The following is a 144,179-nucleotide window of genomic DNA, read 5'->3' as shown; positions in this document are numbered from 1 at the left end:
TGAAAGAATTACCTTTTAACCCTTTGACTTCGTAATTCTTTAAAATTACTATTTAGATGCGATGTCTGTAAATAAGTTCAAATATTTTTTCAAACAAAGTGAACTGATACTATACGTTATACGATAATGATATGATATAATAAAAATATGTAATCGTGAAATAAACATTCTAAACTGCGAAAAACGGGATGCAATTGAAAATGGACTGATTGCGAGCTCGCGGAAATCGCGGAATACGAAGCGTGAGAATTAATACTCAAAATATTCCCCATAACAATTATACATCAGTTTGCTCAGCAGCAGATAAAAAATTGAAATAACTTAATATCTTATTCTTAATATTTGCATTAAATTAATTTTTTATCTTTTTCAAAAAATATTATTTATGTAATTACTTTTAAATATTTTTTTACTGTAGTATTGGTGAGCGCATACTTTAAAAAGTAAGTGCGGAATACATGGTATGAATTCAATTTTTAGACATGATTACAAAATTCTACGAACACGACTAGTTTATTTTGTGAACAGTCTTGGATATAAATAGAGAAAAATGTCAAAAATGAAGTTGATAAAACTTAATTTTCTTAATGTAAAATATTATATTTTTAAGAATTTAATTTTATATAATCTATCTCAGTTAAGAATTCTCAGATATAATTATTCCGTTGTTGCATTACTTATTTCTTCGAGGAAAACATCAGACGTTAACTTTTTACTACAATATTTGGACATTTACCATTCGATTATTGATTGGAATGAACAATTTTTAAAGGCAAGTTCCTTTGTTTTTATAATTTCAGTTCATTCATTTTACATTTACGCTCTGTTTGTATTGAAGTCTAAAATGTGACTAACGATTGACACTCGCAACGCAATTAATTTGTCTAAATCACCTAATCATTAGCACTAACAACAAGTATTCAGTATTTAACAGTAATAAACTCCACTTGTAATAAAAGAAATAATTCCCGTATTTCGGTGACACAGTCTTCGATAAAGTCATAAGTAAGGCAAATATTTTATCTTGATTTGTTATTTAACTATTATGTTAGCTTATCAAAAATAGTGTTTTAAATGGTATTTGTGAAATAAATAGGATCGTGAAATTATTATCATGTGAGAAATGATGTTGTCTTGGTTAGGGGGATTTTGAAGCTCAAAATTGCGTAGGCAATGAATATTAAAGCTCGAAATCGAAAGTATAAATGGCAATTTTCATCATCGTCTTTCAATCGCATATATTTTTTTACCTGCTTTTACCAGTATTGCGTTATCATTATATATGCTTCTTTGACAGAAGATGCGTTTCTAATAGGTTGACGTATAACTATGATTTCATCCCAACATCGATCGAGCTCCAAAACTTTTTTTGCCAACTAGTAAAATTGAAAATAAAAGTTTAAAAAAATTATCATTATATATCTATACTTATAATAAAGCTCAATGTGTGTGTGTGTGTGTGTGTGTGTGTGTGTGTGTGTGTGTGTGTGTGTGTGTGTGTGTGTGTGTGTGTGTGTGTGTGTGTGTGTGTGTGTGTGTGTGTGTGTGTGTGTGTGTGTTGGCGCTCTACAGGCCAGACCGTTTGACCTGCATTACCAAATTTGGTACATGTATACCTTGGAGGTTGGGAAAGTGCACCTGGGGTTTCTTTTTTCGAATTTTTAATTAGAATTTTAATTATTAATTAAAAACTAACTTTCCCGCCAAAAAAATCTTCCATTATCCCCAGCGCCAAACGAGAAAGGCTTCAGTTTTTTTTTCTCCCAACAGTAATGAGGCTAGGGTTAAAATTTTTCGGCGGATTATTTCAATCGGTTCTGTTTATTTTCTTAATGTTTGATGCATTTAAAATTAAACATTGTTACTGAATCAATCTTTCAGATTCATTCTGAAGTACTTTTGAATTAAAATAAAACAGAATAAAGGAAATTAAAAATTTCTAATCCGCATAGCGTTACCCCAACTGGCGTAGAAAAAATCACGTATTTGCGTTACGTAACTTCGAAGAAAATTCACGCATGCGCATTCTGTTCTGATTGTTGCCATGACAACGTTATCAATGGATGATTTAAATTATTTTTGGGTTAGTTGCATGCTTTTGTAAGTAAATTGTATTTATGTTAGTTATATATTTTTTGTATATGCTTATAGTTTTAAGTACATCGTTTTTTTAAGTAGTTTTTTTAAAACCTGTTTTCAACCGTTTATTTTAAACGATTCGTTTTATTTTCTTAGTGTTTTTTGCATTTAAATTTAAACATTGTTAATGAATCGATCTGCTCATAATGAATCTAAGAAAATTTTGTTGACCAACTCTTGAGGTATTACATAAATTAAAAAAGATATTCTTTAGTGCCCATAAAGTTTAAACGCTGAGTGACTCTATTTTCAGTAATCAGATTATAAAAAAATGCTTTGTTTCAGTAAAAAATATTATTATATTAATTGAAGATAAATTCTTTCCACTTTAATTTAAAGCATAAATTCTACGGGAGCTAACAGAAAATGAGAGAGATACATATTACGTTATGACTGAAGGCCTTTATAATATTATGAATGAATTATATGATAATCAAAATTTGAAGTTTTAAAATATTTTGATGAAGAAGCTATTAAAGTAGAAATAAAATATTTAATTATTAAAATTTTAACGAACATTAAGATTGGCGAATCGGCTGGTCGCCAAAGGCGGCTAGTATATATATAAGAGAGAGGGGGTGGGAAGGATAGAGAAGTCTTTCAACCGGCTTAAACTGGTTAATGACTTAAATTAAGTTTGACAAATAATGACTTAAAAATTATAATGTTCACATATGATAACTTGAAATTTGCTATCGTAGATTTCATTTTAATTTTTATCCAGTTTTTATTTTTAAGTTCATTGTATTTCGAAATCAGAATGTATCTCGAAATTTTTCGACACCATCGAGCCACAGCCACCTATTTATACCTAAACAGAAAAATATCTAAATGCATGAAATAAATTTTTGTTGTTCAGCGTTTCTTCCCCTTTATAACATACATTTTGCATTCTAAAGTCAATTATGCATTCGAATTAGATATTGCGGATATATAACGGTTCCGTTGCCCGCTAAACATTGGATATTTCTTGTTGAGTGCATTCGTCAATTGTATCTTGAAAATATTGTACAAAGATTTATAGTATTTGTATTAAACACATAATTCAGTAAAAAAATATTATATAGCAGTGCAAAATCAACCAGCACTCTGTATTTACTTGAATTGAATTGAATCGTAATTGAATTTATACTAATGACTTTTTGCCTTTTAAATCAATTGCTACTCTAATTTAAACGCAAATTTGAATATTAAAAATTCAGTCATTCGATGCGTTCGTCATTTCAGGAACTGGGGTTAATGTATGAATCTAGAATTTAATTCTTTACTACTTCTCACTGAAATGTATCGAGGGGGTGGTGCCCTGGTGGCATGGCCTAGGCTTCAGAACTGGAGAGTTTCCGGTTCGAGACCCGATTTCACCGAAGAACCAGCCTGTGAGCGAGTTTAGTGCACGCTAAATCCGTCGGGGCCAATCGTCCTCCCACTGGTGGTGTGTGAAAGTTTGGAGAAGGAGTTCCACCTCCGGCATCATCCTCGTCATCTGACAAAGATTCAAAATTATAAAGTCCGTCCCAAAATAGGTCTAGAGTTGCTTTAAAACGGGACGTTAATATAACTACACTTGAAATTTATTGGTAAATCGATTATAAATTCAAATGAATTTAATAACAGTATATAAGAAATCGCTTCAAATTTTTGACTGTCCTAATTTTTTTGTGAACAAGCAATCTTCTTTTTTTTTATTTCCGTAGCTGAAAGCTTTCATTTTTTTTATTATTATTTTATTTATTTTTTCTTCCAATAAAAATAAAAAAGAACAGAATTAAAAAAATATTTTTTCTGTTATAAAAAGAAGGAAGCATTTTACCTCAAAATACCACATTATTCATTAATATCAACACCTTTTACCTGATGAAGTAATTCCATTTATTTAAATGCGTTGAAATTTAGTGATAATTTGCCATTACTATGATGTTCAATTACAGAAGTGCTACATAGTACAGAAACCTTATAGAATTCCTATTTACATAATGTTACCGGATCGTTGAGTTTAAAGGCTACATCGGCAATTATTCTATAGGTGTTTCCTGCCATTGCAATCTTCTGCTATAAATTGTCCTCGTGTTTTCAAACTACTCTTGCATTTCATTTCATGCGTTTTCAAAAGCGATTTTACCTTCAATAATAAGCGAAATTTCTCTTAAAATCTCTATGGTTTTCTTTCCTTATTTGAAATAAGGGAGAACAGTTACGCAATTGCATTGTTTACTAGATTAGCCTAGAATAATATGAAAGAATCTTGTAATTTCTTCCTTAAGGAATCTCAAAAAGATATTTAAAAAAGATGATACGTTCTAAAAAGTTGGCTTCGATGTGTTCTAGTACTCACTCTTTAGAAGAAAAACCAGATCATATAACTTCTTCATTATATCCGAAGGAATATATTTCACAACGATAGTTTTAACTTGCATCCATTCCAAATTGTATGGAAATAATGAAAAGATAAGTTAATTCTATTTAAATTTCAGTTATTTAATTGAAAGTTTAATATTATTAGTAATTATATTTAATAAATTATTATTAAATACTAGCTGGTGCCCGGCGAGTTGCTGCTGCCATAGAAATAATTTTGGAAATATCGTTTAAATTTGAAACTGGCTTTCTTTTTTAATTAGGAATGATAGAAAGAATACTTATTTTCTTATCGACAATGAATACATACATTGAAATTTAATCTATACTTATAATAAAGCTCAATGTGTGTGTGTGTGTGTTTGTGTGTTGTCGCTCTTCAGGCCAGACCATTCAACCTACAGCTACCAAATTTGGCACGTGTATACCTTGGACGCCGGGAATGTGCACCTGAGGGTTATTTTTTCGAATTTTTAATTAGAATTTTATTTATTTAAAAATTAAGCGAAATTTTGGCGTGTTTCTACTATAACTTCCGAAAATATTACCGCACAAAAAAGATTTTTACATGAAGTTAAAGATCAAAAATTTATCTTTTAAATGATACCAATGTTTTAATCTTAAAATTAAATTTCTATTTTTAATGAATTTTTAAATAAATATTTTAACTATATTTTTCAACAATTTTTTTCGTACAAAATAAAAATAAATTGAAGCTGCACGAGCACATTTCGCATTCATGGGAAAAAATTAGCTTTTTTCAAAGTGTTGCCATCACATTGATTAAAGCTCCAACTAAAAATAAATTATATCTTTTTGGAAATGAAATCTGCAAAAATATAATTTTCGGCACGTGTCTGTAGGAAATGAAACAAATATGAAATATTATTTTAAAAAAAAATTCAAGAAAAATTATTTTATGATCTTTTACACTCTCTATATTATTAATCCAATAAATCAGTTTTATTTTAAGGTAAGCTTTGTTTAATATGAACAGGATATCCATTCACATCAGGGCCACACAGCTAATTTGTAAACATTTATTAAGACACAGGTCTGCTAAAATGGTCTAAATGGAAAATGATTATATTTTATGTAACTTCATTCAATAAATGCTCTAACAAATAACGAATTTTTGATTTTACATAAAGCTTCTGCTGTGGAAATCACGAATAACAAAATGTTCTTGAAACACTAATATTTTAAATAAAAAGAGTTAATTTCTAATCAACTAAATAAATCACTTAAACTGACTGATTTATGAAAATTTATATATCACTATTCAATAAAAAAAGGATAATTTTAGATTTTTCATCGATCGTTTCAAAGAAAATACGCCAATCAGCGCGCAGGTTTCTCAAGATTAATTGGCCTAAGATTATGAAAATGTTGAGTTTTTCTAAATTTTTAACATTCAAAACTTCATAAATAAGTCTTAGTTGATCGTGGAAAATAGAAACATTCATTCATTTATTTAAAATTTGGTGTGTCCAGAATATTTCTCAGAATATGATACCTTACTGCATTAAATTTAGACTTCATAATTTTTGAAATATATTTATAGGCCGGAACAAAATATTATTATTGATTTCATTTCAATCCTTTTGAAAGCAAAACTAAAAAATGAATTTTATGCTGAATATGAGAAATTTTTGTTGAATTATTGTTTGAGATATTACATAAATTATGAAAAATATTTTGTAGTTCACATAAGACTTAAATACCGAGCGATTCTGTTTGCAATACTCATATTCGATAATAATAATAATAAATAAATAAGCAATAAAGACGATAAATAAAATAAAACGCTTGATTTTATTAAAAAATATCTTTATAGTAATTGCAATTTCATCATTTCCACTTTAAATTAAAGTTGAAGTTTTAGCGGAAATGACAATAAATTAGGTAAATATATATAGTAAATTGGACGAAACGATCTAAACAACAGTATAAGTTTGGTATGACTATCAAAATTTGAAGATTAAAAAGGTTTTGTTTGAGAATCTATTAAGAGACCAGTTACTTAAAATGTTTAATTGAAAATTGTAGCGAGCGGTAATACTGGCGAACCGGCTGGTCGCCAAAGGCGGCCAGTGTTATATAAAGTAGAAATATAAATAATATTTATTCTATCTTTTCAAATGCTTTAGGGTAGACAATATTTTTTTTCCCGTTTTCAGTAAAAACAAATAAATTTCTTGGCTGTCCAACTCGTGAGCATCCAACATGCAACTAGTCATGTGAAAAAAACAAAAACAAAAAAAAACATGGATTTTCTAGATTTAATATTAGATATAATAATTGTACAATACCTATAATCTTTGCGCAAGTGCGAGCAATAAGTTGGCAAGGTTTTATCGCAATCCGATGAAAGATATTGCAGTGAATAAAATACAAACAAACAAATATTTCTATATATTAGATTTGAGATATTTATTAGATATAATAATTTTACTATGCATATAAGGTAATACTTTTAGTAATAAGGCCTATAAAAATAATACTTTTAAAAGACATATTAAAGAAAAGCAATAATGACAATTTGATTTCTTTTTTAAATATTTATTTTTACAAAAATGAATAATTAAAAAAAAGACATTTATTTCACTCTATATGCTTTTAAGAATTAAATTAATCCTAGAATCGGAATTCTATTCTCATATAGTTAATTCAATCAGAAAAAAAAATGTCAAATATTTTGGTAAAAAATTTTAACAAATAACTTTTTTTACTAAATTTTCTTTTAGCAAATAATGAATACTGCAGTTTTAAAAATCTTATTTAGAACTCAAGAATTGTTTGAAATACTTTTATTTAAAACAAAAACATTGAAAATTTAAATAAAATATTATTTTTGAAAAATAAATTCTTTAAATTAACTGAAAAAATTCGCCTTACTCACGGATAGAATATTCTGCTTCAATTAGTAACCTGTCGATAACTTTGCAACTTGATGTAATTCGATATAAAAAAAACATGCATTGTTGCTTCAAATAAGCTTTTCACTGACACAAACACAAGCGAAACTAATTGATTGTTCGAAGCACTGGAATTAGAAAGGTTTTAAGAAAGAAACTAATTTAATTGTGTTAATGAATTGTCAGGCGCTGTATAAGACCTGAAGAAGATTGACAAGGAATTTTAGAATCGAAAATACAAAATTTATTTATTTCTACTCTCATCTACTCATAGTTTTATTTATTTTTTTTGTGATGAAATTCAGCATTCTTTGGGTATTGAAAGAATGAAATAAATAATTTACGTAAATTTTAAAACGGGGACAATTTTTTTTTCGGAATTTTAGATTCTTGTGCTTTGAAGAATTCATTATTATTTTCATTTTACCCTTAGACCATATATTTGAAATAATAAATCTTAGATCTAAATTTTGCATACCATATGAGTTCTTAAAGCATTAATATGCATATTATGTTTTAAAAAAAGCATATTATGTTAAAATATTTTTAGGCTTGAAATTAGAATAAAAAAAGGGATTCATTTATCTTATTAGATATATTTAATTCGATTAATTAATTAGTTTGGTTAATTAATAAATAAGTAACAAATCAAGACACATCATTTTGTCTGAAATGAAAAACTGAAGCACCTAAGTTTTCGACTTACAAAAAAAAATGTGTCAGAACTTATGCCAACCTACATAATTTCATACAAAAATTGATAAATTTGGTGGGAAGCATACTTCCCAAGGCCCTAGAAAGGGTTAAATACGAAAACAGCGTCTCGTATGGCAAGAGAAGTAACATGTTTTTTTTTTTTTTTTTTTTTTTGTTGTTACTTATGAACTTATCATAGACAAGCCCGCTAACTAAGTCAGCGATTTAAGCCGAGTTTGTATATTAGCTTTTGAGGGTCAAGGCCCCTGAGCACCCGAGAGCAGAAGTCTGTATGGCTAGGGAAGTAATATGTTTTTGTTGTTACTTATGACACTTATAATAGACAACCCCTCTGACGAAGTCAGCGATTTAAGCCGAGTTTTGTGCTGTAGCTTCTGAAGGTAAAGCCCCTGAAAGCAGAAGTCTGCCTTCTAGCTCATATAAGGATGACACTCACACACTTGCTTGCACAACCCCTTTTTGCAGGGGAGGGAGGGGACTCTTCCACACACCTCACAGATAGAACACAGGGTAAAGAACAACCATGCTCGGACCAGGACTCGAACCCGGGACCCCAAGATTGCGGAGAAAATGCGCTACCCCTAGGGCAGGACGTCAGCAGACAAGTTATAGCCCTTCCTATGGGTTTAAATAAGGAAGTTATAGCAAATAATTCTAAACATAAGGGGGACGTCTAGTTAGAAAAATGTACGCTATACCATAATAAAAATATAGGAAAAAAGTTTCACGGAGTTATCTGTAAAATTAGAGGAAATATTTGCGATTAAAATTATAAATTTTCCATGTTTTGAAAAAGGGTTCGTCCTAAAGTGAAAAATGCATTTCCTCTCCCTCCAAGTGCGTTTTTCAGATTTTTTAATTATTTTTTTTTGTTTGCTTACTTTCTTCGCTGCTTAAATTTCACTTCGCCGTTGCTTTACTTGTTAAAACTGTATGATAATACAGGAGAATATATTTTTCACTTTAGAAGAATATTTTTTTCATATTTTTAAATATCGCATATTTTTTATGAACAGATAACTAAAGAAATAGTTTCCTATAACATAAATAACTTAATATTTTGATTTGTTAATGTCTTTTTAAAAATTTTGGTTAAAAAAAAGGAAATCGCAGAAATTGAATGAATATAAAGTGAATGCACTTGTTCAACAAGTCAAAGACTTCTTATTAGTATAAAAATCTAATGAGATAGGAACAGTATTTTTAACTTTATATATATGCTTTTCAACTTTAAAGATATAATCAACAGTTGCTATTCAAAGAGTTTACAACTTACACATTTATTGCTAATGGGAAGACTAGGTGCCATATTTTATTTATCTAACTCACATAAGCACATTATTTCACCATTATCCAATGATATATACTCATATACATAAATTCACAGACAAGAACTTAATTACACAGGTATATTTCACTGAGCCGGCGTCCTGGCATAGGGGTAGCGCATTTTCCCTGTTATCTGGGCGTCCCGGGTTCGAGTCCCGGTTTGGGCATGGTTGTTCTTCCGTGTTCTATCTGTGAGATGTGTGAATGTGTCCTCCTGTAAAAAGGGGTTGTGCAAGCGAATGAGTGATGCGTAATAGTCAAGTCGTAAGTTGGCTCTACGATAAAAATAAGAGGCGCTCCCCCTTAGGCTTAAATCGGCTGTCTTTGAACAGCGGGCTTGTCCGTGGCAAGTGCCATAAGAAGCAACAACGACATATTTTACTGAATCAGGGAAGTTCAAAACTTAAAAAGGCTTCAACATAACAAACGCCCTTTTTTTGCGATTTTTAGGAGAAATGTTCCTGAAATCTGGCTACTTTTGGTTAAGATTCAGATCCCCATCATATCTGGTCTGTCTAAAATTTGACCAAAATTTTAAACAGACAAGATACCAAACTTATCTAGAATAAATAATTATTGAAAATAACCAAGTATTAATTTTTTTTTTTTGTTTTAAGTTATCATATTTATGCTCCGGCAAAGACATACAAACATAAAATTAGACAGACAGGCAAAAACATGAGTAGACAAATTAGACAGACAGACAAACACATGAGTAGACAAAAATTCAGAAATGGTCTTCTCGAATTCTGGAAATTATAAAATATGATTTTCATCGGCTTCTCAAGATAACTTTCTTCAATGATTACGATACTCTCTTTGATTCTCCATGTACCAAAAAGTATTTTTTTTTAAAGTTGATCATGTTTTCGGTAATTTTTTATTTTATGTACAACACATATTTAATGTCTTGTCTCTTAGAAAAGCTTTTATTCTTAAACGAGCAAAAAAATACTATCACATCATTTTTTTAAACTATTGCCTTTGATTACAGTTTTTTACCAGAGATCTAATCTAAATGAAGAGAAATTATTTAACATATTCCTAAAATCTAATGAATGCTGGATTATTACGAAAAAGAAAGCGTATTAAAAGAATGACCTGACTGATAATGGGAAATACAATTCGGTTCGTTGTAATGAAAACGATATTTTTTTAGGGTAAAACATTAATTATTCATGTAATAATCAATGCTAACATTCATTATGTAAAATTCTGCCCTTTGACATTTTAAATTTAAAAATATATATATCTTCTTCTCTCTTCCAACGCTGAGCGTTATTTAAAGATGTTTGAAATGCTGCATTTCATTTAAGGTTCAGAATTTAAACCTTAGCTAATTAACGAACTAAGGTTTAAATTCCGAATTCGTTTGCAACAATAACAAAAATTAAAAGCGTTTAAATAATTGCATATATACTTTCCATTTTTTTTTTTTAATTTCATAGAGACGCTTAACGATTTCACATTTATTGAATCAGAAAACGTTTTGAATATAAACAGTTATCAAAAATTCTCTTTTATCAGTATACTTATAAAAAAGAGATTTGTTTTTATTTTATTTCACTTTATTGTCTTTTTTTGATAATTTATAGTTATAAATATTTTACTCTCTTGAAATAAGTGTTTCCTCAAATCGCTATATCCTTAAAATGACGCACGTAATTCCACAATCTGTATGTAGTAATTTTCCTAAACTGATAGTTTTATCGAAATTTTTAAGTTATCATCTTTTTGCAATTACACGTCTTTCTTTTTATGCGTTTTATATTCAAATTGTTGAATCATGTTTTCAAGCAAATGCATATTGATAATACTACAAATGTTATAATATTGTTGATCATTTTCAAAATTCATCATAAAATAAGCTAAAATTTATCAAAAATTATTAAATGTTATAGCTAGTAACAACTCACCTTTTTAGAAATTAGCAATGCTTCAAAAAATATTTATCAACAGATTGCAATGTCTTGTTTTTAAAACCTACTTTACCTATAAATAGTATAAATATTTAATTTCAAATAGCATATGATAAGAATTGCATAGCATACGTACTGACCTAAATTTATAATTTTGTCAATAGAAAATTATATGAACGTTGTAATGCTAATTCAGCAAATAAAATGATCTGAGTCACACACACACACATACACATCTATCTTCAGCCAGTCAGCTCGATAATTCTGATTCAGAGATAAATATCAAATAAAATGGAATAATTGTTCTGAAAAGTTCATCATTTAAGCATGTAATAATTAATACCTCATAAAAATTACTATCTGAATAACGTTTTAGAAAATTGTCCATGTACTTTTTTTCAATTATTTTTTTTTACTAAGTTAATGAAGAAATTAAATCTTCAGCCAACTTGTGTGTTCATTACGTCTGAGCTTAGACATTGCTCCCAATCGTTCTCTGTCAGCTGTTTCTTACCTATTGATCAAATTCAAACACATGTCGGAACAGTAACAAGTTGTTGCTGCTATTAGCTGTTGTACTTTCAGCTTAAAAGCGATCTGCTCATTTGCCACCTCAAGCCCAATTGCACAGGTTATTCGAACCATTCTACTCCGGCAACCTTCTGTTCAGTTAGGATGGGTTAAAGCACACTGGGCCACAAAGGAAACGAGGCTGCAGATTCCTTAGCCAAACAGGCCATTTCTGCAGGTACGCCCGTTCAATATGCAGCTCCTAGAATCCATCTTAAAAGTGTACTAAATAAATTGAACCTATAGCGATGGCAAGAAGAATGGGACAATGGCTCAACTGGCAGAAACATCTATCAAATTATCTCCAAAGTATCCTTTAACTCATTATCTTGTAACATGCTAGATTTTAGATTCATACTTCAAGCAATTTAATATTAAAGGATAGGATCACTTTGGCTACGGTGAAGTAGGCGATCCCCTTCATTATGCCACTAGCTGTCCTCTCTCCACATCTTTCCATCTTAACAAATTCACCCACGAGCTAGAACAAATCTGGTAGATCAACGTTATGGGAAACAAGGTATCCAAAATCAAAATTAGAAATTTTGTGAGGTGCCTGCAAGACAACTTGGAATTGATCTCCCCAGACCCAAGCCCTGAATAAATTTTTGTTTCGTTCTTCAATCAAGCCCTTCTCCAAGAAATATTAACTTCAACAAAATTCCTCATCTCATACTCCCCTTTTTCATTAATGCATTGTATATAGATGTTATTTTGTGTACTGTATGTTAACTTTTAAATTTTTCTTCTCAATAAATCTTACCACGTACATCCATTCATTCCTTGTTCCTAGATTATATGGCGAAAGAAAGTCATTGTCCTTTGTTTCCTTTTGTCTCCGGATATAGATGTTTTTATTTTTAGAATTTGACGCATTCCCAGGAAATCACATTTTTGGACATAAAAATCTACAAATTATGTTCTATGGACTTTCTTCCTTCTAAGTATTCTAAAAATATTTTATACCAATTTCTTCTTAATCGAATTCAAGTATATTCTAATGTTTCTTATTATTGTTTATAGAAGAATATTTTAAAGAAACTAAAAATATCATTATATCTAGAACCAGTTTTTATCAGATTGAACTAACTGCTTCATAAAAGAGTCCACTGTAGAATATTACAAAAAAATACAATTAAAATTGTTTAAATTAAAATGCAACTTTGTTCCAATTTCAGAAAATGTTATCTTTTGTTTTTAAAGGTTTTTTTCCTTCATTCTTTTGAAGCACGTTGTAGCCAAAGCTTATTATTTTTTCCAAAGAACCAACTCTCTAAAAGGGAACAGCCCTGATAAACTTTCCCCGCTGCAATTAAATAAAACCAGCAGAGATGGTCTCCTCGAAACATTCTCGCATACTCTGCAATAAATTCATTATTCCTTTTCCTCCTCATAAAATGGTGGTACTTGAGTAAGATAGCCAATGCCTTTCATGGCATTGGTGAATGATAGGCACAAAATATAAATCTTTGGCTTAATTCTAGCCTTTTTACTGAATTTATCTTGAGAATATACATTTTGGACATATTTTTGCCAGCCAATTGATACCAAATTTCGACATAAAACTACAGTTGTTGTCTCAAAATAACATATCGAATTTCATTGATTTAACCCTCTCTAGGGCCGTGGGAAGTATGCTTCCCACCAAGTTTATCAATCTTTGCGTGAAATTATGCAGGTTGGCATAAGTTCTGACACATTTTTTTTAGTAAGTCAAAAACGTAGATGCTTCAGTTCTTTATCTCGGACAAAATGATGTGTCTTGATTAGTTACTTAATTATTAATTAACCAAATTAATCAATTAATCAAATTAAATTTATGAATGAATCTCTTTTCTTATTCTAATTTCAAGCCTAAAAATATTTTAACATAATATGACTAGAAAAAAATTGCCCTTTAAAGGGTTAAGTCATTGCGTTTGTGAGTTATTGTATTTACATGCACAAGAAAGTACAGACCGACAGATGGTTAACCGTTTGATGGTTTGATTCAAAATTTGACAATCTATATTTCTGATTACTAACCAAATTTTATTTACCAAGAGCTCTATGTGTTTTGTGGTTATAGAACTCACTTGTACTCTAACAGCCAGACAGAGTTCCTGTAATGGATTTCGTACAAAATTTGACAGATATCTTTTTTTCTTTATTTCATGCTTCCAGCTCTGAGTGTTTTGAGTTATCTATTTCACATATAGACAAATAGAGATAGATATAATGCCAAAAACGTGTTTTTCAGACGCAGGGATGTTTTAAAAGTAGAGATTCGTCAAAATCTCGAGTTCGAATTTTTTGACGATTACAATATTTCTTCTATACTTTGTATACGAGAAAGTAAAAAACAGAAAAATTGAAGCAGTAGAGTTGAGTTATTGAGGATTGCCGCTTTTCCGTAAGAGGGGGGGAAAACCTGTATTTACACAACCAGCCCTATATCAAAGGGAGGACATTATTATAGAGTGCTCAAAGTAATTTCGTTTTTCGTCTGCAAGCATCGGCGCTTTTGACTCCCAACATATTGCAATTTTTTGACAAAGACAAACAGCTTCTGAGACTTGCAAGATGTGTACAATCTTGCAAATGTTTTGGTTTTTAATTAAGAAAACAGACTTTCGAAACTATGATAAGTGTACTATTTTTTTCTTTCAGTTAATTGAAAGAGAAATCTTAAACATAACAGTAATATTAAACAAATACTATTATAATACATAATTCATATTACAAAAAGATGCAATAATGAAACAAAAGAATTAAGGAGTCATAAAAATAAAATACAATGTCGCTTTAAATGTCAACGTCTAACTCCAGGCTATTTTGCCTTATGGTTTTTATGTCATATATGGTTTAAACAAATACCATTATATTACATCATGTTAAAAAGATGCAATAATGAAACAAAAGAATTAAGGAGTCATAAAAATAAAATACAATGTCGCTTTAAATGTCAACGTCTAACTCCAGGCTATTTTGCCTTATGGTTTTTATGTCATATATGGTTTAAACAAATACCATTATATTACATCATGTTAAAAAGATGCAATAATGAAACAAAAGAATTAAGGAGTCATAAAAATAAAATACAATGTCGCTTTAAATGTCAACGTCTAACTCCAGGCTATTTTGCCTTATGGTTTTTATGTCATATATGGTTTAAACAAATACCATTATATTACATCATGTTAAAAAGATGCAATAATGAAACAAAAGAATTAAGGAGTCATAAAAATAAAATACAATGTCGCTTTAAATGTCAACGTCTAACTCCAGGCTATTTTGCCTTATGGTTTTTATGTCATATATGGTTTAAACAAATACCATTATATTACATAATTTATATTACATTATGTTAAAAAGATGCAATAATTAAGCAAAAGAATTAAGGAGTAATAAAAGCAAAATTCAATGTATCTTTAAATGCCAGTGTCTACCATCGGGTTATTTTGCTTTATGTTTTTTAGACAACATTTTTAAATAATTAAAAAAATTATTCTTTTTAGATAAAATAAATATATGTAACAAATTCGAATCCTGTCGGCTTTTTAATATGTAATATTATTTGTTGTGAAGCATGATGTAGTTTGAAGACATAGATGAAGCATTTTACATTTTTTAATTCTTTTTAATATCCATCGGGTAAGCATAATTATTTACAAGCAGAGACGCGGACAAGACGTCCGCCACAGAGCAGTACAGGGGAAAAAAAGGGCCGAAATAAATTATCCCTCGCCTTATATAACCTTAGATTTTGATAGGGAAAATATCTGTCCACAGTGCTAATATATTATTAAGATTCTGATAGGGATTTCTGATGCATGTCAATCACATGTAAGGGAAACACAGGGATCTTTTAAGAAAGAATGTGCTTACTGGACATTTTTACCCCTTCATGCCGAGCGTGTGAAAGTATCGGCATTTAGCTGACTAAGTAATTTTATAAAGCTTCTCTTGAATTAATTAAGTAGAGAAAGTGGAATTGGATCATGAAATAAGAGAATATTCTAGAATGAAGTTACTATGGGCTAAATTAAGATAAAATCTTGGAAATTAATTCAATTGAAATTAAAAGTTTAAAATATCATTACATATATATTTATTTAAATTGTCTCCTTGGATGAAATTCATCAATATAATCAAATATGAAATATCGAAAGATTATGAATATATTTTCATTAATATAATTTTGTATATTAACTTTCATTATTATATATATTTACTAAAGAAATTTGTAAAAATTTTATTATTTTGATATTAACAAAAACTGTAAAGATACTATTCATTATCAACTCATGAACATATATTTACTTAATGTAAAAGATTTGCTTTAAAGGTGCGAGAAGCGACCTTCTATTTTCATTCTACTGTGGTTATTATAGCATCTATGAAAGTCAAATGAATAACACTTAAAAGCTTGACATTTTTATTTTATCGTTTGTTTCCTAAATATTGCTATAAAAAATTTCTGTAGATAATTTTTGATTCAGAAAAAAACATAAGAAGCCTTAATAGTCTGTGAATTACATTTGACCCTTTGCACACGAAGAAGTAATTCGATGCATAATTATTCATTTAATACATTGACTTGTTTATTACACCAAAAAATAAATGCATACAATTGTTTTAAGTTGAATTTCCCTGAAAAAATGAATCTACATCTTTTCACCACTCTTTTGGTATTTTAAACAATTAAAATTAAAGAATAAATAAATAAAACGTCAAAATGATGCACCGTCTTAAATGGTGAGTGAGACGCGCCATCCCAGTGCTAAGGGTTAAGTATTGAAACAGCATTCGTATTAATATTGGAAATATTAGACTCTTAAAATACTTAAAATTACTGAATATTAATCATTAGATTATTCAAATAATGAACTGTTTTCGACGTTTCGAAAACTGATACAATTTTATGCCACGGACACGAGCAACAATCTATTCTTTTAAAAAAATTGGAAGCCTTTTGTTCTTAGAACGCATTATCCGATCATCATAAGCATAAGATATCCAGAAAAAACCGTTAGATCTCATAATAAAAACATCAAACCAGGAAGGTTAACAATTTTTTTTTAAATTATATATATTATTAAATCTTTCTGTGGCATCTTTTTATTTTCTATCCTTTTTTTTTATGTACTTAATAATAGAAAAAGGAATCTGTCTCTGATTTTTGGAGTAACTCAAAGTAAAGTTTAAATTTTTAAATAAAGTTAAAAAATTTTATGAATGAGAATTCTTGTTTGTAAATCCAAATATGCAGATAAGGAAAACCTAACAGAAAGTTGTCTATCTAGATTTAAAAATAGAAATTTCTAATGAAAAAACTTTTCTAAGAATTTACGATAAAAAAAGATGAATTAGACTTTAAAATAAGTAAACAAAATCATTTTCATTCTAATATAAACTCAAAAACTTGATTTTTCCACAATTTAACTAGATTAAAAAATTTGTAATAACAATTTTTTTTTTATTGAGGCAACAAACAATCTTATCAAAATTATTTTAAAGATTTTCCTAAAAACTATAGTAATATAGAAGTTTTAATAAGGGGGAGGAGGGTATTTAGATTCTAATATGAATCTAACTAAATATATACTTCTTGTAATTTTTTTTTCTTTGGATTTTATTTCAAAATTACAGATGGCGCTGCGATCGCTCAATTTAAATCTTTTGTTGACAATACTCTAGACCAAGCTTTGTAAGCGTTTTGCAGCCTTAAACGCGGGAAAATTCAAATTCCATAGTTACACTTGTAATTAGGGGTAAGTTTAGTTTTTTCCTTTTGATTTTACGAATATTTAAATTAAATTCAACTTTATTTTTGCAATTATATTTAAATTTCAAACTTAATGATGTTTATTAGTTTTAATGTTTGGTGCTTATGTTTTGTCTTATTTTCTTTTAGATTGGTATTTTGCTGTGAGTTGTATTTAACTTTAATTAATTATATTTGGATGTAAATTTTGAGTAATAGTTTATTTACTAAATAAGTCATTTGTTTTTTTATGAATGAATTTACTATCATTGTATTGTTTATAGTAATTTTTATGTTCTAAAACACAATTGCTTGGGATTATCGGGTCATGAGGAGGTCAATATTTGAAGACGAAAGTCATATCCCGTACAGAAAATAATCTATCGATTGAATCCCTGCTTGAAGATGACCCTTGCTGAAATCTTCAGGAGTGATTCATCATTTCTTCCATTTCTTCCTTCAATTTTATTCTATTTTAATGAAATTTGAACTTAAAATTATTTAATTTGGATAAATTCATTAAAATTAAGGCTTCAAATTATTAACAATAAATATTTGTTTATTAAAATTTATATTTTATTTATTGTGCATTATTTATTAAAACTGCTAATATAAAAAATTAATTTTAGTTTGCAATTTTTATTTTAAAATTTGTGCTTTTTTCTTGGTGCTTTCGATTTTTGGATAGTTTTTCTTTATTCAAATCTTGGATAATTCAAAGCTTTATTGTGACCTCAGTTTTTAACCACTTAAATGTTTTATTTTCTTTACTATCTAATAAGATGACACCTTCTATTTTGGGAATATTTTCTTATTTTGATTCAAATGGAAATCCATTGAATACTTGACTTATCTATGTAATCGAAGCAATTTTAATATTGAATTATAATCGTTATGAGTGGGTTTTTTTTTTTTTTTTTTTTTTTTTTTTGCTTACAACTATCAAAATTCGATAAATCGATGTACGTATGGTATACGGGCGAAACAGTTAAGCGGTTAATAAACGAAATTCTACTATTTTCAAATATTTTACATTGCCAATGTTGTTGTAATTGTTTGCTTATAAAAACAAGATTTGTTTTAATAGATCAAGGATTTCTACAAATGTAGGCAGATATAAATTATTCCATTGAATGTCCACGATGAAATAATATTAGTTTTCCAACTGTTCTAAATAAAATAGTTTTTTTGTACATTGTTATTATAATAATGAAAAGATTTTGCATCTAAATTTAATCCAAACTTAAATATGCATCGAAATAAAAATTCTTTGCTACTTTTATCTTACTTGACCTTTAGCAATTTTGATTCTTGGATAATGATTTACTGGTTTCTATAAAATCATTAAAACGATGGAAAAATAATTAAAATAGTCTACTTTTTATAAATATTTTTTAAAACCTGTTTTTATTAAATTTATTTTCTATTCTTCTTGTTTCCTATATTCTTATGTACAAAAATTCTTCCAGAGATTTGTTTGCAATTTACCTGGGAACCTATTTATCTATTCGGGGCATTTGGTTTTTGTTTTTATTTAGGGAACGAAAGCCGATTTTAAGGCCGATTCTGCTTCAATATTTACTAAGCATTCACTTTGATGTATCAATCTTAAGCAGCGTTCACAAGAGGGCAACTACTGCGCGCAATAGAAGACCACGCCTACTTCAGGAAAATCACGTGCCCGTAATGGAACAATAACAAATAGTTATCTTGATGAGACAGCCACTTACCATTGTCCCATTGGGGTCACATGATGTTCCTGAGGTAAGCATGGCCTTCTATTGCGTACAGTAGCTGACTCTCCTGTGAACGCTGCTTTATGCAGATCATTGTAAACTTAACATCTTAATTGATTTTGCAATTGAGTCAGAAAGAAAAGTAGTATAATGTATAGATCACTAAAGTAATACCTATCTAATGAAATGTTAATTTCACTTTCATTAAAGTAGTGTAATTTGAATCGCTTCTTCGAAACTAACCAAACATGGAATGATGTCTTACTTAAGGAAGATTGTTGGGGAAATGGTAATGATTTCAACTTTTCCTTGAAGATACATCGATATGTGGTCAACAATGTCGATGACTTAAAAAATCCCAAACCAAGACTATGCTGGGTTTGCTTTCATAATGAAAACTAATAGGGGAAAAAGGAAATGAATGTTAAATATTCAGAGCGACCGAAACTGACGAATTGTGTGAGGACGAAGGAAATTATAGCTCCATTTGAAAATCAAAATATCTGTTCTGGTAACGATGTTAAGCATGAATTGCAAAGTTAAAGGCATAAAATTAGAAACAACTCGTTATTGCTTTATAGGTTTACTTTAACATTACGTTTACCATGAGTTAGTATATACCAATTTCTACCAATGGGGTCAAAATGGTCCCTTTCCGTATTTAAATAGAAAAAATATAAATCGGCCTATCTATTATGAAATTAAAGTTGCAAAAACTTTTATATTTTCAATATATTTGTTGGTGTGGTGTGATGAAAAGGCAGTTCCTCTGTGTTTAATTACTGAAAAAAAGTTTATTTCCTAATCTAGGTCTTCAAGACCATCTATTCTTCTATCATCTTCTACCAAAACATTGACTCACACGTCTTCTTACTTACAACCTATAATAGCCTCTATTTATTTGACTGATTTTCGGCTTCGTCTTCTTATATACACACATTTTACTAACACGTGCTTATTATTTTGTACCTATCTCTATGTGCGTCCCTATCAAACCATTACATGTTTAAATATAAATGTAGTATGTATTCTCAACAATATTTATATTCTCAACAATAAGTTTTCTCAGAGGGGTCAAAATGACCCCTTGGTATACCTAGTGTTAAAGCAGCGATCCATAGAAATATTATTTTCTAAAGTCTTCCACTTATGAAAGAGCATTTTTGGGGGAAATTAGGGCAAATGGATCGATAAGAAGTAACATAATTCATGGATAAATTAGAGAAGTAATAAAAGTTTTTAAAGAAATTGAGTTACATTATGTAAACATTTTCTAAAATCTTGCTTTACCCTAAAACTTAAGCAGCTGAATCTTACTTGCAACTTATTCCCTCAAAAATGATATCTGCGTGTTTTGGTAAGTTCTGGATTCGAATCCATTCTTTTATTTCTTCCTTAAAGTTAATATTTTTATCTCTAATAGAAAACCATTTGGACAGATTGACATTTTAATTCCGTCTTGCTTTATATAATGCATATTTTAGAGCCTAAAACACAGTAAAGTGATTTGACCTTCAATAGTTTCTTGAAATAACCTCCGGCGTTAACGGAGAATTTCCAATCTTTCGGTAAATAAATATGCTTAAGGCATTTAAATTTGCAATCTGACACCATTTTCAAGGGCACAAATAAAAGTATTTTAGACAAATACTTATGAGATCGGACTCTCTTAAAGTTCTTTCATGATGTCTTCTATGAGGTCATTATTGTTAATAAGTTTTTTAATGATTCCATTTAACGTTTTTTTAGCTTGGATTTTTATAACTATTATTTATATAGCTACAAAAGTTCAAATAAATTATTGTAGTCTGATTCCAGATAAATTCATTAAATTGGTTAATTTTATATAAAGAATTTATTGAAATCTTACTGTATAAAATAACTACCATAAAAAAATTAATTTCGCATCGAAATCTTACAGAAAATATTTCGAAATAAATATATATAACATTTAGTGCCAAATGATTTTAACTATTTTAATAACTTTATTTAATTATTTTACTATTTTAATTGCAGAATCACAAAACATCAACAATTATTGAAAATATAATTACAAAAATATATATCAATTATTAATGCAGCTCCAATGTGCTCTACTGAAGGTTATGGAGTTAAAATTCCTTTTAATACAAGTCATAATACATCCTTAAATTTTGGATCATTTGTTCCATTTGGCATTATTTTTTATATACTTCGTGCCAAAATTCTGAAGTATTTAGATCATTGAAGTATCTTGGTTCAAAATTCTGAATGAAATTGTCAGTTTAGAAGAGCAAATTAATCATGTATCATTCTCTGGTAATCCTAGATATATATATGATTATATTTCTTAATCTAATTTCAGTCTTAACTAATTTACTAATTGTAATTTTAAATTAGTACACGTTACTTTATTCTAAAATCTTCCCTCAGTCCCTGATGAAAGGCTTTAAATTCAAGACCCAATTCCACCAAAAAAAATGTCGTGTAAGCGTGTCTGGTGCACGTCAAATTCGTCGGGACCAAATGTCTTATGGTTAATGTAGTGTGGAAGTTTGGAGAGGGGGTTCCAGCGCAGGTGTAATCCCCGTCATCTGACCATGGTTCAAAATGACGAGGTCCGTCCCAAAATAGCCCTAGTGTTGCATTAAAATGGTGCATTAACATAATTAAACTAAACTGGTTTCTGATCCAAATACCAATTTATTAATTTAATTTTCGTTAACAAGCGCTCTGAAAAATGACTGAGTTTGGAACTTCTTACATGCCGAGCGAAGAGATAATAATCTGTTACACCTACGCATTCCTTTCAAAGTTATCCAAGATTACTTTTCCAAAATCGACAAGTGTCAAAAAAAATCTCTAAAAGAATCTTTTATTAAAATTACAAAGGGAAAAAATTATCTCGCTTTGTCTCTTGTATCGTGATGCAAGCAAACACGTATCATTGCTTTTCCCCAGGTACAAATTATGATCTCCCGTGTAAAAATAAATTGAAGTTTATTCCAAAAGTAGTTTCTTTTCGACCATGCTTTTATAAAATTGAGTGTGTGTGTTTAAAATTAAATCAAAACATTTTCTTGTTGTCTTTATATTCATTTCTATGGAGTTATACAATGTTGCATATGTGAATTACACTTGGTAATCCACATCTAGTTTCATTTTGTAATTTGGATGCAAGTCAGTCGGATTATGGGATTTAACTTTAAAATGCACGCACTTGCTATAATAAATTTTACTGATACTTTTACAATTATATAGAATATTTTTGTGTATGTTTTCTTAACATTATTTATATTTTGCTGTACATACTGTTCTACGAATTTCCTGCTATGATTTGTTTTTAATATAGGCGACTACGTTAAAAAGCAGATTTTTTATAAAATTGAAAAATATTTTTTTATTAAATATTTTTATTTTTTGGACAATCTTCTTTAAATGTATTTGAAATTTGTTTCTAACCTTATTCTTTCAAAAGTTATATTGATTTTTATATTTGCATACTACATGTTCTAGTGCTATTTTACATCTTTTAATAAGATTTTCTCAAATTCTAAATTTTGGCAGAATTTTCTCATGAGTAATATTGCAAATTAAAATCTGATGCATATTTTTTGTTCAAATTTGGTATCATAATTTCTCAAGATGTTAAATTCATGAGAAATCTGTTCAGAATAGAAAACAAGCAATTCTGTTCATTAAAAAAATATTAGATAATTGTCTTAATTCACAATGCGAAAAAAAGTGAAAATTTTGTTATTTATTAATAACAAATTGAATGATTTTATAGAAGTAGAAGGGTTGTTTTAGTTTATGAACTAGGAAATATATTTATTAAGCTATCGGCAAGATTTTAAGGAAATCATTTAAAAGGAAAGGAAATTAAGGATCATCATTTAAATCATCATAAACTTTTAAACCAGAAGGATTTTGTTCTATACTTCTCATTAACCGTAAAAGAACATATTTTCTCCAAATTTTTGACCAACTTTTAACATTTAATATATTTTGATTTCATTGATATTATTTTCAATTCAAGTAATCAATTTGTTTTTCCATCTATCTTATAAAAAAATTCAAAAATATTACAATTTTACAGCTTTTTTCAAAAGATTCGCGTAATTGCATATCTTAAATATTATTTGTTTTAATTTGTTACTGAAAATTTTCCTCTTTAGCTTTACTTTGCTTCTCATTTAGTTGGAATTGGCGAAAATTAATAAAATAATGTGATAAAGGGATGTTGCGTTTGATTAATAGTGTGACATTTTGAAAAAAATATATTCACTTTTCCGCTAGTAATATTATCACCCAAATTCTGTGTGGTCTTGAAAGATTTATACGACACTTAAACTGTCTTTAAGAAGAAAAAAATTCACAAGTTCATGACCTTCAGATAAAACCCTTTACAGAATAAACACCAAAAAAACATAAAAACATTACAGAATAGCTACACTTTTAACTCGAGTCGTTGATTCGTGCAGTGATCGTAAAAAGAATTTTAGAGTCCTCTTTCAAGTACTTCTTATTAGAGGACTCTTCTGAAGAAACTTAGTTCGAATCGCAAACATTCCAGCCGAAGAAATGGCACTCTAAAAAAACCCTCCATTCACGGCAACTATCTATTCAAGACTCACAAGATGGCGCTGCTGACAGTTGTCGAATAGATGCAAATTTGACCATTCGCGCTTTAGAGTCAGAAAGGCGCGAGGTAGGTGACACGGAAAACAAAATACAATGAAAAGTAAATAAATTTCCTTGCTGTGTAAATGGAAACGGAAATTGTGGAAGATGGTGTAAGAAGCTCTACAATCGAGTTTCTGTCTGGATGTTAAAAAATGGCTTCTTGTAAAACAGACGACTTTTTTTTTTTTCGTTTCGTTTTTTTAAGGATGGGGGCACAACAAATACAGAGGATCTCGTTTAATTGAGGCGACATGTCGTCTGCCTATTCCACAAAGCTCATGATGCAACTAGTAGAATATTTTCAGTAGATTTATTTTATTGGTAACGAAATTTGCAAGAAAAAGGAAGGATAATTCTTCATTTTGAATTAAATTTTGTGATTATGCGCGTTAATACAAAGTGCCCTGATTTTAAAGCTAACAACAAATATAAGAGTATCTATTTTCTCACTTATATGCATTTTAAAGTTATTTCAATTTCGTTTTAGAAAATTTTTTAATTTTACTTGAAAATCGTTTGCACTTCGAGGTTTAAAAATTTAATTTAGGTTTAAAAATTGTTTAGAACGTTCAAATTCTGCAAAAGAATGTTAGCTGTAAGAATATTGTAAATTCTACAAAACTATTTAGTTTTAGAATTTCTTTAATTAAGTATTTGAGGTTTTTACATAATAGTTTTTAAGTAATAAATAACTTTTAAAATTAATATATATAATAAATTATTTTGAATTAACCCTTTCTAGGGCCGTGGGAAGTATGCTTTCCACCAAATTTATCAATCTTTGTATGAATTTATGTAGGTTGGCATCAATTCTGACAAATTTTTTTAGTAAGTCAGAATATTAAATGATTCAGTTCGTTATCTCAGACAAAATGATGTCTTGATTTGTTACTTAATTATTAATGAACCAAATTAATTAATCAAATTAAATTTATCTAATAAGCTAAATGAATCCCTTTTCTTATTCTAATTCCAAGCCTAAAAATATTTAAACATTATATGACTAGAAAAAAATGGCTCTTTGAAGGGTTAAATAATTGAGCCGGTAGTACCGATTCATACATGTTTGTTATTTCTAATCCCTTTTCTTGAAGCTATATTCCCTGGAAGAGGTTAAAATTTGAATTGCAAATCAAAAAGATCATCTTGAAAAATTCACGAGTTTGAATTCAAAAGAGGTAGAAAGAATATTGAGTTTAAGTTTCTTTTCTTTCATTTTTCTATGATTGAGAACAAAAAGGTAATTCAAATGAAACGAATTGTTGCCTCAACATAAAGAATAACTTTAATACTGACATTTTCAATAAATACAATTGTTTAGAAACCACTATCCTAATAAATGGATTTTGAGCTCTTATATTCGACTTCTCCTTTAATATAAGCTCATGAAATTTTGCTGAAAATTTATCTTCTCTCTTCCATTTTATCCCCAAAGCTCTAAACTTTATGAAATTAGAGCAGGAAATGAGTGTTGGTGGTGAAATTTTCATTTCTTTATATCATCAAACAGAGAAAAAAAAGGAACGAATCTAAATTTTTAAGGTATAGTTATGCAACGCTAAAGTGCAGAAATCAGTTTATATGCACATTTTAACTAAGGTGATACGTTAAAGTGTGGAAAATTGTTTCATTTCTCAAATTACCTATTAGTCCTTCGTTAAAGTGAAAGCAAGATCTTTCCTGAAACGACAGAAATGTTTCTGTACGCTTAAAAATAAATGTTTACTTATTTTTTGATATATAAAGATTCAAATTAATACAATCGAACAATCATTCACCAATCAATTGAAAAACTAAAATACAAAGAATCAAAAGGTTTAACATATTATTACAACAAAGCAAATGAATTTGCGAAACCTTTAATAAAATTGTGCTTGCTTATAATACCATCTAAAGATTGGTGACACTTTGAATTGCATAGCAATTAATTTTTGCGAAAATCATACCTATTTGTGGTACATTAACATTTGCACAGATTTTTTTAAACAAAGGGCTGCTGTTTTATTGCCGTCTGAAGTAAAAATATTTCTACAGCAGGGACATCTTTCGTTAAAAATCTTTTCTTTGCAAAGACTGAATTCAGATCTCGCATACAATTGTTTTAAAACACTCATTTTAGTACCAAGTGTATAAAACCCATCCTCTGTGTTACTAAGAACCACAGTGAGCTGGCATCAGTTTTTACTCTGTGTACAGAAAGAAACGTTTGAGCTTTAGCTATATGGATACATTACTCAGTTAAAATGCGGAAAACTCATGATTCCGCACTTAATGAAACAAGTCAGTTGATCTGCAGATTAGCTAGGTAATCTGTACATTAACGGCTTCCAAGTTTTAACGGTAACAGTTACACAAAATTTCTCTTATTTTATGCATTCTTTTAATTATAAGCAAAGCAGTTTGGAATGTCCTGATTTGATAAGTACTGGATTCATTGCAATTTCTAACTCTGAGATCTGCTAAATGGCTCGTGCGGGGTAAGCCATTTATCAGTGAATGAAAATGGCTACATTTTGCATAGCTTGGCTTCATAAAGTATTGAGACTTCCATTTCTGCTGAGCATTCAGGTTGTGAGGGGTATTTATTTTCTCTGGGGTATTAAATCTTTTCTATTTCTTATGTCCATGAGCTCACCTAATTCCTTAACTGTTGTTTTGCATCCATTTTTCTTATCATTTTTCTATTAATGCTTTTTTTTTTAGTTTTCTGTTTTTTGAAGTTCCATAAACTATTATATAAGCTGTTGATATTTGGTATAGTTTTTAAGAATCAACGATTCAGGTTGTGAGAGGCATTTATTATCTCTGGGACCTTAAATCTTTTCTATTTCTTATCCATGAGCTTACCTATTTTCTGACTGGATGACTACTATTGTGCATCCCTTTTTCTGATCGTTTTTCTATAAATTTAATTTTTAGATTGTTGATATTTTTTTAAAGTTTCATAGATTATCATTCAAGATATTGGTATTTGGGTACAGTTTTTAAGAGTCAAATTTATAATCAGTTCTATTTCCAACATATGTCACAAAGTAAAAATTTGTGCACTTGAACGATCCACAAAAACAATTTTATGTCAAAAGTTATAAATTTTAAAAAACAACTTATTTTTATTCAAAAATTGATTCAAATTTTAATTTTCTTTGATATTTATGAAAGGTTTTTCAGGATTTTCTACCATTGTAGTATAATTTATAACACTAAAAAAATTCAATATTTAACTCTTAAAGATACAAAAAATAGTCAGAATATTTCATAATTAAGATTCATTAAAAAGAATATTTCATAATTCATTTATTATTTATTTAAAATAATCTAGCTTTAGTTATTTTAAACCAATATTTCTAAGAATGAGTTTCAAATGCTGCATTCAAATTTATAAATAATTTTCACTATAAACAACCTTAGTAAGCAATTTAAAATTTGAATTTGCATTTTATCAAAACGAGTCGGCATATACTACATAAAAACGTAGTTGCATTTCATCGCTGTATTAAAGAAAAATACAGCTTCCAGAAAATTGATTCTTCACAATGCTGATCCGAGAATTTCTCGTAAATAACTGCATTGCAGTTTCCTGTTTATTTTCGAAGCTGATGGATGTTGTGTTGTAAACGGATATCGAAAACACGAAAGCGTGTCTTAAATCTGAAACACATGCCGAAATTTCTTGTTCTTCTATTTCCGAGGTTTGCTCAAGATTCTCGGCTATCATTTCCCAATATTTTTATCTTAAAGAGAGAAGAAAAAGTTCAGATTTTAATGAGTATGATTAGCTGTGTATACAAGTATTTTTCTAGAAAACGTTATTCGAAGCATAAAATAAAAAAGGGTTCGTTAGGCATCTATGTCCAAATATGGACTGAGATGCCTAATGAACTATTCATTTTGAAGTCTCATGTTTGCTGTTGTTAACGTTCAGATCATTTTAGAATGTAGTTTAAGCAACGTTTTAAAAAAATAGCATCTGCTTTTTCTGTTGCCAACACGATTTTTAAAAAATTAGAACAAGACTGAATGATGAAACATTGCTAAAGAGTTATTGTGCATGTTTGTCCTAAAGAATAAAGAATATTGGCAGTTATCATCCATTCAGGTGTTGCATATCAACTTTTTTTTCTTAATTTATACTTTTTTAAACAAAATTTAAAATTCTCCAAATCCTAAGACTGTTTTCGAATAAAAATTTTATAGCGATAAAAAATGTAACGAATAAACTATGCTGATTAATAAAAAAAATGAATTCAATTTAAAATGGCTTTCCAATAAATTTTAATGAATAATCGATAATTAATTTTAATACGATCAAATCTTGCTTACCGAACATCTCTCTTAACAAATGATCTTCGTAACGAAAAAACAATGTAGAAAAAAGAAAGAAAAAAAAACCTTTTTTAATGAAGCGATATTTCACAAAATGGGAGACGAGGCAATGTGATGTCACATTCAGAATCTTGTCTATCAGTCTAAGTTTATTGCTTGTTTGTAGATGTTTTTTTTTTTACTTAAAAGAGGAACTGTTATATTAATTGAGTCCTAAAAAAAGGCGAAACACTTTAATAAATGTTAATGTTTCATATTGCAATATTAGGAGAATTATTTCAATAACTACAAACCCAAATACATCAGAACCAGCGCTGAATTCAATACTAGAATTGACATTTATTTTATGTTTAATAGTATGGTTTACAATCCTATCCAAATAATTACAGAGGATTTGTCAGTCACTGTATTCTCAGTTCAGAGTTGAGTTAATAAATTGGTTTAGCTCTACCTCTTGTGTGTGTCATTGAGTTCTATGCTATAGTATCTACGTGACAACATTATCCAAAATTAGAATTAACAATAAACTATTTCAAGTAAAAAAGCTGTTCTCGACTGGGCTTTTAATTTAGTCAATAAAATTGAAATTGAAACCCAAAATGAAAGAATAAAATTTAACTCATTTTAACAAAAAGCAAAAGCGATTTGAATCTCAGAATATTTTCCTGAAAAGCAAATTCGAAAAAAAGAAAAAAAAAATTATATTTCGAAACAGCAGAAGATGAATATATAGAAAACCCGTTTGAAAAATGTAGGTGTTATTTTTTAACTCTGTAATTGATACTGTTATTGTACAGATAGAAGATATATTTAAAAGTATTTTAAATTAATCATGATATAAAAACTTTAAAAAAATAGGAATCAGAAAAATGTTTAAAAAAATTGTAACGTTTTATAATAACGATGTAGATGAAAATCTAATCCAAATAATTGTTTTACTACGGGACTTCATTTTGAATGAAAGGAATGTAAAAAACACTTATCACATATGGCAATATATACTAATTAATAATTATAATGATTTATTTCTAAAGTAATTAACCGTGTTAAAATTTTTCTTTATGTTGCTAGTTCTATAATGAATGCTGAACACTCCTTCAGCAAATTAAAATTAATAAAGTATTGTCTTCGGTCAAGAATGTGTGCATAACGCTTAAATGCGCTTCTATACTAAGCATCGAAAAAGAAATTGCAAAAAATTGTAATTTTCGTGAAGTAATTAATAGCAAAAACAAAATCACGCATTAAGTAGGTATGCAGTAGTAGTATGTGTTTGTATTTTTTTTTTCTTACTTTACAAAAATGGTAGGGCCCCAAGTAGTTTTTTTGCACCCAAGCCCCTTTATAGAGAAGGCCGGCTCTGATTGCAGTAGGTAATCTTACTATAGGAATCTACATGTTACAACTTACCCCTATTGAAACTAACCCTTGGCTCTTCTGCATAGATGAATTTTAAACTGTATATTATTCATAGGATACAATCAGTTCAAATAAAGTTATACAAGAAATGGTAGTAAATTTATTTTACAATGTCTGTTTTCTTTAGATCACAAATTGCATTTATATATCAAACTTGTTTTATTACTTAAAACTCATTTAAAAACTATTAGGATGTCTGTCTTCCAGCTTTCACCACGCAAAATTCGGAACTACATCTCGAACTGAATGCTATTTGCTTTTTTTTAAAAAAGCTACTTTATTGGAACATACATAAAAAGTAGTTTCACAATATCATATTCGATAGGAATTCCATCTTGCTACAACAAGAATTCAGTTCAAGGTTTATCATAAGTCATGACTGGGAAAGAATTCCCATGGGATATTCCATCGGAGGAATAGGCCCGTGAATTGTTCCTCTGGTATGCATTATCTGCATCGATGCCTTTTGGTATAAGAGCGACGGATCGATTTAATCAGAGATGATGTCGTCGTGTCGATGGATGGATTTGTTTCTCGTATTAACGTAGGACGACGATGTAGGTGCATGATCGGCTGCCTGTGTCGTTTCATCAGTGTCCACTGAGAAGGTGGTGTCCATTTCGGGCGATAAACGCTCTTCCAGATTTTGTGGCTGAATTAGAAAATAATCGATATTAGAAAAAAATGAAAATTCAGGAAATAATCATTTAACTATATGTAAAATGTGCTAAGATTGGAGAATTAATGTTAAAATAATGTTTAACCCCTTATAGAGCATAATTCCGGAATATTGACAAATAAAAAAACATTTTGAGTTATATCATGATAAACTGATGATATAAATACTAAAACATCAAAGGTCCGTTGATTTTTCATTTAATTTGTGAAACAATGGATGGTAAATATACTTAAGAGATCGTCCAATGGGAACTGAAAGTAGTAAAGGAGAAAATATCGTCGAATATTCGCCGATAAATATACTTACTACTTAATTTTAGGTAATTTAAAACAATATTATGCATTTTTTTAGTTAGAAGTCATGGAATTGCCTGGAATTCAAATTCTGTAATGTCTTACATTAAAGTTTGAAACTCATTTTCAATTTGTTTGTCTGGCTGGGCGGATTGCCACCTTGCATAAAAATAAAACTGTTCCAATCTGATACAATTTTATCAATAACATCTTAGCCACGTTTTGAGTTAGGAAATAAACTAAAATGTCTTAAACTACAGCATTCAAATTGTCAATACCTCAAAAATGTACAATGCCAAACGTCAAATGATGCATAAAATCATTAGCAGGAAGATTCCGAATTTTAAGAAATTCCAACTGCTTTTGTTCATTTTTAAAAATGATGAATCTAAATTAAATAAATTCAATAACAAATAATAATAATTAAACATTAGAATATCTTAGATATAAGGAATACAAAACAGTGGTTTTGCATTTCTGAATACTTTTACGGGAGTTAAAATTTAATGACAAACGCTGGAATTTAATGTCTCTACGAAAACCCTTACATTGTGAACGGGCAATGGTAAGCATATTTACCACTCTTGAATATAAATGATATTTAACTATAGATTTAATGTATTTCTGAGCTATTAAGGTAGCTCAATCGAATTTTAAACATCTGATTACCCTATTTATTTTACAATATTTTCTTCAGCCCTCTTAAAGAATCTTTCACAGGTGATAAGAATATATACCAGAGAACTATAAAAGGTTAACATTAGATATTGTAATATAATTATGCATTGTTCTAGAACTTTAAGACGCTTTTAATGAAATATAAGAACAATGACATATTCTAATTCAATTTCCACTCAGCAGATTTAACTCCTATAATCAGAAGACCATCATTTTGACGGTTTTCAGATTTCATGTTTAAAAATTTTGATATAATTTATGTATTGTTCTAGAACTTTATGATCACTTTTAATGAAATATAAGAACATTTATATATTCCTATTGAATTTCCATTAAGCCATTTTAACTTCCATAATCATATGACATATTTATATCAAGACTCGTTAAAATGACGGCTTTAGCAATTTCAAAGTTTATAATATTTTATGTATGATCTATGCAGTGATGGATACATATTTATATTCATTTGTAATTTGCATTCAGAAATTTCTTGGAAAAATTTAAATTACATTTTTCATATGAAATTATGTTGATTGATCCGTAGTGTTCGGAAGCCGTTATAATGAGATCTATTTTATTTCGATTGCGATTCAGTTTAGAACCAAAAATTCTAACTGGATATCCTGTAAATACAGACACAAACTGTTTTTCTTGGGGTTTTTTTATTAATAATAAATGAATTCCTATATTAAATGTTGTTTTTGTTCAATTATATTCTTTTATTTACATAAACTAAGCCAAAAGTTACAATCAAAACAATGATGATGAAAAACCGTCAATTTGGCGGTTATGGTAAAACTAGATATATATTTACATCGGTAATTCTAGTGTTAAAAACATCATATTAGTTTCCAAAAATGGCTAGATTTAGGATTTAAAAATTTCTGCTTGGACATTATTAGTTTTTTTAAAATTGGGGCTGTGTAAAAAAAAATTAACACTCGCAAATGCTACTTTTCAGGAAATAATGGCGTTAAAGGTATGTTATATAAGATTTTAGAATGTAAAATATATTGAAAAAGCTTATTAACTTCTCCCAAAATTTTAAATTTTTCTCCCTTCTTAACTTTTTCCCCAAAATTATGATTATATTCGAAGAAAATCGATATTTGAAATTGCTAATTTTCGGAAAATAATATATTTTATCTGCATAATAGATAAACGTAAGATTTTAAAATATTTAGAAGTATTGTATCAAAATTCGATAATCATACTAATATATTAAACTATTTTGATCTCGGACTAATAAAACATTTCTCATCATAATTTATTAAAACATTTTTTCATAGAAAATTTCTTTTTTTTATTTCATGCTCATTTTATTATTAAAAATAAAAATAAAAAGTTTTAAAAAAATTTATATGAAATAAAATTAACCGTAATCCATAAATTACAAATTAAAATTTTTTAGCTATTTCATATTTATTTTCAATTGTTTTAGGAAAACAATAGAATTTTATAAGGAATTTTTCTTGTTTTTTTAGAACGCTGAATTTTTGTACAATTTTGCATAGTTCATGATAGTACTATAGGCCACATTTTTCAGAAAATTGTCAAATAGCCTATGCATTTTAATCAAATGTATTGGTTTTTATTTCTTTTGAGTGATAATGAATTCAGTATGATTGACGTTTGTGGTGAATTAAAATTTTTAAATTATTGCTTATTTTTAAAAATACTTCCATACACTTACATTTGGAAGAAATATGTTGTTGTGAATGTATGTATTTCCTGCGAACGCTTCATCCAAATATTCCGGAGCGTAAACGGTTGCCCTTTTCTTGTGCCTGTCCGTTTTCTTTGAACTGCGGCTGCGGAACTTGAGTTGATGAAAAACAAACACCATGGTTCCTAGAAAAATGAAAGATAGCCATAAGAAAACAAAACATGGTCTTGACATTAATCTGAGTGCTCGTCAAAGTAAAGAATAGAAACTGGAGATTAAAAAAGAGAGATAAATGCCAGTGTATTATCAATTCTGATTCTCTATTTTTTTCCTTTTTTAAATTTCTTACTGTTAAAAAAATCCTATGCAGATTGTATGCTGGTATTTTTGCCTAAAAAAATTACTTTCCAATGAAAAAAAAACCTAAATTGTAAAAATATCTTACTTTAATAAAGAGAGACTAATCAGTGTTCTTAGTAGAAAATATTGGAAATAGAGATTTTATTTCCCAAGCTTTGATAGACAAAACGGGGCATAGAGTAGGGTTGGGCGATGACGGAACTTCATCACGATCGTCCAACACATATCAATATTTTTCTGTATATCGAAATATCATTATTTATTTATAGCTATTAAAAGTTATAAATAGCATATTTTAATATGTTAACTGATCAGAACGACTCCAAATAAAAGGAAGTTTCAATTTATGTAATAAAAATAGTTGTCTTCTTTTCGTAATATCCTGAATTATACAATTTTCTTACTACGTCCCTTACTTTATAAATTAATTTGTATTACTTTATCCTACTAATTGCGCATTCCATGTTTTTTGTTCGTTAGAAATGAGTCGAATTTCGCTGGTTAATTTATTTACCTCAGTACTTTTACTTTGAATCGCATTATAATTTCAGTTAAAAACATTTTGATTTTTTTAAGTCTGTGGACCTATTTAGAAACGATATATCTAAATAGACTGTAGATATATCTTGGACTGAAACGATATATCTAAAATAATGTAAAAAAAGTCACGATTAAAACATCTCAATTTTTCGCCTACCTTTTGATATAGTTTATATGGTGATTGGATAACATTAAAAATTAACTTTGGAATTTGTAATTATTTACTGGTGTATGTAGAAATCCTTTTATGTTATCAAATTAACACAATTATTTTTCAATAGGCTTTGTGCCAACATTTGGCAGAATTTCTTTTGTGTGTATACATGAGTGTGTACGATAAAATTTATAATTCATAGATTTAAAATAATGCTGTAATTTGTACATTTATGCAGTGATAGTGCACTCGAATAATGGAAAAAAATATAAATTAGTATATGTTGTCTGGATTATTTCTCCTTCCAAAACCCAGATGGCAGCGCATTTCCCGTTGTCTTGAAAGTTATGTAGAAAGGATTTGTTTGCTTGCAGTCAAGAAAATTAGACGTTCACGTGGAGTGTGAGCGATCAGTAGCTCGTGAGGAAAACCAGAGCAAATTTATTTTAACGATCACGCGGAAATCCAGGAAGTTTCTTGTGAAATTAGTAGTTTAAGAAGAAAATAATTTTTATTGTCTTGAAGAAATATTCATAACCGTGATATGGAATTGCTTCTCGAAAATTGTATAAAAATAAGGAGTGGGTCGATGTCAATAAATGGATGACTAGTCAAGAAAACTGTCTTCTGATTTTTCTTGCGTAGAATCTTCGATTTTTTTGCAGGGTATGTGCTCACTAACAGTGCAGAAATACTTCTTAGGGGGGAAAAAATGTCCCTTATACACGACATATGTAAAAAAAAATTGTTTGGGACGTTGTCATTCATTATGATTTGAAATAGATTACAATTTTATCGTCTTATTAACGATTTACATATACTATTTTATATTGTTTACATTATTCGAATGCATTTTCACTACACAAATTTACAACTTGTAAAAGAACTTTTTAATCAGTTATGAAAATTTTCTGTTTGAAAAAAATGCATCATTTGTTTTAAATTCTCATTTCCTTGAAAAAAATTATGAACAAGAAAACAACATTTTTAAAAATGGAAGCAATTCATAGATTTTGAAATATATTCGAAATGCTGTTTAGCCAGAAGTAAATATTTAAAATGCATGTTTGATATTGCTATATTGATAAATATACTCCTTTTATATAAAGTCGGAAACATCTTACTTCATGTTTCTTGCCAAGAGCTCCTTTCTGCATTTCATTTGAAAGCAAGTAAACAGTTGTTTTTAGAATTTTAAAAGTACAAGGAATTTTACATTGTAGGTGTAGATATAAAAATGTACATTGTACTTTTTTTTATAAAACTTTGAGCTTTTCTGCCAGTTAAACAAATTTTACGAAGAAAAATTAAACAAGTATAAATTACAAATCAAGCAAACATTTATATCAATGTTTAAAAAATATTTAAACTTTAATATAACTTTTATGTTTGTCTATGTAAAAAAATCCGATTTTTCAAGAAGCAGATATGACAAAGTATATATTTTTATTATATTTTTGTGAAAAAAGTCTCAAACGATCAGATCACAAACGAAACTGCTTTTAGTGAACTCGTCTCTCATTTACCCTATTACACGTCCTATTTATACCCTACCTTGATGAGATATGACGTAAGCATTATTCCACTGATTAACAGAAAAATGTCTTATCTCCCGAAATATTAGTGCTAGAGCTAGAATTCTCGAACTTTCGAAATCTTATGAAATATCGTCTAGATCGCCAAAAATCTCGTCAATTCGGCGATAACGTCGCCAAGTGGCAACCCTGCAAACGGAAAAACTGATCCTTCGCTAGCGGGCACTAACGCATAAAATCTGATTGCAACAATATAAAATAACTATGTTTATCGTTTTTTCCCCTTCATTCTTAAATTATCAATATAGATTAGTCATATTTTGTAAAAAATATTTCTCAAGGATGTAATCTTCGAATAAAAAACCCAATTGAAAATTCTCCTAAGTAACAATACGATTCTTGTCCACGACTAGAACATTTTTAACTAAAATCTCCTGTTTTTTTTTTTTTTTTTTCCCCAACATGTAGCTCAAGATTGTTTTTTTTCTTCCTGTTATGTAATTAAATGATACTTTCCAATGGAATGAGAATATTTTGTATCGATTCAACTATTCATTCCATGAAAAGCATGAAATTTGTTTGATTCTGGACAAAAAAGCTAGATGAGCCGGCGTTCTATGAACTCATTTCTTTGCCCGCCAATACCAGAAGACAAAATTTTTTATACCAGAACTCACTGTTATAATATGTATTTTCTCACTTTTTATTGAGTATTAAGTACCCCCCCCCCCCCATTTATCTCAAACCACGTAGAATGTGAATCATAGAAGCCGTTGCCGGTAACGTGTCGAGCTAAAATACAAGCTCTGTACTGGTAGTTTATATATGTTTGTATTGTGTACTGCACGTTTGAAGAATTTATAAGATAAAAAGTAAGTTAAAGGATATAAATTGCACATTTTAACATAAATTCTGTAATGCCTAACTTAAATGCAGCAAAGCAAAGCAAAACATTAATGTAAATCGTAGGTCTAATTCTTAAGAAAATTGACTGAAACTGATTTTATTTTTCACTGATAAATTATTACACAGATATATATGAAAAGGTAAGATAAGAATCAAAACTTATAGTTTTTAAGTTTTTGATAAACTAGGCTGGATAATAAGGAAAGCGGATAATCATGAACCGGATACTCGGGAGTGTACTGTGTTAAAAAAAAAATTAAAGTAGTAAAATTTTCAACGAGATAAATGTGTAACGTTGAAGTTTTCAGATCAAACACCAAACTAGAGCAGAACTGAGACAAATTTCAGAAGACAAATGGCATTTTAAATACTGTTAATGAAAGCATACACAAATAATTCAAAATCAAAATATGTGAAAATTCTTCTTTATATTATTAGAGACAGGCAACGTAATGAAGAAACTTTTGTAAGTATGTGGACATCTCATCTAAATGCTTCAACAGGCACCCTTTAAGGGCAATGATGGGATGTAGACTATTTAATCTTGAATTATTTTGGTTATGACTAATCACACTTTTTCTAAAGTATTTATCAAACCATTGAGTCGAGGATCCATGATAATGGCGAAGGTAACATTTTACATTGGTCATAGCGATCTTGAAAGAGGTTTGTTACACTTAAGAGATAAAAGTCTGACTTTAAACCCAGTAAATACGATAATTTGCTTTTCAGGGGGAATTGGTCTATATTTATGTTTCAAATGGAATAAATCCAAAAATATCCAACTGATCATTTTTGTTTGGTTGAGGGGGTGCCTAGCCCCACAGGTGATGATATTGCTGGATGAGAACTTTGCCTTCCTTGCATTGATTTAATCGTCATCGCCGGAGTGTTGCGTGAAAATGAGGTTTGTTAGAGCTATCTTCCCAGGAAAGAAAGAAGTTTCACTTCAGGTTTTAGTTAACTACCGCAGCGCCATCTCAGTCCCGTAAGTTTTATGAAAGGAAAACACAGTGACATATTGGATTTTGTCGTGTTGGTTTTTCTCAGTGGTTGTCTTCTTGTCATCTTGATCATGGAGCTAGTGCGGAGTTAGTGAGAAGAGGCTGGCAATTCGATTGGCTGGTCAGAGTGTGTGGAGTGCATGGTTATGCTATTATGGGAGGAGTTTAGTTTAGACTTAGAAAAAAATGTAATTATGGAGAGAGGAGATTTTTATATAATAATTTAATGTAGTTAATGGTGAATATTGGAACGAATAAAAATTAAAGAGAATAAGTTATAAATGAAAGAGGGAGGTGGAATTAGATTTAAAATAGAATATTACGCTGTCTTTTTATATGATTTGGAGTATATTAAGTAATATTATCTATTGTTTCATTATCGTCATTATCAAAGATTTTAAAAAAGTTTAATACCAACAGATCATTTTCATGGAACAATATATTAATAACACATCCGTCATTTAAATCTGCACTCGTAGAATAAAGCAAACAACTTTCTGATTGAAAACGGTCGTAATTATCCAACATTAGGCATCTATGCGATCCCCTAAGGTTGGACATTCGTGACCGTTAAGTACGCTATGTTAAGAATTCAATTAACCACGTGATCTTCCTGGGCGGAGGTAGCTGCCAGTCATGTATCACGTGGTCTCCCTGTTGTTGTTTAGTATATTTTTTTTTCTAGCAAAAGCGAACTGGGCTCCTGTACTAGGGGGAGTGTTATCTCGGCTCTCTCTCTCTCTCTCCCTCCCGAGACGTTTTATGAGTAGTTTCTCTAGGCCTAATACACTATGGCGCATTCATGTGCCTTTTGTTATTGATGTTACCAATAAACCACATAAAAGACAACATGCGTCTTCAAGTCATTTCACCCAGGACACAATCTTCATTTTCAATTAAATTACTGTGTAATCAAGAAAAGCAACAGTAATTTATTTACATGGTGCCGAAACCCGGGATCATGTCAAGAAATTACTGTTGCTTTTCTTGATTACACAGTAATTTATTTACACGCTACGTAAATGGCTTATGTGTTTCCAAGCTTCTTTATTTTTTAATCCGCCCATTTTTTTTAATCCAGTTTTTCAGAGTTACTCTCTGCCTTTCTAATTTATCTACTTCAAATCATTCCTATTCTTTCAGTGAACGTCTAGCTTGTGCGCAAGACCCATCCTTAATTTCCACAAGCACATAACTATTCTCGGCTAGAATTTCGCATTCGTCATTAGGAAACATACATTCCAAATAGAATGAAGTGGTGATAATCAGGAATGATTGAATATTCGAGTCCCATTGAGTTGTTTTTGTACACATATTCCCAGATACATGCTCCCTGTTGGCACAAAACGTCGAGAATGATCAGTTTAACTCATTAGGTCGCTGGTAAAAGTAATATTAGATCTTTGTTAGTGAAACAGGTAAGAGACTGCAAAAGAGCCTTATTTGGAAGTCAGGCCACGCATATCTGCCAATGAACCAGCTTCAACGCCTCCACCGCAATAAAACGCATTTTGCATGCTGCATGCGCCACACAGATTTGCTGTTCCTTGAAGAATTAAAATATTCTGGACTAAATTATGATTAATTTTTATAGAATATAAATCTGTTGTTTTTTTATGCTTTTATTTCATTTAAAGTGTTTCATATTAATAACAAACTTTGTTATATTAATTTCATTCATATTTTGCTTGTAAAAGAATTTTAAAACCTTTTTAAAAAGAATTTTCAGCTTGTGTTTTTGCGATAACAATATACAGTTTTAATATTTTTAGAACACTGTTCTCGGTTAATTCATCAATTTAATTACATTTTATTTCCAAACAAAAGATGCCACTTGTTATGAATTTGATTTAAAAATTGATTTCCCGATTCAATTATATTTAGAAAAATGGAATATAGATTAAAAACTAAACGGTAGAAAGTATTTAATATAAAAAAACTCTCTTAAAACAATAAATAAACAATTATTTTTTAAACCAATTCTTTTTTATGTATAGTATACTTAAATGTATACCTATTTATCTTATGCATTTTCTTTTTAAACTATTTGAAATACCAAAGAATAAAAATTAAGTAAGAAATATATTATGCAATCATTTTTTTTTTAAATTATGAAAAAAAAAAATCCACGATATACAAATTTTGAATCTACTTTATATTCTTAGAACTTCATCTTATTTTTCACGGTTTAATGCACATTTTATTTGAATGTATAAATTGGACAGCCATACGGAATGACAATCATGCTTCAAAAAATAAGTTTACGTATTTTTTGACAAAAAAATAGCAATTTTTTTTTTATTCCTATTTTTAAAGCAGTACTTGTGTCCGGCTTTCAGAATTATTTGCCGTAAAATTCTTTTGTTAGAATTCAGAATAACAAGTAGAATAAGGTTTCGTGGAAAATCCTTTCAACACAAATTATTGTATGGAAGTCTTGTCAGCAGAAATATTGAGCGAATGTTTTCCTATTCTTTGTTGAAAGTACAAAACTTTCTTTAGTTTTAATTCCGATTTTATAACTAAAGTTTCTATTTAAACTTTGCAAAAAACATATCTGAAGAATAATGTTTTAAAAATCATCTGAAGATGTTTATTCTCTCAAAAAGATTTATAAGTTCTTTGTCGTTCAGTAAAAAATTTTAATTACGCAATATAGTTGTATGTTAATCATTTTAGACAATATATTTTTTTAATTTAAATTATTGTTTTCTTATTTATAAATGGCACTGAATTTTCTATAAGATGCCTCTAAAATATGTACCCACATTTTGAATAACTTTCACTTGAAAAACTGATAACATAATCAAATTTTCATGATTCAAAAAAAAATTAAATACAAAAACAAATTATTGTATTTCCACGTTTGTAAATTGCAAATAAAATTATTCTATAACAAATTCCATATATAATATAATATAATATGGAACATGTTATATATAATTTCCCAGCTTTAATATAAAATGATAATAAAGAAGAAAAAATCATCTAATTCAAATATATTCATTCAATGCAAATAAATAAAAAAGGTGATAAAAAACAAATAAATGAATAAATACTTAATATCAAATGTTATTCTAATATTATATTTTTATAAATTTGAAAAATGTAAGTGGAAATAAAATAGTAGATGTAAAATAGTGGATTATCAAAATTAGTTTTGAAAAAATTTAGAATGTTAGGCATTTAATGAAAGAAATAAGTTTTAGTCAAAATTAGATTGCATCCTTGTATATTTATGAATTTAAATGAGAATATTATGAATATACACATGTTTGAAAAAAAATTCTCGAATATCAAATCCGGAATGTTCCTTAAGAATACCTAATAACTATTAACCATCTTATTAAATAACAAAAGTGTTATATAATAAATATTCTTCTCCATATGGATAATTCAATCAATTACCGTAGCTTTAAAGTAACCTATATATATATAATATATATATATATATATATATATATATCTCCAACTTCTGATAAACCAATAAATAAAAAATAAAAATCATATGAATGATTTTTAAAAAATTATTAAGGAAATAATGTTAGATTATCTATATTTTTTTTCTCACTTTTCAAATATATTGCAATAATATAAGAATGTATTCAAAGAATAGAAATTTTATTTATGCTTGAAAAAATACTTAAAAATATAATATTGTACTTTACTATATATGTCAAACAATGGTTACTAAAGAATACTAATTATAATAATTATAATATTCAAAAAGAATAACAATAATCCGCCCAGCAATTGCATTTGAGTTTATTGTAATAAGTATCGCATGCAATAAATACAGCGTTATTGCATTCTTTATGATAATACGATGCAAAAAAAATTACAATGACATTGTAATAAGAAATTCTTAATAAAAACAGTCCAAACATTTAAAATTTATTTTTAATATGTAGAATTAGCTTAAAGATACGAGGTCATATACCCTTTTAAGTCTTCTATATTTCAAATTTTCAACAGTATATTGAAATTTCTTATTTATGCATAATTTCGCTGCATACTCTTCTAAATGAAATTATGAAAAAAAAGAACATTTTTTATATTGCTTATAACACCGGAAAATATTTTCTATATTTGTCAAGATTAAATCCTGAACCGGCATTATCTAAAGTTGAATTCAGGAAATGGAACTTCAATAAACGACATTCAGGTTTACATTAAATGTTTAAATTAAGTTGGCTTTCTTTGAATGACATTGACACAAAAATGCAGGAAGACTGAATTGAAGAAATTATAAATTTTTATTTTTCATCTAATATAAAATTAAATATATTTTTTGTTTACTGGTCTTTCAAAATTCTTGCAAAATCGCGTGCGTTTATCTAGGATAGATGATGTTTTTAAATATGAGAAGACTCATTTATTTTTCGTTTAGTATTTCACCTCGCAACAAAGATAATTTCAATATTTTCCTTCTCGGATTCGAAAACAATCCGAGCTTTTGCGCATGCGTTAGGATGCGTTTATTTAGTCAAAATTGAGGTGAGAGGAAAGTTAAAAAAAGATGTTTGCATTTAACAATGAAATAAACTTGAATTATTTGTGAACATAGAAAGTAAATAAATTGCTGATAACTCGTAGCATTGTGGGAAAAAGATTCTAATTCACATTAAAACAACAATTTATACCATTTTTTTATTTATTTTAAAGAGGCTTAAGCCTTAAATTCTGATGAATCAATGAAAGATTTATGTTCTTAAAATTTGATGGATGACTTTTATTACAATTTTTTTAAATTTTAAAACACTTCTATTTATTTGTTATTGAATTGATACCATTTTGATATCAACAAGGTAGTAATCTCTCTCAAATTTAATATTACATAAAATATTCATCTGAAAGCATTTTTACCACTTTAAAATGTCATAAAAATAATCAATACCCAGTTTTGCGTTAAAATAAAATAGTACTGTCAGAAAAGATGCAATACTCACATACACGTGGAGAAAAAACTGAACAAAAAGTATCTAATGGGGTGGAAATCAAGGTCAAATAATGAAGAATTCCGAAAATTCGCTCATCGTTTCACGTCTCACCCCTTAAAGAAATAGAATCGTCGAAAAGTGGTAGTCTCGGGATACTGAAGCGAACAACAATACAATTTTATTTTCCTTTATTTCAAATACATTTGTAAGAAATTGGATCCTTTTAGTTCCTACATTTCGAACTTTTATTATAACTGAATTCACACATGAATGATTCATGTCGAATGATTCTCAAATCAGTTTATTTATAAGCATTTGTATATAAACACAAAATTCCGGAATATAGCTTTGCCACGAAGAGAGAAATGAAAACTTTTAGCATTGAAATAATCATAACTACCTGACCTTGGAAGAGATAACCACTGGAATGAAAACAATTAGAGGAAAAAGCAACAAAAATCATTAACATCACATTTTGCTTCCGTTGCAAATTGCTAAAATAATCCATTTATATTAGCTTCGAATGCTGCTGGCAAAGAAATATCCAGGAACAACAACAAAAAAAAAGGAAAAAGAACACAGCATGATGACACAATCATCATGCTGTGTCATTTTTTGTAACAATACAGTGTATTTTTTTAACTTGACAGCAAGAAGGTAATCAGTTTCTTCATAATTGAAGCAACAGCATGGACGTAGAACTCTTTCGCCTAAATAAAACTTTTAGCTCGAAATATAAAGAAATTCTTTTATTTTTCTTGTATACTTTTATCAAAGATTGTTACTTGTATTTTTAAGTCAAAAATAATTTTGACTGTGCTTTGGAACAAATGGTGCTTGCTTGGTATAAAAGTATATTTTCTAAAAGTCCTTTTTTTTATTTTCGGTTTTGTTTTTATGTTTATAATTGATTTTACTTTTCTTGATCTGTCGCCTTATTAGTGCAAGTTATTGTACGGTATTTTTATGATGATGTTCAATAATTTGGATGTCATCTGAGATCAGAGAGCAATTTTGAGAGTAGCAATTTTGAGCAAAGAGTAGCAATTTTGTATAGCGTCTTTTGATATTCTTATATAATTTCGAACACTTGTGTATTTTTGAAAATAAGGAATTATTTTAAATATTCAAAACTAATTTTCAATGGTTCGATTATTTTTAATTAAATATTTGTACCATAGAAGTAGCATCATTTGTTAACGAAATGAAGGAAAAATTAATTTAAAGATTATATAATATTTATACAAATTTAGAGGCTAGTGTTTTTGTAACCGGTTTTCACTTCGTTCATTTCAATCTGTGGCGGCAACTGGTGGCAAAATTTGGTTGTGTTTGATTACTGGTGTAACGGGTGGTTTGTATAATTAATACAAAATTTATCCTTCAATTATTTATTTTAGTTTATTGCTGATGTAAAGAAATGCTTGCTGCGATGAGCACAAAGGTTTTCAGATTTCACCACCGAAAAGTACACATACTTTTGTAATTAATAATTCACAAGATGTGTGAATGAACCCTGAAAAATTGAAGATAGATTTTTTTTATCTAACTAATAAGTTGACTAAAGATTTCGTCATTCATTAAAATAGTATAGAATTTTATTTCCAAAAACAAATTATATGCATTTTTTTCGTACAATTTATTTAACATAAAACTTCCCCCTGGTAGTTGACTACCGTGTAAGAAATTTAAAAAAATAATTCAAAATATTAAAATTAAAAATTCCGACATTTTAAAATATGCAAGAAATGCTAATATATTAAGCAGAGTTCAGAAAAAAATCACAACAAAGAAATGAACTTGTAAATAAAGCCGATGAAAAATTAATATCTAAAATCAATCACAGGTACAATACTCTCCTCAATTATAAGGTACTAAAAATAAAAATAAAGCTTAAATGCACATAAAAATTTATTTTTTTAATATTTTTCTACATTAAATTTTCAGATCATAGCTGTAGATACCACTATCCGAAGAACATTAAAAGGCCGCGTTGATCTTGTGGTAAGATCTCATCTCGGAACCGGCGGGTTTCAAGTTCGAAGCCCTATTCACCGAAGAACCATCGTGTAAGTGGGTCTGGTGCACTTAAAATCCATCGAGGCCAAATGTCTTCTTGTTGGTGTGGTGTGGAAGTTTGGAGAGAGAGGTGCCAGTGCAGGTTTCGCCCTCGTCATCTGGCAGTGTTTCAAATTGACGACGTCCGCCCCAAATTAATCCTAGGGTTGATTTAAAATGGGAGGTAATACAACTAAATTAAACCGAAGAAACTTATTTTAAAAATTACGTATTCAGTAAGATTATTATTTCCCATAATTTTTCAGTATTTTTTTTTAATTTTACATAACTGAACCTATTTTCATGCGTATAAGTGAATAGATTGTAAAATCTGTCTTCTCAAAATTTGAAAGTACTTTACCAAGGATGTAAAATAGCCCACGTTACGTATAAAGGATTTTAATAAAATTTTTCTCAACCAATAATCCTGGCAAATTTGCTGCTCGCCAAAGACGGCAGGTCAAAATAAACGAATAGATTTAAGACGCATGAATACAATATTCATAGCCATGTTTTACATACTGTGATAAATATTTAAATAATTTCAAAGCTATCAAATATATTGATAAAAAATGAAATGACTATATATAAAGAGATATTTTATAATATAAATTTAAATAAAATCACTGAAATACCAAACAAATTTCATAAACTTTTTAAATGATTGATATATTTGAAAAATCAAAATATATTTCTTTGAATTTCTAATTTAAAATTATGATTTCAAAATGTTTTCGCTGCATAAACGTATAAAATTTTCAATTTAAAAGTATTCAGTTTTTCTTAAAGGATTTAAAAGAATTGTAAATTGTTGCTTATAAACTCATGCTCCATCTTTTGAGACAAAGTGCAAATCAATATTTAACATTGAAAATGTAGACATGTAAGCGAAAATGAAAGTGTCTTTGATCTTGGATTTAATCTATCAGAAAAAAAAATACAAGAGCAATTGATTCTCTTTTTTTAAAGATTTCATAGCCATGTGAACAGTTTTTACAAGTAACAGAAAATACATTACAGCTTAACGATATTAATAAAGCACGTAACCTGAGAAGATGAAAAATATTAGGTAGAGAAAAGGGAAATAATAAAAAAAAAAGTGATTGAGTTCCTTTTTTTATTCAAGAATGTTTCGCTCGATGATTTTATTTTTAATTCGGAGAATATCTTTGATTTTCATTTTGATTGTTTTTAGGAAAATCATTCGAAAACTCATTGAATTTCTCAACATTCAAATTAAAATTCAGATAAATATAAAATTGTCTTTTGAATAGAATAATTTCCTTACAATTTATTCATAAATCTGCCTCAATTTTAATTTATTACATTCTTTTAAAATTAGGCAATGCCAATTTTAATTTACTACTTTCTTTTAAAATTAGGCAATGTCAGTTTTAATTTATTACTTTCTTTTAAAATTAGACAAAAATAACTTTGCATGAGCTGTATATTAACCATAATTAAAATTCGAATTCAATTTTAGAATTGCTGCAAGAAAGAAGAAGAAAGCTCAAAATTTTTTTTTCAAAAGTAATATCTGCAAACGTTTCTAAATATGGCACAAAAATTAAATATATTAGAAATAACTCAACCACATTAAATATTTCTTTTTTATTAAATAATATTTCTTCTTTAAATGATTAAACACTTCAAGAAGAATTATTTCTTTTCCCTATTAAATCGCATTTAAGAAATTGTAAGAAATAATTTTGACAATAAATGTAGTATTGCTAACATAAAAAAAATGTCAATTTTTGCATTTTTTGAAGAAACACAAGCATAATTATTTATTTAAATTCTTGTCTTAATTATTTCACTACAGCTCTATTTTTAAAATATTGTGCTGAAGTGTCTTTTTGGCTGTGTAATATAAGCAAATACGAAATAACACGATTAAAAATTTCGATGTGAATACTATTTTTTGCGATCATTCTATTATGTATGAGCAATAGTCAGAATAATTCTTTAAAAAAAAATATTCTAAATAATTCAGAAATTTTGTTGAAAGAATATAAAATTTGATTGTTCTGACTTCTGCTTATTCGAAATGGTTCTTTTTATCAACTGTAATAGAGCAGAATTATTGAAGACGAATGAATTTAATCAAATGCTTCGTTATGGAGGCATATTTTTATTAACTGGCATTACATCCTTTAAATGATTCTAAAATAAAATTCGATTCAATGAAAAACAGCATTGTTGAAAGATGGCTGGATTAAAAAAATAAATACAATAAAGAGAAAATCTAAACTATTTAATTGTTTATATATATATATATTTAAAAAACAGATTTTCAAGAAAATTGATTGTAAAAAAGAAAAATCTATTCTGAAATCAAAGCAGACGAAAAATTAGAATTTTAGTCCAGGTTAGATTTTTTAAAAATAAAAATAGTCGTTTTAAACTTCATTCCATTAAAAATCACAGAAAAAAATTGGTTTCCAGTTTAAAAAAATAATTTATGCAGAATTAAGAGTCGAATTTAATTTATGTCTAACTTATTGAAAAACAATAAAAAAAATCGATTCCAATTATTTTCTTAAATAAAAAAAATTGAGTAATCTATAATTGAATAAATAATTTCAATTTTGGTTTTTAAAAAATTTAATGAAGAAATATAGCTACGAAAAAAAGCCTCTTAAGTATTGAATGTCTTAGTTGACAAAGACACTAAGACTATTTATATTGTAAGGAACTTTTCCGAATTTTTCTCTGTCAAGTAACAAAGTCAACAACACGAACCTTGAATCATGTAACCATTAGACACATCGATCAGGGGTCCGATTACAGCATAGGATCGACCGGCTGATCAATTAATTCCAAGATACAACACTCTTAGAAAAAGATCGGTAGGTAAACAAGTCTGTCAAACTTTGGAATTTCCTGTAATTGCTTTTTAGTAATTTTTTTAAGAGAATAGCATTGCAATCTAAAACCATTTTTAGCGGCAAAAACTATAAAAGCAACATTGGTGGAAAAATAATTTTTTTAGTCAGTTCTTGGTTGTTGTTGTTTTAGTTTAGATAAGATCCTATTTCGAAATCGATGAAATTTTAAATCATGGTCAGAGAGCTGTAACGACAACTGAAATGGAATTTTACTTTCCAAACTGGCACACCGTATCAACGAAAAAACGGTTTTGTTTTAGGGCAAGTAATAAAAAATAGTTAATTTTATCTTCTGTTAAAAAGGATTCAACAATAAAAATTATTTTCAAAAACTCATTTTTTAATGTATTAAAATTAAATTTTTTAATTGATATTTTTCTCAATTTTTAATACGAATTTATAATTCATTATTACAAATATCATTGAATAGAAAATGACTTTTTTTTTCAAATTCACTAATAGATGGTGCTACACATGCAAAATCAAAATTTTATTCATTTTATCGTTTAACTGTTAATCAAATTGTGAAAATATTAAAATAGTATATTTTCATCGAGAAATATATAAGTGCGGAAATTGTATAATAACTGTATAATTGTAAATATATATAAATGCGGCACTCTAGCACATCGAAGTTAAATATCAACTCATATAATTCTTTACAAACATGAAATTAAGCAAATTAAATAAAACAGTAAAAAAAAGTGCGAGTAATACCAAATGCCATTTCTGATTTTTTTTTATCTGTTTCGATTTAATAATGGTCTAATAATGCTTGTCTCATTAATATGTTGTGAAAGCATAATAAAGAACTGCGAAAGAATTCGTAAATAATTATTTTTAAATAATTTTATATAACATTAAAGGGCAATGTTTTATGTATGTCAATGCAAAAATGAAATCTCACATTTAAAAACTTTGCATAATATTAATTTACAATGCATGTGCATGATAATAAATGATATAATAAAATAATATATGCATGATAACAAATAATATAAGAATATAACTAAGAAAATCCGAAATTTAAATGTGAAAGTTCAACATTCAATAAACTGTGACAGAAAAAAAAGCGTTTCACTATGAAAAAGTGATATTCGTAATATTTACTTTTTTATTTAAAAAAGCTTTTTGTAAGCTTTTTTTTATTTCCAAGAATAATTCTTGTTTTGTATTATTCTTAAACTTCTATGTATTTATGTTGTTTCTAATAAAAAATATTAGTTATTAATTTCGTTTACATTTAGTTGAAATTTTTATTTTGACTTTTAATTAGAGATTTGACTATAAAATCAATACTTTTTTTATACAAAAAGATAATGTTTATAGGCTGAATGGAATCAAATCAAATTTTTATGTAAATTGGGTTATTCAACGTACATGTTACAAAACTCGTTCAAAACGCTCTACGGGGTACTGCTGTACTAGAGCTACAAATTCGATGCATAGTTTCTTCTTGAATAGCAAATGCTCTGATTAAGAAAAGTTAGTTAAAACGTTGAAGATTTTTTTATCTTAAAAATTTTTTTGCCAATAACTTTGAAAAGAATTATTATTAGGTCACAATTTTTTACATTATATAAAGTATATTTTACAACTTTAATAATCATTATTTTGATTATTCCTTTTATACATACATGCGACGATATTAACTATTTTTTGTGCGTTCACAATGTAATAAAATTAAGAATAAACCATTTAAAATATATTAAGACTGACAAATCATATATAAAATAGTATTAGACTACAATATTTCGAACTAGAGGTTCGAATGTCCTATAAAGTTTTAATTTCTATTTTCGCCGGCGTACTTGCGTAGGGGTAGCGCATCTTCCCCGTAATCTGGGCGTCCCGGGTTCGAATTCCGATTCGGACCTGGTTGTTCTTCATCTGTGTTCTATCTGTGAGGTGTGTGAATGTGCCCCCCTTGTAAAAAGGGGCTGTGCAAGCGAATGTGTGACCTTCATCTTCATATGAGCTAGAAGTCAGACTTCTGCCCTAGGGTGCTCAGGGGTCTTTACCCTCAGAAGCTACTGCACCCCCTTTCCGTGGTAACGCGGACACGACATCATCATTTCTATTTTCCCCTCTCTTTTTGAATTTAAACTGTTGAATGATATTTCTTGTAGAAAATTTAAATTTCAGAAACTATTTGTCTCTCTTTTAAGATAAAAAGTGGCTTTTTATAAATTAAGGGGTTTGCGTACGAAGTATGCTTAAAAAATGTATCGAAATATTAATTAAATTTGACCCAATAATCTGATAAAGTTCGATAAGATCACCTATATTAACTATTTCTTGAATAAGTTGTCCTATTATGCATATATGTATGTGCACATGTTAACTCAACTATTCTTTAAGCTAGATGAATGAATTTTAGGGTAGCCATTTCATCAAAGCATCCTCTGTGTGTTATGTTTTGAACTAAGTCCTATAATTTATTTAAAACGACTATTAAAACTCATTTTTATAAATATACTAAATGATAGAATTTCTTTTATTGCAATTATTTTCACTTTTTCAACCTTGAGATCAGTTATTTCTCAAATTTTCTAACGAGTGGCGTCATTTGTAAGAAATCAAAATTTAATTCAATTAATAATTAACTCATAATTAATTTCTGAGAATATTAGTACATTGTCATCAGAAACACACAAATATGCACAATTTTAAGTTTCACATCGGGAAGCGAGTGAAAAACATGAGGAAATTTCATCTTTACAAATGCAAAAAAAAAAAAAAAAAATTAAAACGATATTTATATATTAAATTTATTAATAAACGAAGCATTAAAAGCGTCATGTTTATGAAAATATTTTTAACAACTCTTTTGTCATTTACTTTAATCTTACCCGTTGCCATTCAAGCCTAGTGAAAGTATTACATAAAATTTTTATTTATAATATATATTTATGTACGAAAGTGCTTTCATATCTTTAAAAGGAATCAGATGGCAACGTCGATATTTTAAGTAGCATAACTTTCCAGATTTCCTACCTTAATCAAATTCAACACGTTTGATCGTCCACAGGTTTATAGCGCTCCTATTCCTCTCGTTCGAATGACCTTGATAAAAGTTCAGAATAGAGTCTGAAACCTTTAAATCCAAAAATGAAATTACGATACTAAGTTATAAAGAATCCTTCTATTTCTGCCACGTTGTATAAAAAGTAATAAATCGAAACGAAAAAAAAAATTTTAAGTGGGTGTAAAAAGAAACAGTCATTCCATTTATATACCCCAAATTTTCATGAACTTGTGAAATTTGAAACATATCCCAAAAATAGTATTCAAATTTAAAAATAGACTTAAGTTATAAAATTCTACCAAAATTTCTATGAAAATATAGTTTTCTTCAGCGTAGTTTGCTTTCGTTAGCTCCAGAATTTTTTTTAAAAAATCACAATTCCTCAACAACCCTTTAAATACTTTCATAATACTAGCCGCCTTTGGCAACCAACTTGCTCGCCAAGATTGCTGATTTTTTTAGACGATTAATATTGAATTGACTTTTTTTTAAAATTTATGTTAATTCGATACGATTTAAAAAGAAAAAAAATTTTAATTAACTTGAAATTTGCGATCGTAGATTTATCATGTGAAAACATTATTATTTTTAAGTCATTATTTATCTTAATTAATTTAAGTCATTCACCCGTTTAAACCGGTTTGAAACAATCACGAGACTTATATATTTAATTTTTTTTAAACTGGCAAACAAAGTTTTGGAACTCGACCGATTTTGAGATGAAATAACAGCTATGATGTCATAGTTCTACATCAACATTTTAAAACCGCATCTGCTATCAAAGACGCGTGCATAAGAATAATGCAATGATGGTAAAAGCAGGTAAAAAAATATATGCGATTAAAAGATGATGATGAATATTGCCATTTATGCTTTATTCATTGCCTACACGATTTCGTGCGTCAAAATCGTCTAACCAAAGCAACATCATGTTCTCATATGATAATAGTAACTGAATGATTCTGTAATGAATTATTGAGGGCACATATTAACATTTATGAAAATGGCATTTTGTTATGTATTCTATGATAAAAATTTGTGTGTAAATTGGATGTTTATATGTGGTTGTTGAGTTTAAATAGGTTACTACAAATAAAAGGTGCAATAGTTTTTACTACATGTTCAATTATTTTTTTAAAATCGGATAATTTTTAAAATGTAGTATAATTTATTTCATGATTGGTCCGAAATCACATGATTTGATTTCCACCTCCAGATTTGAAACAGTGCAGTTTTTAAACAGAAATGATATTTGATTTGATTCAAAAAATGTAACCCAGAAATTTATCTGGTGACAAGACAGAGATCTTAAACTCAGAAATGCAGAATAAACTCGATCAGCCTGTTACATATTTATGATCTTCCTCACTAGAGGAAAACTGTATACATTTCTATTCCGCAGGAAAAAAGAGTTTAATGCAATCCTCTTTAGGAATGTAAGTTGGATTCCACAGTTGTTTCAAAGATTACATGACACCAAAGGACAAGTAAAACACTTCATCGTCGGATCGGAAAAATTGTATTGATTTTGCATATCCCTTCGTGCTGAGTAAGGATTTAACGTTCGCTGTCAAAATATTTCTGGAGAATATTTTAAAATATTGTATTGGGATTTGTTGAAATATTTTTACGCTTCAATAAGTGCAAGTTTAATCCTTTTCTGCAAATCTCTACTTTCACAAGTATGTGGGCGCGATAACTCAGAACTCCAGTGACTTAGATACATGAAATTTGGTAAAATGTTTTAGCATATAAGGAGCAGATTTTTCCTTTTTTTAGGAAAAATAAAATGTAAGAACTTTTAAAATATTATTTTGACTTACAAAAATGTATATAGTTTCAGTTGATTTATAGTTGATAATTTTAAGACTCAATAAATTATTTATATTTTTTTGTGTTTTAAGCTTCTTCATAGAATCAAATATTAAAAATAAAAAAGAATCAAAAATAAAGAATGTAATAAAAAGTATTAAATAAAACAATCAAATATTAAAAATAAAAAAAAGGAATCAAATATTAAAAATAAAAAAGAATCAAAAATAAAGAATGTAATAAAAAGTATTAAATAAAACAATCAAATATTAAAAATAAAAAAAAGGAATCAAATATTAAAAATAAAAAAAAGGAATCAAATATTAAAAATAAAAAAAGGAATCAAATATTAAAAATAAAAAAAAGGAATCAAATATTAAAAATAAAAAAAAAGGAATCAAATATTAAAAATAAAAAAAAAGGAATCAAATATTAAAAATAAAAAAAAAGGAATCAAATATTAAAAATAAAAAAAAGGAATCAAATATTAAAAATAAAAAAAAGGAATCAAATATTAAAAATCAAAAAAAAATCAAATATTAAAAATAAAAAAGGAATCCAATATTAAAAATAAAAAAAGGAATCCAATATTAAAAATAAAAAAAGGAATCCAAAATTTAAAAGGAAATAGAAAAAATAAATAAAATATTTAAAAGAAAAAAGGGAAAAAAATCAAATATTTAAAAAACAAGAAAATAAATAAAATGTTAAAATAAAATTACATCAAATATTAAAAATATATCAAATATTATATTCAAATATTATCAATTATTAAAAATAAAAATAAGAAAAAAAGAATCAAATATTAATAGAATTAATGATTAAAAAATAATTTTCAAAAACTTAAATTTTAATATTTAATATCCGTCTTATTATTATTTAATAAGTGTAATGTCCGTCAAGTTTTGAACAAAATCATTCGCAAGAAGTCTGTCAGTCTGACTGTTCGTGTATAGGCGAATATGATAATTACGAACTTCAAAGAACTGTATGGCACTCAGATTTAACATCTGATGTGTGGATGCTTATCAAAATTTGAACCAAATCCGATTAAGAACTGGCCATCTGTCGTTTCATACTATCGTATAGATGTAACTACGGTAACTCAAAATTCCAATGATTCCGATAAATGAAATTTGGTACATAGGTTTTAGCATTGAAAGGATAGATTTTTCTCAAATATTGAATTAAATCTGAATGCATGCAAATGAGATAACCGAAAAAAGGCAACAACCTGGATAAATGAAATTTGGTATACAGTTGCAGTATGTAAATCGTAGAACCTTATTAAATTTTGAATCATGTCCATCAAAGTGTTGACCGTCCGGTCACCTGTACATTTTCATGTATGTAAATCTGCCTTTCGGTTGAAGAAAAGCTTCAAAATGCAGAATCGGTATTCTCCATTATGCTACGAGGCTCAGAATGCTTATGCATGGGGCATTGAAGATAAAAATCTGAGCACTCGTGGCGTTCATAGTCGTGAGCAAAGTTTACAATTTTATGCGGGGAAAAGGCTTGGATAATAAACTTTATCAAGGAATATGCGAGAAAGTTTCGAGGAGACCACTCTTGGTCGTTTTGACCCTGAAAAGACATAATTTACAAGTAATGGAAACATTTTAGTAGAAAAGCAAATATTAAAATACTTCTGCAAGTATGCATTGCAATTCTTTTTCCAAGCAATGTAAGGAAAAAACGTACAGTGCGTGCACTGCAAGCTCTAAGCCAGCTTGCCTATGGGAATGGATTTCTTGTTTGACCATAACAAAATTCGTAGAAAATCAACAGTCGTTAAAATGTTGCTATTTTAAGAATTAAAAGAAGAAAAATATTTGTGGGAGATATCATGATAAAGTTAAATTAAGAGGTGTGTGATGTTAAAATAAATGCTTATAAACTGGAGAATAAAGATGAAAAATTGATTGGGCAAAAAAGTTGCAAATATGTTCAAGACTTAAATATTTTTGTTATTCGTATTAATTCATGATTTTTTTTAAAAAAATGTGCTTCTGAGTTGCAGCATATTCCAATTCTTCCACTATTTATTTAATTTCAAATGAGTTTTTACTCATTGGTGTATGAAAATGAGTATCATTGAAAAATGAGTATTACTCATTTTTTTGAGTGAGCCTTTTCTAATCTTAAATCCTCATCATTACCATTGAGAATAAGATCCTTAATACCTTTATCTAGAAAATTCAATCAATTTTTAATTATAGAATGTCATCCTTAGTATAATAGTCCAGAGCTCTCTGCAACGGATTTCTTTTAAAAAAACCCTCCATTCTCTGTTTATCTGCTCAATTATTGAATGCACATTTTTTTTAGTGTTTGATATATTGGTATGTGAATAAAGCTAAGCATGAATAAAAATTAGTTATTCAATTGTAAAATTTACTTTTTATTTACGTAATTTTATGTCGGATTGCTACAAAGATCAATAAGTTGAGGTCTACACTGTTTATTATTTTATTCGGTCCTCGCGGACAGTTGAAGTTATAGCTAATTTTTTCTTTAAACATTTTTTACTTTTTGTTTAGCATCACATTTCTTTTTTCTGTTACATGATCATCTTTTATTTTTTTCGAAATGTTTTTAATGATTAGTTTTGATAGGAGTGTTCTGAAATCTTTTAGATCATAGAATTGCAGGTCTTCATTGTTTACTTTCAATGTTGTATACTGACATCTAACGTGATTCCTTCGCAAATAAATGGCTCTACAAATTATATACACATTTTTTATTACTTTCTCATAGTAAGTAATCGTCAAATTCGAACTCAAGATTTTGAATTATCTCCGCATTTTAAATCTCCCTCAATTAGAAAAAAAATTTTAGAAAATATCTATCTGTCTATGACAAAGATTACTCAAACGGTTTGAGCTAAACGGTTGAAATTTGGTATACGGTCTTTACACTAAATTTGCTTATTTCTGTCAAATATGTAAAATCTGTTCTGAGGAAGCCCGTATGTCTGACTGTTCGACTGTAATTTAACATAACTGCAGAACGAAGAGAGCTGGGAAGATGAAATTCGGTAAACAGAATTAACATCTATAGTCTAGACACCTATCATATTTTGAGTCAAATCCAAGAAAGTGATAAATGTCTGTCGGTCTGTACTTTCAGAAATAATTAATTGCGATAATTCAAAAACGCAATGACTTAAAAATATAAAATTTTTCTTTGGATTTTATGATTACAAGTGTAGTTTTGTGTCAAACTTATGTTTCAATCGATTGAGAAAAGCGTTTCTAAATCACAAATTTGGTTTTTGGATACTATTAGCGCATGCCAGAGATGAATCGCCAAATAACTCGCCACATATGTCAAGATAGATGCAGTTAAAATGTTAAATTCACGCCAAAAATTAATATTTCGTAACTATCGTACACCAATACCATGAGAAACTAGTATATGAGAAAGTTTCAGGGAGACAACTCCCGCTAGTTTCTTGAACACTCTGCTATATACTCTAGATACTTTCCAGCAAATTCCGTTAGTTGGTCAAAGATATTGTTAACAGCATAACAGCCCGTCTAGAAACATGTATTTTCTAATGTGTAATAGATGCATACATTAAAAAATAATAATATTGAATTTGCTAAAAGAAATTATTTTTTAAATCTGAACACAGATCTTACTTTTTCGAGAAGATTTGTAGCCTGGAGACATTCAAAACAATCCATTAAAAACGTACTCCAGTTTCGAATGTAGAAAAGAGGGCATTTTTGTTCAAGTAAGATCAATTCTCTTTGAATAGAATTAACTTCCGACAATTCAAAGAAATAGGATTCCAAAAATTTATTTCATATCAAGAGCAGGTTTTAAATATAGTAATGTACATAGTAGGAACTCTTATCATACTCATGAGCCCTCATCGCATGCAAAAAATGCAATAACATTATATATTTCAATTTTTGTTGGGGGAAAAACATCCGAAGCAATCCTATTTCATCCTCAAATAAAAACTCGATAGTTTATCATTTGTGTCATATTATCTGCAAGTAAACATAAATAAAACACTCCGTTTTCGAAACGCATGACTATTATTGCTTTTCTGTATTCTCTGGTTCAGAAGTTTTTTTTTTTTTACCTTCTCAGGCATAACATTTCGAGGAAATGATTTAAAATTTTGTATTCGGTCTTACAAATGTTTTTATGCTTCACTAAATATAGTTTTGCAGCTATTTTTTCGAATAGCAAAATATTTTTTAAGTATCTTTAAACTTTAATGTTAACTTCAAAAAATGCGGGAAATCGTTAAAAATTCCCTGAGACCACTAAAATGATAATGTCTGTGATATAGTTTTTAAATGTTTTACAGATTTGAAACTTCTTGAAGAATTTTTTTTATCCATGCAACTATATTTTATAAGCCTAAATTCTAAAAACAGATATCGTAGCATTTCATAAGTAATGCGTAAAGGAGTAAATAAGTTGTTTGTTATGGTACTCATCGTTATATGTGAATGTTAAAGCCAAAGCAATAAATTTGGTTATTATGAATAATTACCGATTATTAATCATAAAAAAACCAATTTAAAATCCGTTTAGTGTGAATAATTACCGATTATTAATCATAAAAAAACCAATTTAAAATCCGTTTAGTGTGAATAATTACCGACTATTAATCATAAAAAAAAGCAATTTAAAATCTGTTTAGTGTGAATAATTACCGACTATTAATCATAAAAAAAACCAATTTAAAATCCGTTTAGTGTGAATAATTACCGGCTATTAATCATAAAAACCAACTTAAAAATCCATTTATAATGAATAGTTATATTTATTTGTAATTATTCATCATTACCGATTACCATTGCTCCTAAAGTGTAATCGGTAATTGCAAGCCGCTTTTCACAACTATAGCATGTACATTGTGATTATGAAGCGTGAAAAAATTTGTCAGTTTTTTTTATTTCAGTTTGCTTTCAGTAGCTCCTCTAACAAGGCATTCTTAAATTTCAAACTTTAATAGCATGTAACATTTACTATTTTATTTGTCGAACGCGTTTTCATTTTAGTGTTTATGAATTTGCCCAATTTTCTATCAGTTACATCACCTGAAATTTCTGTTTTTCTGTTTTTTTGTTTTTTTTTTATTATTATTATTATTATTAAATTCTGTTTTATTTTTGAAATCGAAAATTTTTAAATTTGATATCTCAATAATATTCTTATTGAATAATATTGTTATTGAATAAAACCATTTTCATAAATTTTATAAAGATAAGTGAAATCGTTCAAAATTGTTTATGAAGCGAGTATTTCATTACTTATGTAACATTTCCGAGAATTTTTTCTTATTAATTAAATAAAAAATTTCTTAAGCTTTGTTTATTAATTAAAGAAAAAAAGCTAAAATCGAGCTTACAAAGCGATAATGTATTTTTATACATGTTTTTTCTTGTAATATTTACAGGTAAAATTTAACTTCAACTTACTCATTAACCACTTAACTGTTTTATTTTCTTTACTATCTAATAAGACAACACCTATTTTAGGAATATTTTCTTATTTTGATTCAAATGAAAATCAATTGAATACTTGACTTATCTGTGTATTCGAAGTAATTTTAATATTGAATTATAATCGTTATGAATGGTTTATTTTTTGCTTGCAACTATTAAAATTCGATAAATCGATGCACGTATGGCACTCGGGTAAAACAATTAAGCGGTTAAGAAAAAAATATGTCTTATCTTGGTTATCAAGGGAAGAAAAATTCAGAATAAAATGTTTATTGTAAGAATTAAAAAAAACTGAATTTCATAGTAACGATGAAAAAAAAATGTGTTATAAAATATACTTCTAAATATTCTTAACCCTTTACTGGAGACATGAATTTTCTCACTCGGCCAATAAATCAAAATGAATCTTTTTGTAAATACCATTGGAATTTCTTATTTCTTTCGGAAACACAATACATTCTGGAAATTATGTGGTAAACAAAAATATTTAAAATGTTAAATGTTATAATATTAAATGCTGAAAAGATATTATAAGAAAAACCTAAACAATCTTTTAACGAATATTTACTTCGTTTAGATACTACGGAATTACACTATTGTTAATAATTGTTAGAATTAAGCAAATAAAATAAAGAATACAATATTTTAAGATGATTTTTAAGAACATTTCTTTGTTCTTTTTGTCTTATTCAAATTAAAAGCAGTTTCAGAGACGTGGTGTCAATGACTCCATAAATACAAAAAAAAAAAAAAACTTTTTAAAAGAAAACCTCGGTTATACACACGTGTTCATTCTTAGACGTTTGCCGATATACTGCTGAAAGAACAACTTGAAGGTACTGCTTTGATGATTGTATTCAAGGACAAAATACCACGTGATAATCAGAGCTAATGACAAAGTGGAGTGATTTTGACTCCCGTATCCAGTTACGGGTTAAAGATGCCCTAAGTATAAAGTTTGTTGGTTTAATTTTTTTTATACTATTGAAAAAGTAGTGCTGGGAATTTTCTTTTGATATAAAAATTAGATTTGTGTTATAATAATATTTTCGAAAATTAAGAAAAAAATTCCAAATTTCATCAATTTTTTTATTTAATTAATATTATGTAGAAATAATAACGAAATGCACGTTTTCTCCCTCTAAAGTCATTTTGTATCAAATTTCATAGTTGTAGATCCAATAAATAGATATTATTTTTTCTGCCGTGTGACTATTTTAAGCCAAATTTTTGCGCAGTGGCTTCTGAGGGTAAAAACCTCTGAGCACCCGAGGGCAGAAGTCTGACTTCTAGCTCAAATAAAGATAGCACACACACACACACACACTCAGAACCCCTTTTTACAGGGGGGGGGGTCTCATTCACGCACCTCACAGAGAGAACACAAGAAAGAGAACAACCATGACCGAACCAGGACTCGAACACGGAACACCTACATCACGGGGAAGGTGCTACCCCTAGGCCAGGACGCCGGCAATAGATATTATGGATTATTTCTCTAGAGCCCCAACAGATATAGATAACTTTATATATATATATATATATATATATATATATATATATATATATATATGTGTGTGTGTGTAATGGTATTTTAAACTTTAATTTCAACTTAATTAATTTCCAAGATTTTATCTTAATTTAGCCCATAGTAAGTTCATTCTCTTATTTCGTGATCCAATTCCACTTTCTCTACTTAATTAATTCAAGAGAAGCTTTATAAAATTGCTTAGTCAGCTAAACGCCGATACCTTTCACACGCTCGGCGTGAAGGGGTAAAAATGTTTAGTAAGCACATTCTTTCTTAAAAGATCCCTGTGTTTCCCTTACATGTGATTGACATGTGTCAGAAATCCCTATCAGAATCTTAATAAGATATTAGCACTGTGAAGAAATATTTTCCCTATCAAAATCTAAGGTTATATAAGGCGAGGGATAATTTATTTCGGCCTTTTTCCCCACTCCGGCTTTTGTATTGCGCTGTGGCGGACGTCTTGTACGCGCCTTTGCTTGTAAATAATTATGCTTTCCCGATTGATATTAAAAAGATAAAGTCTCTTCACTGCGGGTCACAACTGCATCATGCTTCACAACAAATAATGTTACACACACACACACACACACATATATATATAATTCTTTTTTAATAATTTATATTTTAGAGAAGAACATAATATTCTTACATATTATATACTCTTCCACATTATATGCATACGCTTGGTTCCCAGAACACTAAACCACCCTTCGTTCAAAAGTTTATACATAAATTTATGCGTATTACGCCTTGCTCATGTTGTCATGTGAACAAAATTATTCTAGTTATTTTGTTTGAATTTTAACCGGCATATGCTGTTAGAAATGTAAAAGCCTCGGATGAGTTCGTAAATGACCCATCTAGCTCAAAGAGAGTGGAAGTGGTGGGTGGTCGAAATTTTCATTTCGCTGTAACTTCCTTAATATTGAATATAGAAAAATAAATCCAATGAGCCAAATGAGCACCTTATTAAGGCGAACAACTTTTGTAGCCAATGGTTTTCGATATCTGCTATATTTTAGAAGTTAGGGGCTGAAAAGTGATTTTCAAGCCCTAATTTTGGTCTAACATTAGTGAACGCAATGCAAGGTAGTTACAAATTCTTGGTATGGCGTTCACTACTCTTATCGAAGGCCTTCGTGGCCTTTTCCAAGGTGAACGATTTTATACGGGGAAGGGGTGGTGGAATTAATTGGAGGGTATGTGAGAATGTTTCGGGAAGACCATTTTCGTTATTTTTTGTCTAAGGATTGAAAGGAATTAGAAAATAGTAACTTAGATGAAAAGGAATCTACTTTTGCCTTCCAGCTTACTGAGAGGAATTTTTTATTATTATTATTGCACAACTTTTTTTGTTAGTATTAGTAAAAATAATATATACTAAACAATTTTGAAGGGTAGCTTATTAAGGAAAAGTTTTAACAGCAATTTTTAATTTAAATTATTTAAAGTAGAATGCATTTGAGTAACATGTTTTAAATTTATTTTATCCCAAAACTGCCCGTTGCATTTATTATCCAAGAGAAATAAATTTTTATAAAGATTTTTATAAGTCAAAAATTCAAAATTATGAAATAGAGATAGAAGAAGCACTATCACGCGAGTAGCAATTAGTGCATAAAAGCCTGTATATCCACGTCAAATAATTCGCCAAATATCCATGGAATTATCCAAGGAACCGTTAATGTATCCAAGAACTACCGGGGGATGAAAGGTTAGACCAATAGAGAGATCAACGGACAGACATAAATTATTAGATTTTTTTTAAAAAACCGATCAGCACAGAATGTATAGATGCATGTAATCAAGCTACTCTATGGGAAAATAAATATATTAAAATGAACTAACATGTTATGATGTTGCGGGTAAAAGTATGAAATTGTTTCTCCATTATGAATAGGCCGTGGTGTTCTGTTGGTAAAGTCTGGGCTTCGGAACCGAAAGTTTTAAAGCTTGAGACCCGATTTCACAGAAAAACCGTCGTGTAAGCGGGTTTGGTGTACGTTAAATCCGTTAAGGACAAATGCCCTCCCATTGGTATGGTGTGAAAGTTTGGAAAGGGGGTACCAGCTCGGGTGTCGTCCTTTTAATCTGAGGGTGGTTCAAAATTACGAGATCAGTCCCGAAATAGCCCTAGTCTTGCTTTAAAACGAGACATTAATATAACTAAACTGAACTCAGTTTTGTTACTTATTTGTATCATACTGAACATAATCTTGATAAAATTCTATTCATCCGTTTCCGTTTAAATAAAATCATTTCTTGATTAGGTTGATGAATGAAATGTGCATTTATAATAAAATACATTTAAATTACATTTTATCTATTAGGACTATATTAAATTCAAAAAATTAAAGATTAAAAAATTAGAATTAAAAAATGAAGGTAAAAGAAAAGAAATAGAATTTTAAAAATTAAAATCTGCTATTGCAAATATCAAGCTATTTTGTGAGAACATTATTTTTTTAAGTCACGTGGTATCAATCCGACAGTAAAAAATCGAAATATTAGTCATGTTCTCCTATGACTCATATTTCACTAACATTTAGAAAAGCGATGGCTTTTAACCATCTCAAAATCAATCGAGATCTAAAAAATTTTTCCTCAAAGTCCGATTTTTTTCCCCGTGAAAAACCAGTTTAAACCAGGTTGAATCACGTGACTATCATATTACGCATGCGTCGATATTTAGAAAACGATGGCTTTTTTTCTCCCCGTCTCAAAATTGTTCGAGTTCCAAAACTTTTTTTGCAACTTTTTTTTAAATTAAAAAAAAAAAATTATATTATATAAAACTTCCGATACCTCCTTTCGCTGTTCTGCGTTCATTCCCATTTTCTTCTCTGTGCTTCTTCGGGCAATAAATTTCTTACGACTCTGCTCTTTATTGACTAGACAGGAGAATCGGAGACCTGGCGGACATTCGCGCCAAGTTGTACCTTTCTGTTAGCGATAAGTCGCCAAATATGACCATTATTTTCTAATAACCCTAAAAGCGACAAATTGGTGCATCAAAAGTGATAAATCGCTAATTTCCTGTCCGTGCATTTTAAAGCTTCCAAAACATCAACCAAAACATGTTCTCACATGTTAAAAAAATTAAATTTTTTAAGACAGGGGATCTCAAAAAAGCTCAAAGTATTACTTTTATACAATATTCAAATGATGAATCTTTAACACTCTCTCTTCTTCAATAGTTTACATACTTCGATTAAAGATTTGTTAGTTGAGCAATTTTACTTTTTTGGCATGTAGAATGGGTTGTTTGTATTTCATAAGCAAGGACATCAATGTTTTTTTATGTTGTTATAATAATAATAAGACAGTTGTGTGCATAATAGTACTTTAGAAGTTATAAGGATTGCGTCAGCATTGGGATAGTTTTGAAAGTAGTTTGTTTTACATGAGGTATAACGATATTTTCGGAAAACACACTTGCATTATATTTAAAAATCATTCTTATGTAAACTTTCCTTTTAAGAAATTATTTGTAAAAATTTAAAGTATTATTCTAAGGTGAATTTCAAAACAATCATAGAAAAATTATTTTTATGAATAAAACTAGATTTCAGCAGCAGAGATCTGTAATACATCAGACATCAAGGGGAAGAAAAAGAACAGCAAAACAACGAGTATTTTTCAAAAGTATAGTAAAGGATAGCACTCAAGAAACAAATGCTGAAAAAGGCAAACTTTTCTTAAAGCCACAATAATGATAGAGACAAAATATTGGAAGTTTTCTATCGATTTGTTAGAAAATATTTTCTAAAGACCTGTGGCTGCCTTATCAGGATTTTCTTCCAAGTATATTTCTTTTGATAAATAATAAATCTGCGATTCATATGTGAGAGAAAAAAATTAAGTTTCTTCTTCAGAATTGAATATATTTGTCGAAATTAATGTATTCATTTATGAAAAAATATTATACAATATTTAAATTTTCATTTTTAATTTTTATCCAAGGCTTGTTCGTTTGAAAATGAAAGTATTTTTCTCCTTTTTTCATACTGCCATATATAAATATTTTTACCTTGGTTAATTCAATTTGTTTGAGAAGTTATTGAATAAAAACACATGAATACTTTTATGTCAATCGAAAAAGCAACAATTAAAATGACAATTTTTGAAGTTTCAAGCATGCCGGGTTTACACTCGGCCAGTTATAAGACGGCCAGTAGGCATCGCATGCGCAGAAAGGGGCTGATTTATGTTTGCCACAATTTCATAAGATAGATTCAGGCATTCCATGCTTGGCTATAAATTGTCGTTTTGGCAACACATGGATTTTTTTTTCACTGTGTACCGTATTAAAATGATGGATACTTACACAAAGAAACATGATAAAATAAATAAAAAAAGGTCAACATACCTAAATTTGGAAAACTATAGAAAAAAAGGAAAAAAAAAACTTACATCCTCGCATCAGAAAGAACAAAGAGCAAAAAAAATGTCGAAATTAACCTATAATAAGTTATCAATTTTTTCGCGCCAAGAAACCCGCCAAATTCTACAAACGCATGCGCAGTAAGGACAAAAATACAATGCTGCGGCAGGTTGTTGCCCCATCGTAACAATTACTTGCCATCAACTGAACAGTATTTTCAGCCATTTTACGCATGCGCTGCCAACTGGCCGTCTTATAACTGCCCGAGTGTAAGCCCGGAATCGTTCCCGTTACTAAAATACACTGCGAAATTCTCAAGTTCATCGAAGGTCTCCATCTTCATTCGTTTCGGGAGGTCAACAGAATTTTTCATATTTATTCAATGGTAGAAAATATCGTTGAATTGAAATAGAAAATAAGGTATTAATAATATTAATTGATCTTATCTTTTGAAGCAATTATAATACGAAAAGTAGAGAAGTGAATTATCAATTAGATAAGAAGATTCATGTCGCTAACATTTGAAGGAAATTATTTTTATGTGAAACACATCGGAAAACATGGGAATTGATCAAGATTGTAGAAAACTCTGCAAAATACATAATTTATTTAAAAAAATAATAAGAAAATTTTGAAAATTTGTTCTGACTAAATACGATTAGGTTCAAATGTAAAAACATAATTAAATAGAAATATGAGCGAATAAAATATAATAATAAGTCTATGAATGTAACAACTGTTGCCATACGTTGTTAATACTTTATCTTCTTTAAAAATTCAAAAGAAGTTTAAAGCCGTATAAGTCAGTTTTCTTGTTTATGATTCTTTCTGCTAAAATGCAATTGAATGCAACTGCCACATCAAAACTTTTCTCAAAAAATATTAATTTTCGGTTGGTGAAAACTTTATCAAGAAAATTATATTGTATTGATGAAGAAATAATTACCAAATTGAGAAGTTTTCATGTTCACCAAAATGTTTTATCTGTTCTAAAAATGATTATTACATTTTTCATTACATATCAATTTTGCATATTCCAGAATATTCTATTTCTTTTTTAAATCCAAGCAATATGTAAAGGCAGATATATTAAAATTTTTAATCGTTCTGCCTTCGTTTTTCTTGTATTATATTTCTGAAATAAACTTCAGAAGTAAATATTACTTCGAATAAGACTTCAATGAATAAATTTTAATAAAACTTCAATTGAATGTATCCTAAGTTTTTTTATGCATAAGAAGATAAAAATAATTTTACCAACACTAATAGTATGTGTTTCTTCATTTTCGATCCATAAGTGAAGTTGAATGAATATGAAAATATTTAATTTTGGATTCATATTCAATATGTAATTTTGGAATATATCTTTCGAATTCAGATATTTTTAAGAACAACTAAAAGACCCAGTGTTAAAAATTGATTCTCTATGTTAGTTTATATTTAGAAAATCTGTTACATATCTTTTCTATTGTGCAGTATAGAGCAGTTTTCTTAGTCCAGTTTACATAAAATTCCATTTTAATCTGAGAAACATTTAATATTAGAAATCATTTAAAAGGGTTAAAAAAATTATGGTTGTCATTGTAAAGTTTGGTAATAAGACAAGAGTATTCTGTAAGTATGATTTACGTGTATTGAATACGATACTTTACTAATTCCAATTATACATTTTATTAGATTTTAACATTTATTGACTGCAAACTATAAGAAGAGTTCGGTCAATCGTACAGAAATTAAAAAATACATCTCGAAGAGCTATAAAATATTGTACGTAATTTAAACAGTTATGTGCTAACAATTAATGAACTCGGATAGAAGAAAACGTTAATAAAAGAATAAAATAATGAAATAACGAATTAAAACAATTTTTAATGTTTCTGAAGCTATTTTTCTAAAAACTAATACAAACATTTAAACAGTTTTCGAAGAAACAAATTGAAGTTATTTTTTTCGCACAAAATGATTTTAAGAAGTATTTACTGCATTCTAATTTAATTCTTCACTGATTACTATATCAAATTTAACACATAATTACTATATCAAATTTAACACATAATTAGTGTGAATGTTAATATTTCATTTAGGATGGAAGATATTTTTTTAATTTTAAATACAAATTTAGAATAGAAAGAATTTTTAATTAATTATTCTCTTAGAATGTTAATAATTTTTTTTAAGATGGAAGATATTTTTTAGAATTCTTAAATAAAAATTTAGAATAGACTTAGAATAGGAATAATTTTTAGTTAATAATTGTTTTAGAATGTTTATAATTCTTTTTGAATGGAAGAGATTTTTTTTAAACTTTTAAATACAAATTTCGAATAAATTTTAAAATAGGAAGAAAAAACAGTTTTAATAAATAATTTTCAGAACAAATCTTTTCGAATAGAAATTTTTCTCAAACTTTAGTCTTGGTTTTTCGTGTATTTTTTTCTAGTTATATGTAAACTTCCTAGGTCAAAAATGTTTTGTTTTTGTTTTTGTTTTTTTTTCGAATTTAAAAAATCATTCATTGAAGGGTTAATCAATCGTTCTTCGAATTTTCTGATGAATAAATATTTCGATTTAATGTGTTTAAGCAAAACTCTTCGAATTGAACAACTCACAAAAGTTCGTTTGAAATCCATAAGCAGAGAATTAGGTGTTTCTCAAACGAAAATTCGAAATTTTCGGTGGCGTCCTAAATTATGAGTTTGAATGGAAGACTATGCCGTAATCTTAAGTCTAAGAATAGATTGCATTTATGATTACGACATTGCCATCAGTGGAATCCATGTGCTTCAGGTGAAAGCCATATTAATGAAGATTTATTTTGAATTAATTATGCCATTATGTTACATTAATTATTTTAGAAGAATTAGTTGTCATCTAATGTCTAACTGCAATTTATATTATGCTAATATATTGCATCGCATGAATTTTCTCTTTCAAAGCATACGAGGATATCATAATTTAATCTGGAACCGAGCATTTTACATATAGCACGTCAACAAGAAATGATTCCATTCTAATTCTGATTATTTTAAACTCGATTATTGAAAATTTTGTGCAATAATTGACACCATGATAGAATTTTCTATCAAATTAGATTTTAATCATTGAACCATTTATGATTAAAGCATACGCCTGACTTCATGAGAGCATTTTTTCACTTAAATTAAAATCTCAGTTTTCATGAATAATATTGAAGCTTGAAATTGTTGATGTTTAACATATTAAAATATTTTAAGTTTAATAATTGCAAATTACTGCATACTAAAGCATTCAAAACGCATGATAAATTTTTTTCACATAAAACAAACCTGTGATGAAAATTTGTTATGTCGCTTTAATTAGCTTTCATTAATTAAATATATAACTTTGAAGGAGTTCGTTTCTAATAAAACTGAAGTATGTCGATGCTAGAATATTATCTACTTTGTGTAATTATATTAACATCTCCTATTAACGTATCGTAGTCTAGCGCATCATAAAGGATTTATGATACAATTAGACTACCAACGGGATACATAGGTCCTACGAAAGAGAATATAATGAGATTTAAAATTCTTTGAATATTATCTCACTAGTTCAGAGCTTAGTGGGATCTACAGAACAAATAGAACGAAATCTTTATGAACCATCTGCCAAATTCCACTATGTATTTTATGCTTTGTACCTCCCATGATGTGGGCATTCTTTGTAAACAAATCTAAAAAAAATATTTGTTAAATACTTATTAATTTTTTTCTTTTATCTAGAATAGCAATCAGGTATAATGATCCCACCTAGTAGTACTAGTAAGCCCTAATTATGCCAACAAGTAGCACTAGTGAGTCCTAATTATGCCAACAAGTAGTACTAGTGAGCCCTAATTCTGCCAGCAATTAATACTAATGAGCCCTAATTATGCCAACAAGTGAGTTCTAATGATTCCAGCTACTAATACCACTGAGGCCTAATGATTCCAGCTATTAGTACCACCGAGTCCTAATGATTCCAGCTGTTAGTATCACCGAGGCCTAATGATTCCAGCTATTAGTAGTATTGAGGTTTAATGATTCCAGCTATTAGTACCACTGAGGCCTAATGATTCCGGCTACTAGTATCATTGAGGCCTAATGATTCTGGTTACTTGTACCGGTGAGGCCTAATGATTCCGGTTACTTGTACCGGTGAGGCCTAATGATTCCGGCTACTAATATCGGTGAGACCTAATGATTCCAGCAAATAGTGCCAGTGAGACATAAATGTCCCACCCATCTAAATTCCCCCCTTAATAATATTACTACTATCAAATATTACTAACTTCAACAGAACCTATCTAATGCATTTTTATTGCAAAAGGGGTAAGGTTTAAAAAGGTTTATAAAATAAATGAAAAAATGGAAATCGAAAGAGTAAGTCAAACAACAACAGCGTGGAGTTTCAAAGAGAAACAAAAGAATATAAACGTAAATTTATTTCTAACAAAGAAAATCAAATATTAACCTTATTTAGATCTGTTTGAAATATTTTCCAAAATATACAAAAGCTTTAAATACATTGATGCCATTTTTTCAAACGAAAAACAAGGAAGATTTTTTTTCTAATATAGGGAATCAATACAATACAGTTTAATATTCTGCTAAGCATTATAAATTAGGAAAAGCGTATGACGGAATTTAGCGGTTTGAGTTGATATATGAAAAACTGTTCTATTCATCGATTACAAGAAATACTGAGGTTTAAATTATTTCGTACAAGGTATAGATAAATTCAAAAGCGCTTTATTATTTTCATTGTTGTGTTAAAATACCATGTTTTGAAAAACATTCTTGGTTCTAAAGATTACATAAATTTAAAATACCTAAATAAAAGAATAAATATATAAATTACATTTTTTTTTATTCGCTGAAAAAAATACATAACAAAATCGAATTACATAATCAAAATATATACAGAAATTTGAATAAAGCTTTAAAATCAAGTTAAATAATACAGAAATACTTCATATCAGTCAAATCTCTCAATAATATTGATTTCAAAAAATAAAAACAGTTGTTTAAGTATTTGGGCTTTTTTAATAATAAAAATATCATACAAATATAAAATGTACTGCTATGCAAAAAATAATTGTTGAGAAAGTACTTTTCTGTTGAAACATTTCCAAATCTTTGTCATTTATAAAAAAAGAATTATATATCAATTTATCTTTTACAAATAATTTTTCATATACATTTTGGAAAAAAAAAATTTTTATTTTATCAACGTTATTGGTCTGAAAATTGAATTATTTTAGATTTCTACATTTTAAAGCATTTCCATATTATAATTTTATCTGACTACTTTATGTAAGGAACTAGAGAAAACATATTCTTCATGAAATAATATATTAATAGATGATGCTTAAAAGTTTAATATCCCCCCCAACAATGAAATTATTGTTCATTTCTTATATTCAGCATTTTTTATATAAAATGTCCCGAAACAGGAAGTTGTAAATTACAGTAAAATCTTGTTATCCGATATTCCTTTACACGAAATCAGCTCCGAATTATTTCAAAATCATAAACCGAAAAAAGAACTTGGTTGTCTTAACTTATAGTTATATGAACGATAAATAGGTGGGTCATTGTTTTTCTGTATGCAGGATCTCACGGTTAGATAATAAATGATAACAAGCTGCCGTGTAATGATACTAGGGGCTCCAAGGCGATTGGACACCTGTGGTAGTTAAAAAATTTGTAAATCGTCGAAATTGATTAAAAAAATTCACATCAAATTTCTATATATGTTTTGTTTTCATACGATTCTGAGATCAGTTATTTTTCCATTAATAAAGAAAATTCGTAAAATGCACTGGATGTAATGACACCATAATGAAAAGTCATCTTGAATGGATGAGTGCATCGTGCCCTATAGTGCATCGTGTAGCCATTTGGATACATATTTTTATTTCCATTTATAAACTTCACGTGCCACTCATTGTCTCAAAAGACAGCAATGTGTGTTTGAAAATTCATTTTTAAATGTTTTTCGAAAAATAGTTGTAGAACATGCCGGTACAATCGTGGTACTAAAATTAGAATTAAACTGGAAACTTGGAAAAATATCAAGATGGCCATTGTATGAATACTTCTACCATTAAAAATACTATAAAAAAATTGTTCTTTTCTATTCTTTTTTTGCATTGTAAAACATTATATTGATAAAAAAAAATAGGGACTTTAATTTTTATTTCAAATTGATATAAAGTATTTTCTGTCACTGGGATATTGTTTAATTAATTAATTCATTTGGCATATTTTAATTTTTTTTAAATTTTACAAAAAAAATTAAAAATTGTTTTTATAATTTTTTAAAATTATATGCAGCTATTCAAAACACACACACATATTTTTGTAAATAAATAAAAAGTCTCGAATTCTAGAGTTAATGAAAGTTTAGAAATAATAGATCCAGAAAAACATGCAAATGAGGTCATTAAGATTAAACTCATCTATAATATCGTCCATGGCCAGCTGTAACACTGGGAGGAGTTAAAATTATCCCCGCCCTTTTTGTTTACGTCATTATCGGATACGAAATTCTAATTTCTATTTTGGCGACTAAAGAGAGACATTTTTTTATGTTTAAGCTGACTGTAATATCAGTGTGTAAATAAACTAAGAATGAATAAATAGCAAAACCAGTCAGCTGAGATATGTAATTTTTATTATTATCATATGAGACTATCATGTGGTTTTGGGTTGGCGATTTTGAAGCCTCAAAATGCCCGGACAGAAAATTGGCGATTTATCTCTTTTGATGCATAGATTTTTCACTTTCAGGGTTATTAGAAAAGAATAAATAATGTTGTCGATTTGGCGAGTTATCGCCAACAAAAAGTTACATCTTGGCGCGAATATCCGCCCTGTATTCGATTCTCCTGTCTGGCCAAAAAGACCAGGGTAGTAAAAATTTATCACCTAAAAAAGCACAGAGAAGGAAATGGGAATAAACGCGAAACAACGAGGAAGTTTCGAAAGTTATATAATAATTTTTTTAACTTTTCTGACTGGCAAAGAAAGGTTTGGACTCAAACAATTTTGAGATGAAAAAGAAAAGAAAGAAAGAAAGAAACGTCGTTTTCTAAATATGGAGGCGCGCGTAATCTGACGTAGTCACGTGATGGTGTAAAAACGGTTTAAATCGGATTTTGGCAAAAAATAAATTTTAGCCTTGAGAAACAAAAAATTTAGAATTCGATTGATTTGAGGTGGTCAAAAAACGTCGCTTTTCTAAATGTTGGCGATTGTGAAATATGATTCATGTGAGAAAATGGTATTTTTCTGTCGGATGGATACCACGTGACTTAAAAAAATAATATTCTCACATGATAACTTGACATTTACCATTGCAGATTTTAATTTTTATACTTTCAAATTGAAGATTATTGTTCATATTTCCTTTCAACATTTTTTTTTTTTAATTTTGAATCAACTTTGCATTTTTTTTTCATTTAGTGAATTTATTATTTGTTTCAATCCGATTTTAATGATTAGTTTTCATTCGAATGTATTCATGAACATTATGAATAGAGATGATTCCATAAAAACTAAATAAGACTTTTATCAGTATTATATATTTATATCTAAGAGTTTAGCAAAGAATACATTTTTTTGATTTCATAAGGACTCTATTAATGTACATGAAATTTTCTGTTACAACTTTCGTTATTTAATTAGGGACAGTCAGATTTGAAGTATTATTAACAGGATAACAACCCGTCTAGACAGACACATCTTCTACTTTAGAAGAATGGGCTAAAATGTTATTGCGGCTGTTTCAAAATGCATTGAACGACCAGAAGTATTATTATGAGGTAATTCATAAGTTTCCGTTTTATAGAAAATAGAAATCTTTAATCGATAGGCATGATATGAATTATTGATATGAATCGATATGAATTATTATCATTAACTTAACCCTTTATAGGGCCGTGGGAAGTATGCTTCCCACCAAATTTATTAATCTTTGTATGAATTTATGTTGGTCTGACAATTTTTTTTAGTAAGTCAGAAACTTAGATGCTTCAGTTCTTTATCTCCGACTAAATGGTGTGTCCTGATTTGTTACTTAATTATTAATTAACCAAATTAATTAATGAATCAAATTAAATTTATCTAATGAGCTAAATGAATCCCTTTTCTTATTCTAATTTCAAGCCTAAAAATATTTTAAAATAATATGACTAGAAAAAAATGGCTCTTTAAAAGGTTAAAATGAAACTAATTCTTGTGTTTATTACATCCGTTTTCTTCAAGTTTTCCTTTTTTTTTTTTATCAAGATAGGTTCTTGGATGTTAAGGATATCCATAGTAATTGTGATTCAGTATTTAATTTCCTTACGTTTATAAATAGAGATATATCTCCATTTGAAACAAAAATAAAGAATTTTTATGTCACTGATTCAATTATTGTACTATTTATTGTAAAAACTTTTGCAGCCACATGACTTTCTCATTCATATTTAGTAAAAAAAATTCGATACACTTACATTTTAAATAAGAAAAGAAATTCAACTCTTCAGCTATCGAAATAGAACTAGTTCTGAAATTTTAACCGTTTGCACTCGGATGGTGCCTCTCTCTCACCATTCATGACGGTGCACATTTTGATGTTTTATTTATTTATTTATTTAATTTTGATTGTTAAAAATATCATCAGAGTAGTATGAAGATGCAAGTTAATTAAACCTAAAACAATTATATATATTTTTTTCAGAGTCATCAACAAGCTCTTGTATTAAGTGAATAATTATGCATCGAATGACTTTGCCGAGTACAAAGGGTTAAATTCCCATACTTTAAATGATTTCTACTGCTACTTCTATTTGCCAATCAATGGATCGTGCTGTCTTAAGGGTTAATTTAAAATAATAGATTGAAAAGTTTCATAACTCAGTCAGATTTAGTGGTAGATGAATGTAATATTTTTATTCAAAATATTTGTATGTCAAGATTAATGTAGTGAAAATTGCTATAGAAGCAAGTTATTCAAAAACTTTTGGTTTCATAATTTTTTTTTCTTTAGCTCATTTATTAACTGAAACCACATAAAAATTATTTTCATTTAAAACATTTTTTCAGCTTGAAATATATGCTTATCTAATTGCAAATAAATGAGTTGTTGCGCCATAATTAGATGGGGTGCCCTTTTCATTTTCTTATCATTAAAGATAATGATATATGGTGTAGGGTTTTAACAAATATTTTTCTTCCTACGTTTCTTTCTGTTTTATAAGATAGTTTCCCATTATAGGTATCGACAATTGTTTATGTCGGGTAGTTGAAATAAAATATCTCTTTATATTTTTCTATTATTGGAGAAATAATGAGATTTCTTAAGAATTCAGTAAATCTTGTAACTTTAAGGCATAAATTAGAGCTAAATTTCTTTCGTAATTGTCAAATTACTTCCAAAAAATATATCCTTCATTTTGATACAAACTCATTTAGTATCATCATACATGCCTATTTATAATTACTGCCTTATTGGGAAAGAAGTACCTCATTACCTAAGAGACCACGGTGACTTGGTGATAAAGTCTTGGCTTCGGTATTGGAGGGCCTTAAGTTCAAGACCCGATTCCACCGAAGAACGGCCATGTATGCGGGTTTGGTGCATGTTAAATATGTCGGGGCCAAACGTCCTTTTGCTGGTGTGGTGCGGAAGTTTGGAAAGGAATATGTGCTAGCTCAAGTATCGTCCTCGTTATCTGATCGTGGTACAAAATTGCGAGATTTATCCCAAAATAACACTCGTATTGCTTTAAAAGGGGAAGTTTGAATAACTAAATTAAAGTAAATGTCATTGCCTAATACAGAGACGTTATGATTTTTTTTTCAGAAATTCGAATTATATTTTAACTTTTAATTAGTATAAAATATGTACCTGTCAGAAATCCCAGAAAGATGAGAGCTGCAATCAAAATACCAGCCAACATTGCACTCGTGATTTTAATATTAGGCTTACGAGGCCGGTTGCTGCCTGGTTTGTCTGGAAATAGAGATGGCTTCATTTCCAAAATGTATGTGTCTGTCCTGTTTGTCTTACTTCGAGTCCTTTTAGAATCATAAAGTTGATGTGAATCGTCGTTATCGGAACTCACTGTTATGAGAGAAGGCGGCGTCGGTGAATAATAACTGTGTGAAATGAACTCTTTTGTGGTTTCGGATTTCGGTAGAGTGTGCTCTTTTCTATGAGAACTGGCATGATTGCTGGAATCGATGCTGTTGTCTTTCTTTCCAGCTTGCTTTGTGTTGAACTCTATCAGCCTTTCGTTGCTCACTAAGGTTTTGGTTGAAGCAACGGAAGCAGATTTGATAGTGGATGTGATATTTTTGCCTACAACTCTACGTGAATCGGGAATAATCGGTGGGAAATAAACTGCGTCTTCCGGCAATTCTTTCGAATTCATGTTGTTATTATTAACATGGATGTCAGTATATGGGGCTTGAGAAGACGACTTTGCAATATCAACTATTTTTGATTCTTCCTTCTTTTGTTTGCCTGAACCTCTAGATTTTGAATCTTTGTCACTTCCTGGAGATGGTCTGTTACCTAAATTTTTGTCTTTTGTTTGATGAATATGCGCTTCCTTTTCTTCACTGGGTTCAATATATCTGCTGATTTTCTCACCGTTATGTGGTGTAAGCTGCATGGCATCCGAAGGCATTTCATAATTTTCATCTTTTAGTTTATTATTCGTACTTTTTGGAATCATTTTATCTTGGTCAGTAACTTGAACGATATTACCGTCATTATCATTATTATTATTATTAGAGGTTGCCTCATGGGAGGTATTGTGTTTCACTCCATGCAGCTTCGAATCTGCATATTCGACGCCAATAAATATCTTATTACTCCCCACGGCTTTGGAATTATCCTTTGGTATGGCGCTTTTAAAACCAGAACCTGATATTTTATGGTTGAGGTGATTCAAATCAGAGATTAATGCATCGTCACCGTCGTTTTCTTTGTTAGAATAAATAACCGACGGCACAAAATAAGGATCTTTTCCATCTGAATTTTTACCACCAAAATCTGGGAAAGCACCATCTGCACCATAAGATGGATTCGTTTGTTTATCATGAGTGAAATCTGAATCAAATGTGTGGGATTTAATACTTTCTTTATTGAATGGTGGCCTTTCCGCAATATATTTTTCACCTTCTTCAATGTTCTTTGAATCAGAAAATTGAGTGAAAGGTATTGGTTTTAACCTACGACTCGCTTTCGTTGGTTTCACATTTGGCATTAAAGTTGTAATCCGCTTAGGTCTCCAGCCGTCCTCAAACGTTGTAACATTCACGGTTGACTGAGTTGTTGTGTGTTTAACGTTATCCACTAATATAGTATACTTTGGTCTTGGCGTGAATCTGTGAACAGGAACTTCTTTGGCGACAACTTCTTTTATGTAACCAGTTGTATGAATGGATGGTTCTCTGGGTGCGTTGTGTGAGACACGTATACTCTTTCTGAGTGGTATGTCGAATGTTTCTGGTCTTTTCGTGACAGTAACTGGTGAGCTAGCCTTAACTGAAAACCGTCCTCTGTAGCTCACAGGCTGCACCCACATTTCACGAGCGGTAGAAGGAAACTCATCAGCATATATTAGTGGAATCCATGATCTCCTGTTCACTGAAATGTCTTGGCTTTCTTCGGATCCAGCACGGTCGTTATGTCTTGCATTTCTGTATTGCGTAGATTGGAGAACGGGGATAGGAGGCGTGTATTCGTCATTAAGTAACGGACGCAGAGAAACTTTCTGTTTCTGTAATGATAGCCTCCCTTCGTTGTTGTAGCCCACGCATAATGCAAGTGTTGCTACGTTTGTTGTAATCAACAGGAGAAAGATCCAATGGCAATCTGAAAAAGAAAAGGCATATTTAAAAAAAACTGATAGAAAAGACGAAACTTTAATGTTAGTATATATAACCATCCATCGCTATATATAACGATGAACAAAGTTTAAAAATTTTCCTGTCCCTTTTATCTGCATAATTATCGGATGCACAAATCTCAACTTTTGTTTTGGTGTCAAACAATTCAGTGAGATTTATTTTTAAATTTAAAGGGATTAATTTATCGGTTTGCTAATAACTTCAGTATGATTATATAATTTTTTTGCTTATTCATTATATTCTTTCTTTTAGGACCAAATTTAAGTTGAATTGCTAACATTTTCTTTCAGTGCTTAAATCTGTCGTTCTGTGTTTTGCTTTTGTTGTTGCATTTTTTTTCTGTTAATGGATCTATTTAATAAAATCTGTTTTTAATGATTAGTTGTGATTTGTGTATTCTTGAAGAATATAGATAGAAAAAAAATCACATTGTAAAGAAACAAAATTTCTAATTTAAATATATATTGTATATAAATATATTGTAAATATATATTGTATATAAATATACGTAAATATTTATTGTATATTTTTGTATATAAAATGTACTGCAAATAATAATTCCCAAATCTTTCGGCAGTCTGCCAACGTTCTTGAGTTTATCTAACGCAGATTTCGCTATTTAATCCTTAACCCCTGATTATTAAACCCTGACCTTAATGTTTTTTTACTACTTAATAAAATGACACCTTCTATTTTGGGAATATTTTCTTATCTTGATTCAAATGGAAATCCATTGAATACTTATCTTTGTATTCGAAGTAATTTTAATATTGAATTATAATCGTTATGAATGGTTTATTTTTTGCTTACAACTATCAAAATTCGATAAAACGTATGGCACTCGGACAAAACAGTTAAGTGCATAACAGTCGCATATAAAATATTGTTAACAGAATAACAGCCCGTTTAGACAAGCACATTTTTTTTAAACTTATAATAATGTTCAAACTAGAAAATGCTACTTCAGGTAATTTAAATAAGGAATAAAACGTTCATCATCGTAATTAGTTAAAATTTTCACTAAATAAAAATACAATGAAGTTATTTCATTTTTTAAATTTTGTTCAAAGTCATTTTACTGTAATTAAATTTATGAGCAATGCATTTATTCTATATTATTAAAGTAATAATAAAATAAATAAAGAAATCCTAAAAATAAAAATTTTAAGGACGGATAATTTTTCCAAGTAGTTATTTGGCTAAAATGATTTAAGAAACAGGAAACCAAATTAAATAATTATTGATTTCAACAAGTCTTGTTAGTACGAATTTAAAACAACAGATTTTCTAAAGTTCAGTCCAGTATGAGCTAGATATTAAAAGGGGTTCCCATTAAAAGCTCATTTATCTCGCTACAGTCTGAAGTTTGATCATTTTACCTTGACATTAAAGTTAATAAGAATCTAGATAAAACGGAGTTTAATAGCAATCAAAAGAATCTTTAATAAATGATTGCAGCTCATTGCAATTATTTATTAAAAATGTGTCGCTATTTATTAAAATATAAAGATCTTATGCTGTTTAAGGTAAATGTTAATTATGAGAATTTTTGAGTAATTATTAAGCTTTTTACAATCATAAATTCAGTTAATATTTAGTCATATCTTTTCTATAAGATTTATTACATTTAAACCAAAAACATAGGAAAAAACCTAAGATATTTTCTTTTAAAAAAATGAGAACTTTTTTAATATTAAAAATTAATATTAGACCAACTTTAATTTAGGGTTTGCTTTATACGCAATTCATCCGTGGAAAAAAAAATTTCCTGATAAAATGTATTTGAAACTTTAGTTGCTGAATATTTTTTCTATTCAGTTGTCTATACAGAACAATTCCATATGCGATTTTTCTATAAATAGTAATAAAAATAATCAAACCTTTGATTCGAACATTATGGTAATATTTTACGCTGTTATTAAATTCGAAAAATTTTCTTAACAACAACAATATGTGCACACAAAAAATGCATTTAATATCACAGTGTTGCAATATGCGCACAAAATAACTTATTAAAGCAATGGAAAAAAATATTGCAAAATATATTGAAAATTATTATTCGAAGTTTATTAAATTTAGAGAGAATTCCATAAAAATCAAATGGGTATTACAGAAAAACTACTTTTTGATTGTTAAAATGGCGAAAGAATAACTTATATGTGATAATAGAAACCGAAATCATAGTGAAAAAACATTAATATTTTGATTCAATTATAATTAAAAGTCTAATAAACATTTTGAAAATTCCTTTCTTGGAGAACAATTCCTATTCAGTAAATAATTGCGAGCCAATCGGTAGCTCTAGGTTCAGAAGTGTATCCCGTATAGCATTTTGCGATGATTTTTCCATCATGCATAGTGCAATTTATAGGTAATATCCAACTTATAAACATTATTATGTTCAAAATTACAAATGGGCAGCAGAAAATAGGTTACTATTACTGTACTATGATAAAAATATAGTGAAAATTTCTCAGAAGAAAATGACAAAGCCAACTTCTAAGAAATTTAATCCTAGTTCATCTTGTTTGAGTATGAACTCCTTTATCAGTATAAAAATAGTCAATCTAAGCCATTCCTCTAAAATCTTGCTTAAATTTCTGTCGACGAAACCGCGGATCTTAAAAATCTCCACAAAACAAAAACATCTACTACAAAAAATGGGATTTCTATGAAATAAAATTCGTGTTGGAGATTTGTCTGCTTTCAAAGCATAAGCACAAATCGAGTAATAACGCTATTTACCGTGCTTTAGTGAAATTTTATCTTCCGAGACTTTTAACCCTTTGCACTCTGAAAGATAATTCGATACCTAATTATTCACTTAATACATTGACCTGTTTATTACACCAAAAAATAAATGCATGCAACTGTTTTAAGCTGAGCTTCCCTGAAAAAGGAATATACATTTTTTTAACATTCTGTAGGTATTTTTAACAATTAAAATTTAAAAAATAAATAAAATGTCAAAATGATGCACCTCCTTGAATGATGACTGAAAGAAGACATTCGAATGCAAAGGGTTAATGAGTAAAAAGCTATATTTGCTCTCCGTTCATATTAAATGAAGTGCCGAAGTTATAACCTTTCTCTCACACTCTTTCTTCAAAACGGGAGGTTCATATAATTAAACTAACTCACACTCCTTTTTTAGGGCCATGCAACACTACAGATAGCTATTCCTACAAAAACATATTGCTGTTGAACAGCAGTTTTTAAAAGGAATTATAATTATTCTTAATAAAAATTTGAATGAATCTTGAACTATAAAACATATATCTATAATTATTCTGGATAATGCCAAATTGAGAAAACGAATTTTTTCCATATTAACCGGTGAACTTCCAATATCCAAGGCAAATCGGGACAATTACATTTCACTTTCATGTCTAAGCCGAACATTATTTCTTTTTTCACTTTGTTGACAAATTAATACATATTCTCAAATTCTTAAGCAGTTTTAAATTGGCATATGATATCGATTTTCCTGTTTGTGAAATCAGAGTGTCGTCGTTTTGAAATATTTTTATTGAATATTTATTTCATTCATATTCAAGGTAATGCAAGCAAGCAATTTATAATTGATATTTGTTTTATGATATTGTGCTATATTTTATAAAGCTTATAATATCTATGAAAAGTTTTCAAAGGGACTCTTTTACCAATTTTTCGATAACTTTTGTAAAGAAAAAAATTTTTAATTTAATTTTAATTCACTTTCATCTTAATCTTTGTATTCTGAAATAACTTAATAGAAGTCTTCAGAAATCTATACAGTACATTATATTCAACGTCAATGAGTTGTTCGAGCTCTACTGTTAAAGCTTTGATTTCATATCTGTTCAAAAATATGTTTTCTGTTTAAAAGAATAGCATTAATTTATCTAACGCCACCATCGCATAATATATACTTGTGCGTGTCATTTATCATTAAAATGTATGCTGTGTTTTTCCTAAAACAAGATTGCAGTGGGTTCCAATTCTATTGATCGAATTATTTACTACTATTTATTTTTTACTTTAAACTACTTCAATACAAACATAATCGAACCACTCCATTAGAAATAGGATTTCCTTTTTTGGCAAATGGTGATCTCAAAATAAAGATTTATTTATTCTCTTTTATTATAAGGAAAAATAGAATTGAAATTATTTAAGGAATACAATTGAAAAGTGTTTTCAAAATTGTTTATCTTTATATTGAAAAGTTGAAAGGAATCTCTTCATTTCCTTAGAATTCCGTTTATATTAGTATTGAGAAAATAAATCTATAAAATTTTCAAGAAAAAAATTATAAACTTCCCAGAATTTTCTTTCTGAGAAACAGTTTTACAAAGCTACCAAAACCCGAATTGTCGTACACCTGTCATTGCAATGACTCAATTAAAATATATATTTGCCGTATTATTAAGCGCTGTGCATTCCTTATTTATCAAGCAGTTAATAGTCGTGCCGTAATTATATTTTTATCGAAAATGTCATACTTAAATCCTTGGAACTTGATTGCTATAATTATCCATTAATTCCGAATTTCGTTTAGTAATGGGTCTCGTAATTTCAAACTGATATCAGATGATCAGAGTGAAAAATATATAAATTGTATTGTTACTTGAAAATTTAAAATAAATAATAATATATATTGATATCTAACATCTAGACTATTGAAATCTTTAAGTTAAGCTGAAATTTTTCAGTAAAATTTCATTAACATAATGCTTTATTTTTTTTACAACCCATTTACTTTTTTACTTTGCAATGAAACTATTTTATTACAAGGCGAATTGGAGGAGGATTGACAGTACTTTTAATAAATGTAAAAGCTGCTTTGAAAATCAAAATTATGCAATCAATTACTTCATTAGGAAACTAAAGCTACTCAAGATGCATTTTAATTTATGTTCACAATTGTAAGGTTGTCATCTCTTTTTCAATAAAATTGTTTTCATTTTAATCTTCCAAAATGTGCTTTTGTTTTTAGAATGTTTAAGTGAAATACTATAGTTGCTTTTTACTTTTTTTTACAACATCAAACAAAAATAATATTCATTTTTTTGAAATAATAAGTTGCGTATTTTTCTTAAATGCATAATCTGTATTTGTGCATGATCATATTAAGCCTTATTAAAATAAGAAGATCATTATACCTTTGGGATGTATATTAAGCCTTATTTTGAAGATTAAATTTCGTTTCTTCTCGAAACAACTCTTAATGTGGATTAATTCGTTTTATTTTTCATTCTTAAAATTTGTTATTCTATTGTCTTAGCTAATTTAAAACATCTTTTATCTAAACTTTTTTTATTTCTGTATTTCTTTCTTAGAAAAATTGAAATGCAGTTTAATAAAGTAGAAATTTTAATAAGTATTTTTTTAATTCCAAAACAATTTGTACTGAACATAACTCTTTGATGAAATATCAAAATTATGTTTATTAATTTTACGATACATAAGAAATAATTATGTTTTAGATGAAACATGCATTTTGGTTTTGATTCCCTCCAAATCACTTATTGTTTTATTTACTGTTGCTGTCGTGTTACATAATCTCCAGTATTCGAATCCAAATTCATGTAAATGTAGGATTTAGTTATAAAATTTGAAAAAAATTATATATGTATATTTAATATGTAATGATATTTTAAACTCTTAATTTAATCCAAAGTAATTTCCAAGATTAAATCTTAATTTAGCCCATCGTAACTTCATTCTAAAATATTGTCTTATTTCGTGATCCAATTCCACTTTCGGTTTAATTAATTCCTCTGTAAAAATAATGCGCCATCAGTGCTATGTATCAAGAGAAAGTGATTTCTTCGGTTGACCTTGAAAAGGTGTCAAAGGTCACACGTGTATTGAATTGGCGCCTGGCCAGAAATCCTATGTTATATAAGACTAGTGATTTCGAGTTCGGCCCTTTTTGCCTCCTGTGTTTGTGCCGCGCTGCGTCTTCTTGTTAATAATTATGCTTTCCCGAAATGGATATTAAAACGAAATTAAAAAGACAACGTCTCGTCTATGTCTTCAAACCAGTTATCTGCTTGAACCAAAATATATTACATATTACTTAGTCGACAGGATTATTCGAAATTCATTATATATATATATATATATATATATATATATATATATATATATATATATATATATATATATATATATATATATATATATATATATATATATATATATATATATATATATATAAAATTTGAATTTATGTGAGGGAATATATATATATTTGTAGAGTTTAATTAGTGGTCATTACCATTCCACTGTTATACTGAATGCATCCAATTCAATTTAGTTTTATTATATTGTAATAGATGGCACCATGGGTTCTACTAATCGAAAGTGCTAAGTCACGTGACCATAAATATTATATAAAACGAGCTGTTGGCATTCGCTCGGGAGCAGAGAAGCAGAGAGGCGTTGCATAGTTTAGCTATGAGCAGACATCTTGTTAGGCTTTGCCCTTTGTGCCATCTAAATGTTTTACTTCTAACTTTAATGTAGATAATCTTTCCCGTCCTAATTGTTAATGTTCTTTTAATCGTGTTTACTGTAAATAATTTTTTTTTATTTCTAAGTTTCTTAATCAGTACCCTAGACACTGATCCAAATGGGATTGAATGGGCATTTTGTCCCACCCAGTCCTACATATATATATAGTCATATCTTTAAATAATTGCATCAACGTATTTTTGCGTATGTGAGGCAATTATTGAATAACTTTCATTTCAATAAATCATATTTATTAAATAAAATTACTTAATCACATTTCAATGAAATTTAATTATTCGCTCATTTTTTATTAAATGTATTAATTGTACCATTAATGTTTCTAAAAAAATATATTATTAGAATTACAAATAAAAAAATCGTTTTGCTAAAGTTTTTTTTTTTTTTTTATTTCCTTCCAAATTTAACGGAAATATTATTTTGATTCCGAGGTAGTAATTATTAAATCGAAGCGAATTAATTGTAAATTGTTCTTTACTGTCTAAGAATCATTTTGGAATTTACGGACACTCACTATTAGTTTAATATGCAGATTAAAAACGCTTCTGTCTGATTGATATAAACAACTTAAGCCTGCATTTAAACCGATCAATTTTCTATCATCATGTGCCTAAAAAGCTGAAAGGAAGGCATTGAGAAAACTGCTCTCGTGAGATTAGTCAGATGGCACGAAAGCGCTAAAGAGAAAGTAAAACAGAGGCACTGAGAACACAAACTTAAAACAAATGCTAACCAGCGGGAGTTGTCCCCCCAAAATTTTCTCGTATATTCTCTAATAAACTTGTCATGCCAGAGAAAACGCCTTCCATTGCTTTGGCGTAAAATAGTTACGAAATATTAACTTTTGGCGTGAAGTTAAGGTTTTCACTAAATCTGTTGTTATCCTTGGCGAGTTTTTTGTGAATAATCTTGGCATGAGATTAATAGTATCCGAAAATCCAATTTGTCCTTCAGTCGCGTTTTTACCAACCGATTAAAACAAACATTTGACACGAAACTGCTTTTGTAGTCGCAAAACCCCATACCTTAATTGGATATATTCAAGTCATTGCGTTAAAATATTTCTGAATGTACAGACCGACAGACAGTCAACCCTTTGTTGGTTTTGTCTCAAACTTTCACAAAACCAACAAGGGGTTTATACTAGAGATGTACGATGATATACAGGTTTGTACTATAGATGTTAAATATTCGAAGATAATCTTATTCATCAATTGTAACTCTTTTCGTTTAGTGGTTATCATGTTAACTTATATTCGAACAGCCAGACAGACAGATTTCCCTCTGAACAGAATTTATTCAAAATCTGATAAAAATTTGAAAATTTGGTTTAAAGACAGCATACCAAATTTCAACCTTCTAGCTCAAAGCGTTTGTGGGTTACCTTTGTCACAGATGCACAGAAGGGCATTTTTCAAAAATGTGTTCTTCTAACTCCGAGAGGTTTCAATCGTGGACGAAATCTCGAGTTCGAATTTTTCGACGATTACTATTACTTTCTCCGTATTTCGTATATAAGAAAGTAAAAAGGAAGCTGATCGGAGAGAGCGAGAAAGCTAACTTCATGTGAATGCTAAAATGGAATCTGATCGAAGGAAAGAGAATAATACGTGAAATGAATGTTAAAAAAAGGTAGGCAATCAAAGGCAAGGGGAAAAGACATAGAAAAGTAGTGAGCCAAATAATTTATTAGGCCGCGGTGGCCTGGTGGTAAGGTCTCGGCTTCGGAGATGGAGGGTTTCAGGTTCGAGACCCGATTCGACCGAAGAACCGTCGTATAAGGGGGTTTGTTGCACGTTAAATCCGTCCTGACCAAACGTCCTCCCGCTGGTGTGGTGTGGTGTGGAGAGGGGGTGCCAGCTCAAGTGGCGTCCTCGGCATCTGACCGCAGTTCAAAATGGCGAGGTCCGTCCCAAAATAGCCCTAGTGTTGCTTTAAACGGGTCGTTCATACAACTAAACTAAACTAAACCAAATAATTTATTAACTCTTATTGAATTAAGAAGACAAGCTAAACAAACATCTTGTACCTTGAATGAATGTTGAGCAATGTACGTATGAATATCCCTGATTATTATTGCTGGGGTGGTTATGAATCTAAAAACATTGCTAGTATATAAACAAAGTTGTGTGTGTTTTTCTTTTATTTGTTCCTTTGATTTCGACTTGGCCACAAAATATTTTAAACGTCTTAAAATTTACAAATAGGCTTGAGTTTTTACCAAAATTGTAATTCAAACTGCAAATTGTTACTACTTTTTACTCCTGATGAATAGACTAGTCATAACGCAAAATCTTGCACTTTTTTCCATAACGAGTATTAGGGCCACGGTGGCCTGGTGGTAAGGTCTCGGCCTCGGAACCGGAGGGTTTCAGGTTCGAGACCCGATTCCATCGAAGAATCGACGAGTAAGCGGGTCAAATGTCCTCCCGCTGGCGTGGCGTGGTGTGGAGAGGGGGTAACAGCTCAGGTGTCGTCCTCGTCATCTGACCGCTGTTCAAAATGACGAGGTCCGTCCCAAAACAGCCCTAGTGTTGCTTTAAAAAACGGGACGTTAATGTAACCAAGCAAAACCTCTGACGAGTATACTCGTCAAAAACAGTTAATTGGTTAGTTAATTCAACAAAGAAGGACTGAAAAGAGATTGATATAGTTGGGTAAATAGTAACAATATGTATAAAAAGAAAAAAGAAATTAAGATATGGTGGCTGATATCTGAATAGACAGACTAGGTCAAGGACCGCTGGGCTGTGAGAAGACCCGCATGTATGAGAATTAAAAAATATATATTAGTTTGGTTTCCTAATAAATAAATAAATTTGTAAAAAATATTAATTTTATGAATTTGTAATGACTAAAGCGAAACTGAAGCAGTCGTGCATTTGGCGTGTTCTTATTAAAAGGAGTAAATCTATACTTATATAAAGCTCAGTGTGTGTGTGTGTGTGTGTGTTGGCGCTCTACAGAAAAGACCATTTGACCTACAGCTACCAAATTGGGTACATGTATACCTTGGAGGTCGGGAATGTGCACCTGGGGTCCCTATTTTTGAATTTTTAATTAGAATTTTAATTATTATTTAAAAACTAACTTTCCCGCCAAAAAATCTTTTCATTTTCTCCAACGCCAAATAAGTAAGACTTCAGTTTTTTTTTTTTTTTTTCCAACAGTAATGAGGCTAGGGTTAACATTTTTCGGCCGATTATTTCAAACGATTCTGTTTATTTTCTTAATGTTTGATGCATTTAAAATTAAACATTGTTAACTAATCGATCTTTCAGATTCATTCTGAAGTACTTTTGAATTAAAATAACACCGAATAAAGGAAATTAAAAATTTCTAATCTGCATAGCATTACCCCAACTGGCGTAGAAAAATTCACGCATTTGCGTTACCGTAACTGGCGTTGAAAATTCACGCATGCGCATTGTGTTTTGTTTGTTGACAATATTATCAACGGATGATTCTTGATTTAAATTATTTTAGGTTAGTTGCATGCTTTTGTAATTAAATTGTATTTATGTTAGTTATATATTTTTTGTTATGCTTATAAGTACATCGTTTTTTAAGTAGTTTCTTAAAACCTGTTTTCGACCGATTATTTTAAACGATTCATTTTATTTTCTTAGTGTTTGATGCATTTAAACATAACATTGTTAATTAATCGATTAATTAATAACATTGTTAATGAATCGATCTGTTCCTGATGAATCTGAGAAAATTTTGTTGACAAATTCTTGAGATATTACATAAATTAAGAAAGATATTCTTTAGTGCCCATAACGTTTAAACGCTCAGTGACTCTGTTATTTGTAAAAAGATTATAAAAAAAATGCTTTGTTTCAGTAAAAAATATTAATTGCAGATTAATTCTTTCCACTTTAATTTAAAGCATAAATTCTACGAGAGCTAACAGAAAATGAGAGAGATACATATCACGCTATAACTGAAGGCCTTTATAATATTATGAGTGAATTATATGACTATCAAAATTTGAAGTTTTAAAATATTTTGATGAAGAATCTATTAAAGTAGGAATTGCGTAAAATATTTAATTATTAAAATTGAAACGAACATTAAGATTGGCGAACCGACTGGTCGCCAAAGGCGGCTAGTCAAAAATAAGACGACATAAACATAAACATTATTTACATGACATTAAATATAACGATCAAAGATTAACAGATACAACTATAATGTGTATATCAAATCTCTCGAACAAAATTAAATGAACGAAACAGAGTTGAGTTGTCACATAACTTCTAAGTTCAATAATAAAATGTTTTAAGTTGCGAGTGAGTTTATTTTTGTTGCACCACACATTAAGGGTTTCTTACCGCTATTTAGTTATTAGAATTTTCGCTGTTGCCACATGAAACTTATGTAATTGTAGTTACAGTATAAAATTCATCTGTTTCAGGTAAATAAATCAATTACGGAATTCCTACTTTACTATTCTTTGTGTCCCAGTCAATATGAATCACCCAGTATTATTACTACAAAATAACAAAACATTTTCTGCAATTTTCCATTTACAAAAACTGTTGAGTTAACACGAAATGGTTCCATTTTCACCTTATTTCTTAGGAATCTTTTGTTTTAAAAAGATGTTTCACCTCATCCATTATTCGAAATAACTTTTGCAAACAAAGATTATTGATCGTTTATGAGCAATTTCACACTCCACAGTTTTCTTAATAAGTAGTCGAAGTTCTGCGCATTCGCAATGCAGTGTAACAGCTTATTTCTTCAGTGAATATTAAGAAACCAGGATCAATTGAGCGTGTCAACCTTGCTCCCTCGTGCAAATAATCGCATCCGAGAATTCAACTATAATGTAACCACTCCGCCTTTGTTAATCGTGTAAATTTCCATAAGAAAGGTTTCGGGGTAACGGAGAAATATTCAAATTTTTAGGCAATATTTACATTTCGGTAAAAACGAACATTATAATCATACCAGGAAAAAATTCCATAAATAGAAGCTTAACAATTGCACTTTTTTTTTTATGCGAAGACAAAGAAAGATACGAAAACAAAAGAAACTTTCAACTCGAGATTTTGACAAATTTCTTTGTTTTAATTCTCTCCGATTCCAAAAAACACTTTTTTGGAACTAAGCCAGTCTTTTAATTGCTCTGTCTATCTGTAAACGTCATAACTCAAAAACGCTTTGAGCTAGACGGATGAAATTTGGTCTGCGGTCTTTACACCAAATTTAAAGATTTCGATCAAATTTTAAGCTTAAAAAGTTCGTCTGTCTCTCCGAATACAAGTAAATACGGTAAGTACAAAAACATAAAGAGCTTGATAGATAAAATTTATTACATGGTTTTAATATTTAAATTATAAATCCGTATAGAATTTTGAATAAAATCCATCAATTGCCAATCTGTATTTTCGCTTAGCTAAATAAAATTTAGTACATTATCCTGAAAACTGTAGTTCTGCGATAAATTTTTGTTTGAGCTGTTTGCGAAAAAATATCATCAAAATATGTAATTTCTTTACTATCTTGCAAAAGCACAAAATGTGCGAAACTCTGAAAATAAAAATCTGAACACTCAAAACGTCCATGACTTTGCCCACGGTATCTAATTTTTAGACGGGTAAAAGCAGTATTACACATTTGTTAGGAATATGTGATGAAGTTTCTAGAAAACTTTGCATACATTGTTTTCAAATATTTTATACGAAGATGCGCCTAGTTCAATACCAGACAAACAAACAAAAATTATCGAAACAATTACCAATTAATTAAAATCTACTAGACATAATATTGACTAGTCCCTCACTAAAAAAATTTTGACATTAATTAAATTCAGGCTAATTAATCTATACAAAATTTCTAAATTTATAGTTCCTTTTAGAATAAATGATTAATTCCTTCCATTTTAAGAGGAGGCGAAAATTCCTTTTAATATCGTCTGTCTAGAGGACGCAAAAGAATCATCCATTGGCATTTTGGCATCCTTTGGCAATGCTTTTTTCCCAGCCAAGCCTTTCTGCTCAGAGATTAATGGAGAGGAAAAGCAATTAGATACCTTCCTGTCTCGGAAAGAGGTCAACTTTCAATAAACCGATTACTGATAGAAAGATTGAATCACAGGCACCCAGTGCTACTTTAATGCAAAAGTATACCATGGAGAAACTTTAATTTGATTCGCAGGTTTATAATGAAAGCAGTGTTTTTGTTCTTGTTTCGTGGTAACTGAGAGACTAAAAAAATCTCAATCGAACTTCAAAACATTATTTGTTTTAAATTTTGCATATGATGCATGGATTGTACTTTAAATAAAGGCAGAAAATAAGTGAGTTATGAAGCTTATTCAGTTAAAATTTATCAGTGAAAATAGATTCTGTGCATGGAGAATTTATTATAAATTATCTCTATTTACTATTGTGAGCTGATTTTGATAAAAATTATCATTTCAAAGTTTATTAATTAAAGATATTGTTTGCCAACGCATTCTAAAACTATCCGTGCTTTCGCGCGCATGCGTTAGAATGGGTTTAATTCGTCAAAGTAAGAGTGAGAGGAAAGATGAAAGAAAGAAGGTTTAAATTTAACAAACATTAGAAAGATTTACATTTAACAATAAAGTAAACTCGGATTACTTATGGAAAATAAAATAAATAAATTTTGAATTAAAATAATTTGGTCAGAATCGACATGACACTCACATATACGTGAAAAAAAATTGAACGAAAAAGTATCTCATAGGACGGAAATTAAGGTCGATGAATGGTGAAAATTTCCGGAAATGCGCTCATCTCAGGATATTGAAACGAACAGTGGCTATAAGTTAAGAGTACAGATTACAGAGAATGATTCTTAACAAAATAAATGGGGCGTAAGAAACAATGACTACTTTAATACTGTTTTTTAAACATATTTATAGCATTGCTGCTTTATTTTGGATGTAGGGATCACTTTAGTTTGGACCCAAAATCATCTCTACCAGCAGCGTCCACTGTATTCTCTAAATGCCACAAAATTGTATACACTATTTTATAACTATTAACTATCTGAAGTTTACCCTCTTGAGTTTTTCTTTTATTAATGCAATATTGTTACGGAAAATCCATGGGCCTCGGTGACCTAGTGATAAGGTCTCGGCTTCGGAACCGGAAGGCTTCAGGTTCGAGAGCCGGTTCCACCGAAGAACTGCCGTGTAAGCGCGTCTGGTGCACCTTAAATCCGTTGGGGCCAATCGTCCTACCACTGGTGTGGTATGGAAGTTTAGAAAGGAGGGTTCCAGCTCAGGTGTCGTCCGCGTCATCTGACCGCGGTTAAAAATTACGAGGGCAAACCTGAAGTTCAAGCCGTTGATTCGTTTACCCTTTCATTGACTTTAAAGTTTCATTTACTTTTTATTTTATCAACAATGAAGAACCACAAAAATATATTCAATATCTTAGCAATACATAGGCGTGTATAAGCGCAGTAATTAAAACAATGGAGCTTTCTTTCCCAGTTTCATTTATATCCCACTTTGAAATATTCCAATGGCTATTTGTCTTGCAAATTTGAGCTGTGGTCAGATGACGACAGTGACGAGTAAGTTGGCATCTATCTACAAGCTCCCACGCCAAGCTGTAAGATATTATTTGATCTGGACAGATTTGGCAAGCGCAAGGCAGTGATGCACAAAGATCCTTTATAAAAATCAGGTTTCGAATCTGACTCCTTGCAGCCTCGTTGCTGGCAATTTACTACCAGGACACAGATGCTTCCTCTAGAAAACTATAAAGTGTTGTTGTAAAATTAGTTTAATTTCAAATATTTCTTTAAAAAAGATCTTAAATTAAGAAAAACATTACATGGTGAGAAAGTAAAAAACTCACTTTTTAAATAAAAGAAATGCTGCTATATATGCTATATGCTGCACTATATGCTTTAAATTTACTGTATAAAAAAGTAAAAATTATTGTTTAACTTTTAATTTAAATTCAAATAAAAGCTCTAAAAAATACCTTTCTAAAAGAACATTTAGTGCCCAAAAAGTAAGCTACTTACGAATTTAATAATCCTATATACAGCATTCTATTTAGAGTTTTAAGCAATTTTCGCATCATGCAATTTACGTAGAGTATCCAGCCTATAAACATTATTATGTTAAATTAGTACATTTTTATTGTTCCGAAACTATTACTTTTTCCTTGGACATAAACACAAAATAATTTTTTCTGCATGCTTTATCCTATTATAATGAATAAATTCGAGTAGAATTATAGAAATGTAACACACCTATTTTCTTTCGTTTTTGAAGAAGTCTGTGTAAAAGGCCTTTATTTTTTTTTAATTCGTTTAAACGGGATAATTTTTAAGAAACTGTTCTCTTTTAATTCACGAAACAACTTTGAAAACAAAAAGAGATAAAATCTTATAACAAGCAAGCGTTCATCGTTCCCGAATAACAACTATTATTACAGGAATCGGTAATTCCAAGCAATTTTTAAATGTTACCGCAAACATTATCCACTTCAGAAATTCCCTTTCAGTCGCAAATTGAAAACTATTAAAGTTCGAGATTTAAAACAGTCCGTTTCTCAATATTTTGACATTCAATTACCTAACGAAGGAATATTATATTTCTGAAAGTTGGTTAGAATTGCGCCAGAGATATTTTTCTAACATTACCAAAGCAATTCAGGCGACTGAAAGACCACTCGTGTTCTAGAGACACAGTGACTCGAAGGGGACAAGACTCAAAAGCGTATCATGTTCACCGGGCGAATCGGTTTTGTCCCAGATTTCCTAGAAATTATCCGAGATTAGAATCCCTTCTTTACGGTTCTGTAACTGCCAACGTGTGAAGCGTCGTGTTTCGTGACAAAGAGGAGGAACCGTAAATTCCTGTAAAAGCGATTCGCATTTTTGAGCAACTATAAATAAAATGCGGATCAAATTGACCTTCTGAATAGCGACCGATAGACTGTCTGTTTACTGCAGAATTCTTAATATAACTCAAAGTTGCGGAAAAGGTTAAAGCATTTCAAAATGTATAAAATGGAAACCAGGAAATCATATTGCCTCCAATTATAGCATATCTGATATTTCTAAAATCAAGTGAGAATGCTTCTTTAAATTACATTTCATTTTTAATGCTTACTAATTCCATTAATTCTGATTAAACGAATTTCAAAATTATATGTTAAATATATTTCCAAAGTTACATTTATTATCGATTATCTCTTAGGATTTAATATGGAAATTACTGAAAATAATTTCGAGAAGATGCTTTTATTGTAGTTTGCATGTAACCCCAAATTAGGAATCCGTATATTTATAAAAAAAGTCCAAAAATCTTTTCTAAATAAAGCAATGAGGATTAAACTTTTTTATCAGATTACTCCAATAAAAAAAATCTCATGTTATCCAAAACTTGAGTTCTTTTCAACATGTTTATAAACAAAATACTTCAAATATCATTTCTCAGCAAATCTTACCGGCGTCCTGGTATAGGGGTAGCGAATCTTCCCCGTGATCTGGGCGTTCCGGGTTCGAGTCCCGGTTTGGGCATGGTTGTTCTTTCGGTTCTATTTGGGAGATGTGTGAATCTGCCCTTCTGTAAAAAGGGGTTGTACAAGCGAATGAGTGATGCGTGAGTAGTCAAATCGTACTCTTGGCCCAAGTTGGCTCTACGATAAAAACAAGAGGCACTCCCCCTTAGGCTTAAATCGGCTGTCTTTGAACAGCGGGCTTGTCCGTGGCAAGTACCATAAGAAACAACAACAGCAGCAGCAGCAAATCTTTGCTGATTATCGTCAAAAATATCATCAATTAAAACCAACTTTTACAAATGACTCTAAAGGTTTCAATCCTACTTCTTGCGCCTGTATGCATTCTTTAAGTTTTGACGTGAATTTAGTATTTTTATTGAATTTGTCGCGTCATCCTTGGCAAGTTTTTTGGCGATTAATTCCTGACATGCCGTTAATAGTTTCTTAAAATCGAATTTTCAGTCGCGTTTTTCTCAACCGATTGAAACACAGATTTGACACAAAACTGCACTTGTAGTCACCAAATCACACACCAAATTTCAGATATTTAAGTCATTGCGTTGTTTAATTATCGCGTTTATATATTTCTGAAAAAACAGATTGATAGACAATTAAACCTTGGTTGGATTTGCCTCATAATTTGACAGGTATTTACTTTATAGATGTTAAATCTGTTTACCGAATCTTATCTAACTCTTTTCGTTTTGTTTCGTGTTAACTTATATTCGAACAGGCAGACAGACGAACTTCCATTGAACAGATTTTACTTTCATTACAGATTCATAATTCAATAGAAATCTCCAAATTTGGTATAAAAACTGTATACCAAATGTCAAAGTGTTTTTGAATTATCTTAGTTACAGACAAACAGAGGGCATTTTCCAAAATTGTGTTTTTCGAACTCATAGTGGTCTAAAACAAGAAGATTCGCCAAAATCCCGAGTTAGAATTTTTTAATGATTACTATACTTCCTTTATACGCTTATATAAGAAAATAAAAAAAGCTATTTCCTCTAAAAATGGGCAAAGTTTCAGACAAATTGTTTGCAAACTTTCTAAAAACCATTCGAATCGTATTTATTCTGATAAAAGTGGGAAAATTCTTGTTAATTGAACACTCATTAGACTTGGATCAGTGAGCTTACCTTTTTAAAATAAAATAATTGTTTCACATAATTTTTATTTTAATTCCTATGATTTATATATTATTAGTATTATTGTTCAATTATATGAAGTAATTTAAAACAATATGTTGTACACAATAAAAAATTTTTGGTTAATATAACTTTCATCCTTACCTGTGAACCTATCATTTAGATACACAATGCAAAGTATGAAATTTGCCTAAAAATTAAATGAAATCCAATAACAATTGAATAAATCCAAAAAATTGTTTTAATTTTATTAATTAATTTTTAGCACTGATTCCTAAAATAGAATGATTTTTTTCCCTTTTGTATGACAAAAGATTTTTCATCAGATGATTTCGGATACTGAGAAAAATATCTAACGTCAAGGTGTTTTGAAATTTTAGTTCTTTGATTTTATCACTTCATAAATGCATTTCATAGTTCAAATGGTAAATAAGTTAGTGAAAGAAGCTATAAATTTCTGTCATAATGCTTTCTATTTTTGACACAACTTCTTTTTCTTTCTTTTTTTTAAATTTTTTTTTCCTTTCTGGTGAACTTGATTGGATCATTTTATTTCAATATCTTTGATTTATTGATTATCAGTTGGCTGACAGTCTTAAAGCAATAAAAGAATTAATAATATATTTCGCGAACACTGAACTTCTGAAACGAATATACTTACCTTATTACTAATTCATATCAGAATAAATTTTAAAAGCATTATATATGAGATTATATCCTTCTTTATTCAAATAAAATTTCATAAAATTCTTTTCTCTAATATAAATTCGAAGATCGCATTCGAACTATCTGCTTGAATAATTGATTATTAAAATAAGTCATTATTAGGTTTACTCATAAATTAATACGAAACTATTTTCAATGCTATTTTAATATATTTCGATTATTGCTCTTATAAAAAATGGGATGAGCTTCTACATCCATTTTGAATCCAACAAATTATATTAAATTAATTCGAATGGTTTGAATCTTGATCTTATTTCAGCTTTCAGCATTCTTAATAAGGAGTTTTCTTCAAGCAGATGAATAGTGTAGGAGATGCTCAAAAGTGACATGAATTAGGAAATAACTCAAAAATAAAAAGTCTAATCAAGGGGTGAAGGGAAAAAAGATAGATTGTTGTTTTAAATAATTAAAATTTAATTTAATTAAATTAAAATTGATTGTTTAATTAAAATAAAATTGATTGTTTAATTAAAATTTAATGTTTTTAACATTATTTTTATTTTCAAGTAATTGTAAGCCGCAAAGACGCTTTGGTAAGTTCTCGGCTTCAGAATCAGAATTTTCTATGTTTGAAACCCTAATTTTGGTGGAGATACTTGTTGGCTAGACTACATTCAAAATTAAGAGCATTGTCCTCGAAATAGCCCTGGTACAACTACAAATTGGGATGTTAGTATTACTGAATTAAGCAAACAATTAACAAAATTATACATTTGCGTTAATTATTTATTTCAATTTTGAAAATTTGATGTATTATATTAACTTGTAGTGAAAATCTCTATATATATAAAACGCTAATACACGTGGCACAGAAATCGAACTTATTACTAATTGTCGAATGGCAACAGTCAAATATGAACAAAATATAATACAAATTTCAGACTTCAGTCATTGAACATTTTTATAGCTGTACTGAATGAAACGTTTTGCTTAGCTAATGAATGGAGCTGTAAAATATTATTAGAAGTGTTCTGATGACGTTTCGTCATGTCACCAAAGAGGTGACCTCTGACTTTCAGTCAGATGAAAGAAGATATAAAAGAAACAAGAAATAGGCTTCAAACAAAAAGTTCAATGAAGCGCAAATATAGGCTTAACCATTGACAAAATAAGTAATCGTGGTAATATTAATGTACGGTTTTTCGCCAAGATCTTCAAAATTATGCCAATCGTCCAAAAACTCTTTAAAAGTCTGCACTCGTGGGAGAATACCAGAAATGTTAACAAACGATTTTTTAAATTACAATAAAAGAAATATTCCGATTATATTTGTGGAGAAATCGCTCTAAAATTTCTCAATTTCTCAATCAATTTTCTCGCCATATATTAATTTTAAGTCTAAACATAATTGTTATGACTTGCTTATGGAAATTGATACACATATCTTTCAAAACAATTATCTTAAAGCTTTATATATTGTCTCAAGATACAAAAAGGGACCTATTTAATGATATAAATTTCATTTTTGTGCAATTTTGCATTTAATTTCAATATTATTTTTTAATTTCAATTTTATTCGCTTTTTGAAAGTTTGAATATTTTTAAATGCTGTGATGGAATTCAAACTCTACATCAAAACATTCAAGCATGTGCTTTTGCCAAATCATTAAATCCATAATATTTTTATTTCCAATTTTATTTCGTAATATATACACTTTGTATATAGCAGTAAATTGCTTTTATCGAATTCATGCATTTCAATCATATCAAATTATAAAATGAAATGTTTTTTTAAAGAAATAAGTGCTTTATTAATAATTTGGTTGAAGTGTAGTTTAGTGTGCCCCCAGATTGTCGCCAATATGGTAACTCAACGAAACGATCTTATAGTAACCCTAATGCTGTTTTGTTTACTACTTTTCATAGTAGTTGAGTTGTATATGAACTACAACCATTTGATGAAAAATGTTTAATTGAAAATGTCAACTGAGGATTTTAATTTAGTTTTATATTACAATTAAAAGTTTTTTTTATGCTAATAAGACATTGTAATGTTATTTTTAATGTGAATACGAACAGAAAATATTTATTCTTTTGCAATACTTAACTGTTCGGTATGCGCTTGAAGAAATCGTCTGAATTATTAATTTGAGAAATCGTCTATAAAGGAATTCCTTGCACTTTCCTTCTGATTTGACGGTTTACTTGTTAATTTGTTATGTCAGTAATTGTTCAAGAATGGATATGTGGTGAATGGGATGGCAGGAAATATTTTGAACCTGCAGAATGGATGAAGGGTGAATAGAATATATATATATATATATACTAGCCGCCTTTGGCGACCAGCTGGTTCGCTAATCTCAATGCTCGTTAAAATTTTAATAATTAAATATTTTATGTAACTCCTATTTTAATAGCTTCTTCATAAAAATATTTTAAAGCTACAAATTTTGATAGTCATATAATTCATTCATATTATAAAGGCCTTCAGCCGTAACGTAATATGTATATCTCTAATTTTCTGTTAGCTCCCGTAGAATTTATGCTTTGAATTACAATAGAATTAATGTAAAAACATTTTTTTACTGAAACGAAGCATTTTTTTTTTAATATGAGTACTGAAAACAGAGTCGGTGAGTATTTAAACCTTATGGGCACTAAAGAATATCTTTCTTAATTTATGTAATATCTGAAGAATATTTCTACCAAATTTTCTCAGATTCATCATGAACAGATTAATTAATTAACAATATTTAGTTTTAAATGCATGAAACTATAAGAAAATAAACAGAATCGTTTGAAATAAACGGTCGGAAACATGTTAAGCATTCAAAACCAAGTCATTGATTGAAAGATTGATTGAATGAGGGGGTTAAGGGATTTTTAGCTACAAAGGCTGTCATCCCAGAGTTCAACAATATCTCCAATTAATAAATGTCAAAAAATTTCAAGTGTAAAACCAAGTCAGTATCCGTGGAAAATAGAGTTGTCAACAATCAGAACACAATGTGCATGCATGAATTTTCAACGCCAATTATGGTAACGCAAATGCGTAAATTTTCTACGCCAGTTAGGGTAACGCTACACAGATTAGAAATTTTTAATTTCCTTCATTCTGTTTTATTTTAATTCAAAAGTACTTCAGAATAAATCTGAAAGATCGATTCATTAACAATGTTTAATTTTAAATGCATCAAACACTAAGAAATAAACGGAATCGTTTGAAATAATCGGCCGAAAATATGTTAAGCCTATCCTCATTAGCGGGGGGGGGGGAAACGGAAGCCTTACTCAGTTGGCGGTGGGGAAATTAAAAGATATTTTTTGCGTAAAAGTTAATTTTTAATTAATAATTAAAATTCTAACAAAAAGTTCAAAAAAGGGACCCCATGTGCACATTCCCGACCTGCAAGGTATACATGTGCCAAATTTGTTAGCGGTAGTTCGAACGATCTGGCCTCTAGAGAGCCAACACACACACATTGAGCTTTATATAAGGTAGATTACGTGTTGATGAAGTAAGTTAAAGAATGCTTGTTTGAAATTTTGCATGGAGAATGGTTTGATTTTTTTCTTAATTCGTTCTTTCAATATGTGTATTAATATGCCTTATTCATTTGATGAGAGAGCCTTTATTAATTATAACTGAAAACTCAAATAAAGTAGTCGGTATGCGTTGCATACTCATCGCATCATTGAACATTGGTCAATTCACATGTCAACACATTCACATATAAGCTGGTTAATTTTGACATCTAATCACTTGGTGACTTATGCCGTATTTTGACATTTATCGCCTCCAACATGCTCGCTAAATTATGACTTTTAACTAGAACGCTCCTTTGACGTGCATCTCGTGAGCTTGAATTAACTTAGCGGTAATCATATATCCGATTTCAAAATGAAAGCGCTTTGAAATTTTTTATAGACCTGAGCTAACACGGTCGAATGAATTTTAGTTTCTTGCCGGTTGTGATGGACATTTAAATGTTCCACATCCACTATTCCACTATTTTTTTCTACCACGCGCAATTTAATATTTCTTGAAGCGATGATCGTATATCAATCAAGAAATCTGATGGCTGAACTCTAAATACGATGAAGAAAACAGACCATACAGAAAGAAAATTGAAATGTGGAAAGAGGAACAGTTGAATCATAAAAAAAAGAAAATTTCACCAGACTTTCTCATATGACAAATCGAAATCAAGAGAATAGTTTTTATGAAAAAAAAAGGTTTCATTTTCAAATAAAATTACATTTAAAAAAAACAAAGACAAAAGGTTGAACACATAAATGCTTACTAACTTAACCACAGTAATTAATGAGACTCGATAGAGAGATAATTGGATTAAATCAGTAATCCTTTTGGTTATAACCTAAGTTAGAAGATTTCATTGACGATATCATTTCTTTCCCAATGTTTTTATTTATTTAAATATCATTATTTTTATATAAAATGTAACTATTAAATATATACCAGCAATAATATGAAATTTATAGCTTCTTTTCAATACTTTCTTGCAATCCTAAGCAATAAATATCGTTATTCAATCTAAGATGATGCACATTTGAAAACCATGCAATATCGTAACAAAGTTTTAAGGCATTTGCGCTATTAGAAAAAGTTACCAAAATATGAATGATGCTCATTTTTGATCCGCCCAATCTTAATTTTTGTGAAGTTTTGCTGGGCGCTTATTTCAAACTGTTGAAAAAGCGGCTAACTGAGTTGCGTTAAAACACCATACTACGCTGTATGTCAAATAGACCTAGATTCACTTCACAGTCAATAGTGTCATTTCCATTCGTACAATTTATTCAAAGGAATCATACTGAACATATTTTCTACTTAGGAAAAAAAAGTAATAGGTAAGTTAATTCTCAATTGCGAATTCAGCAAATGAAATTCAAAAGCGAAAAATTTAATCTGAATACTAAAAATCAAATGCAACCATTCAATATTTATTTCGGTTCCAAAATATTCTATTAAATATGGATTAATCATTATGTTCCGTTTTATTTTGGTTTTTATGTCTATTTTGCGTTGAAATTAAACCTGAAGCTCCATTTTTTTTTAAAATAATGAAATTCATATATGTCTTCCAGTGTACATTGATTCCCCATGATCTAAAATAATTTACAGGGTGGTTATGATTAAACTTCTCCTATAAACAGCATCCTACGACGCAAACGGGTGAACGGATTGCAACGAAATACGGTATATAGACTATACACGAGATGCGCTCAGGGAATTTCGAGAACGAAAAATTATTTCCAAAATGTCCACCAGAGGGCGTCTTTTCTGGAAAAACATTAAATTGAACACAATAAACGACCAAAACGGAATACAGAAACAGCATTAACGTTTATTGACTAGTTTCTGATCACCTTGTCATAGAACCACATTAAGTAAAGGTAAGGAAAAAATATCAGTAAAAAAAAAAGGTTTAGTTTACTTATAAAATCTGGTATGTCGTGGAAGTCTTGCAACGTTGAATGACTTAAAGAAATCCATAATACTTTCATGTGCGAAGCATGTGAACAAGGGTGGTCACATGGAACACCTTTCCCTACATCGTCCTGGACAAGATTAACAACTGCTCCTCTTGTGCGATTTCGTTCTAATCTGTTCTTGTTTCTACGAACTGGACTTCTTTTTTTTCTTCTTCTTCTTTTTCTCAAACAGCGTACTGTTACTTAATGGAATTCGAAGACAAGGTGGTTAGAGACTAGTCAATAAACGTTAATACTGTTTCTGTAATCCGGTTTGGTCTATGTTCTGCTAAATTTATCGTTTTTCCAGAAAAGATGCCCTCTGATAGACATTTTGGAACTAAAAATTTTCTTTCGAAATTCAGTGAGCGTATCTCGCATATACCAAATTTCGTTGCAATCCGTTCACCCATTTGCGTTGTAGGATACTCTTTATAGAGGAAGTTACGCCCTGTATATATACAAAATGATGTTACGTTTGGCCTTGTACATTCTTTGTAACTGAACTCTAAACACTATATTTTAATTATGATCACCCTGTTTTCTAGACTGTGAAAACGAACAAACTTTTTTTTACTACATTCCCATAAGATGAATATAAATCTATATTTAAAGCACCTGAACGAACGAAAAACCATTCAGGTGCTTCAAATGAAATATGAGGGCAAATATTATCTTTATCAATTGATGAAACCTAAAAAAAACAATTATCTGCAATTGACTGAGCCATTATGTAAAAATACTTTTATTTTCATTTATCGAAAGTAAAAACTTTAGACAAACTGGTTGTACTTTCATAGTCTGGCGTATTAGGTTAAAGTAAAATAATGACTTAGTCACACAAAACAGAACAATTTTTTTCTGTCGCCAATAATTCAATGTGTTAAATTCATGTAAAATTTCTATAACATGATGAACATAATTGCACATGCTTCTATATTTTACCTCATATTCTACTATGCGGATAAAGTCTTTTTACTTTATCGCATACAAAGCATAGAAAAAGTATTGTAATTTTCGATTTTTTTATTATTGACGATTATTTTTATTTTTTTTCAATTCCTACTATTAGCTCACACTCTCTCTATATAAATCTTGTTCAAATTTTCAGTAGTTAATAAAATACTTTTTATTCATCCACTCAAGTTCAAATACATTTTTTTAAACTTGTGGATCACGCTTGATGTTAATACAGTTTTTTTTCAAGTATTAATTTATTAATTAAATTTGGCCAATGAGGTCGTCAAAGTCTCTAAATCCGTCACCATGTCGCTAAATGGTCGCCAAGTTTGTCGCCAAGCTCTATTTTGCCACTTAATATTGTAATTCTATATTGTATTCATATGTATATACATATTTATATTAATTGTAATTATTTAATAAAAAGTAACTAAAATAAAAAAACTTTTTTCTTGACCTAAGTAGGAATTGACTTAAAAATATTTTTATATATTTCTTGTTTATTATTATGATAATTATTGGCAAATAATTATGATAATAATAAAAATTATTATTTGAAGAATGAAATTTTCACGAATTTTCATGTTTATTATTTTGACGAAACTCCATGTTTAAGACCTCCCCGAGTTCGAGAAACACATTTTTGAAAAATGTCTGTCCGTCTATGTCTGGGTCAAACATATTTTGAGCCTTTGACATACTGTCTTTACACCAAATTTTTACATTTCTGTCATATTTTAAGCAAAACCCATTTAGGGGAAGTCTGTCTAAAACTTCGAATATGAGTAAACACAATAACTCCAAAACGTAAACAGTTAGATGAATAAAATTCCATACACAGATTTAACATCTATTGTGTAGACATCTGTCAATTTTGAGCCAAATGCAATTAGGGATGACCACCTGTCGTTTTGCATTTTCAAAAGTATATAAAAGTATATAACTCAAATAGGCAAAAATTAAAATGTATCAAATTTGGTTTGTTTTGGGACTGCGACTTTAACTATGTTCTGTATAAATTTTGGTTTCGATCTGTTGGAAAAAATGCACCTAAAACACAAATTTGATTTTCGGATGATATTAACCGCATTCCAGGTGTTAATCGCCAATCATCATACGATAGATTTAGTATCAACCGAATATTTAAATGTATCAAAATATATCAACTTTGGTATGTGATTTTTAAACTGCAACAGTAGTTTTCGGATACTATTGCAGCATGCCGGTAAGTAATCGCCAGAAATCCCGCCAAGTACTACAGAATAGATTCAGTTAAAATGCTGAATTCAAGCCAAAGTTAATATTTCGTTACTACTGAACGTCAATGCCTTGTAAGGCATTCTGTGCCTCATTCAAAGTGCATAATTTTTTATGGGGGATAACATATCTATTAGAGAGCATGAAAGAAAGTTTTGGGGAGGCCACTGTTCCTGTTTCCTTATGTACGATGGGTCGTGGATCCCAAAATGAAATAGGCACGACGGATCTAGAGTGCAAATAAGTTGATAGGAATCAAATTCATTCAATATTATTAGTGATCAGTGGAATGCTCTTTTTATAGTTTAGCGCAAAGAAAAAGTTGTAAAATGTTGTATATGCTTTCCATTGCCATAAAATCCATGCGATATTATACATTTAAATAATAAAAACTTCTTTTAAAAGAAATACGTTAAAAAAATATTCCTGTTCAGTTTCAAAGGTAAGGTTTCATTGTAATGTAAATCTGTTTATAATTATATCATTAAAAAGCATGATCAAAGGTTGTTCGATTTAATGGCATTGTCTCGGACAGCCTTCGACAGGAATTAAATCTTTTAGGGCAATCAAATATATCACCCAGACAGAACAAAGTGCTTTCTTTCTTCTTATCTAGCAGAAAGTTAACATTTCGCTGTTGTTTGTCTTTTTTTTTTTTTAGCACACTTAAAATACTTTGAAGAGACCTAGATTACTAACAATTTCTTTGAGAAAAGTATAAAACAAATCTGTTGAAGGCTTAATTATGTCAAAGCAATTCCATTATGACTTGTGTATTTTTCATAACTGATTTAAAGATTTTAATCAGTTTTTGTTTGAGGAATTCGTTCCTTTGGTATTGAAAATTCCATAAGGTTATCAGATATTTTACAGTTCACTTTTATCTTTATAAAATGGAACAAAGAAATTTTTAAAAAATCCAAGTTATTTACTAAAAAATCATCTTCAGTTTTTCTTATGTATGAATGACGATAATATAATGTGCTGTTTTCGGACATTTTACCAGTTTTTAATTATCATCAACTGTATTGACTTTGCATTTGAAACCCAAGATTCTGAAAGCCAGTTATGTCAAAAAAATATTGCATCTTGTTATCTAACAAATAAATTAGACTACGTAGCACTTCTTATTGCAGAGCTGTCATTTATCAATTAATTTTAATAAGTTCACTAACGAGTGTTAATAAACAAATGTAATGTAAATTAATGAAATTGATTAATAAGATTAATTGCTATATTGTTTATGTAACCCTTTGCGTTCGGAAAAGTAATTCAATGCAAAATTATTCAGCTAACACAAGGACTTGCTTATTGCTATGACAAAATATTCATTTTAGATTTAAGTTAAATTTTACCGAAAAATTAATTTACATCTTTAGGCATTTTTAAAAAATCAAAATTAAGAAAATAAATAAATAAAACGTCAAAATGATGCACCGTCTTGAATGGAGAATGAGAAGCACCATCCGAGAGCAAAGGGTTGAAATAAAATATTGTAGTAAAGAAATTGTAACTAAATAAATGAGAATATTTTATTAATGAGTTTTCAAAATCTATTTTATTTATTTATTTATTTATTTTTTCATTTATTTTCCTTGTATTGATTTTTACACAATTGTTCTTTGAAAAACTAAAAATGTATAAAAATAAAGTTTCGTAATTATACTAAAATATTCACTTTTTTCATATATTTTGTATAATATACCTTATAAAAACTTTGAAGTTTTGCTGCAGAATTTTTTTGGGGCGAAATGTTTTAAAACTTTATTACACATATCTAATTTTCAATTTTGATTATAAAAATTAAATGCAATTTATACTTAATTTTCAATTTTTTCATCTGTACAGTTGCTTAATTAGGGGAATTGGGAACATTCGTTCCTTCAAAAATTTGAATTTTTAGTTTTTATCTTACAAAATAGTGTGCATTTCACTGATTGCAGTAATGTATAATATGTATAGGATTGAAAATCCAAAAATTTATAAATCTTTTTAATGAATGTTTTAAAGTTTAATTATCCTTTAATAATGAATGTAATAGGTGCTCTTATGAAAGAAAGTTTTACCTATTTCCCGAAACACGTTTTCTTCAAATTTCGATGCGCATCGAAAACATTCTATTCATTACAGTCGTATGAAATTTTATACAACAATAATTTTTTTTCATCTTAAAGAATTTACGATAAAAAAATATTTTTAAGCAATGGGACATAGAATAGCAATTGAAAGTAATTATATATTTTCATGCTTTGTATTTACTCATATCAAACAGTTCATTTGAGAGTTTCCAAGAAAAATTTGATATTTTTTAGTAATAACTTTCCTGCGAGAAATATTTTTAATGCTCCCAGAAAGATTATTGCTTATTTCCTTTTTAAATTTGAGAAGTACACGAAATTCAAGAAGAGAAAGAAGAAGAATACTAGAACATTTCTTCTAGAACATTCTAGAACATTTTTCTTCTAGAATGTACTGAATTGCTTTAACCTGATTCTTCGACAGCCAAATTTAATAAAGAAAAGAAGGGGAAAAAAAGAGAACAATAATTTCTTAAAAGACTAAGGTAAATTCCTTAGTCTCTTTATAAGAAAAAAAAATGCTTAGATGTTAAAAATAAAGCCAAAGCACGCTCATACTCAAAAGAGACAGAATAATCACGAAATAATTAGGTTTAAGAAAAGAAATTATGTTGTCCAAGGGTAAAATATAGTTTTATAGCAACTTTTTGACAAAATAAATTCTTTGCAAGCAAATTGAATTTAATTTGAAACAACTGGGGTAAAATATCCATCATAAGCGATGTTTATTCATATTGTAATTGTTATACTCTTGAGTCTTTTATAATTAATGTATCTATAATTTTGAGAAAAATAAATAATTAACATCAATATATTATTTACAAGCATTGAATTCAATTAAGAAACTAAATTTATGAAAATTGAATCGTTTATAATGAATGCATCTATAATGAAAGCAATAAATAATTACTATCCAACATATTATTTCTATTAACACAATTAAGAAATTAAATTTATAAAAATTAGGGGGGGGTGACTAGTTTAAAATATTAATACAGCAAAGTGGGTCAACAGTTCCGCGTGGGGCAATTTTGCCCTTTTTTGAAATAATGATGTTTGGTTTCCTACTTAGTTTCTGAACCAAGCAATTAAAGTGCCAATTATTTCTTCGCTTAAATAAGACATCTAATGATAGTCTTTTTTGCACGCTTTACTCCTTACAAATTTTTTTCAAGGCAAATCAGCTCTTTAGTTTTCAATTTGTTGGACAAGTGTTTTTGATAGTCAACTTAAATGATGCGAATAACCCATTAATAAAACCTAAATAAAAACCTTTGTTTTGTTTAAATGTTATGTTACATTTCTATTTTGCACTAAAAATCTGAGTAAAAATAGGATAACTTTACAAATCTAAGATATTTTTTCTCAAATTCTTGTACACTTTTTTCAATAGTGTACTTTCTATGTTAGTTTTAAAAGTACCTAGTGTCCCAAGTCACATCAGGATCACTATGGAGACACGTAGGTATCAAAATTAAATTGATACTGCCTTGAAATTTGCTGTTTTTATTGGGAATTATAAGGAAATAACAGTGAAAAAGCATTTCAGATTTATAATATCTCACGTAGAATTATTGGAAATAAAAATCAAATATCTCCTCCATTCGAAGAGCCCAAGAGGTCACACTTTATTGAGCAATAATGAGATCCTCCAAAGAGTCCCTAATTGTGAAAATTGGGGAATAACTCTTGTTGATTTTTGTTAAAGATTTCTTAGATTCTATGAGAAGGATGATACCACAATTTTACAGCTCATAAAAAAAAAGACATTCCTTTCTAAGTACTTCTACAACTAATCAAATGAAGGGTGGTGGGCTCATAAATAGAAGAATAATCAGAGGAATGACGATAATATAGAGATGCATCTTCTTTATATGGAACATCTCACAAACATGATGAAATTTTTGAAGGTCAATGTGAACTTGGTAGATAAATGATATCGTTCTTCAAAATTAAAGCTCGGAATGTATTGATTTATGGGAGAAAAGAGTGAGGAGTATTTTGTTGATAACTTATTGAATTCTTTGAAGACAAAACGGAAAAAAAATTCTATTTCCCAGATTTCCAAGCTGAAGCTTTTATCAATGCACAAAATCTAATATATAAAAATCTCATGTCGCGGTGTTTGTGTTCGAACTCCTCCGAAAGGGCTCGACCGATTTTCATGAAATTTTTTATGTGTATTTGGTAGGTATGAGAATAGGTTGTAAAGTATATTTCATAATGCTAGGTAATTAGATTGTTCCTATCCACGTTCACCGTACGATGAGGAGATCAACGCTTGCTTGAAATCATCGCCACTGTGGCGTAATGTTGAAAAAGTCCAGTTAAAAATAAACACGCGCGTCCAAATGTTACAAGATCCATCTGCTGACACATTCTCGAACCAATTGTTAGATACCGGTGATGGAAAAGTTGCTGTCTATGAAAATACTGGATGCATAAAATTTCCCACTCATTTCTGCACTATCGTTGATTCGCAAAATGCTCTCATTGACCGCATATTTCCCGATGTACGCACATAATACATAGATCATGCGTGGCTGGCAGAAAGAGCCATTTTGGCAGCAAAAAAATGTGGACGTCGGTGATTTAAACTTCAAGATACAGCAGTCGTTGCCAGGCGACTTGGTATCATAAATTTGCGATGCTAACGAAGCTGTAAATTATCCAACAGAGTTTTTGAACTCGCTGTATTTGCCAGGCATGTTGTCACCACACCTTCTAGGACTGAAAGTTGGATCTCCGGTTATTTTACTTCGGAATTTGAACCCACCATGGCTGTGCAATGACATGCGATTGGTCATTAAAAAATTAATTAAAAACATTATCGACGCCGCCATTTTGAATGGTAAATTCCGAGCCGAAAATATTTTGCTGCCACGAATTCCAATGATTCTCATAGACATGCCAATTGAATTCAAACGCGTTCAATTTCCTATTAGATTCGCATTCGCAGTGGCAATCAATAAGTCGCAATGCCAAACGATGTCTGTTTGCGGCTTAGATGTGGGCACAATATGTTTTTCACACGTGGCATGTTCTCGCGTGAGTAAACTATCGAACTTATTTGTGTTGGCTAAAGACGGACTGAAAAAAAATATCGTATACTCAATTGCTCTTCGAAATGAATATTGATTTTCTTTATTTCATTTTTACATTTTAGGATAAAAAATATATTACTTTTTTCACTTTACGTTTAACTTTTAAGAGATCAGACAGTGTACCTGTTCGTTATGTTAATGAAATACATTGTAATGAGAAAATGAATGGTTGGTGTTTTGTTTTTTATCGGCGATCATCGTCTACAGCGCTCCATTCCTCTTTCTGTCATAGATCCCATCCCCACACACTTACAATACATTCGTTAACAACCAAAATATTCAATAGAAATAATTTACAAGGCAGAACAACGTTTGCCGGGTCAGTAGTATTGTGTATATAATTGACGCTTTTTACAAAGAAAATACGTGAAAAGTTTATCATTTCTGATCAAATCGTAAACATTTATTTTTAATTTTGAGGTTTATGAATTTTAAATCTTCCACTCTTTACAATTCGAATATTTTTATATCTTTCTTTACAACAAATATTTAATGCTAATTTATAAAATTTATTCATAATTTAAAAAAAAAAAAAAAACTTTTTTTTTATGTTTTTTAGGGGTTTGATACTGGTTTTTAACATAGTTATCAGATTTGGCCCTTTTTCTTTGGTATGGCTGGTTTTAATTTTTAATATATAAATATTTGCTTAATCCTTTATTTACCGATGGTACTTTAAAGTACCATTTAAATCCGACTGATATCTTCATAAAATGACTATTTATTCTAACAGTATTTGAAAGAACACGAAGAACGTATTTCCAATAGAAAGCAGAGGGTATCTAGTAAAAATAACATTAAAAATCTTTTATTAATTAAATTATTTTAATTGAATTATAATAATTTTTTTTCTTCTTTATGTGTTTATTCTGTACAAAAACTTAACTAAGGGTTCAAAAATAAATTTGAAAAACTGATGGTAAAATAATTCAGTAAATAAGGGATTAAACTGCCATGTTTCCATAAAATGTAAAACTAGCAGTCGAGATTAATGTTTTATGATGATTTTGAAATGTTTATACATTGCTAATTCACAAAACAGAAGTAAAAAAATGAAGCAAATTTGTCATAGTTTATGGAGCTGTGTTACGAAAATTTAAATAACATTTTAATATTTTCACTAGGAAATTATATATATACGTATCTGACGTCAGCATGTTTTAAATATGAAAATTAAAATTGAAACTTTTGTGCATCATGTTTATATACTATCATGTGTGTGTGGGGGGGGGGGACTTTTGCAAAGGTAACATTTTGTTTTGTTCTTTCCTATAAATTTCGTTCTTACACATAGTAAATTTGATAATCAAAAACGATATTACATTAATTTTTGGTTTTCATTAATTATTTGATCACAAACTTCTATCTTTTCTATTTAATGCAGTGATTCTAAACAAACGAAGTGTGGCTCATTTAGAAGAACCATAATAAAAATACAGATAGTAAAATAATTTTTAAAAAAACAATTCAATATTACTAACGAAATAAATTATGCGTTCTTTTGATACAAAATAAAATTTTGCCCTTAAATTTTTTTTTTAAATAACTAAAGAACTAAAAGGTATTTTAAAATTATTTTTCCCTAATTCCTTGATAGCAGAGCAATATTCAACAAAAGTCGCGGAAAATGTAGCATGATTAAAGTTTATTTGGAAGGCTATCTTTTAATAACAAAAGAACGAAAACAGTTATATATTATGGGCCAACTGTTCTAACTTATGTTTATCCACTGATAATGCACATTCAAGAATCTAAATGAAAGCCTTATTAATAACAAGTTAATGAGGCTTTGATAATATAAGAAAAAGATTATTTTCTTTTTAGATTTTTTAAGGCAAACAAAAAAAAATCTACAGCTAATTAAATTTTTATTCACCCTTAATTAAAATTCAAAGATAAAGTATCAGAAGGATATTACATCAATACATTTCCTGGACATTTTCAATTTTTGTTATTTTTAAGATCTATAATTTCATTTTTTTAGAAATTTCACGTTCAATGTATAAATTTAACACAACAAAAAATAGCATTCATTTCAAAAAATATTAAATAACGGCATTTCACAGTGCATACGAATCCTGTAAAGAACCTGAATATCTTACCTTTATTCATTTAAGCATAGTAGTATTTCCCATTCAATCCTGTATGTCTGCTTAGATGTATTTGATTCTCATTTCTGAACACAAAATGAACAATTTGACATCCACACTTCCTCACAGGCACAATATTCAAAATGTTCCAATAATTAAATAATCCACTGAAGCACAAAAAGTGAAAACGATCTTCCGATCAAAAAAAAATATGAAAACGATTTCTCTCCGATAAAAAAAAGAACACATTAAAATTTGAGCAAATAATTACAATATTAATTTACAGAGCAGATTCTCATATTCTTATCGAAACCTCATCACGATTTGAAATGAATCGAGTAGTCATTTACCATGGCGTGTTAAGAGAGATATAGTTGAAGTCCTTTTTTTATTATTCCATTCATTTCGTAAAAACGAGCAGGTAAGGTTTTGTGTTTATCGTCACGCATTGTCGTCACGGTTGAAGTGAAGGAACCTATCATAATCACTGGAGCACACTGGAGTTTTTTCGCAGCCAGCTTCATTTTCCTTTTATTAATTTTATTGGTAATGGAGTGGATGAAAGCGAGAAGTTTGTTTAGAGTGCGGATGAAAAAGATATTAAGATGTAATAAAGATTGTGGAGGCTAGCTTTGAATGAGAGTACTTTCTAATTTTTATAGGTTTAATTGTTTTTATATGGGGATTATGACCTGATTTTATGAGGTACATTCCATAAACAATTGCTGCTGAAATAGAAACAGTTTACATTTTTGTAAACTGTTTTGTCTGTTAAATGTTTATCATCATTTCTGCAGGGTAATTAATTACTAATTATGCTTGTATGTAAAAGAGAAAAAAAAACCAGAATAAATATAACTATTGAAATAAAACCATTAAGCTTTATTACTATATACATTTTCTAAACATAAATTCTAGAGAAATAAATTTCATCTTTTCAGCATTTGATATCCATACTTCACGGCAATTCTAAGGAGATTTTTTTTAATTTTAAAGTCTTAAAATTTAAAAAAAAAATGTTACTATTATGTTTTTACTAATTTTTAAAATTACCTTTTAATTTAAATATTAACCCTACAGTCCACACATTTTTATTCTTAAATTTATATTATATAATTTGTATGAATATGTCTAGGGAATGTGCGAAAATTAATAAAATGGTTTAACTTTGAGCTTAAACTATTAATTAAAATTAATTAATTTAGAAGAATTGCAATTATATAATTAAAATGTCTTTATTAAAAATTTCTTTCAAAAAGATCGAAAAAAAATTTATTCATTCTTTAAGTCAGAAAATACTGTAGGAAAATAATTTTCACTATAAATTATTAAATTAAAATTAATTGTAAAAAACAAAAGTGGTAATAGTTCATTTTGCAGTGTAAAATGGGAAAAAAAATCATACTTGAATACTAATTATTGGTGGGGAAGGTGGTTTTCATTGACATATTCTTTTGATGCCTTTTATTCTCTTTTATTAGTTCGCAGCTTTTAAGATGGCTTCCCACATATTGTGAATTAATGAAATAAAAAAATAACAGCATTAATTTATTCTATTTGATGTCCCGTTTAATATTAATGTCTCGTCGTTTTGGAGTGACGCATTGGCTGTTCTGGGACAGGTCTTGCAATTTTGAATCTGTGTAGACGATGATGCACACAATTGAGCCTTCTATCACCTAACTTTTGCACCACCTCAATTACAGAATGTTTGATCCTTGATAACAAATTTAACGCATATCGGACTTGTGAACACGCAGAACCTCTAGTAAATTGGTGTCGAAAATCTTATTACAAAGACATCGGAGCATTTTAAAATTTCTTATTCATAGCCAATCAATGGGCGCTGTGGCCATATGGTAAGGTCTTGGCTTCGGAAACAGAGAATTTCAGGTTCGAGACCTGATTCTACCAAAGAACCGTCGTGTAATTGGGTCTTCTTCACGTTAAATCAGTCGGAGCCAAACACCCTCCCTCTAGTGTAGTGTCGAAGTTTGGAGAGGGAATGTCAGTTTAGGTGTCGTCCTGATCATCTGACCGCGGTTCAAATTACGAGTTCCGTCGCAAAATAGCCTTAGTGTTGCTTTAAAAAACGGTACTTTAATATAACTTAACTAAACTCATAGGCGATCAGATAGTTCTTCAGCGAAATATTTTGTTAGAGTCAAATGATATGATATCAAAATCACATGACAAAAGTAACTCCCAATCTCATTTACCTTTACAATGTGAATAATCAAAATTTCAATGAAAGTTTTTCTTTACATTATTGGTATACAAAATGTTATAAAATGGTAGATAATGTTATAAAAAAATGGCCTCATTGGAGATATGCAAACATTAAATATATTAAATTGCTTATATGTTCCCAATAACCTCGGTGAGATGAACCTGTAAAGTATTATTCCTTGAGGTTGAAGCCATACTGTATATTTGTGTCTTATAAAATAGAAACCATCATTTTTTATAACGAAATATACACTGGCCATGGTGTATTTTTTGTGCATCAAAGTTGGGTTTTTTTGATATACCAAAGTTTGCTTTGTCAGTGTGGCATCGAAGAAGGATCTATAAATCACGTGATCAAAGCCTGTGCACTATGGCGAGAACACAGAGTCAGATGGCCAAAAAACTGGATATCTCTTGAAGTCGAAGAACTCATAAAAATTCTGGTCATTAAATCTTCTATTGGGGACATTTTGTCAAATCTTTTGTATTTAGCTCTCTTCAAACATAAAAAAGTTAACATATTTAATGTATTTTACGCATTTTTAATGTTCCACAACTTAATATCTATAATGTAAAAAGTAATGTTTTCATTTTCTATTCTTTTCTGTACCAATATGCGGCTTCTCTAGAAAGTTCTTTACCGTTTGCAAGGGTCCAATGCCATCAAGTATAGTTTGTTCCTTCGTGCTCGGTGGGGTTGCTCTTCAGCGGCCCCATCAAGTTTCCACCATGGTCTCTGGCTAGGTCTGGGTATCGCACATAATACATACCTATTTATTCGCTTGTAATAATATTCACACGGCTATTTGTGTACTAATTTATTTTATTTAATTCTTACACAATATTTATTAAAATAGTAATTCCATCTTAAAATTTTTATAAATGGTTTTAATTCCAAACTATTCATTTAAACTGGTGGGGTTGTTTTTTTTTTCTTTTTTTCAATTTGCTCTTGAATTTTTTAAACATCTGAGAATTTTCTACTCTTCCAGTTACACTTCATGCTACCTTCCTATCATATTTAATTTATTTTTGACTATCTTTTCCTGAGTTAAAAAAATGCCGCATTTCATACTGAAAAAATGGAAAGCACAACTTGTTTTGATCGCAGCTAGGTGTAAGAGGCGATTTCAGTCAACTGAAAATTCTTCGAACATTAACAACGCTTTTTTAAAATTCAACATGCCCAAAGCGCTTTGAATTTCGAAACGGAAAACATTTAACAGTAAATCCTTGCAAACAAATACTTCCTTAAGTTCTATCAGTTTATTAACATTTAGCCTTCTTTTAGAGGCATTTAAATATTTGAATTCATGGATGGAAAGCATTTAAAAGTTACTAGAACAAAAACAATACGCCGTAGAACAGTTCTTCTGTATTCTTTATTTATTTATTTATTTTTTTCCTTATTTTCTATTATAGTCATTCTTACCTAAAACGCTGGACTCTCGTATCGTCACGATAATATCTCATTTGCATTCTTAAAGATATCTGATATGCGTATCTTGACGATATTATTAGATATTTTATCTAATCGACAATCTTCATCCAAATGTTTGAAAAAAGTATGTTTAGAAATAATCAGATTTCACTTCCTTAACCGATACAATGTTTCTTAAAATGCTTCAATTAATACGTTTTTAAAATTGTTTTTATACATACAACTCATTTCAATTTTGGTGAAGTGTGTTCTGAATGGTGCCAGAAATTCTTCAGAATTTTATATTTTAATTTATAAAATTTCGAAAATTTATTTTCAATTTTAATTTATGTATCTCGTAACTCTTAAAAATACAAAGTATGCTTAATATTTTATATCTTTGTAACTAATACTATAATTATTGTGATGACGTAATTTAGTTAACGCTACATCATCACACGTGACCAATGATGTATAATTAAACCATATCATTGGTCTTTCCAACAAGAGAAAAAAAATTTTACTTTTTTTTTTGTTAGATTAAACACAAAATCATATAACCTTAGTCTTTAAAAATTAGGTTTGGAAAGTATTTTACAATAGTAATAATAATAATATTATATAATTTTAATAATAATATTAATAATTTTATTAATAATATCTAAATATTTTTATATAATATTAATATTATATTTTTATTAATAATAAAATAAGTTATTATTTTTTTAAATATGTCTTTTAACATCTTTTTCTTTGAATTTATTTTTTTGTAATTGTAAAAATGGTGTTTTAACAAAAAGATTATAAGTGGTAGAGCTGTAAAAATCTGTGTACTTGTATTTTCTCGATGTTAATACAATAGTTAAATATTTTTAGAACTAATCATCAGACAATCGGGGTTTTTTTAATTAAAGTTTTATTCCTTTACAAATGGGGTCATTTCAAAATCATTTTGATTAAAATGGAAATTTTAAGATTCCTTAATATGTATTACTGTGATTAATGAAGCATATCATTGCTTAAAAAGCAGAAAATGATAAAAATAAAAATATATATTTTAGATGTCCATTGAAGGTGTCAAGAAAGCATAAAAGTGATGAAGGGTTGAAAAGAATACCATAAAAATACTTAAATCTTATTCTAACATTTATTAGTAATTAAAATGTAAATATGAAATGTCATGATATACAATAACATAATATATAGATAGGAAACGTTATAATACGTTATATAATCTACAAGATGGCCATAAAATTTTTCCTGTTTGGCGACATCTGCAGCTAACACGAATGAACAAAATGAAACCACATTTCATATACAGATTGTGGAAGGCATGAAAAGATGAGTTCCGTAGAAAACAAATTAGCACTAAAAGTTGCCGATCGCAGAGTGGAGAACGTCATACACCATATGCAGTATGTTGTACATAGTGAAGATCAGCATATTGAAAATGTTGCACTGCTTCCAACGGTCCCTAATATTGATAAATAAAAGATTATTTGCTGTGAATTTCATGAATACATTCATAACTGTACTCCCACAGCGCCAGGGCCAGTATTTTCCCTATCGGCAACTTTTGGTACTAATATATTTTTTATCTGCGGAATTCAACTTTCCACAGTTTGTATATGAAATGTGGTTTTATTTCGTTCGTTCGTTTTAGCTGCAGATGCCACCAAACAGAGAAAGTTATTTTATGGCCACCCTGTATATAATATATGGATTATACAGTATGATATTATATAACATGTAACAGTTAGAATATAAATTCTAATCTGCTTGCGTAACACTTCACGTTTTGCTTTAATACATGTTTTCAATTTAAAGCTTTTTTATTCCTTTTTAGTACATTAATAATATATTTCTTTTATTTTATATTTAAATAGAAAATTTTTTTTCTCACAGAACACTCTCTCCAAAATCATATTTTCACTTACAGTGAGAGACGAATCATATTTTCTAGAATAAATCTAATAAGTCAGGATCACAATTCGGATGCCATGTAATTAAAGCCGCTGACAGATTATCCCGAGGAGAAGTAACTGGTTCTGCGTGGGGAGCTGATTACGACAAGTCCATTAGAGAACCTCATGGTTATTCAGAGATTTAACGATGCTCTCTTCGGGAAAATGGCTCTGAGAGACCGAAAACATACATTTATTGATTTGGAGTGAGAATTCACATCTCAGCTAGAGAATGGATTTCAAATCAGAATTCCCTTCAATTTTTATATCTGACGGCACATCTCATCAAAATTTGTATTAAAATGCCTTTCCAGAAGAAACATCTCAGGCCGGCGAATAAAAGAATTTTGGGGAATTAAAACCCTTAAATGCAGGATTATTTGTTTTTAATTTTTAAAAATTCGTTTATTATAGGAAAACATTCGTTATTTTTCCAACAGTCATAGGTTACGTAATAAATTTATAAAATCTACGTAATAATAAGGTATATTTATTTTCAAAAAAGTTGTATGTAGACTTTTGGAAACATGCAGTATTTCCCAAAATTCTAGCTTGTATCTAATATAATTTTCAAATACAACATCAAACATTGATAGTTTACCGGACAACAAATGAGAAGTCATTTTTTTAACAATTAGATAGTTGACTAGTTTACAGGGAAGTCGACAGTAAAAACAATCTCTTCAGGTAACAACACTGAACTTCATCACCCACCACATTCAAATGTAAAAAAATGAGATCTAACTTACCCGCCAAAAGTAATGTCAACTTTTTTCTTTCCCACATGAGTTATCGTCTGCGGTTATCAGCGTGCATTCGGAAGCGGACACACTCAGATTTTTGAATAAAATTAAGTGGAACTGGATGCAGACAATTGGCAACAATATTCATTTAAGGGTTAAAGCTATATAAAATTATTTTTAATCATAAAAAATTTTTAAGATAAGTCGGACACATATCATTTTACTATCTCTACTAACAATGCGTGCTTGTGCGGGCACGATAGATCGTAGCTATCTAGAACTATCAAATTTGGTACAGATATGCTTTGGAATATGCGAAAGTGGATTTTGGAGTGATTTTTTTAAAATTTTCATCGGAATTTTATTTTATTAAAGATTTGGTAAGATTTTATTAAAATTTTTTCACTAACTTCCGAAAATATTCCTTTACGAAAATGATTTTCACACCGTTTTAATCTCTCAAAAATTATACTTTCAATGATACCAATTATTTTTCTGTAAAAATCTTTAGTTTAAATTTAACCTTTAAATATATTTTAAGTATATTTTAAAATAATATTTTATAAGCAAGAAATATATAACAAGCTGACTTGTTATATATGTAGAGACATGTTAACTCTGGCTCGAAAAACAGGCCTCTATTATATATCAAATCAAATATCTCTCTCGGGCCCTAGGGAAAAGCCCGGTCGAGGTTAAAGCTTAGAGATGGCTCATATTGCAAGAAACACACACTCATTTAACATAAACGAATTTAATGAATTGGAAGAACTGCTGGGCTGCTTTACATCGATGAACGCTACTACAGTACTGAATACAGTTTTAAGGGCGGGAATCAGATAGCTTCTAATTGGCTGTTGAGTGATGACGCGAGCGCCGCCAGGAAGACGCTCCGTACACCACATATATATAATAATATATAACAAGTAATGTCGAAATGAAGCAAAATTTATCTTTCGTGATTCGTAATTTTTCATATTTGGGCCTGATGAGATGACATAAATAGGATTTGTTTCTCTGTGCCCAATTTTGTGTCATGACTGTATACATTTAGTTTAAAAAAATGGTTGGTCTAAATACCATAAAGATGATATAGACTCAAATAAAAAAAACATAATTGAACTTAAGTACTTGTGACATAAATTGTTTAAAATTATAGCATTGAAATCTTCTGTATGTAATATACAAGATGTTTTCAAAATATCTGACAAATATGTTGTGGTGAATAGCATACAAGACAGTTAACAACTACGCTACACGAGCATATGCTTTTGTATAATGGTTATGTTACTGGACTGTTAACCACAAGGTTCCAGGTTCTATCCTCGCGCGTCACATACCGCTAAAATGTAAAGACAGGTATAGCATAGTTTGCAATCGAAACTATATGCGGCAAATACTCTTTAAGGTGATAGAGACCGCTGCTTAGAATAGTTGAAAAGCATTCACTTGAGTTAACCGCCATCTTACATTGATTTCAAACTGCATTCATCGTTGCACGGATTCGGAATTTCCCAACAGGCATTTTATGCTTCAGGTTGCTAAAAGAAACAAAGCAACTGCTACTTTACTTTTGCGATACTTTTTAAAAAGTATTTTTAAGCATATTTTACAACGATATACTAAATTGTTTTCGATGTTCTGTTTTTACTCAAGCACATTTCTAAAATATTAAATACTTTATTTATGGACAGTTTATCGCTATTCTTTAATTAAGAAAAATTTTAAATATAAAATAAACATCAACGAATCGAATTTAAAACGCTATTAAGCCGCGATGTTTCAGACTTTAAAAAAATGTCTAAATACGCATAATAATTCTGAAAAGCTGTTTAAGGCTAAAAGAGTGTAACATACGATTAGATGTAGGCTTAACAATTTCTCATCACTGGTGATTTTAATCATTTCGAATTGTTAAGTAGAAATTTAAAAAAAGCTCTCGCACCACAATCCTTTTTAATATATTTCAACAATAACCCAATTTTTACTTCTCACAAACCGCAAAATAGAAATACCACCAACAGCATAACTAAGGTGAAATAGGCAAGGCAAGTGCCTTGGGCGCCATTACCAGGAGACGCAAAATTATTGAATAAATTATTTGAATTTGATTAAAAATATTTCTTTTAACCTTTATTCCCCAGAATTGAAAGACAACTTTTTAAAAACGGAATCACTTTAATACTTCTATTTTATTATTTAGATTAAATCTCAGATACAAACTACTGTTTAATTTCCATACGTAAACATCGTATCTGACATATACGAACGAGTCATGAAAGTTGGAAAATACTTTTTTGATTAACAAGAGCAAATAATATTTCTCAATAATATAAGCGAATTATACAACATATATTTTATAAATGGGAAATCTGACTTATTATAAATAAAACTCGAACGAATGATATCTATGCATCAAATATTCTTATCAATCAGCTAAAAAAAAACGATGGATGTTTTAAAATGCCTAAAAGATTGCTTAAGTATATTATAACGTATGCTCTGTGAGAAGAACCGGTGATAAATTTCATTAATAATAAAAATACCATGTATAGATTTTATGCGAAAAAAAAATTTGTATGATGGAGAAGGCGTGGTGAAAAAAAAGAGCAATTGGATATTTTTGCTTACTTTTTTTTTAGATAGAATGAATTTATTTCGGCGTCAATTCGTATCGGGACAACCAAAAAAGGAACTTTAACTCCCCCCCATGCCATTCTATAAGCGTTATACGTGAAAACGAATCATTTAAAATAGCCTTTAAGATGCGTCGCTTTTAAAGAAAATATACTTAATTTACTCGGCTAATTGCTCTTCATCGGGTTAAATCGAAGAAAATAAATCGGCATTCGATATCGCAATCAATGAAAACATAAACAAATTCAGGGAAGAATGCTGATTAAGATTTTTACTTTTATAAAAAATTATCTGAACTTTAAAAATGTAAAAAAAAATTAAAAGATATTCATTTGAAATTAAATACAGACAATTTAATATTTTTTGTTTTAATAAAATAAAATTGATAATTCGGCACTAATCTTTGATAAGTGAAAATATTTTGAATTTTTAAGAAATCCATATCTATACTGGGGTTAAATGCGATTATGTAACTGTAGATGAATTATTTGGTTAATCATTTTATATCAAATACTGTGCTTGCTTAAAAATATCTGTAGCTTTGGAATTTATGAAAATATCCTAAATAATTTGTATACACTGTCATGAAAAATTTAATAATGTAGATGAGAAAGAATCTATTACTCATGGGATATAAAATTACTGACTACCTTTTTATCGCTTAAAGATATTCTTGATTATAATTGATTAAACTGAGATACAATAATCTTTGTCAACAGAAGAAAAAAAAATCTTTATAGGTTTGATTCAAATTTCAGCAAAACAAACTGTTACAAATCATACGTGGAAATGAAAAAAAAATAATAATAATTGGGAAGGGAGTATTGCACTACTAAATATATCATTGAAAAGATGAGTGTTTAAATTTAACGTCCCTTACAAATTTTTAATTTTAAAATGTAGGGTATTTTGTATATATGGTAAATATTTTTGTGTGAGATATTTTCACAAGTTATTGCAATTTCGTTTCATTATTTATAAATTAAAATTAATTCAATTGTCGGAAAATTGCTTCAGATTCACGTTTCCATCCTTCAAAATACATTTGTTTCAAGTTTATTAATTTAAATTCCAAAAGTTTGGCCTCTTAATCTACAACAGACTGACAGTCAAGACACATTTCCTCTTCTAGTAAAAAGAACTGTATAATGAACTTTAAATACAGGCGTATCTTTCATTAAAAAACAATATTCACAATAAATAACTTTCATTAAGAACAACTTTGTGGGGGTTCGTAAAAAATTATCCCCTCAGAAACTTATCTTCTTCAGTGTGACGGGCTTCACGATACCGAGGTACCCTAGTGATCTGGCTGGTCTTCAAGTTTAGTCTCCCCTCAGTCTGCTACTTTTTGCTTTCCTCCTTCCTTCCCTCGACAGTAAGCGAGGGAGCTGTTCGGGAGAAGTTGCCGTCATCCTATTTGTTTCTTGTTTCTCATGGATAGTCTAAAAACCCACGTGATGGCCATGCGTGGCGACCCATAAAAGGGTGTGCGCTGTAGACCCCAGTTAAAAACCTCAATTGTTACTTTACTAGGAATCAAACGAAGGAGTCATTTCTTGGGTTTTGCGTTAAGGATGGTCACTGTCCCCAGAAATGATAGGGGAAGCAAATAGATTCCGGCTAGCATTAAGGTAAGCACCGAGGGTGGGAATGCCCAGAGGCGGTGGCTGCCATCTCTTGTTGTGTTCTGTGGTCGGGGGTACCTTCTGCCTGAATCTACATCGTATGGACAAAATTAAATGTGTTTCTATCGGTGGGCAACAAACTGCAACTTGTATTTAAACATTTATAAATTACATCAAGAAAATTTTCGAGGTTTTTGGAATATAACCCCCCTTTCATGCAGCCTAACCTCCTTCTAACTAAGTACGCAATTCTTTTTTCTAAAGTTAGGTATTTATTTTCAATTGCATTATGTTTTACATCTCTATTGAAACCAAATTTACTATTTGCTTCAACACTGTTGATACAATTACAGTCATGTAATGTCAATAATCATGTTTTCATACCTCTTGTCCACTTTTTGGGCAGGTTCCCATATTAAAACAATTGATTCTTATATGTCCTAATGTTACATTTGTACCCTGTTTTTGTTTAATTTGTAACAATTTTTTAACATTTTTTCGCTTAATTTGTAAAAATTTTTTGAACATTTCTTCGTTTAACTTGTAATAATTTTTTGAACATTTCTTTGTTTAATTTGTAACAATTTTCTTTTAATTTGTAACAATTTTCTTTACATTTTTTTTTTCGTTTAATTTGAAACAATTTTTTTAAACATTTTTTCGTTTAATTTGTAACAATTTTTTTAACATTTTTTTCGGTTAATTTGTAATTCTTTTTTTTTTTTTTTTTACATTTTTTTCATTCAATTTGTAACAATTGTTTTGCCATTTTATATAGGTATGCCTTTGAATATCACATCGTTGGATGATGGATGACAAGTACGTCTGTAGCCCATATTAAAGTACAGTTTCGTGTGCGATAGCAACCGCAATGAACTTTGTCAATTGATTCTTCAGTCACGTGATCTGACACCTTCGCTAACTAAATACCATTTCAAACTCTCTATTATCAAAACCAATTTGTTTTTGTCACTCGTATGTGTGAAATGTAAATGCAATGAGAGCAGGACAACACACATAAAAACTCACAATTACAAACATCGTTCGAGTCAGGATTGTCACAGGTGATGTCGTCTCAGATATTAATTCATAATGCATCTCAGAAAACTGAGGGTCTTGATGGCCTGGTGGTAAGTTCTCGGCTTCGGATCAGGAGGATTTCAGGTTCGAGGCCCGATTCCACCAAATAACAGTCATGTAAGCGGATATGGTGAACGTTAAATCCGTCGGAACCAAACATCCTCCCGCTGGTGTGGTGTGGAAGTTTGGAGGGGGTGCCTACACAGGTATTGTCTTTGTTATCTGACTGCGATTCAAAATGACGGTACGTACCAAAATAGCCCTAATGTTGCTTTAAAACGGGACTTAAATATAACTAAGCTAAGTTCAGAAAACTGATTTATACTGTTTACAAAATTCAATATATAGATAATATTTAAATGTATAAATAAATGATGTGTGTATGATAAAATGTATCTCACATCATTTTATTACCATAAAAGACACATAGACATAAACTTCTACATAAACAAGTTAAACCATCCGCAACATTTATTTTATGTTTAAACTTCTCTCCAAGTCAAAGACGTGACAGAATGTTAACGCTCAGAAAATAACCATAAAATAAGAAACTGCATTCAGCAGAAAATGTTGTCCGTATCCCGAAAGTATCACACGACACAATAACATATGAAATATACAAATAACCAATTTCATATCTTCCGCCAACTCCCATTTTGGTATTCCCTTTCCATATATTGAGCTCCGTTTTTTCGAATGTGGCAGTCATATTTGCAAAAGCAGTAGAGACAGATAGAGCAGTATGGAATTCTATGTAAATGGATTATATATGTGGATTACTTGATTTTAGGTTTTGTTCAGTCAGGGCATGAAATAACAGGAGACCCTATTTTCGGAGCAAAAGAGATAAACTCCTATTCCGAGAAAAATCTTAGTTTTTCGTATTTATTCCAATATCCTATGGCTTTTTTTTACTTTTTTTTTTCTCTTTGTGTCATATTTGGACTCACTCATATTATTGAGAAGCAATTCCTAAATGCTTATTTGAAATATAATTTCTACTGTAAACAAATTCAGAAAAAATATTATTCCTTCCCTTAATAAATTACTGAATTAAAGTAATAAGTTGTGAAATGAATTATAATTAATTTAATGACGTCATTTATTTTATGTTCAATGGAAATCGTAAAGTAGCCTCAAGCTATTCAGATTCTGAATCTATTGAGCATTAGATAATTTCTAATTTAAATTTTCTTTGGTGGCATAATTATACTAAAATTTAAATTCAATTTTAAGTGTTTGTTATTAATTTTCAAATGTTGTCTTTATTATTTACATCAGAATTAAGCATTTGATTTTTTCATTCATGTTAATTTCATTAATGAGCGCACAACAAATTTTTATTATTAAATCTAGATAATTCGGGTTTATGATTCTTTTTATATGTTTAATTACCTCTTCTCCGTTTTTATAATATTGTTTGATAGTTTATTTAATTGTCGAATTTATCTTCTAATTGCGTACAAAATCAAGGATCGGAAAAAAAAAAATTCCGCTGCCAACAAATTTTGCTCTGCTATTTATTATTTCATTCTACTAGTTATTTATTTCATATGAAAAATATTATTTTCCTTAGAAAACATGATGTTGTTTTGGTTTGAAGCTTTTGAATTTACAAAATGCAAGGCAGAAAAGCAACGATTTATCGCTTTTGAGGCATCAATTTTGCGCTTTTAGTGTTGTTAGAAAATGATAAAGAAGGCGACTTATCGCCAACAAACAGTTATCACTTGGCGCGAATATCCACCATGTATCCGATTCTCCTATCTGGCCAATAAAGGGTAGGTGGTAAGAAATTATCGCCTGAGAAACACAGAGAAGAAAATGGAAATTAACACGAAACAGCAAAAGAAAGTATTGAAAGTTATATAGTATTTTTAAAAAAAATTTCTCTTTTTTTTTTTTTTTTCAGCTGTCAAATCAAGTTTTGGAGCTCGAGCGATTTTGAGGTGAAGAAAAATCTATCGCTTTTCTAAATATCGACATATGCGTAATCTAATAGCCACGTGATTATTTTAAACCATTTTAAGCTGGTTTTCACGAAAAAAAATTGTGGCCTCGTGAAAAAAATTTTAGAACTCGATCGATTTTGGGATGATCAAAAACTATCACTTTCCTAAATGTTGGTGATTGCGAAATATGAGTCATGTGAGAACGGGATGTTTTTCTGTCAGATTGATACCACGTGACTTACAAAAATAATGTTCTCACGTGATAACTTGAAATTTCCGATAGCAAATTTCAATCATTTTTTTTTTAAATTTTATCTTACTCTTAATGAAAATTTTTGACTATATTGCTGTTTACAATTGTTATATTATTTGTTTTTTCATCTCATTTTCTCGAATTTCCTAAATCTCTACTGATGTAATCCTGGTGAGAAAAACAATTTGAAGTGTTCCTTATTTTAAAAGGTATTGTGCTAGCTTCAGATGACCTCGGAAAATTAACAGATAATTATGTACTCTATATGTATTGCTTACTTCGCTTAAATCTCATTAATTATATATTGTCTTTCAGTTATGCATTAAATTTTAATCTCATAATCAATAAAGAACTTACCCTCAATTACTTAATAACTGCGATATATCTTGTTAAATGCTTTATCGCTTTGTTCCAAAGGCAGTCACAGTTAATATAGTGCTTTCATACTTTTATCTCTTCATTATTAAAATTTTGTGCATACTTCTACCAGTTTCTTTTTCTCTTTTTTAATTTTGTAAATTGCTTTGATTTCTTTCGTATGCTTCTCATTTTGAAATTTTTATTTTATTTTATTCCATTCTTTTCTGTAGTCTGAAAGTATATTCTTGTGTTTGTTCATTTTGAATTGTTTGTTGCTCTATATTTTAAAAGTATATCTTATTTTTATATTTGTTTATTCTGAAAATTTTACGCCTTATTTTTCTTATATTTAAACTATTATACATTAAATTCCAAAAAGGCAAGTCGATCTTTATGTCCTAGCCTTTATGCCTTCGAATCAAGAAATATTTCTATTATTTGCTCTTATGTTTGATGTACATTCGTATATATTCTATAAATTTCGTATATATACACCTTTGAGGGTGGGAATGTGCACCTACGAGCGATTTATTTTTGAACTTTTATTTAGAATTTAAAATAAATAAATTTAAACCAAATTTCGGCGGGTTTTTTTTATAACTTTCAAAATTATAATTGAGCAAAAATGAATTTTAAATCTCTTCCAAGCTTTAAAAAATTATCTTTGAATGATATCAATTTAATAATAATGCGAATTTTTTCTAATTTTTTGGAATTTTTTTAAGTATTTTTTTTTCTAATTCGTTACATTGATGTCTTGAAATTCAAATCGTTTTCATTTCTTTCATCAAATATTCCACTGCATGATTTTCTTCCATCTTTGAAAACTAAAGAAGAAGGATTCTGTTTTAGTGAAACTATCATATGGCAAAACTTAGAAAATAAATGAGCCGGGCACTTACTTTTTCACAGTACTGCTTCATAGAATTGGTTTACGATAGAAAGGTTCATGTACACAGTGAACAAATAATATATAAGACAATTAAATAACATAGCTTTAATGTCCGATTATTAAACAGAAACATGGACATGTTAACGATGTAACCCTTAGAAGCCTGATTTCCCAAATTAAACTTTTAAAAAATCATCCATGTGTTCAATGTAGTCGACAGATAAATAAAAAAAAATCATTAAAAAATCACAATACATATTTTAGTATATTTCAGCCGGACGTATCAAAATTGATAAAAAAAAACAGCAAGATTTTCAAGGCAAAACAGGCCTTTGCTAAAAATAATTACGTTAAAGTAAAAATAAGATAAACTACTTCAAAAGTATTTTTATTTTTCGGAAAAAATGAAATGCGTGAAAGATTTATTCTGCTAAACTTTTTTCTAAAAATAGGTCACTCGTTCAATTCGGAAGGAAAACGAAATGTCATATTATTTGAACAATTTTGACAAATGTCTTTTATTTTTTCAACTTTTGTTCAAAAAAACATTATGTAATGGTAAAATACATACAACCAAATATTAAAAACAAACCAACTGCAAGTCTACAATTATATTTAAAAGTCTGTTATCAAATTTGACATTTACGGCATTTAAAGGTGAAATGAAATTAAATATAACCAATGTCCACAAAGAGCTACCTGATCGCCAAATGTAACTGATATTAAACATCATGGAAACATTTCTTTTTCTGGAATTCACTACTCAGTGGCACAGCTGATGTGAAATAAAAAATTAATTTTGGTCAATTCATTAACTTTTAATTGACACATGATGAAAAGATACAATAAAAAAATTGGTTGTACTTACTAAGTAAATATGCATGTGTATATGTAAGTATTTGCTTGTTCTTTACATTTTTTTAATTAATTAATTCTCAGAAAGTTATACTAATTATTTTTAATTATTACGCAGACATCTGTAATTTTTCTGTTTATTAAGGATTACAGTACCCATGTAATTCATATGGAGTTGTGAATTTGTGAATCTCCTATACGAGCCAATGAAAAAGCATTGAGCTTGATTAACCTTGCCGAATGAAGGACTAACTAATAGTTGAGCTCTGAAAATATTAAAACTTTGCATTGTTAGGGAAAACTTATAAATATAAAAAAAATGAAATGCTAGCACATCAAGAAGTTAGTTAAAAATCAACTGCCAAAGTTCTGTTTTTATCAGAATGAAACAAATCATGTTAAATTAAAGGGGAGTTTTAAAAAAGTTAGCGATAGACGTGAAAGCATTGTCAGACGTTGCCCCGTCAAAAAAGGGTTAAAACAAGAGATCTTATTATTCACAAACAGAATTTTCAACTCATTACAGAACGACACAATTATTCTTAATAATTTATAATGAATAATTAATTAAAACCCACAAATAATGAGAAATCGTTGTTCTAAAGTGAAATATAAAAAAAGGGTTGTGTTATAAGCCTAATGTAGTCAGATTCAAGCTCTCGTGATAGTTATAAAAAACATTGCACCAATTAAATCTTGAAATTCTTAGCACATATTTCACTGCTTCTCCAATTAGCATACTTAACACGGATTATTAAACATATGAAGTGTCGTCATTTGCAGTTAGTTTTGTCTCATGACTTTTGCGGCAAATGAATTGATACAAGTGTTGATGATGATGTCGCTATTGTTGTCATTATTTCAAGTAAAGAAAATGTTTTCAATCTGATATTATTTTGAAGACACTTTGTATTTAACAAAATATTTTTTTCCCTTTTTTCTATTATTTTAAAGTCCAAAATGGCAGCAACACAACTGCACGTTCCGTCTGACAATAACTTACTTTTAACTTACTTTCTGTTTTGATAAGTTGTGTTACTACGCCATTTTATCCGAATGCAAAATGAGCGACCAATCCCAAAGTTGTTTTTAAAGCTGTGCGTATCTCGTAAACATTATTTATTCCATTTTAATTAGAATATTAGAGATCATTGTTGTAAATATTTTTATGAAAGTTGAATGATTAAATTTAAAATTACATCCAGGAAAATGTTTTTCTATCTGACTAGGCGCCTTGATCAGCTTCTTCACCGGAAATATTGATTATATTCAATTTCAGTCAAGATCATTTCAGTTCCAAACATTAAGCATAACTTAATGCCCTGATTCTATCAGATTGCCAAACATTAAAGTTGCGATATTTCAATAGCCTTGTCTATATTATTTTCAGTGTGTATTCGAACCTTCCTAAAGGAGACCAGTCCCACGATATCACGTAATTTTCCTTTTCATTTATCTTCCAAATTTCCCGATATTATAAAATTTCTTCTTTTTACTCATCTTGTAAACTACACAGGTTTATAGTATAATTTTTCCTGAATATTAATTTTCTAATAGTAATAGTATAATTCTTCGTTAGGGCCGAGATAGCCTGGTTGGTAGGGCGTTGGATTAGCGTCTCTTGGGTTGCGCGTTCGAACCTCACCGGCCGAAGACTCTCCGTGTGTGTGGTGGCTGGCTCACTTATAAATATGTCATACGTGACATATTTATACATTATTTGACATTTTGACATTATTTAGTATGAAGTCCTCCATGTCGAGAGTAATACCAATGATGCTACTGGATCAGGGATGATCGTTTTCTGATTCAAGTCTAAATTATGATCTATGGATGAGTGAATGAAATTCATGACTGAAGTCCGCCCCGGAAAAAGGGTTGTGACGTGTGTGTAGCTAAGGTAGTCTTGGCCCTGAGCGGCGCTACTAAAAAAACAAGAGAAGCACCCTCGGCTTAAAATCACTGACTTCTAAAGTCAGTGGTCTTGTCAATGACAAGTGCCATTAGAAACAACAACAACATAATTCTTCGTTAGTTTTCAACAATGGAAGAAAATTAAGCGGTTAAATATTTATTTCTAACAGTAATAGTAGTAGTCTAGTAATATAATAGTATTTCAATAGAGGAAAAAAAATCAAACAATTAAATCTATCTATATCTATCTATCTATACTTATAATAAAGCTCAATGTGTGTGTGTGTGTGTGTGTGTGTGTGTGTGTGTGTGTGTGTGTGTGTGTGTGTGTTGGCGCTCTACAGACCAGACCGTTTGACATACAGCTACCAAATTTGGTACATGTATACCTTGGAGGTTGGGAATGTGCACCTGGGGTTTCTTTTTTCGAATTTTTAATTAGAATTTTAATTATTAATTAAAAAATAACTTTCCCGCCAAAAAAATCTTCCATTATCCCCAGCGCCAAACGAGAAACGCTTCAGTTTTTTTTTCTCCCAACAGTAATGAGGCTAGGGTTAAAATTTTTCGGCGGATTATTTCAATCGGTTCTGTTTATTTTCTTAATGTTTGATGCATTTAAAATTAAACATTGTTAATGAATCAATCTTTCAGATTCATTCTGAAGTACTTTTGAATCAAAATAAAACAGAATAAAGGAAATTAAAAATTTCTAATCCGCATAGCGTTACCCCAACTGGCTTAGAAAAAATCACGTATTTGCGTTACGTAACCGGCGAAGAAAATTCACGCATGCGCATTCTGTTCTGATTGTTGCCATGACAACGTTATCAATGTATGATTTAAATTATTTTTGGATTAGCTGCATGCTTTTGTAAGTAAATTGTATTTATGTTAGTTATATATTTTTTGTATATGCTTATAGCTTTAAGTACATCGTTTTTTAAATAGTTTTTTTAAAACCTGTTTTCAACCGTTTATTTTAAACGATTCGTTTTATTTTCTTAGTGTTTGATGCATTTAAATTTAAACATTATTAATTAATCGATCTGCTCATAATGAATCTAAGAAAATTTTGTTGACCAACTCTTGAGATATTACATAAATTTAAAAAGATATTCTTTAGTGCTCATAAAGTTTAAACGCTGAGTGACTCTATTTTCAGTAATCAGATTATAAAAAAATGCTTTGTTTCAGTAAAAAATATTATTAAATTAATTGAAGATAAATTTTTTCCACTTTAATTTAAAGCATAAATTCTACGGGTGCTAACAGAAAATGAGAGAGATACATATTACGTTATGACTGAAGGCCTTTATAATATTATGAATGAATTATATGATAATCAAAATTTGAAGTTTTAAAATATTTTGATGAAGAAGCTATTAAAGTAGAAATTGCATAAAATATTTAATTATTAAAATTTTAACGAACATTAAGATTGGCGAACCGGCTGGTCGCCAAAGGCGGCTAGTACTTATAATAAAGCTCAATGTGTGTGTGTGTGTGTGTGTGTTGGCGCTCTACAGGCCAGACCGTTTAACATACAGCTACCAAATTTGGTACATGTATACCTTGGAGGTTGGGAATGTTCACCTGGGGTTTCTTTTTTCGAATTTTTAATTAGAATTTTAATTATTAATTAAAAACTAACTTTCCCGCCAAAAAAATCTTCCATTTTTTCCCACCGCCAACTTTTTAGCCAAAAAAATCTTCCATTATCCCCAGCGCCAAACGAGAAAGGCTTCAGTTTTTTTTTTTTCTCCCAACAGTAATGAGGCTAGGGTTAAAATTTTTCGGCGGATTATTTCAATCGGTTCTGTTTATTTTCTTAATGTTTGATGCATTTAAAATTAAACATTGTTAATGAATCAATCTTTCAGATCCATTCTGAAGTACTTTTGAATTAAAATAAAATAGAATAAAGGAAATTAAAAATTTCTAATCCGCATAGCGTTACCCCAACTGGCGTAGAAAAAAAATCACGCATTTGCGTTACGTAACCGGCGAAGAAAATTCACGCATGCGCATTCTGTTCTGATTGTTGCCATGACAACGTTATCAATGGGTGATTTAAATTATTTTTGGGTTAGTTGCATGCTTTTGTAAGTAAATTGTATTTATGTTAGTTATATATTTTTTGTATATGCTTATAGTTTTAAGTACATCGTTTTTTTAGTAGTTTTTTTAAAACCTGTTTTCAACCGTTTATTTTAAACGATTCGTTTTATTTTCTTAGTGTTTGATGCATTTAAATTTAAACATTGTTAATGAATCGATCTGCTCATAATGAATCTAAGAAAATTTTGTTGACCAACTCTTGAGATATTACATAAATTAAAAAAGATATTCTTTAGTGCCCATAAAATTTAAACGCTGAGTGACTCTATTTTCAGTAATCAGATTATAAAAAAATGCTTTGTTTCAGTAAAAAATATTATTATATTAATTGAAGATAAATTCTTTCCACTTTAATTTAAAGCATAAATTCTACCGTTTTCAACCGTTTATTTTAAACGATTCGTTTTATTTTCTTAGTGTTTGATGCATTAAATTTAAACAATCGATCTGCTCATAATGAATCTAAGAAAATTTTGTTGACCAACTCTTGAGATATTACATAAATTAAAAAAGATATTCTTTAGTGCCCATAAAATTTAAACGCTGAGTGACTCTATTTTCAGTAATCAGATTATAAAAAAATGCTTTGTTTCAGTAAAAAATATTATTATATTAATTGAAGATAAATTCTTTCCACTTTAATTTAATCATAAATTCTACGGGTGCTAACAGAAAATGAGAGAGATACATATTACGTTATGACTGAAGGTCTTTATAATATTATGAATGAATTATATGATAATCAAAATTTGAAGTTTTAAAATATTTTGATGAAGAAGCTATTAAAGTAGAAATTGCATAAAATATTTAATTATTAAAATTTTAACGAACATTAAGATTGGCGAACCGGCTGGTCGCCAAAGGCGGCTAGTACTTATAATAAAGCTCAATGTGTGTGTGTGTGTGTGTGTGTGTGTGTGTGTGTGTGTGTGTGTGTGTGTGTGTGTGTGTGTTGGCGCTCTACAGGCCAGACCATTCAACTTACATCTACCAAATTTGGTACATGTATACCTTAGAGGTCGGGAATGTGCACCTGGGGTCCCTTTTTTTGAAATTTTAATTAGAATTTTATTTATTAATTAAAAACTAACTTTCCCGCCAAAAAAATCTTTCATTTTCCCCACCGCCAACTTTTCAGCCAAAATAATCTTCCATTTTCATCAACGCCAAATGATTTAGGCTTTAGTTCTTTTTTTCTCCCAACAGTAATGAGGCTAGGGTTAAGATTTTTCGGCGGATTATTTCAAACGATTCTGTTTATTTTCTTAATGTTTTATGCATTTAAAATTAAACATTGTTAATTAATCCATGTTTCAGATTCATTCTGAAGTACTTTTGAATTAAAATAACACAGAATAAAGGAAATTAAAAATGTATAATCTGTATAGCGTTACCCCAACTGGCGTAGAAAAATTCACGCATTTGCGTTACCGTAAAAGGCGAAGAAAATTCACGCATGCGCACTATGTTGTGATTGTTGGCATGGCAACCATTATCAACGGACGATTTAAATTACTTTTAGGTTAGTTCTATGCTTTTGTAAGTAAATTGTATTTATGTTAGTTATATATTTTTTGATATATGCTTATAGTTTTAAGTACATCGTTTTTTAAGTAGTTTTTTTAAACCTGTTTTCGACCGATTATTTTAAACGATTCATTTTATTTTCTTAGTGTTTGATGCATTTAAAATGAAACATTGTTAATGAATCGATCCGTTCATGATGAATCTGAGAAAATTTTGTTGACAAATTCTTGAGATATTATATAAATTAAGAAAAATATTCTTTAGTGCCCATAAAGTTTAAACGCTCAGTGACTCTATTATCAGTAATCATATTATTAAAAAAAATGCTTTGTTTCAGTAAAAAATATTATTATATTAATTGCAGATTAATCCTTTACACTTTAATTTAAAGCATAAATTCTACGAGGGGTAACAGAAAATTAGAGAGATACATATCACGTTATGACTGAAGGCCTTTAAAATATTATGAGTGAATTATATGACTATCAAAATTTGAAGTTTTAAAATATTTTGCTGAAGAATCTATTAAAGTTGGAATTGCATAAAATATTTAATTATTAAAATTTTAACGAACATTAAGATTGGCGAACCGGCTGGTCGCCATAGGCGGCTAGTACTTATAATAAAGCTCAATGTGTGTGTGTGTGTGTGTGTGTGTGTGTGTGTGTGTGTGTGTGTGTGTGTGTGTGTGTGTGTGTGTGTGTGTGTGTGTGTGTGTGTGTGTGTTGGCGCTCTACAGGCCAGGTCATTTGACATACAGCTATCAAATTTGGTACATGTATACCTTAGAGGTCGGGAATGTGCACCTGGGGTCCCTTTTTTTGAAATTTTAATTAGAATTTTAATTATTAATTAAAAACTAACTTTCCCGCCAAAAGAATCTTCCATTTTCCTCACCGCCAACTTTTCCGCCAAAAATATCTTCCATTATCCCCAGCGCCAAACGAGAAAGGCTTCCGTTGTTTTTTTCTCCCAACAGTAATGAGGCTAGGGTTAAAATTTTTCGGCGGATTATTTCAATCGGTTCTGCTTATTTTCTTAATGTTTGATGCATTTAAAATTAAACATTGTTAATGAATCAATCTTTCAGATTCATTCTGAAGTACTTTTGAATTAAAATAAAACAGAATGAAGGAAATTAAAAATTTCTACTCCGGATAGCGTTACCCCAACTGGCGTAGAAAAAATCACGTATTTGCGTTACGTAACCGGCGAAGAAAATTCACGCATGCGCATTCTGTTCGGATTGTTGCCATGACAACATGTATATGCTTATAGTTTTAAGTACAACGTTTTTTAAGTAGTTTTTTTAAAACCTGTTTTCAACCGTTTATTTTAAACGATTCGTTTTATTTTCTTAGTGTTTGATGCATTTAAATTTAAACATTGTTAATGAATCGATCTGCTCATAATGAATCTAAGAAAATTTTTTGACCAACTCTTGAGATATTACATAAATTTAAAAAGATATTCTTTAGTGCTCATAAAGTTTAAACGCTGAGTGACTCTATTTTCAGTAATCAGATTATAAAAAAATGCTTTGTTTCAGTAAAAAATATTATTAAATTAATTGAAGATAAATTTTTTCCACTTTAATTTAAAGCATAAATTCTACGGGTGCTAACAGAAAATGAGAGAGATACATATTACGTTATGACTGAAAGCCTTTATAATATTATGAATGAATTATATGATAATCAAAATTTGAAGTTTTAAAATATTTTGATGAAGAAGCTATTAAAGTAGAAATTGCATAAAATATTTAATTATTAAAATTTTAACGAACATTAAGATTGGCGAACCGGCTGGTCGCCAAAGGCGGCTAGTACTTATAATAAAGCTCAATGTGTGTGTGTGTGTGTGTTGGCGCTCTACAGGCCAGACCGTTTGACATACAGCTACCAAATTTGGTACATGTATACCTTGGAGGTTGGGAATGTTCACCTGGGGTTTCTTTTTTCGAATTTTTAATTAGAATTTTAATTATTAATTAAAAACTAACTTTCCCGCCAAAAAAATCTTCCATTTTTTCCCACCGCCAACTTTTCAGCCAAAAAAATCTTCCATTATCCCCAGCGCCAAACGAGAAAGGCTTCAGTTTTTTTTTTTCTCCCAACAGTAATGAGGCTAGGGTTAAAATTTTTCGGCGGATTATTTCAATCGGTTCTGTTTATTTTCTTAATGTTTGATGCATTTAAAATTAAACATTGTGATTGAATCAATCTTTCAGATCCATTCTGAAGTACTTTTGAATTAAAGTAAAACAGAATAAAGGAAATTAAAAATTTCTAATCCGCATAGCGTTACCCCAACTGGCGTAGAAAAATTCACGCATTTGCGTTACCGTAAAAGGCGAAGAAAATTCACGCATGCGCACTATGTGTTGATTGTTGGCATGGCAACCATTATCAACGGACGATTTAAATTACTTTTAGGTTAGTTCTATGCTTTTGTAAGTAAATTGTATTTATGTTAGTTATATATTTTTTGATATATGCTTATAGTTTTAAGTACATCGTTTTTTAAGTAGTTTTTTTAAACCTGTTTTCGACCGATTATTTTAAACGATTCATTTTATTTTCTTAGTGTTTGATGCATTTAAAATGAAACATTGTTAATGAATCGATCCGTTCATGATGAATCTGAGAAAATTTTGTTGACAAATTCTTGAGATATTATATAAATTAAGAAAAATATTCTTTAGTGCCCATAAAGTTTAAACGCTCAGTGACTCTATTATCAGTAATCATATTATTAAAAAAAATGCTTTGTTTCAGTAAAAAATATTATTATATTAATTGCAGATTAATCCTTTACACTTTAATTTAAAGCATAAATTCTACGAGGGGTAACAGAAAATTAGAGAGATACATATCACGTTATGACTGAAGGCCTTTAAAATATTATGAGTGAATTATATGACTATCAAAATTTGAAGTTTTAAAATATTTTGCTGAAGAATCTATTAAAGTTGGAATTGCATAAAATATTTAATTATTAAAATTTTAACGAACATTAAGATTGGCGAACCGGCTGGTCGCCATAGGCGGCTAGTACTTATAATAAAGCTCAATGTGTGTGTGTGTGTGTGTGTGTGTGTGTGTGTGTGTGTGTGTGTGTGTTGGCGCTCTACAGGCCAGGTCATTTGACATACAGCTATCAAATTTGGTACATGTATACCTTAGAGGTCGGGAATGTGCACCTGGAGTCCCTTTTTTTGAAATTTTAATTAGAATTTTAATTATTAATTAAAAACTAACTTTCCCGCCAAAAGAATCTTCCATTTTCCTCACCGCCAACTTTTCCGCCAAAAATATCTTCCATTATCCCCAGCGCCAAACGAGAAAGGCTTCCGTTGTTTTTTTCTCCCAACAGTAATGAGGCTAGGGTTAAAATTTTTCGGCGGATTATTTCAATCGGTTCTGCTTATTTTCTTAATGTTTGATGCATTTAAAATTAAACATTGTTAATGAATCAATCTTTCAGATTCATTCTGAAGTACTTTTGAATTAAAATAAAACAGAATGAAGGAAATTAAAAATTTCTAATCCGGATAGCGTTACCCCAACTGGCGTAGAAAAAATCACGTATTTGCGTTACGTAACCGGCGAAGAAAATTCACGCATGCGCATTCTGTTCGGATTGTTGCCATGACAACATGTATATGCTTATAGTTTTAAGTACAACGTTTTTTAAGTAGTTTTTTTAAAACCTGTTTTCAACCGTTTATTTTAAACGATTCGTTTTATTTTCTTAGTGTTTGATGCATTTAAATTTAAACATTGTTAATGAATCGATCTGCTCATAATGAATCTAAGAAAATTTTGTTGACCAACTCTTGAGATATTACATAAATTTAAAAAGATATTCTTTAGTGCTCATAAAGTTTAAACGCTGAGTGACTCTATTTTCAGTAATCAGATTATAAAAAAATGCTTTGTTTCAGTAAAAAATATTATTAAATTAATTGAAGATAAATTTTTTCCACTTTAATTTAAAGCATAAATTCTACGGGTGCTAACAGAAAATGAGAGAGATACATATTACGTTATGACTGAAAGCCTTTATAATATTATGAATGAATTATATGATAATCAAAATTTGAAGTTTTAAAATATTTTGATGAAGAAGCTATTAAAGTAGAAATTGCATAAAATATTTAATTATTAAAATTTTAACGAACATTAAGATTGGCGAACCGGCTGGTCGCCAAAGGCGGCTAGTACTTATAATAAAGCTCAATGTGTGTGTGTGTGTGTTGGCGCTCTACAGGCCAGACCGTTTGACATACAGCTACCAAATTTGGTACATGTATACCTTGGAGGTTGGGAATGTTCACCTGGGGTTTCTTTTTTCGAATTTTTAATTAGAATTTTAATTATTAATTAAAAACTAACTTTCCCGCCAAAAAAATCTTCCATTTTTTCCCACCGCCAACTTTTCAGCCAAAAAAATCTTCCATTATCCCCAGCGCCAAACGAGAAAGGCTTCAGTTTTTTTTTTCTCCCAACAGTAATGAGGCTAGGGTTAAAATTTTTCGGCGGATTATTTCAATCGGTTCTGTTTATTTTCTTAATGTTTGATGCATTTAAAATTAAACATTGTTAATGAATCAATCTTTCAGATCCATTCTGAAGTACTTTTGAATTAAAGTAAAACAGAATAAAGGAAATTAAAAATTTCTAATCCGCATAGCTTTACCCAAACTGGCGTAGAAAAAAAATCACGTATTTGCGTTACGTAACCGGCGAAGAAAATTCACGCATGCGCATTCTGTTCGGATTGTTGCCATGACAACATGTATATGCTTATAGTTTTAAGTACAACGTTTTTTAAGTAGTTTTTTTAATACCTGTTTTCAACCGTTTATTTTAAACGATTCGTTTTATTTTCTTAGTGTTTGATGCATTTAAATTTAAACATTGTTAATGAATCGATCTGCTCATAATGAATCTAAGAAAATTTTGTTGACCAACTCTTGAGATATTACATAAATTAAAAAAGATATTCTTTAGTGCCCATAAAATTTAAACGCTGAGTGACTCTATTTTCAGTAATCAGATTATAAAAAAATGCTTTGTTTCAGTAAAAAATATTATTATATTAATTGAAGATAAATTCTTTCCACTTTAATTTAAAGCATAAATTCTACCGTTTTCAACCGTTTATTTTAAACGATTCGTTTTATTTTCTTAGTGTTTGATGCATTAAATTTAAACAATCGATCTGCTCATAATAAATCTCAGAAAATTTTGTTGACCAACTCTTGAGATATTACATAAATTAAAAAAGATATTCTTTAGTACCCATAAAATTTAAACGCTGAGTGACTCTATTTTCAGTAATCAGATTATAAAAAATGCTTTGTTTCAGTAAAAAATATTATTATATTAATTGAAGATAAATTCTTTCCACTTTAATTTAATCATAAATTCTACGGGTGCTAACAGAAAATGAGAGAGATACATATTACGTTATGACTGAAGGTCTTTATAATATTATGAATGAATTATATGATAATCAAAATTTGAAGTTTTAAAATATTTTGATGAAGAAGCTATTAAAGTAGAAATTGCATAAAATATTTAATTATTAAAATTTTAACGAACATTAAGATTGGCGAACCGGCTGGTCGCCAAAGGCGGCTAGTACTTATAATAAAGCTCAATGTGTGTGTGTGTGTGTGTGTGTGTGTGTGTGTGTTGGCGCTCTACAGGCCAGGTCATTTGACATACAGCTACCAAATTTGGTACATGTATACCTTAGAGGTCGGGAATGTGCACCTGGGGTCCCTTTTTTTGAAATTTTAATTATTAATTAAAAACTAACTTTCCCGCCAAAAAAATCTTCCATTTTCCCCACCGCCAACTTTTCCGCCAAAATAATCTTTCATTTTCCCCAACGCCAAATGATTTAGGTTTTAGTTCTTTTTTTCTCCCAACAGTAATGAGGCTAGGGTTAAGATTTTTCGGCGGATTATTTCAAACGATTCTGTTTATTTTCTTAATGTTTTATGCATTTAAAATTAAACATTGTTAATTAATCCATGTTTCAGATTCATTCTGAAGTACTTTTGAATTAAAATAACACAGAATAAAGGAAATTAAAAATGTATAATCTGTATAGCGTTACCCCAACTGGCGTAGAAAAATTCACGCATTTGCGTTACCGTAAAAGGCGAAGAAAATTCACGCATGCGCACTATGTTCTGATTGTTGGCATGGCAACCATTATTAACGGACGATTTAAATTACTTTTAGGTTAGTTCTATGCTTTTGTAAGTAAATTGTATTTATGTTAGTTATATATTTTTTGATATATGCTTATAGTTTTAAGTACATCGTTTTTTAAGTAGTTTTTTTAAACCTGTTTTCGACCGATTATTTTAAATGATTCATTTTATTTTCTTAGTGTTTGATGCATTTAAAATGAAACATTGTTAATGAATCGATCCATTCATGATGAATCTCAGAAAATTTTGTTGACAAATTCTTGAGATATTATATAAATTAAGAAAGATATTCTTTAGTGCGCATAAAGTTTAAACGCTCAGTGACTCTAATATCAGTAATCATATTATTAAAAAAATGCTTTGTTTCAGTAAAAAATATTATTATATTAATTGCAGATTAATCCTTTACACTTTAATTTAAAGCATAAATTCTACGATGAGTAACAGAAAATTAGAGAGATACATATCACGTTATGACTGAAGGCCTTTATAATATTATGAGTGAATTATATGACTATCAAAATTTGAAGTTTTAAAATATTTTGCTAAAGAATCTATTAAAATTGGAATTGCATAAAATATTTAATTATTAAAATTTTAACGAACATTAAGATTGGCGAACCGGCTGGTCGCCAAAGGCGGCTAGTATTTTATAAAACAATGCAAACGATTTGAATTTCAGGATAGTAATGTACTCTGTTGTTATAATTCGGCAAAAAGATATTTTTTCACAATTCCCAAATTCAGAAGAAATTTGTAAGACATTCAAATTGGAGTCATTAAAAAGACATTATTTTTAAAATTTTGAAATGGTGTAAAATTCAAATTTGTGCTGTAATATTTTCAGAATTTGATGTGGGAAAAACTCAAAAATTAGTTTAATTTTTAATTGTTTAAAATTTCAATTAAAATTTTCAAAAAATTCTTAAAAACCAAATGATTCATATTTAACTTTCTTACTTTAAAGAAAATAAATTGACTTTTAAAACTTTTATTGTTTCGTTGTTACGATTATTGTTATATTTATGTCCCATTAATTAATTGTTTGATTAATTTCATTTCTTTCATTAATGTCTGTTTTATTTTTGAGGTAACACGAATTTTCTAAATATGGTCCTAAATTATGCTCGAATCAAACAACGTTACGCATCATTTCATTTTAGTTGGAAACTGTCTTTAAGAAGAAATTTCAAAATAATAAAAAAATTTCAGTATATAACTAGTATTAATTAGTTAAATTTTGATAAAATATTTTTCAGAATAATATCTAAATAAGTATTCTGAATTCCAGTTCCTTTTTAATAAGAAATTTGAAATAATTCTGTCATTAAATGAAATCAACTGAAATTGAAAATATTTTATTATGTAATTAAAAGGCCACTCAATCTACATTTCCCATCAATATACTCTTAATAACTTTCAAGGAATCTTCAACTTTCTCCGTTCGTATCTCATTAAAATTTTTTATTCATTTCGATTGAGAAATATGTTTCACATTAATTAAAAGTTCAATCAAAATCTAAATTACTCCGTGCATCAGTTGCTTTTAGTTTCGGTAATCAAAACTTTATTAATTCGTTATGGATCGTTGCAAAGCTAGTAAATCATCGTTCTTTAGCATTCATTTTTGTTTTAATTTGGAACACCACTTTGGTATCCCAATTATTCAGTTGGAATACCAAAGTGGCATTCCTCAATTATAAATAGTTAGGAAGTATTTAATTTATAAACTAAATAAGAATTTAATTACCTCTCAATAAATTATTTTGAATACATAATTATCTTTTAATTTAAAAGAATTTTCTTAAAAATTTTATTACTGAAGCAATCTGGATTGTTAAACATTTATTTTATAAATTTTGATGTATTTATTTTAAAACAGCTAAGTAAAATATTTTTCTACATCATTTCGAATTATTGTAGATTAATTTGTATATTTTTCTGTTTATTATTCTGTTGGAATACCAATGCGGCATTAATCAACTATAAATGGTTATGAAGTATTTAATTTATAAGCTAAATAAGAATTTAATTATCTCTAAATAAATTATTTTGAATAAATAATTATCTTTTAATTTAAAAGTAATTTCTTAAAAAATTTAATTCTCAAGCAGTCTGGATTGCTAAATATTATCCTATATATCTTGATATATTTATTTTAAAACAGTTAATTAAAATATTTTTCTACGCCCTTTCATATCATTGTAGATGAATTTGTATATTATTGCATTAGGCATTCTATTGGAATACATAGAATTCGTATATTATTCTGTTTGGTATTCTGTTGGAATACATTATTGTAGGTGAATTTGTATATTATTCTATTTGGCATTCTGTTGGAATACATTATTGTAGATGGAATACCAAAGCGGCATTCCTCAATTATAAATGGTTAGTTAGGAAGTATTTATTTTATAAGCTAAATAAGAATTTAATTAGCCTGAATAAGTTATTTTGAATAAATATTGGTCTTTTGATTTTAAAGTATTTTCTTAAAAATTTTATTACTGATGCAGTCTGGATTGCTAAATATTTATTCTGCATATTTTGATATATTTATTATAAAACAAGTAAGTAAAATATTTTTCTACGTTCTTTCAAATTACTGTAAAAAAATTTATATATTCATTTAGTTTTTTTTTTTCTTTCAATCGGAATTCTTGGGCCTTAAATGTATATTGTTGCCAATTGTCTACACCCAGTTCTACTTAATTTTTTTTAGAAATCGGAGTATATCCGTTTCCGAATGCACGTTGATAACCATAGACGATAAAGAAAAAAATTAGCACTATTTTTGGCGGGTAAGTTAGATCTCATTTTTTTACATTTGTATGTGGTGGGTGATAAAGTTCAGTGTTGTTACCTGAAGAGATAGTTTTTACTGTCGACTTCCCTGTAAACGAGTCAACTATCTAATTGTTAAAAAAATGACTTCTCATTTGCTGTCGGGTAAACTATCAATGTTTGATGTTGTATATGAAAATTATATTAGATACAAGCTAGAATATTGGGAAATACTGCATGTTGCCGAAAGTTTACATATGACTTTTTCAAAATAAATATACCATATTATTTATCTATTTACCTGGAATTTTTTTTAATTTATTTTTTACATAACCTGTGACTATTTCAATATAATAAATGATTTTTTTAAATTCAAAACATATAATCCTGCATTTAAGGATTAAGAAGCGGCAGAATATATATATTTCTTAAATTTTATTATCTTTCTAATTCTTTTAATCAAATTATTTTTATTAAAAAAAGCAATCTTTTTCGATAATTAAAAAAATGAAAATGTGCTATTCGTCTGATAAATCAGCCTTTTTTGCTTTAAGATTTCAGTTTCTTAGGTGGCTTTAAGCGTATTATAATTAAACAAATATTCATTCGAATATTTTTTTTTACTCGGCTCAAAAAGCGTTCAAATTGGGTTCATTCATAAAAAGTGATTGCCATTATCATTCACAGAATAAAAGACGATCTAGTTTCCGAATGAAAACATTATACGGTTGTCATTTAAAAACTCTCATTTGATGCTCTATTAATTGAACTAAGGACTTAATTCGTCATTTAAAAAAATAACTTCACAAATGCTATTTATTCCACTTAAATTACGATGCAATTATCATTAGCAAACGAAAACATAAGTTCTTCTCTGTTTATTTCACTTCAGCTCTTTCAAAAAAAAAAAAATCGTCTGCCCCATATATCGGTCAAAGTGCTCCATTAAAGTGAAACTGGGTCCCTTTGCGAAAATGAATGCATGGCTAAGCAAAATATCCCCCTATGTCTTAAAAGTTTTGATACAGAAAGGTTTTTCCGCATGAAAATGGATTGACCACTTGAGTTATGATGGGCTTGAGGTCATTCAACTGGTCAAGGTTGGTTTGAATTTAAGTTTTAGGTGAAAAATGAAAGCTTGTCTGGCTGAGTGAGTCAAATATGCGATAAATGTGTTGATGTATTTGATAAGGCTTGAAATTCTACTTTCGTGCTTATTTTTTATTTTAAATTTGTGTGAAAAATGGCAGCAGAGAGGAAGTTTTGAATTTCTGCAAGATTGCAAAAAGTGACTGCATAGGATTTCCTACTATTAAATCGTTTATGAAGTTTTATTCTATATTAATTGGTGCAACGGCTTGCAAGGGTTTAAAATACCTTCATGTATGCTATTTTTAACGTGGAAACTATTTTAGCATAAAATATTATAATATACAAAACCCTTTTCTAAACATATGTATTGAAATAAGGCATTATAACAGTGGAATAGTTAACAGTAGAATAGCCCAACAAAAGAGTGCATACAAATTTATTTATTTCAAAATCATTTGCTTTATATTTTCTGAAAAGATTAATAATAAATTAAATATAAAATTAGCAAAAATAAAAATAATATCGTTGAAAAGATAAGATTTTTTAATTGTATGTTGGTATAAATTTTTTAAATACGTATACCTTATTAAATGATATATTTTCTGTGGAAAAAAAAATCTTCCTTATATATATAAACGGCATTTAATTTAAGCGTGCAAAAACGTTGCTGTTGTTCCAGTAAAGATCTTATTTTCATTTTAACGAGTGCTTATTAGGTAATCCCCAGATTATCAAGGTAATTCGCAGATAACCTAGGTAATCTGAGAAATGAAACAATTTTCCGCACTTTAACGGATCACCCAAGTTTATATGCTGATAAGCTAGCTAATCTGCAGATTAAACGATTTCTGTACTTTAGCGGTAACATAAATAGCTTTAGTATAGCATATCCAACAGAAAGAAGGTTTTGCTTTTTCACTTTTAATATATCTATGCAGAGATATGTGAAAAATATCAAATAATTCAGCAACATTTCTAATACTTAATATTTTTTTTTTCTAAGATTTCGATTATAGCTAACTTATATATATCTCGAATGTTTGAAATTCAGATTTCTTTTTATAGTTTCTTATTCTGGGGGGAAAAAATAATAACTATATAGAATGGTCCAGATTTATAATTTGTTCTGTAATCATTTTCATTTCCTCTGTTACTTTCTCCGATATGACGCAATTATGTACCTTGGTTTCGCGCGATTTAATGTGATTGGATAATATCTGTTGGGCTTCTTTTCCCCTTTATGATCTCTTTGTAAGTAATAAATTATTTTTCTTTCTTTCGATCAGTAGCTGTTCTTGGATTACTTTAATATGAATGAAATAATTAGTATGATATTAAGTAAAGCAGGAAGTCTAACTGCACAAATCAAAACACGAAGAAAACACGTGTTATTACTTGCCCCATCCTGTGGCTTCGGATAATTACATTGATTTATAAACTAATATAGCACTTATTTAAAAAAAATTAAAACGATATTTCAGAACTTGAGACACAGGCAAAGTAAATAAGTAAAAACTTTTTTACGAGATTAATCGATTTATCTTAAATCAAAATTTACGAAATTTTTTTACCATTAACGAATTAAAATGGAGTACATGCTCCCAATTTCTCACTTCACGTTTCGGCAGGACACTAATTGTGTTTATTTAATATAATATTAAATTAAAATTGTGCTTATGCTAATAATATTAAGACTGTGCTTATTTATGATTAATTATTTAATATTAGATTCAGTCATAAAAATTATGTTTAATAAAATAAAAAAATTAAAAAATCACTCTATAAAATGCGTGATACAGAGCCCCAAGCTTTCCTACATAAAATAAGTGAAATAAGTACTAAGTAAGTACATTTCCGCTGTAAAAATGTTTAATATCGAATAAAATTAGAAATATATGTTTAAACCAAAATTTACTTACTCTTTGCTTCAAATTACAAGCCTTAAAGCTTTATCACTAAAACTTTCTAACTTCTCCATTTTTTTAAGATATTGTCATTGATGTTATCAATTATTCTTGCTTGAAAGATACTATTATGATATGTCTTTAATTTAATAATCCTTGTATCAACATCTTGCCATTTCGAGAGAACTTTGGGAATTATTTTTAGAAAGTTAACTATGTAAATATCTATTATCTGAAAGAAATTTAACCTGAGGAGTGATTAACGGAAAGAATATAACGACCTTCAGTTTAAATAAGAGCGAAGGAAAATGTCAAATTATTGATGACAAAACGTTTTACAGTTATTGGGACATTATACTGAATCTTTTAAAATTCTGTTCAAACATTATTAATATTAATTATGTTTGAAAGTTCTTGGAATCTCTTTTCATAAAACACAAATTATGCCTTTCTTTCTACTTTTTACTTGAAAAAAAATAATATAAATACTTTTTTCTATTCTGTTCATTTTCGCAAAAGTGAAAAGTTCTATTATCTCATTATTTGTGATCTGATTTTAGAATATTCAATTATTTTTTGTGAAATAAACTATCATCAAATGAAGATTCTTTTAATCTTAATCATATGATAGAATCAGAAAGAGTTTATTAGAGTTGAGCAATTATATCAATAATTTTAAAATGAAAAAAAAATAATTTCAAATGTTACCATGATATTTTAAACTCATTTTAAGTAAACAAAATATACAGTTAATCTTGCATATAATAATACTATTTCTAGTTTTTTTGTCCAAAGATATTTAAAAACATTAGTAACACAAATATCCATTATCCAAATTTAATTAAATATCGGATATGTTTAACGAAAATGACGTAATGATCTTCTTATACAAGAGTTAATGGAAATATCAGGTAATTAATTGAAAAATTTTCATAAGACGTAAAGTATTTTCTCGTATCTTTTCTTAAATCCTTACATTTTTTCAAAGGTTATTTTTATTAACTACATTTGGTATAACATTTTGATAACATTAATTGAATAATTCAGAATTAAAGATTTTAACTTTTCATAATTTAATGAATATTGTTCTCCTTTTCTAAAATAAGTTAAAGAAAAAAGAAGATGGAAAAAAAAAAAACCTCTTCGCTTTCAGAAAGCGATTTAAAAAAAAGGTTTAAAAAAAATAGCAATTTGTAATTTACTTACTTCGGTAACAAAAAAAATGAGTACTTTTGTCCTCTAGGATTACTTTTTTGTTGAAATAAAATTGTTAAAGATTTCAGCAGCTCCTTTATGATTTTATAATATTCATTTAATTTCAATCAAATAAAAGAATTTGAAGTCATTATAAAAGTACTTTTACTACCTAAGTTCATTTTCCATGAATCACGGCTTTAATGATTTGAGGAAATTCATTATAACTTTAAGCTGAAAAAAAGCAAAGAAAATGTACTATTTTCATAAACTCATTCGAATTTAAGGAAATGGAACTACACTAAATTTTAAATGCACTTCTCTTTAATATGATTATTAAAAAAAAGAATTAGAATTCTTAAAGTATTTAACTGCATTTCATTGTGTACACTATTTTTTTTTACAAATTTTTTTTATTATTATTTTTTTTTTCTTTTGAAGAATAATTGCATTAAACTGCATATCACATTTAAAAAATAATCGTCTGAAAATAGTTGTTTTTTTTTTATTTATGAAATAATTTGAATTATAATAACCTTTATCTAAAAATCTTAGTAAAAAGAAATGCCGAAAAATACGTTAAATCTAATTTATTTAATTATATATTTGTTGCTGATTCTCCGTTTGAGGTTATATCTTTTTGCATTTTTATTGGAATATGTTGTACCTTACATAATTTCTAACACTGTATGATTGAAAACTAATATTTTATATTTTTAATTTAGCTATGGACATCATATTTTATGTAACATTTATTAAACTTTAGTTTTCACTATTTATAAACAATAAAATAAAGAAAGGCTGATTAAAAAATATAATTGCATTCGAATATAAAATCCATAACACATAAGCTCTATTTTCATTTCCTCTTGCAACTTGGATCA

At 29.0% G+C, this 144,179-nt stretch overlaps 2 protein-coding genes across 2 annotated transcripts; both read right to left on the bottom strand.

Moving 5' to 3' along the window:
- Positions 1 to 30,184: 30,184 nt before the first annotated feature.
- On the bottom strand, positions 30,185 to 74,469 carry LOC129976566 (uncharacterized). Its single transcript, XM_056090197.1, has 3 exons — positions 73,673 to 74,469; positions 33,180 to 33,337; positions 30,185 to 30,488 (listed from the first exon to the last, which is right to left on the bottom strand). The coding sequence occupies exons 1-3, from the start codon at positions 74,454 to 74,456 to the stop codon at positions 30,327 to 30,329; spliced, it is 1,104 nt and encodes a 367-aa protein (XP_055946172.1). The 5' UTR covers positions 74,457 to 74,469; the 3' UTR covers positions 30,185 to 30,326.
- Positions 74,470 to 74,500: 31 nt separating this feature from the next.
- On the bottom strand, positions 74,501 to 108,728 carry LOC129975551 (uncharacterized). The gene is made up of 3 exons (XM_056088612.1): positions 108,527 to 108,728; positions 74,652 to 75,649; positions 74,501 to 74,521 (listed from the first exon to the last, which is right to left on the bottom strand). The coding sequence occupies exons 1-3, from the start codon at positions 108,534 to 108,536 to the stop codon at positions 74,501 to 74,503; spliced, it is 1,029 nt and encodes a 342-aa protein (XP_055944587.1). The 5' UTR covers positions 108,537 to 108,728.
- Between the last annotated feature and the right edge of the window lie 35,451 nt (positions 108,729 to 144,179).

This window comes from Argiope bruennichi, chromosome 7, assembly GCF_947563725.1.
Source record: "Argiope bruennichi chromosome 7, qqArgBrue1.1, whole genome shotgun sequence".
NCBI lineage: Eukaryota > Metazoa > Arthropoda > Arachnida > Araneae > Araneidae > Argiope > Argiope bruennichi.
The sequence above is the reverse complement of the archived record's forward strand: the minus strand, read 5'-3'. Positions and strand labels throughout refer to the sequence as shown.

Bases quoted from the DNA above. Each gene is read 5' to 3' on its own strand.
- LOC129976566 (XM_056090197.1), bottom strand. From the start codon at position 74,456: ATGCCTTCGGATGCCATGCAGCTTACACCACATAACGGTGAGAAAATC. The intron at 33,338-73,672 runs GTACATATTTTA...TCATTTTTCTAG, and splicing joins CTTTCTGGGATTTCTGACAG to GAACCATGGTGTTTGTTTTT. The intron at 30,489-33,179 runs GTAAGTGTATGG...TTTCTAATTCAG, and splicing joins ACAACATATTTCTTCCAAAT to CCACAAAATCTGGAAGAGCG.
- LOC129975551 (XM_056088612.1), bottom strand. The intron at 74,522-74,651 runs GTGGGGAGTAAT...ATATCGTTCAAG, and splicing joins CAAAGGATAATTCCAAAGCC to TTACTGACCAAGATAAAATG.